This window comes from Mesoplodon densirostris, chromosome 2 (assembly GCF_025265405.1).
Source record: "Mesoplodon densirostris isolate mMesDen1 chromosome 2, mMesDen1 primary haplotype, whole genome shotgun sequence".
Lineage (NCBI taxonomy): Eukaryota > Metazoa > Chordata > Mammalia > Artiodactyla > Ziphiidae > Mesoplodon > Mesoplodon densirostris.
Window position 1 is genome coordinate 159494358 of NC_082662.1, and position 144179 is coordinate 159638536.

A 144179-nucleotide genomic window follows, 5' to 3' on the forward strand; every position below is an offset into this window, starting at 1 on the left:
GTATGCATCCTTTGACAAAAAAAAAAAAAATTGAATCTTGGTGCCCTTACTTAAATGCTTTGTGATTTTAGACAAGCCACTTAAACTCTCTGTGACTCAGTTTCCTCATCTGTAAAATGGGGACAACCATAGTAGTTTGTATGGTTGCTGTGGGGATTGAGTTACTATGTAATACCCTTGGATGAGTGCCTGGAGTGTCCCTGGGGTATGTAGGTATCAGTCAGAAAAAGCCACTCCTTTCCTTCATAGAACAATCCTGCACACATATTGCAATGTGGTCAATTGCACGAATCCTGGGTCATGCAGTTATGTGTGAAGGTGAAGGTGGTGGGGATTTTACCTTCCTAGTCAAATGCAGCAGGTTTGGACAAACCCAGCCACCAGTCCCACATGCTCAGTCTTCAAAGAAAAGCCCAGCGATCTTGCTATTTTGGAGAAAGGCAATACATACTCATTGTTGATTTATGAAAAGACAACACTCAGAATGGGAGAAAATATTTGCAAACGAGTCAATGGACAAAGGATTAATCTCCATATATATAAACAGCTCATGCAGCTGAATATTAAAAAAACAAACAACCCAATCAAAAATGGGCAGAAGACCTAAATAGACATTTCTCCGAAGAAGACATACAGATGGCCAAGAAGTACATGAAAAGCTGCTCATCATCACTAGTTATTAGGGAAATGCAAATCAAAACTACAATGAGGTATCACCTCACACCAGTTAGAATGGGCATCATCAGAAAATCTACAAACAACAAATGCTGGAGAGGGTGTGGAGAAAAGGGAACCCTCTTGCACTGTTGCTGGGAATGTAAATTGATACAGCCACTGTGGAGAACAGTATGGAGGTTCCTTAAAAAACTAAAAATAGAACTACCATACAACCCAGCAATCCCACTACTGGGCATACACCCAGAGAAAACCATAATTCAAAAAGAGTCATGTAACACAATGTTCATCACAGCTCTATTTACCATAGCCAGGAGATGGAAACAACCTAAATGCCCATCAACAGACGAATGGATAAAGAAGATGTGGTACATATATACAATGGAATATTGCTCAGCCATAAAAAGGAACGAAATTGGGTCATTTGTAGAGACGTGGATGGACCTAGAGGCTATCATACAGAGTGAAGTAAGTCAGAAAGAGAAAAACGAATATCGTATATTAACGGCATCTATGTGGAACCTAGAAAAATGGTACAGATGAACCAGTTTGCAAGGCAGAAACAGAGACACAGATGTAGAGAACAAACGTATGGACACCAAGGGGGGAAAGCGGGGCGGGGGGTGGTGGTGGGATGAATTGGGAGATTGCGATTGACATATATACACTAATATGTATTAAATAGATAACTAATAAGAACCTGCTGTATAAAAAAATAAAATAATAAAAGAAACTTTTAAAGTTAAAAAAAAATGTGGATTCGTCTTATTGATCAAAAGTTTCATTCTAGACATTAGGCTCTAGACTAATGAAGGTATAATATTCCAGAACAGTAGGAAGGCACGTCACTGCCTACTTCAAAATTATCTTCAAATACAGGATAAAGCATGGAAAATTCTCAGAGCTGGCTTGGGAAACGTGTCACCTGTGTTGGGCTTCTCATTCAGTGAATCAGGCTGGTGTCTGGCTCAGCAGGGGGAACTCTTTCATAATGATTTCCCTGCAGGAATCCTGTTTGATAATGCAAACTAGGATCAAAGGGATAGGCTTTCCCATTACAAACTCCAGAGAAAGGATTCACTCTTGAGTTGTTACTGGGGAATCTGAGAGCCCCTTGGGGTATAGTCCTCCAACCCTCAAGCAGGAGAGTTGTTGAGTAAATCCAGAGAGAAACAGAAAGGTTCCCTGTGCCCTGACCACCTTGGGCTCCTCCCTCTCTCTCCTCTGACCCTCGGCTGCCAGACCCCATCCCACCCCCAGCCCTGCAGCCAAGAGTCAATCGCTGCACCCCCAAACCCCTACTCCAGCCAAGTGCTCGTTAAAGCCCCTATACATGGCCAAAGAGTTGAAAAAGTATAAGGCTGGAACTATTTTTTAACTCAGAGAAACACATTCTTGCTGAGGAATAAATAAACCCGTGCCTTTATCATTATTATTTTTTAATGTCACCGTACTTTTCCAGTTTCCCCATCAGAAAAACAAACTCAAGAAGATGTGAGTCAAATTCCTTTTAACACTGTAAAGTTCTCAGAGACAAATTTCTCAAGTTTTCCTCAGAAAATCTGATTTCTTTAATACCAGCTTTATGGCATGTTATTCATAGGAATAAGCCTCAGTTTACTCATCTGTAATGTGGGGCAGTATACCCACCTTACATACTTTACAAAATTCATAGATCAATCGAGATTATGTTTATGAAAACGTCTTGAAAACTATAATGAGCTCTGCAGATGCCAGGTGCTCTGTTACTCTGACTCATTTTAGTGCTTTTCAACAGGGGAAAGGTAGAAAGATCAATGTGAGAAAAAAATGTTGAAACCTTTTACAGGCAATGAATCTTATTCTCTGCTATAGCATGAAACCACACTGAACCATGTCCACCGTTAGGTTAGTTGAAGGCTGTTGTTAAAATGAAAATGTGACTGTTATTTATGGTTTAAGGCCTACCTGTTTCCAAATAGGTTTTCAGAAGGTGTTAATTTATTGCCAACACTGCATCTTGTATTACTTTGGCATTTGACTACTGAGGGAATGAGGCACAGAGGACCGGTACGTTTTAAGCAGAGTTGGGGCCAGGAGGAAATGTCTGGGGTAAACAGCCCTTCCCAGGAAGGCAGGTCCCTGTGGAGACCTGCAGGGATGAGCACTAGACAGCCACGGGTCACTCAGTGAGGACACTGCACCCAGACCATCTGGGGTTAGTAGAAGCTGAGCTGTTGCCATCCTTAAGCCCCAAAGGAGGTGAAGGGAGTTGGCAGAGAGGTTACCAAAACCTGGAAAGAGAGTCAGTCCTGTCGAGAAGGTCACCTTGAGAGAAACTACGCCCTTCAGCTGAGGGACACAATCAGTGGGTGACCTCCCAGGAAGGAAGTCAGGACCCCACTCCCCTCTGGCTGGAGCTGCAGCTCCCCTCCTGGGTATCTCCTTTAGCTGAATGGGAAGCTCGCTAGGAAGAGAGATCAGGTCCAAGAAGAAAAGGGTGGAGAGAGGGTCTGGAGGGGCAAAGGGAAAACTGCAACTGTGTGTGCAGGAGAGGAAGGCAGGCCCAGGCAGTGCGCACAGAGGCTGCGGAGGGAGGAGAGTTGCTCTGGGGAAGGAGAACTCCCATCAAAGAGAAGAGGGCGCCATGCACAAGTTATTTCAGGCATCAACCCCAGCCCACCGGGGACATTCTGAATCCTCTTTTGGGCTGTTTTGTACCCTAAATGGATCATACGTGGACTTGGGAACCCTCAAAACCGTGCTTTGCTCACCAAAGCCTGGCTATATTCAGAGCCAACTCAGTGCTGTCTGCATTCTCAATTTGTCAGAAAGGCAGCTGCTTGGAGCTAAATGGTCAATTCTTACCTTTATTCAGATTGAAAACATTTAAAAAGCCCAAAATTGTATAATACATATCCTGGATTTAGCAGTTAATAAAACAACATTTGAATTCTACTGGAGCCCCCTTTTAGCAACAATGAACAAAGATGATGCAGTATAACTTAATGGAGAGCAAAATGCATTTTGTCAAGACAGAGAGCGAGAGAAAAGGAATTTAAGAAATTATGTACCCTGAAAAACCACTCTCTAAAGTAATGAGCAAGGCTAATCCAGGCCTTACTGACTGAATAACTACAAAATAAGATAAACGACAAGCAAAAAAAAAAAAAAATCCTTTGAGTTTTTCAGATTAGAATTCATCTCTGGGGCCAACTGCAACTGCAGATATTAAAGGATTTCTTTAATCATGTCACGCCCTGCTTAAAAAACACTGAGGCTCCACCAGCCCACAGAATACAGAGGAAATTTCTAAAGATGCCAATCAAGGCTCTCTGACGTCTTCTTAGTCCCCTCAACCCTGAATACACACAAACACCCCAGGAACTGTGCCCTTCGTCCTCACTCACTTTACTGCCCTTTCCCTGTCTCCTCCTTTCAAAATCTTTCTAATTCTTCAAGACCCAGCTCAAAGGCTACATCGATGGAAAACATCACGATTTCTCTAGAGAGTCTTGCAGTTGAAATGATTCCTTCTGCTGGGCTCCCAGAAGAATTTCTCCATACCTGGGATATGCTACTTATCATGGTTTGCTATTTATTCTTGTTATGTAAATACCTTCCTCCTAGTTATACAGGGAGTTACCTGAGATTTCTCTAGCTCACCCCTGACATCTCGAATGGAACCTAGCCCAGTTCCTGGCATGCAATCAGTGTGCATCTGCATTTAATTAAACAGGCTGTGCTCCATATACCAGTACCCTTGGAGCTTCCTCAAATTTCAAAATGCTATTTCATGCACTAGAAAATAGAATTCATCTGTGTGTAGTCTTTGGGTCAGAGTGGTGCTCTTTCATGCTCGAAAACACATATTGATAATTTGCACAATAAAGTAAATAACTCCTCTAGACCTCTAGAGCTAAACGTTCATAAGTTGCCACCTCCAACATACATGTTATCTGGAGAAGTTAATGGATATCAGATATTAAAGCAATTATTCAGTTCCTGATAGAAGGACCAAATCCAATGTAGTTATGTCATATAATTGGAAACAGCATGAATCTGATATTTGAACCTGTCATTAGGTATTTTTTAGAGCAGATGAATTATCTGGTCTTCTGGATGTGGGTGAATATAATTTCTACAGGTAACTACTCCCAAGATTTGTTTGTTTCTAAAGAGTTTCAATGTCCAAGTAATCAAGCAAACAGTTCCTACATTTATAGTTATAATTAATTAGAAGTTCTGAGCCCAGGTTTATAAATTGTCCTGGCCCCGAGTCGGCCTCCTGGACATAAAGCCCTGGAAGCACTACTAAGACATGACCAGCTCCCTTACCTTAGGCACACACAGGGCATGTAGGGATTATTTTCATACATTTTCATAACATAGTTTTAATTGATTTTAAACCTTCGTGGAGACTGAAGATAGTCCCTTCAGAGGCAGAACTTCCTTGCACTTGGCCTTGATACTTCAATCAACCCTGCTTATGCTGTGCCCTTTTCCCCCCTCCTCACCCACTCCTCACAACTCATATCCACCTTTCCAACACCACCCCTCCATGCGGACTGGGACGCCACCTCTTCAGGAAGCCTCTTCTGGTCACCTGTCCCACACTGTGAGGGGCATCTATTAAACTTAAAGTAAGTGACTAATAATACAAAAGGACAGCCTTGCCTTGTCGTTCATTTTCACGTGTATGAGTCTAGTCTTCTCAGCTAGATTATAAGCCCCATGAGGGCAGAGACCATTTTTTATATTCTAAAGCAATTTCTCCGTCTGTTCTAATGAGTATCGTGGGCAAGGAAAAAAAAAAAAGCATCGATTTGGGCTGCAGTCTGAGTGGTCATCTTTCTTAGAAGAGACTTTGCTTTGCAGTTGTATTAAATGTAAAGAAAAGAAAGATGAAAAGCAGGATGATGACTGTTCAAGAAGAGTGATTGAACAGCAAACGGTGACATGCTGTTCTCCCAGCTTGAGAAACACAGATGAAAAATAGATATTAATGATAGCAAAAGGTCAGGCTCTTAGAAGAATTTGTGAACCAAAATGGTGGAGATTAATTAGGAATTCATTTTTTATATCCTACCTACTTCCAAAGGACAAAGGTGGCTGATGGAGGGAGGTTGTGGCATCTACGAATGAACTGAGAGTCTGGAAATATGACTCAGGATTTAGTTTGGCTCTAACTCACTGTGTGTAACTGGGCAAATCACTCCCATACTTTGAGCCTTGTCTATAAAACTGGAATAATCCCATTGCCCATTATGAGGATTAAATAGGGCTTTGTATATATGACTCCCCCCCCATATATACACACACACACACACACACACACATATATAACTATATATATATATATGTATATATATATATATATATACGTGGTTATATATATATTTGTATATATATACGTATGTATATAGTCAAATGCTCTACAGATGTTAAGAATTCTCTGGGATCTGTAGACATTGGATAAATTCTCACCTAAATGGGATCTGTATTTACCAAAAATCATGGGGAAACCTGGAGGTAGACTGTCAACCTTAGCTGCCGCAAAAGGAAGTGGAGGCCCCCAGCAGTAACACTTGCCCAGCCTCTCCCCTTAGACTGTAAAGCAGGAATTCAAACCTGGATGGCCTCACACTCACTTCCAATCGAAAGATTTTATTACTCCTTTGGTGTTATTCTCTTGATGGATCTTGAGGACCCCACTTTTCAGATGAAGAAGGAACTGCTCTGAGAGGCCAGGTCAGTTGGAATTCTCGCAGACAGCACACGACAGAGCCAGAGGACAAGACCAGAAGCCAGATTCCTCCACCCAGCCAATGCGGTGTCTCTATCCCGCAGGGAACACACACACAAATATACTGGGCTGACCCACTTGTGCCAAAAAATGAGTGTGGCTCCATCACATTCTGAACCAAAGACCCTTCCTGCAGATCCCACCTGGAGGCACGTCAAGGGATGTGGTCCCGGAGCGGGGGTGAGGCGGCCAGTCCTGGGGGGAGGCGACTCCCCAGCCTGGCCTTGCATCTCCTCTGACACTATGCCGCGTGTCCCTCTTGACAGCTCTGGGCCAGCCACCGAGTCCTGTCTGCAGGGAGTTTTCTGCCCTCGGGTTCTTTTCAGAAACATGACATGCCCAATAAAGGCCTGGGGCTGATGGAGACAAGCGGGCCCTGAGTCCTCCGAGCAGCCCTGACGTTGCCTCCGCTGACACAATGGGGCCGGCAGTAATCACATTACACCCTCGTCTTTCATAATTACCCTCTTTCTCCAAGTGACAGAGCATCCCAATGGCAGGCGGGGAACTATTTTTAAACTAATTCTAACCAAAAAAAAAAAAAAAAAAAAACACGAGTGTCATTTTTTTCACAGATATGGTTCTGGTTTATAAATCACCCCCAGGGACAGTGTGGGGCGTAAGGTTGGCAGAAGCTAGAAAATCTAAACAAAGCACTGGCTGCTCACCTCTCCTTGCCCGCACGACAACCTAGACACACTCATTTTTTTCTTTCTTTTTCTTTTTTTTTTTCTGAAGCTCCTCTACCTGTGTTTGTCTCTTTCACTCCCTCTCTGGCTCTAAGAGAAAATAAAAAGGAGAAAACACAAAGGCAGAGCTTCAACGTGAGTGACTTGTGGCTCTTTCTGTCCCTCGTCGTCCCCCTCCTCCCTCCCGCCCCACATCCCACCTTCCTGAGACCACTCCTCCCCTCCTCCCAGCCTGTGTAAAGGTGATGGCTCCCAGAACATTTTTTTGTAACAGTAGCAAAGCCCTTCAACGTGAAGAAACAAAGCCAGGAGAAGGCATGTGGAGGCGGGCAAGGGAAAGAAAAGCCACTGAAGGACAACTTTAGCTGGGGCAAGACTTGGCCGAGCCCGGGTGACCCGCACTCTCCCCGCAGGCCACCCGGGGGACGAGCACAGACCCCAGCAGCACGGCACCACCCGTCCAGCTGTCCACTCGCCTCTTACACATGACCTGGAGACCCCTGTGGTGCCCGCCATGATAATTATATTGATAAGGAGGCTGGAGTGGAGGAAATGAATCAATGGCACTGCACGGATTTCCTGAGTATCGATCTATCGAATTGCTGCAACTTGCCTGCACCCTCATTTGGAGGGTCATTAGCTAATACCTGTCTTGCTTACAACTGTTAGTGTATCATCGAACCCTGAGTGTATTATCTGTCCCTCGGGTTTATGTTTTCTCCCTCTACCTGTAGAACTCTGTCTGTTGCTCTCGCCAGCCTGGCACTCTGGCATATTTTTCTTCTCCATCTTAGCTTTCTCCTCCTCTTCCCCTCTCTCACCACCACTTCATCCTCTGACTGGCCTGTTTTGCTTCTATCCTGGAGTCTTACAGCTCTGGTCGGATGACTCATCTGAGAAACAGGAAGAGAGTGAGGGAGGAGAGGGCTCTGCTGGTCCCCTCCAGCCTCCAACGTTGCTTTTGGTGACAGAGATTTTGCATCTAGCTTAGAGGTGCAGCCACCACTTCACACCAAAGCCAGACCACGGGTCTCAGAGCAAGCAGGACCCCTCTAAAGGCGACAAACACATCAACGTAGCGTTCTAGGATATGCCACAGGATTAGAACAGGCCTTCCTCATAGGAAGTTGCAAAAATCTGCCCAGCAGCATCGCTGAAGAGTGCCACGGAAAGGGGCCGCCTGCAGAACAGTCGGTATTCCTTGTGATCCAGAGGAACAGGTGGTGGAGGTAGAGAATGAAGCCCAAAAGGGAAGCTTTCAGGGACACAAGAAAGAAAAGCCACTTTGAAATAATTATTAAGTGACATGAGCTTAGCAAAACTAACAGCACATTTATGAAGTAGGCATTAAATAAGCATGAGTTTCATTCCCCTCCCCCCTCCAGCAGGCTTCAGATGAAATGAGAAAAATGAAGCCTCCCATGCCATTCATCCCACCCCCTCTCACTGCTTGCCTTCAGAAAGCAACCTCAGCCATATGCAAATGGAGAGAAGCAGAGAGGTCAGCGGTGTGGTTAACAATGGCTTGTGACTGAGCCTGCTGGGGACCAGCCAAAGGGAGCTCAGGGAAGTGAATGAAGCTGGCAGGGGCCAGGACAAGCCCCGGTTTTCTGTAGCTTCTGGTTGGAGGGGAACTGTCCTAGGAAAGGACAAGTGTAAAAAATGTCTCCTGCCCCCTCTAGGATCAAGGTTTACTTGCTGAGCGTTGTTCTTGACCCTCTGGGACACAGTGGAGGCTGGGCACTTTTAAATAAAAAGCCAGCAGACAAGCCTTTCCTCCAGGGTAAGAGGCTAAAGCAATATCTGGGGTAGTAGCCGGGATTGGTGGAGAAAACACTAAGCGAAAAGTCATCGCTGTCAGGAAGTCCTAAATCTGATCCAGGGGGAGGAGAGTGTTGATTTGTAAGAGCTCTAAGTCTTTTCATGAGAGTGCTATGTGGCTGCTAATTAAAGCTGGCTGAAAAGCAGCAGATAAGAGGACAGACTATGGTCAGCAAGATCTGGGTTCAGTCCTGGCTCCTGCGCTCATTAGCTGTGCAATCTTGGTCACATTCCTTGGCCTTTCCTGAGCTCATTTTCCTTGTCTCCAATAATGGAACTTGAAAGAGGACCTACCATCATGGTGAAATCACCACAGAGCCCTGCTGGTTGTCTACAGCAGGTCTGATCGATGGATGCCCCCTTCTGATTGGTTGTTGCCTGAGCCATACCAGTTGCTAAATATCTTGACTCCTAAATCTAAATATCACTCCTCCTAGCTTATAGGCTTGCTGTCAGGAATGAACGAAGTACTATAAGGAAAATGCTTAGCTTGGTACCTGGCAAATACTCAGTTTGCTATTGGTATGTATCGTGGATTGAATTGTGTCCCACAAAGAAGATAATGTTGAACTTCTAACCCCCAGTACCTCAGAATGTGACCTTATTTGGAAATAGGGTCATCGTAGATGTAATTAGTTAAGACGACGTCATATTGGTGTGATGGGCCCCTAATCCAAGATGACTGATGTCCTTGAAGGAAGATGGCCCCGTGAAGACACAGAGACACAGGCAGAGTGCAATGTGAGGATGGAGGCAGAGACTGGAGTGATGCATCTACTAGCCAAGGAATGCCAAGCATTGCCCGCCATCACCAGAAGCTAGGAGAGAGGCATGAAATAGATTTTCCTTCAGAGCCTCAGAAGGGATTAACCCTGATGACATCTTGGTTTTGGCCTTCTATTCCAGTCTCCAGAACTGTGAGAGAATAGAGTTCTATACTTTTAAGCTACCCAGTTTGTGGTAACTTGTTATGGCAGCCCTAGGAAACTAATACAATATTATAGTGGGTAGACTCCTCAAAGGACACATAAGACCCTGAATTCATAAAGTAACGGGAAAGAGAAAACCTTAATGTTCATTTTAATCCACTCTCTGATGTGATGCTTGAAAGCCCATCTTCAAGATTCTCACTAAGTAGTCTGTGGCTTGTGCTTGAACATCTCCAGTGACCAGGAACTCACTACCTACCATGACAACCCAATAGCTCTGACTATTATAAATGCTGTTTTTTACATGGAGCCAAAATCTGTTTCCCTGTAGATTCTCCCATTTGGGGGAAATTCCCTCCCTTGGACCTTTTTCTGTATAAAAGTCCAATCCCGTAGCATTTAACAGCCCTTCAAATACTAGAATTCCTTGAATAAGCCATATTCATGCACATGTCAGAGTTTTAGCAAATGCAATTTCTTTTGTCTATAATGAACTTCTGTCTTCTCTACTTAACAAGTCATCTATTAAAACCCAGTTCAGTATTATCTTCTGATAGACTAGGTTATGCTGTAGGAAAAAGCAATACCAACATCTGTGCTTCAAAACCAAAAGTTTATTTCTCTCTCATGTACTACACACCTACCGTACACAGCCAGGGCACCCTTTATCATGGTCACTCAGGGACCCAGACTGAGAAAGCAGCCACCATCTTGAACATTGACAGTCACCATCGATGGGAAAGAGAAAGCTCTGGGGGGTCTCCCGTCAGCAATGAATGCCCCCTCCCAGAAGTCACCCACATCACTTCCTCTCACAACCATCGGCCAGTACTAGTGACATGGCCTCACCTAACCAACAGGGGGCGGGAAAACACAGCCCTGGAAAATGTAGTCCTACCACACGTCTGGAAAGCCAGGCCAGAAATACTTGGCAAACAGCACTGACGATTACCCCACACTCTCTGCGTAGCTTCCCCCTGCTGCCCCAGGCAAAGTTGCTGTGTCACCTCCAGCCCTCTAGGGACATTTTGTGTGTTTTTTGGTTATGATGATGATCACATTGCATTGTCATTGTATTTACTTGTGTTTCCATCTCTTTCATGAGGCTGAGAGTTTCTCAATGGCAAGAACTAGATCATCATAAACATTTAATATGTGGATGCATTTGAGAGCAATGACTGTAGAGCCACAGTAAAAGCCCAAGTCCTTACAGTGATTCACAGGCCTTCTCTGACCTGGCCCCCACTCCTTCTCTGCCCTCATCTCCCCACATCTGCTCCCTCATTCACTCGCCTCCAGTCTCACTGTCACTCAAACTCACCAGGCCGGCTCCTGCCTCAGAGCCCTCACCCTTGCCGTTCCCTGTGCCTGGAATGCACTTCCTCGGCCGTCTGCTAAGCTCACTCCTCACTTCCTTCAGGTCTCTGCTCAGTGGTCACCTCATTAGACAAGCTTTCCCCGGCTGGGCTCTACAAAATATCCATGTGACTTCCCTGTCCTGGTACCTCCTCCGCTCCCTTCTTTTCTTTTCCTCCACAGCAGTTACCACCTGCTGACACAACACACACAAGTGAATGTTACATCGTCATATATTAAATACCATATAATATGAATTATATCATACATTATATATGACATACAGAATTATTGTGGGTATTTATGTATTGTATGTCCTCCCCCTCCCACCCTCTCCCCCCAACACACACACTTAAATATAACTTCTGTGAATAAAGGAACCAGCATATAGTAGGTACTCAATAAATATCTGTCAAAGGAATGAATGATAAAGGAACGATAGCTCTGGGGTTGTCACTTCTCTGGACAAAAATGCTAAGTTCCTCCTTCTCCTACAACAAGATTTTGAGTACCTTCAGCATCCTCTCCACCCAGAAGTAATCAATGACAAGTGCAGTACAGAGCAAAACAGTCTCCTGCGCATCCTAGTCTATGATTTCAATTAATAAAGCCTGAGTCTGTAAATCAACTATACTTCAATCAATCAATCAATCAGTCAATCAGTCAATAAATCCTGAGTCTAAATAAGGCTTTGGAGGTTACAAAAATCACACTGTTGACTAATTCATAGTCAGTCTGGTTATTGACTAAAATCTTGTGTTTTTCACACATAAAGCTATACTTTTCTCTCCACATATAATTTTATAGTTGTTGCTTTGGACTGGTGTGGAACCTAACATTATTCCCTTTTAAGTTTCCTGTCACTTGTCTTCCTTTTCATTTATAATGTCATTTATTCTTTTACTTATTTATTGAGTGTCTTTTCTGTGCAAAAAGTTCTGTTAAGTACAATGGGTGCTACATGATAATTTTATGATTCCCAGAAAAAAAAAAAACTATTCAGCAATATCAACATGGATCAGACAAACCAACTTTAGTTTAGCAAGCGAGATGGCTAAGGCTCCTTAGCCTTCAATGTAAATGTAAGTGTAAATGACTTATGTCAGAGCCATTCCTGGGAAACTTTCAATGATATAAGGGCAGCATGCCACTCCAAGGATGAAATGCCTAGAGCAGCTGAAAATGGGAAGGCAAGTAATACCTCAGATAGAGGGGCTTGGAAAGAGCTTACAGTCATGAGAGAACTTTGGTTCAGACATGTCACTCCCTGTGTCCCCAAGGTTGATTTACCTCATCTGATGTAGCCAGTGGATCATCACCTCTCCCATCACTCCACGAACCTCACCCTTCTTTGAATAAGGGTATGCTAAGGTTGGGCTTTCCGGCTGTCAAATGATGGAAGAGATGTCTCACATGTGCCAGTGATTTCAGGGTAGTCCTGGGATAGGGGAAGAACCAGGCAGTCTGGCTCCAGAGTCCAGAATCTTAATAGCTCTACTCTGTTCTGCTTCTTCTTCATATTGGAAACAAAGATTTTAGTCCAATATATAATATAAAGACTGAGTCATAAGGCATGGTTTCCAAAACAGTCACTAATACAGATTACTCCTAATAAAATCATCCCTCAGAAATTGTCCAATTGAACTGAAATTGAAGAAAATAGTGAATAACTTGAGGATAATGGAAAGAGATTAAATGAGTTGGAGAATGATTCAACCTTTTGCTCGCAGGGCATTTACTCATTAGTTCATCTGTTTATCCATCCTTCCATGTATCTACTCACTTATTCATTCAACAGCCACAGTACAGAACACTTTTGCTGTCCTAGACACACATCAAATACTGTGAATAAGATGTGGTCTGACCTAAATTGACTTAGCAGTTCGGGGCCAGTGGGGGGTGGGGGGTGGGCAGGAGCAGACAAAGGAAACCCAGAGTCTAGTGTGGCAAATGCTGTCAGAGGGGCTTTATAAGGAGTGAGGGATAAACTTAGCCTGTGCTAGGGATGCTCCTTAGCCTCCTGAGGGAACAGGAAGAAAAAGATGAGAGGAGAATGCTTCATGCAGGAAGGAACATTGGATCTGGCCCTAGCAAAATTTTCTAATCTCAGTATTCTTGGGAAGATCCTATAACTAACACAATTTCCATCAGAGACAACAGAACATTGAACATGCTTATCAAGACAAGCACTGGAGCACAGCAGTTAAGAACACAGGTTTTGGAGTCAGACCTGCATTCAAATTTTAAGCTTTCTAGGCAGAATTCACTCCATTACAAGATGGGGATAATCATAACATCCCATCATAGGTTTGTTCTAAGGGTCAAGTAAGATCCCACGTGAGGTGCACAGCGCAGTCTGTACACAGTACACATTCAGTTGATGTTAGCTGTTGCTTATTGCCTTCTTCCCAAATTCACATTTACTCTCACTCTGTTCCTTTGTCCTTAATCTTCTTAGCTCTAACATTACCTTTAGAACCAAAATTTGAAAGTCTCTTTTCTCTTTTACACAGGGAATATAGAAGAAATATAATTTCTGTAAAATTGATTTGCATTACAGGAAATTTATTGTTCTCCATGGTTCTTGGTGACTAGGTAACCAGTAGAGGAGCTAATACATTATTTTAGCAATTTAAACAGGACCTCGGAAGAAAGGCACCCTGTGATCACAAAGCACTGGGACTATACTAATGAGAACATTAAAAGAAAGTTCGGCTCACACAGTCCCAGATAATCACAAATGTACCTAAGGATTATTAACAACCACAGTTACCTGGAACTATATTATCTGCCTGGTCGGTTATTCTAAAGTCAACTGGTATTTGAACACATGAGCTTAGAGGAGTTAATAAGTTACTTTGAAGTGGCTGGTGGGACCCCTTCATTGTAAATATCTGGCGAAATATGAGGGTATGCCTAAGGCTCCATGGTACCCTTCATCCTAATTCTCACTCAGAAGTGAAAGGATGCTCTGAGTTCTCCTTGGAGGACTAGCCTAGCCACAGTGCCCCTGCCCCGAGTCCTCACATGTCTTCTTTGTTGGGACCACTTGTCCACTGTGGAGGCCAGACTCATGTGTTCTAGATAAGCCTTTTGGGAAATCAAAATGCCCTTCTGCAGAAGCAGTGTCCATTTTCAGGGGTTCATTCCTCTAGGGAACAAAAAGCTCTGGGCTTTCATGACCCTGGTAGTCACTTCCCAACCTTCCCCTTGAAATCCTCACTGCTATCCTTTAGCTTTGCAGGACCGTGCATAGCGTGGTGCCCAAGCGCAGGTCTCAGAGGCCATCTCGTTCGTTCCTTGGTTTCTCTTGCAAATTTCCACAACTCCATGCTTTCTGCTGCAGGCCGGTCTTGAACCCAGCGCTCTGCTGAGAGGATGGGGGCAGATGGAGAAACGGTGGTCTTGAAGAACATGCTCATTGGCGTCAACCTGATCCTTCTGGGCTCCATGCTTAAGCCCTCAGAGTGTCAGCTGGACGTCACCACGGAAAGGGTCCAGAGACAGCCGGTGGAGGAGGAAGGAGGTGCTGACAGCTACAACACATCCGGCAAAGAGCAGCCGGTGGTCTTCAACCACGTGTACAACATTAACGTGCCCCTGGACAGCCTCTGCTCCTCGGGGCTGGAGGCCTCGGCCGAGCAGGAGGTGAGTGCCGAAGACGAGGTGCTGACAGAGTACACGGGCCAGACCTCGGACCACGAGAGCCAGGTCACCTTCACTCACAGGATCAACCTCCCCAAAAAGGCCTGCCCATGCGCCAGCTCTGCCCAGCTGCTGCAGGAGCTGCTGAGCCGAATCGAGATGCTGGAGAGGGAGGTGTCAGTGCTTCGGGACCAGTGCACCAGCAACTGCTGCCAGGAAAGTGCGGCCACAGGTAGAGTCTGGGAGTTTGCAGCCGGTCTCAGGAGGGAGGGAGGGCGCTGAGCAGAGAGGGAGAGTGAATGAGGGTGAGCCACCACTCCCCTCGAAATCTGGCACCTCTTCACACAGAGGGAAAGAAGTACCCTAGTCTGTAGCTCTCTGTTCAGACGTCTCTAAGATCTAAATGTGGTCCTTCCCGGGGGATTTGGTGTAGGGATCCTCTACAGCACTTAGTCAGTTTGAAATACATTAACCTGATTTTGGGGGGATGAGTCAGGTAATGATACATCGGTTCAGCACAGCAGCTTCTGTGGTGAGCAGGGAATTTGAGGTCTGTCTTCATTCATCTTTGGTTTTCACAGGCTGTTGAATTGATATCTATCCATGTTAACCTGAGGGACTAGAGAATTCAGGTGCCCTGTTCACTCCATCTCAGTCTTTCTCCCATCTGAGTAAATGATAGCCATTATAGTCTCAGAGGACCTGGCCCCATCTTCTCCAGCAAGGTGGAAGTTTCAGCCCCTGCCCCCTCCACAAACGCACGTGGGTGTACATGCACGTGCACACACACACCCACTCACAGAGCTTATTACAACCCCCTCCCCTCCAAAGGCTGAGTATCCAGGACTTGTACCTCTAGTCTCACCCACCCCCTGACTAGTAACACTTACCAATGACTATCTTGTCCTCTCTGGGAGAAGTCAGAGCCAGACTTCCTGACTTCAAATCCTAGCTCTGCTACTTACTAGCTTGTGACTTAAGCAAGTTACATAACCCATGACTTCCTTTCTCCATTGACAAATGGTGACAGACTAGAACATCAGGAGTTATTAAATATAAAAATAAAAGCCTCCATTCAGATGAAAGCCTGGCTTCTACTAGGGACCCCACGTGCAATAGCTGTTATCAGCTGACCCCCAATGAGCAGAAAGTGTGTCCCTTTTTGTGCCCAGCTCCTCTCACCCAAAAGGTACCTTCAACCCATGAAATTCATTCTTTAACAAGAGGACTGTGTCTTCCTTACAATCTTGGGTTCAAGCTTTTACCTTTTATAGTGGTTTAAATGAACCACTATAGTTATAGCATGGTAAGGGCGAGGGCAGGAGATATGCATAGAATCCTAAAAAGATCACAGCAGACAGTCACCAAATGAGACAAGTTCTGGGAAGCCTTGGAAGTGACCATAGTGCTAAGCTGTGATGAATGAGCAGAGTTAGATGGCGGGAAGGAGAGGGAGTGGGATGTGGCTGCAGCGCATGTGACCTTGTCCTGCATCACAGGCCTGGCACTCAGCATACAAGCCCTCAGATCCCCTTCCGTCCCCATAGCCAGCACCTGGGCGTCTTGGTCAGGGGCTGTCCTTGGGCTGTAGGAACCTCTTTGGCCTGCCCCAGGGAGACAATGGACATTTACACCCTCCAAGGACAGCCTTTCATCCCAGTTGAGGTGTGGCTTACACTGTGTCCAGAAGTCCCTGCAGGACTGCACCCAAGTGACACCCCCAGGACTTTGCCTGATAATGTGTCTGGCTTGGGCTCCAACCTCCTGAGTCTCCCCTTCTCCCTGACGGGTTTTTCCTGGGAGCACTTCCCAGTAAGTCACTCTCATCTGAATTCTCATCTAAAGTCTGCTTCTAGGGAACCCAAGCCAAGACACACTGAAGGTGAGCCCCTGAAGGACGAGGGACCCGATCTCACTCATCGTGGCCCCCAGTGCTGTGCCAGACACAGCCCCTATTAGATGAAAACATTCATGAAGTCGATGCTGTACCAAACTAGCTTGAGCTTAATTCTCAGCAACACAAATCTGATCAGAGAGTGAGGAGAGGTCTCTGCCTACCCCTCCCATACCCCATTTACATGAAGGTTCCACTGCTGCCCTTTGACCTTCTCCTTGGCCATTCCAGGACAACTGGATTATATCCCTCACTGCAGTGGCCACGGCAACTTTAGCCTCGAGTCCTGTGGCTGCATCTGCGATCAAGGCTGGTTTGGCAAGAACTGCTCGGAGCCCTACTGCCCGCTAGGCTGCTCCAGTCGGGGCGTGTGTGTGGATGGCCAGTGCCTCTGTGACAGCGAGTACAGCGGCGACGACTGCTCAGAGCTCCGGTGCCCAACAGACTGCAGCTCCCGGGGGCTGTGCGTGGACGGGGAGTGTGTCTGTGAAGAGGCCTACACTGGCGAGGGTTGCAGCGAGCTGAGGTGCCCTGGGGACTGTTCGGGGAAGGGGAGATGTACCAACGGTACCTGCCTGTGCCAGGAGGGCTACGCTGGTGAGGACTGCGGCCAGCAGCAGTGTCTGAACGCCTGCAGTGGGCGAGGACACTGCCAGGAGGGGCTCTGCTTCTGTGAAGAGGGCTACCAGGGCCCTGACTGCTCGGCAGGTAGGGAGGGGAGCTCGGCGGGGCCTTTGTCAAGGGTGGTCCAGCAAACTGGCTGGAGGTGGGAAGAGAGATGGGAGGGAAGGTGAATTTTAGGCCGAAGAATTCCCAACTGGGTCATGCACACTTGCTTTCCAAGACAGCTGATTTCTTGAGTCAATCACAATTGATGAGGCAGATTTAAGCGGGGAAGGGTGGAAACCAGAAAAGGTCAAGTTCAGGATGAAAGCTGAATCTTACCCCAAGACTGGAACAAAGTCAATGGTAATAATGGTGACAGCATTTCACTGTCCTTGAGATGGAAGAAAGCAGAGAGTCAGACCATGGCACCACCTTAGGCAAGGGACCACTCTAACTCAGCGGGCTTCCCAGAGCTCCACCTGCTCCAAAATATCCCCCTTGCCTGTTGCCATATTCTGGGGACACTTCCTTTCACAGTGCGAGGGCATGCGATGGCGCTTAGTCTGTGATAACCAGACTGGCAGGGCACTCTGGCTATTTTGGAGCTTACATATTGCAAAGTGTTATTAATTTTTGAAATGATCTAGTGTCCACATGGATAAAAGTATTTATAGGCAAGGAATTACTTGAAACCAGGAATAAACTACTAAAGGCATTGAGCAACAACGCACATTCTAACTATTAGTACAGCATATTAAAAGGTCACGAGTTGCTTTGTTCCAGATGACATAGCAAATTGGAACCAACCCCATATGTGTCTGCACCGTGGAAACCAATACAAAGGTGATGTCCCAAAAGGCAGACCTAAATCTATCAGTGGGAAAACACCAATATCTCACTGGAGATCATTTTCTTTTGCCTAAAATCAGATTATTGTCATTATCTCACTGTTATTGCTCATCTTCTGACTAAATCAGTGACTCTCACTGATACATATGTGTTTTAAACAGTACAGATTGAGTGACTGATCTTGATCTTTTCCATTTGTAGTTCAATCTGTAACAGTGGGCTCAGAGTGCTCATTGGGAAAAGTTAAAATAAAAAATAACAACAAACGAACATTTTTAAGCTTTCTGATGGGTTGATTCTAGGAATTTTCTGATCAACCTTCTGACCTTGGATTAAGGGGGAAATCCTGGGAGGCCAGCTTCACCAGCCTTTTATTCTTGAGCATCATCAATGATTCCCACCTAGGTATCAGACCAGTCAGACAAGTCTCCTGCACCTGCAACTTCAACTTAAAAGTTTTTAAAAGGTCGATGGCAACAACTAAAAGATAAACAACAACCTGCTGCTTAGGAAAAAAAATATTTTCATGTTCTCCCATTTTTTTCCATAGTCGATGATTTCATTTAGCCTAATTTTGTTTACTGAATATCTTACTGAAAATATAAATAGTTGTTATACCAATTGTTCAGAAGGAAAAGTCAAGCAGAAGTTAAGCTTCATCATTTCTGAATCCAAAGTCCTAGGTAATTGCTGGGAAGAGGAGGCTGAAGCATGATCCTTGTTCCCACCCACAGGACAAGGCTCCATGAGGCCCCATCAGAGGATGCTAAGGGTCCATTTGGGCCCTTTTCTATGTACGGCTATTCTGTAGTTCACATCCTTCTTAATAAAATTGATCTCTGTTGGGTGGTACATACTTCTCATGTTCTTGACCCTCCTTTTCCACAGGGATGGGTTCATTTGCAAACAGAATCTTAATCTGATCCAGGGTCCAAACTGAACCAGAGATAAGCCCTTCTGGTCACTCAGGGAAGACTCAGCAGCTGCTAGCATAACTACAGCTGGGTTGAGCCCAAACCATAAGCACATGTTACCTCCAACACGTTACCTCTGTGCTGTTTGAGGAAGACTTCTGGACGCCCAGATAAATTACTGTACAGGTTCCCAAAGCATATGAGGAGGGACAGTTGCATAATCTCCATCTGTTTCTATAGCAACCATGGAGCCACCACTGATTGCAGCAGGTGCTGCTCTCAAGGCTTTCTTGTCTTTTAAACCAAATGCCATGGGTCTTTTCCAGAGAAGTAACTAGGTCATGATCTAAAGTGCTACTTCACTTGCTCTTTGTGAGAAGGCTCTAGGAGAGGGGCTGCTTATCCACTGTTTGACTTTTCTGGACAGATGCACCCACTCCAGCATTACTGCTCCCCTCGCCAACAGCAGTGAGGAGAGGAAAGAAGAGAATGGGTAAGGTGAAAACATGGAGAGCCACAAAATGCACTTCTCCACAGGTCATTCTTTTCTCTCTGGCAAGGGCATGGAAAATGGCTGCCCATTGTGTGGACTTCATTCTGAGGCTCCTTAGGCCGCTAGAGCATAAATGCAATTGAATAGGGTTGACAAGGCCACTCTATTTGACTCCCAGCCTTGTTCTTTCTCATAGTGGGCCATGGGACCAGATCTCAACCTTTCTGCCTCTGTTCTCTGGCCCGGTAAAGATAATAGAACAAAAAAATTCATGAATATGAGCACTTAAAACAGGCTTTGAAAGAAGCTACTCTGGGCTTCTCATTTTACAAATTGTAAAAAGCAGCAGCCCTGAGAGACAGGAAGATTTTTCCACAGCCAGACAGCTAATTAATGGCAGAGCAAGAATAAGAACCCTGGTCTCCTACCAACTTCTAGCACTCTTTAATCCTCCCTGGGATGCTAAGTAGAGTAGAATCAGAAAATAAAAATTTTGCAAGCCACATACACAAAGAAATAGTCTTTTGATATGAAAGCTGAGCTCTGTCAAATGATAAAAAATATTAGGTGTTGGAGACAGGGTAAGGAAGCACATCCAACCATTTGTCCACGCCTGCCCCCAGGGAAGGAGGTTTGGCCACAACTCCCTGCAAAGCAACAGGATGAAAGAACAACCAGAGCAGGGGCTTGAAACAATCCAGAAAGCCGTTCCCTGGACTTCAGTCAGACCTGCAGAGATTCATCACCATCAGCCTCTGCGTCTGCCAGCACTGCGGCCAGCCCAACCTTTGGCACCTGAAATCACTCGCTCCTCCGAGCGAGACACTTCATGGAACTAATTCCAACTGCTCTCGCCACATATGTGCAAAATTGATGCAAGATCTAAAAAGTAAACAGCATGGCATCTTTTCAGATAAGCAACTCCAATTCCTCAAGCTGCAGTTTACTCCTTTTTAACTGCCTGCTCTTCCCCAAGTTCCCAAGTTGGAGCCCCAAAGAAAGTAAGACTAAGAATAATTCGCAGCCCACCACACACACTAAATTCCTTGAATCAAGGCATACGGCTCTTTTACGGTTTGCTTTCTAGCAATACCATCTCATTTTATAAGAATTACTGACACCCAATGTACACAGCTGCTACTAAGTTATAGGGTGAAAGGTGATGGTCTCCTCCTTGGAGCCACCGCTCTCAAGAATGCTTCTTCCACAGTCGACACCATTGCTTCTTTCTCATCATTACCACCACCAGGCTCAGGTCTCAAGATAAAAAACTTGCCAAGTTAAGTTGTCAAGATGAAAAAATCCTTCTGTTTTTTACTTTAAAATCCCCAAATGCTCTGCTTGGATCATTCTCCTTCGTCGTGATTAGCTTTATTTTCTGGAGAAAGGCACTAAAAATGAATACACTGACTTGTCCCAAATGCCCTAAGAATTGTTGGTGACTTGAAATTTGGAATGGCTGTTTCTGTCACCATAACAGGAGGAGCCCCACACAGGAAACTTGGAATCAGCGTGTTGAGTAACAAAAGGCAGGCCCTAGAGAATCTTTCTTTCTTTCTTTCTTTTTCTTGTTGTTGTGCTTTTGTTTTATTTATTTTTTATTTTTTAACATCTTTATTGGAGTATAATTGCTTTACATTGTTGTGTTAGTTGCTGCTCTATAACAAAGTGAATCAGCTATATGTATACATATATCCCCATATCCACTCCCTCTTGCGCCTCTCTCCCACCCTCCCTATCCCACCCCTCTAGGTGGTCACATGCACCGACCTGATCTTCCTGTGCTATACAGCTGCTTCCCACTAGCTATCTATTTTACATTTGGTAGTGTATATATGTCAGTGCTACTCTCTCACTTCGTCCCAGCTTACCCTTCCCCCTCCCCATGTCCTCAAGTCCATTCTCTGTGTCTGCGTCTTTATTCCTGTCCTGCCCCTAGGTTCTTCAGAACCTTTTTTTTTTTTTTAGATTCCATATATATGTGTTAGCAAACGGTATTTGTTTTTCTCTTTCTGACTTACTTCACTCTTTATGATAGACTCTAGGTCCATCCACCTCACTACAAATAACTCAATTTTGTTTGTTTTTATGGCTGAGTAATATTCCATTGTATACATGTGCCACATCTTCTTTATCCATTCATCTGTTGATGGACACTTAGGTTGCTTTCATGTCCTGGCTATTGTAAATAGTGCTGCAATGAACATTGTGGTACATGACTTTTTGAATTATGGTTTTCTCAGGGTATATGCCCAGTAGTGGGATTGCTGGGTCATATGACAGTTCTATTTTTAGTTTTTTAAGGAACCTCCATACTGTTCTCCACAGTGGCTGTATCAATTTACATTCCCACCAACAGTGCAAGAGGGTTCCCTTTTCTCCACACCCTCTCCAGCATTTATTGTTTCTAGATTTTTTGATGATGCCATTCTGACTGGCATGAGGTGATACCTCATCGTAGTTTTGATTTGCATTTCTCTAATGATTAGTGATGTTGAGCATCCTTTCATGTGTTTGTTGGCAATCTGTATATCTTCTTTGGAAAAATGTCTATTTAGGTCTTCTGCCCATTTTTGGATTGGGTTGTTTGTTTGTTTGTTTGTTTTTTGCGGTATGCGGGCCTCTCACTGTTGTGGCCTCCCCCGTTGCGGAGCACAGGCTCCGGACGCGCAGGCTCCGGACGCGCAGGCTCAGCGGCCATGGCTCACGGGCCCAGCCGCTCCGCGGCATATGGGATCCTCCCAGACCAGGGCACGAACCCGTATCCCCTGCATCGGCAGGCGGACTCTCAACCACTTGCGCCACCAGGGAGGCCCAGGTTGTTTGTTTTTTGATATTGAGCTGCATGAGCTGCTTGTATATTTTGGAGATTAATCCTTTGTCAGTTGCTTCATTTGCAAATATTTTTTCGCATTCTGAGGGTTGTCTTTTCATCTTGTTTATGGTTTCCTTTGCCGTGCAAAAGCTTTTATGTTTCATTAGGTCCCCTTTGTTTATTTTTGTTTTTATTTCCATTTCTCTAAGAGGTGGGTCAAAAAGGATCTTGCTGCGATTTATGTCATAGAATGTTCTGCCTATGTTTTCCTCTAAGAGTTTTATAGTGTCTGCCCTTACATTTAGGTCTTTAATCCATTTTGAGTTTATTTTTGTGTATGGTGTTAGGGAGTGTTCTAATTTCATTCTTTTACATGTAGCTGTCCAGTTTTCCCAGCACCACTTATTGAAGAGGCTGTCTTTTCTCCATTGTATATTCTTGCTTCCTTTATCAGAGATAAGGTGACCGTATTTGCGTGGGTTTATCTCTGGGCTTTCTATCCTGTTCCATTGATCTATATTTCTGTTTTTGTGCCAGTACCATACTGTCTTGATTACTGTAGGTTTGTATACAGTCTGAGTCAGGGAGCCTGATTCCTCCAGCTCCGTTTTTCTTTCTCAAGATAGCTTTGGCTATTTGGAGTCTTTTGTGTTTCCATACAAATTGTGAAATTTTAGAGAATCCTTCTTAAAAGAAGTTTCTTACCTCTAGGATAAGCACCAGTCTGGAATTGGCATCCTACATGATAGTCTGAATTATTCACTGATGTAGTTTATTTTTAAGGGCTGTGTATAAATGAAGGAAAGCATCTGGTACAATCAGTAACCCATCCTACAAATTGTAGGGGAAAGAACGCACTAAGTATAGATCTTGGTTTGATAATCAGTTCAGCTATGACCCAACTCCCTTACTTTTGGCAAGTCCTTTAGCCTGGGTCTCAGTTTCTCCATTTGTAAAGTTGGGATAATTATATCTACCCAATCTACCTCATAGAGCTGCTATTAAAGGATTTTTTTTAAAGTCTAGTTAGATAGTTTATCTAAACATGTTTTATAGACTGAAATGCTATGCAAATGTAAAGTGGTATTGTACACTGGCTTAGAGATTCTAGAAGCATTGTGCCTGGGTTCAAATCCTAGCTTCTGTGTTTGCTGACTCTGTGACTCAGTTTTCTTCTCTATAAAACCGGGGTAAAAATAATACCAATTCCATAGTGTTGGTGAGAGGATGAAATAAAAAAAATCTATGTCAGAATGTTAAGCATTGTCCTTGGTGCATAATAAATGCTCTATATAACCATGCAAAATACTGATAGGTTCTATATACCAACCCCTCTTTCCCTGTTCCAGGAGTCATTTGGTATGCATTATACAGGCTACCCCAAAGATCTTAGTGCAATTCAAAGCTTTCATCATGCCAGGGTTAGAAATGATATATGCTTATAAACTATTATTTGAAAGTTTGATTATTTAAATTTCATTTACATTCATCTAGTTTTATAAATTAAAAAAAAATAAATTTAAAATATTTTTGTTTTGGTCAACATTTGCCATCTTTAATCAGAGGAAGCTCTGCTATCTAGATTGTTTTATACCATTCACAGTTTGGGGCAAAAGCAATTAAAGCAAATGCCCAGCATTGTAAATATATGTTCCTAATTTCCATCTTATGAGTCCTCATTTACACCTCTGCCAAGGATTTAAGGCTGAGCACCACAGGGAGCGCAGGCACCTTCTTTTCACATGGCCCTGTGACTAGCAGCTGCCTCAGTCCTCTGCTCTTGTAAAGGTAAAAGAGTGAGAATTCTCAGAGGAGAAATTCAACACCAATGACAACTTTTAAACTAACCAAAGCCTCCACTGCATATAAATTTATAAGTTAATTATGACTATTTAAATACTGGCCTGATCTTCGAGTTAATCTATGGGCAGGTCCAATTACAGGTATACTGGCGTTAACTTCCTAAGTGATCTTAAAGTTTCAGTCATTTAATACCCCCACTACTGGAGCATCTTCACTTCCCAAGGGAACCATACATGAAAGGCTATTTCAATGAGGTTTAATTTTTGGTGATTCTCTGAATAGCATTTGAAAAGTAGAACAAGAGAGAAAAGCAAAGCCCTCAAGAATGCTCCTTTCTCATCATCCCCAAAAATCAAGGTTAATAAAAATTTGTTTAACACGAGTTCCATTTCTTTCAAAACTTAAACAGTCTCCTTTTAACAGGGAAAATAAAGTGTTATTGAATGTCTTCATCAGTCCATGGTATCTAGGATTTACTGTTTTGGCTTCTTGTATTTTGCAAGATAACCAGGAATAAGCCTTTATTTCCACTTGCCAAATCAAATACTGGCTCTCAGGGTAATCTGGTAACAATAATTTATTAAACTACCAAAAATATTAGCCAATGTATGCTGTTAAATATCTAACAACTAGATCTCTGAGGGAAAAAATAAAAAGCCCTGCTTTGTAGCATTTGCCAACTTCCATGGTGTAAATACTCCCTCCGTGGCCAATTTCAAACCACCAACATGAAGTCACTAAATGCATAGTTGGAAACAGCTGTGTATTAGCACACAATTACATAGTATTTCTACCAGAGAGATACAACACATGTAAATTGACCCAAGGGCATAGATAATAGTAAAATGTAGTGAAGTAATTTGCCAGTGATGAGTTTGGAGTATTCATAATTTTGTTTTTAAGATAATTTACTTAATTGTAAGTTAATATTGAATACAATTTAATCTTTAATAATGACTATTTAAAACTGTCTTGCAAAATTCGACAATCAACTTTCCTGAGCCAGTAGAAGCCGGCTCCAGCACACCACTAACTCATGGCCCTATAGGGATGGGAGTACTGAGCACAGAAAAGATAAGAACATGCTTGCAAAGGGAATTACCAATCACTCAAAGGCAATGAGCTGAGCAGAATATACAGACAGGGCATGTGGGGTGAGATGTGAGGAAGGAAGTTGGGTCCAGGATGGGGAAGGCAGTCCTCTGAGCTCATGCTATTTGTGTATTGCCTCCTGGTAGTTGCCCCTCCAGAGGACTTGCGAGTGGCTGGTATCAGCGACAGGTCCATTGAGCTGGAATGGGACGGGCCGATGGCAGTGACGGAATATGTGATCTCTTACCAGCCGACGGCCCCGGGGGGCCTCCAGCTCCAGCAGCGGGTGCCTGGAGATTGGAGTGGTGTCACCATCTCGGAGCTGGAGCCAGGTCTCACCTACAACATCAGCGTCTACGCTGTCATTAGCAACATCCTCAGCCTTCCCATCACGGCCAAGGTGGCCACCCGTACGTACCATTTCCCCATCCCGTTTCATTCTTCTTTTCTCCTACATGAGATCATAGGCATTCGTGATAGTAGTGTCTTTTCTTAATTCTTCAGGGATGCCTGCAATAATCATTGCTCTTGAGGGGAAGGGCTTCCAACGTGACCCACTTAGGAAAGGGTACCTCATTAAAAAGGCACTTCCAAAAAAGAGTTTCCAAATCCAGGCAAACCCTATCAATTATAGAACCAAAAGGACAAAGAGTACTTTAATTATTGAGTTCTGACTTGTTATAAGCTAGTCTGATTAGAAGTCAAGGAAAGTATGGGCCTTATATAGACTTCAAATCTAGTTAGAGACTAGAAACCAGGAGATATAAAATAGGATGTATAATAAGCAAGTGCTAAATGGTACGTTACAGATGGTAAGTGTATAACAGAGTGGAAAAAAAAATCTTATTTAAAACCACAACTGAAAACACCCACCTCTCCTCATAGCATTATTTCTTCGTGACCGTTTATTTAGTAAAATAGCCTGATAGTCCATTTTGATGATAAACGCTGAGGCTCTAAAGCGTTGTCTAGAAAGACAATGGGGCAAAAGAGAGACAGTCAGACACAGAGAGCAAGCTAAACTCTTCTCCATGAGAAATGGAAGTGTTCTATTTATAACAGAGAAACTGCTATAGGTATGTATCTATATTTTGTATGTTTATTTAAGCACAGAAAATTTTTTAAAAATTGCATGCCAACTATTAACATTGACTACATCAAAGAACAGAATAAGAAAGAGATGGGAAGGGGCTGTTATTTAGTTTTCTTTATACACCTCCGAATTCTTCAATTATCTTTCCAACACCATTTGTCCAGCTCTTAAATGCCAGCTGGGTGTCCAACAATCCAGTTCAATATCTATCCACCTGGAGTTAGCATCAGATCCCACAAGCTAAGTCCTCAGTCTCACAGGGCCTCCACATCAGTTGCCATCACAAGTCCCAGGTTGACACCAGGACTTCTGACTGACCAGCTATATATTTAAGGTTTTCCCACAACCCCTGCTTACTTTTGGTAATTCCTTAGAACTCACAGAGCTTTACTCTCTATTACCAGTTTCTTATAAAGGATACAACTCAGGAACAACGAAATGGAAGACATGCATAGGGTGAAGTATGGGGTGTGGAGTTTCCACGTTCTTTCTGGACAAGCACCCTTCTCAGTACTTCCATGTGTTCACCAACCCGGCAGCCCTCTGAACCCCGTCGTTTAGGGTTTTTTTTAATAGAGGTTTCATTACACAGGCATGATTGACGAAACCACTAGCCATTGGTGATTAACTCAAGTCAGCCCCTTTCCCCTCCCTGGAGGTTGGGAGGTAGGGCTGAATGTTCCAACCCTCTCTCTAAATCATGCCTGGGTTTTTCTGCAGACCAGCTATCTAGGAGGTCCCAGCTACCAGTTATCTCATAATCATACAAAAGATACTCTTATCATTCTGGGAATTCCTAGGGTTTTGGGAGCTGTGTGCCAGGACAAAGACCAAATACTTATTTTTTATTATATAATGCAGAGAATTTAGCAGTAGCAGGAAACGGGAACAAGACGTGACAATGAAACATAAGCCCCTGGGTTGGTAAATGGGACTTATCACCAAATATGGGATGAAAGATCTGAGCCCATTTTATGTAGCTCTTAAATGACAAGATGGCATCTGGGTAACAAATGTCATGAAAGTTCAGAATAAGAAGAGGTTGAAGTAGGAAGAGTTGGCTTTGAAGTCTTCATGGAGGCCCAAGGACTTGAGTTGTGCTTTGAAGGATGTAAGCATAGGGGCAAGCAGAGGGAAAAGGATTTAAGAAGTCATTTTGTCCCCTTGCTTTTCAGGTGACAAAGACCCTGTTATAATATTGGACTCCCCCTATGAATGCTGCCTTTTTTTAAATATGCCTGTAATTATCTCTGTTTATATTTGACCTTTTTCTTCAACTCCTCTCGTGCCTGCGAACTAGTTTAAAATATCTGCAATGATTGTGTAGAGAGGCAGGTCATCACCTGCCGCTTTTCCCACCTTGCTCCAGGATGGGTCACCTCAGCAAGAGCCTGGCCCGACTCCCAGGCATCTCTTCTCTGATCCACGTGCACATGCTGTGATGAGGTTTCCATCTTGCATGGCCTTTATTACACCAATTCAGGGCATCCCCTCAGGCAAGCTCCTAAGTGACAAGGACAGAATCATGTAAGCTCCCCTGACACGCCTTCAAGTGGGCTCAGAATCAGCCCTGCCTTTCACCGAGAAGCATGAGGAAGCTTCCAAACAGGAAGGATAAGAATCTGTCGATTTTCCAATGGGAATATCCCAGGAGAGGCACAGCTAAAATGGGAGCAGGCTCACTGGAGAACTGAGAAAAGTCGTGCTGTCGTATTTCAAGGCTGGTAATGGGAACTCCATTAGGACAAGCATACTTCCACCTGTGCGTGTGCGTGTGTGTTGGGGAGGCGGCGGTGGGGGAGGGTGTAGGGAATGGAAAAAGAGGGAGATAAGCAGAGGAACTAAAAATGAGATACATGAGGCAAAGGTGAGTGAAGGAGAGAAGGGAGAGAGAATGAAGGAACAGCTGGAGAAAAGAAGAAGCTAGTGGAGTGAGAGTGAAAACCCCAGTATCTGCTGTCCCTCGATTATGCCCTTGCTTTGCTTGTATACATGAAATGGAAATTTCAGACCATCCTAGACGTGCGATTTGAGCTAAACAAGATATTCTTAGGGCACATCACGTGATCAAGAAAAGCATTCCAGACTATATTCTGAAGTTGGCTTCCTCCACGTCTTTCATTACTCTCTCTGTGCCACGGTTTCCTGGGTGTGAAATGGAAACAGTGATGTTAGCCTTTATATTGTCTCTCGGGAACCCTTAAAGCCTCTGAAGACAGTGTTCAGTTTCTCTGAAAAGCATCATATTAAATGACAAGATTCACCACCTTAGTAAGGAAAGGAAAGTGTGGGTTTTTTATTTTAATAGTAACCTATTATGTAACAGAAAACATAAAAAAGTATTTATTAGGTTATGTTTGTTAACTTTATTCATATATTCCCCCACTCTGAGTGCCAAGACTACAGTGGCATGGGCTGATCCCTTACCTGGAACCCACCACCTGTGTAATGAGATTGGGATAGCCTGCCCATCACACGCCATCGCACCCATGGCGTGGAGGGGGCCCCAGGTAATGCTCTCTGCCCCTGCCAGGGAGAGCCATGACATGGTCACCCACATTGCTGTGTTCCAGATCTCTCCACTCCTCAAGGGCTACGATTCAAGACGATCACAGAGACCACCGTGGAGGTGCAGTGGGAGCCCTTCTCGTTCTCCTTCGATGGGTGGGAGATCAGCTTCATTCCAAAGGTAACCCCCACCTGTCAGACTGCTGAACAGCCTTATTTGGGGTATTCATACCCTCAACTTGGAATCGGGGCAGCAAAGAAGACACTCCCCCCCAATCTCTCTCTCCATGCCATTAGGACACAAAGGGGCATTTTGTGGGTACATGGGCTACAGAACATTTCTTTTATAAAGGCATGGTAAGGACTGAGTAATGGCCCTGAGCCTGGCACCTGAGCCTTGGAAGGCAGGAGAATGCGGAAGCAGCCACCAGCCCCAGCTCTCTGCTCAGAAAGCTCTAGGGTTTAGCAAGCCTGTAATTTTAGCAAGTCTGAAAACTGAGACCTTCAAAAAGTTGGGGCATCTCTTTAGGACATAAGAAAAGCCAAACTGAATCAGTCTTATAATCAACCCACAGCTTCCTTCTGTGCAGACAGATGCCCCAAAAGTCAGCTTGCATGGCTTCAGTCTCTAAAGGTCCGAGATGTAACACAAAAACACCTTTCATAACCTATTCATTGAGAAAATTTTTCCTTAAGCAAATTATATTATTAGTCTTTGAGTTAAAAATTATCCTAAGATTCCTTTCCATTCATCAAAGCAGTATTTTATTTTATTAACCCTAAAACTACTTTTCTAAGTTGCCAGAGGCGCCTGACTAGTTCTAGTTTTGCAGGATTTATTAATGCCACTGACGTTTTCCCTAACTATACCACTCATAAGGGTATAATGTTTAATCATAGTCCTTTCCTCTGTCTTCATCTTTCAATATCAAAGAGGATTTTTTCAGTCATTCATCAGACTTAATGACAGATGACACATTTTTGGCCGATGAGACTATGATTTCACCATTGTTTTACTTCAAAATTCTTAGAGGCATGGACTGTTGGAACTGATGACCCTTCATTTTATATCTAGTTTGTTTAGTTTATAGAGACTAAGACTCAATGAACTTAAATGATATCAGACAGCTAGTTGGTGGCAGGCTTAAAAGAAGAATTGGGTCTCCACTTCCTATTCCAGGGCTCTGTCCACTTCTCTTATGTGGATATGGTCACGTCATGGCAAGCTAAATACATCGAAGCAGACATTCTATACACATACATTCTTATATGTCTTATCTGCATTAAAATGGCCAGTAAAGTATGGTGGGCAATTGGACTTATAACAGGGCAGAGAGAATCATGTCACACTGCCACTCAGGCAGGAAAAAACCAATGCCAGGTTTGTCTGTTTTACATCCAATATGTAAAACTCTAAGAGTGGGGCTAGCCAGGGCATGCCAAGGTCAAATATACAGCCACAGAACAGCTGTATGATCTGTATGTTGAGGCCAGTGGGAGGTCATGTTGATTTATAAAAGTGTGGCTATAAATTACATAATGGGGCACTCCAGGTGACATGAACAGAGACCAAAGAATAGTGGAGAAGGGCAGTGCCACAAAAAAGAGCCCTCTTGTCACCTCCATTTCCAGAGGCACACAGAGAAAATGTATAATAATAGGCAAACAGACAGACAGATAGGAGGGTAGAAAGATACAAAATCCTGGACCCAGCATCATCAAGTTGATCTTTTTCATTTCCTCTTCCGCCAACTTGTCTCTTTCTTCTCTCCTTTGTATTATTCTTTGTTCTACCCCTTTTCTCTTCCTTGTACTTCACAGTTAGTTGTGTCACGGATTCCTAACTCATCTGGGTAATAAGACAATGACAGATTTGCAGCCAGTGTAACACCATGAGAAACTCCACATACAGCAAAATAATAGCTCCGGCTCATTAAAAAACTGGGAATGTCTTAGTTTGAAACATGTTGTCATGTACATAAAGATGTTTACACACATACATACACAACTAGACTCTTCTAGCTAGCCAAGGGCATGCTCACCATGATAAATGCCAAAAAAATCTGATAGATGGTAAGCATCAGACATTTCATTTTTGGCAAGAGCCAATCTACATCACCTCATGACTAATTTTTATTGGCAAACTCAGTAGACTCAGGAGAGGCCAAAGAAATGTTCTTGAAAATTGGTTCTCCGTTTGCCAAATCCTCATAGAGTGGTGGCATTCTTCTTGATCCTGCTGGGAGTCATTCCTGGCCCCAGACCCTCAGCTGTCAGCCTGGAGGGCAGAGAAGTGGTCCCCATCTTTAATTCACAGTCAGTGTCCCACACATTTCCCTCCCATTGATTTCCTCTTTTGCTTTCTCTGCTTCTCCCTCCCGCCCCACCCCCACCCTGCAGAACAATGAAGGAGGGGTGATTGCCCAGCTCCCCAGTGACGTTACATCCTTCAACCAGACAGGATTAAAGCCTGGGGAGGAATATACTGTCAATGTGGTGGCTCTGAAAGAGCAAGCCCGGAGCCCCCCTACCTCGGCCAGCGTCTCCACTGGTGAGTGCCCCCCAACCTTTCACTTTATGGCTACCCATTAGGTCATTCAGGAAAAACTGCAGACTCACCCAGGAAGTAGAGAGACAAAGGGATACTAGGATGTCTCCCACAGCTGAGATTAATTTGGGTACCTGGAGATGGAGCTACTCGACCAGATGTTTAGCTGAACATCTTCCTTATCCTTGCAAGCACAAAACTCTGGAAGAGTATTCTACGGGGAAATTCTTTGTTAGGATCTCGGTGTATGTCTTCTGATCTTACTCATTAAGAGGCCTTGTGTGTCAGCCCCTAGTACCCTGAGCTTTGGAACCAGCAAGAGCTAATTCACTCTTATTTATTGTGAGATTTGCAGAAAGTCATTTGACCTTCCCAAACCTCGATTCATTTGACAATGATGAACTTCATAGAAATGACATGAGGATTAAATCAGATAAAGCACACAAAGTGATTAGCACTGTGTCAATGACAGTGAGTGCTCAATACCTCGTGTGTATACATACGCTCAGAGAACACTTTTAATAGTGAGAGCGGGAAACATCGTTCAAAACCAGTAATTGTGGGTTGGGTCACTGTTCAAGGTGATGACTTAAGTTGATTATTATTTCATCCCCACAGTTCCTCTCATGCAAGACCATTATATTTCTAGGTTTGATTAATTAACTGTATGGCATTTTGCTTTATTGTTTCCTTAGCTAACAAAGGATGCTGTAAATTAACAATTATGATGCATGTGTGTGTGCCCTCACCAAGAATTTCTCAAAAGTTATAAATAGCTTCTGGTATCATTTTTGGTTCTCATTTTATTGATGGGAGAGTTGAAACTCGAAGGTTAAGCAATGTTCCCTGTTAGTAACAGAGACTGAGGTAGGCGAATATTGGTACAACTTTATTTTTCATAAACAGAAACTGACACCTAAGAAAACCAGTCATGAGTGCAGGACAAAGGCCAAGTTGGCCAGAAAAGGGAATCACAACACTATATAATGAGCCCATGTTTATGGATTAGTGATTCATACCTTGTTAACTGGATCCAAACTAAACAGCATCAGGTGCTGAGGCTTATGCTCAGTCTAGAAAACACTGGTTTAAAACTATTGTGGCATTAGATTATGCTCATTAGAGCACCAGTTTTCCATGGCCATGCCTCAAGGCAAGGAGGAAGTGGAGATGCAGGTCTCTAATTACTCCCACTCCCATGACCCTCACACCCTCCAACCGAGGCAGCTCCACTTTTGTCTGCTCTATATTTTGTACAATCATTTAAGATTTTGTTCTTTTAAAAAAGAATATTAGCCCCCTCCTCCCCAAAAGGCTTTAAAACCACTATACTAATCCAAATACATTTTAGAAGAAACTCTATAGCCATAAAGTCTAAAAGTACTCTGGAGGAATCTCTCCAGACACCAGTGGCCAGACTTTTTCCCCAGTTCTGTTTCCCAAGGTTATGCTGGACCCTGAAGAGTTGATTTGGTAACACGTGTAGCTTCTCCTCTTCTGATGTGGAATGTTTCAGGGTCGCCAAATCACTTCTGTGATTTGATATTAAGAAAGTATTAGTAGGAAAAAAAAAAGCTAGAAGGAGATGGTTCATAAGAGGGCAGAGAAGAACATTACAGATGTAGGATGCTTTTCTTCCAAAGTACTGACAGCACTTAGAGAAGATAGTCCAACTCTGCTTTAGTCTTCTACTTAAACCACATTTTGACAAAATTTGCAGTATTTTTTGGTTTGGAATTTCCTTAAGATTAAAATTAAAAGTTCCAGATCTAGTCATCTGTGGTAAAGCCAGGCAGAATTTTTTTCAATTAAGAAAAAAAATCCTAGTTCATATTTTGGGATTGTGTACAGAATTACGAAGAAATGGAAGAAAAACATTTATTCCAGTTTACTTTTTGAGTAGGATGTGTGTTTGTTTAAAAATTAGGGCCTAAGTTGAAAGTAAGCTGATACCTCCTTGACTGGAATGGGACATGGCTACCCAATGGCCAACTGAAGGGCCGAATCCAAGGACGGCTGCAGAAAAGATGTTTGGCTCTCAGCCCTGTCTGCTGTTTTTAAGAAACAATTGTTTAATTATTTCCTTCTGCTAACGTCTGACCCAAACCAACCCCTCCTGCGAAGCTCTGAGTCCTCATCAGGCACGCAGGCTGGCTTCTTCCAGGCAGGCCATTTTGGGAATTCAAATTACAAGACCTCCTGCAGCCAGAGCCCTTGGTGCTACACAGTCACATTTTAATATGAGCAATCATTATGATTAGGATCTGGGGACTTAAAGAGCTGATGGACAAAAGCCTTACATGGTCATTTGAGTTTTGGTGACATCTTTTTTTTTTTTTCCAAGAAGCTCCAATTCACTGAAATGCTTCACTTTCTTTCTTATGCATATAGAGAGTCATTTATTTATTTCATTTACTCAACACCCATTTACTGAGTGTCTACTATGTTTCAAGCACTATGCTTATTCAGCAGTTAGGAGATCATTTCCTCCATCTCATTATTAAATTAAATGAAATTTAAAAGGCCCACGTTACTTAAAACCACTAAATACAGTGTGCAGAAAAGAAAACATCTGGATATATTCTGTTGAATCTCATTATTACTCCAAATATGAAAAACAGAACTTCACTTTCACTCCAAACCAGGTGGCACCAAAACCAAAATGGTCTGGTGATTTTCATTTTGGCTGGTGCCAGACCAAAAATCCTAAGCTGCTTAATAGAGAACAGGACTGGGCTAGACCCAGAAAGAGGGTGGGGTACCCAGCGAAAGGCCCAACTCGGAAAGATTAAGAGGCTCCAAGTCAGGCTGAGACAGTCCTGAGGGAGACACTCCATTCTGGAGACAGATGAGGAGGTGGTCCAGTGCAGACTGGTTAAAAAAAAAACAGAAAACAGTCTTCGTCAAGACTCTCTGGTAACAAGGGAAAAAAACTTTCTTAAACTAGCTGTAGCAAAAAAGATAATTTACTGGAAGGACACAGAGTGTCTTATGAAACCCCAGGGCCAGAAATGCATCTGAGTCTCACAAAAGACTTGAACCAAAAAATGGACAGTCAAGAACCGAGTTATTCTCTATACCTTTCTAGAAGCGCCACAAGGTCACTCATTTCTGCTTCTCTCTGTGTATTTGCCCTAAAATTCTGCACCCAATTCCAGTATGTGTGTGACTGGGGGAGGGGTTCCCCATACCAAGCAATTCTCTGCAACACCAGCTGGGTGTCCTACCACTCAACTCAATTCCAACACATCTACCTGGCGAGAGCATCGGATTCCACAGGTTGGAGGGCTCAGTCCCACAAGACTACCCTCCACTTCAGATGCCAATCACGAGTCCAGGTTGTCACCCATGCTTCTGACTGACCAGCTACAGATTGGAGGTTCCTATGACCCCTCCTTGGGTTTGATTAATTTGCTAGAGCAGCTCATATAACTCATGAGGAAACTCATTTTCTCACTGAATTACTGGTTTATCACAAAGGATATTAAAGGATACAAATCAACAGCCAGATGAAGAGATACATAGGTGAGGTCCTGAACAAAGGAGCTTCTGCTCCTGTGGAATTCGGGGCCCATGACAGTGGCACAGGGAAGCATTCTGGTTCCCCAACCTGGAAGCTCTCCAAACCCAGTCCTTTTGGGTTTTTATGGAGGCTTCATTACATAGGCATGATTGATGGACTGACCAGATGTCAGGGGTGGGACTGAAAGTTCCAACCCTCTAATCACCTGGTTGGGTCCCTTGGCAACCAGCTTTCTCCCTCGCTTCATTAACATAACAAAAGACAACTTGATCACTCTCATCACTTAGAAAATTCCCAGGGTTTTAGGAGCTCTGAGCTAAGAAGGGGAAACCAAATAGGTATTTATTAAAAATCACCTTTTCCCCTTTCTCCTCTTCTCTCTCTCTCTCTCTCTCTCTCTCTCTCTCTCTCTCGCGCTCTCTCTCTCTCTCTCTCTCTCTCTCTCTCTCTCGCTCTCTCTCCCCAGATCAGATGTTTTCTATTTATTTGCGCATATGGTAGAGAATGGCCAGACCAGCCCTGGCTCTACATGGTCCAAAACCAGCTAACCAGAGAGCCAGAGTCTGTGGTTCCAGTTACAAATCCTTGAAGAATATTAATATTAATGTTAATCAGCCCCAGCTAGAGGGGTGTAGTCCATAATAAATGCAAACATGGAAGCCGGGCCAGCTCTTTTTAGAAGGTAATGAGTAATTCAAAGGAGGGCACGTCAGCCATCCAGACACACCATGAGGAGTTGAGAACACCATTTTCTATTCTACTCACTAAGCCCTTTCTATTTCCCTTCTACATTCTCTCGCCTTGCCCCACCGCCACCATCATCTAATTCAATATGAACAGGACCCCAAGTGGGTACTGGAACCAGGGTGGTAGGACCCCTAGGAAACCAACCAGCTTTTCCTAGGTAACACCATCCCACAATGGTGTTCCCTTCAGGTGCTCAGTGCCAGAGGCCAGGACTCACGAGGGACACATGCTGAATAACCTGGAGGGACTGTGTGTGACTGCAGTGCCCTCCTGGCTCAGGAATACACAAGAACCGGTGGGGAAAAAATAGCCCACAAGAGGCTGTTCCAAAACTGAGATCCTTGTTTTTACAGAAGAGCAAGTTTCCCCAGAAGGCATATTTCATATCCACAAATACAAATGTCTGTTGGGTTTTTGACTGTCTTAGCAGCTGGTTGACTGAGTTGTTGGTACAGCTGAGCAGGGACATCTTCTGGATACTTGTGATGCCCTCATTGGCAACCAAGTTGGAAGTCTCAGATGTTTAGAGAGGGCTGCTAATGTCATAGATCTTTCCTTGGGGCTCACAGAATGTGAGAGCTGGGCAGCTGGGCACACACGAGAAACACAGTTCTCTGTTGTCTGTCCCATAACCTCCTGACAGAACAGTGCTGGCCCTCTCAAGCCAGGAAGTGCCCTTCCCCTGCCTAAACTGGGAAGTGCCAATCCTAAAACCCACAGCCGCGTGACAGCAAGATTCAGGGGATCTAAGATCCAGTGTCTGTTCCCCCATTGAAAAACCATGTGTCCTCAGGAAAGAGATTTTATCTCACTGTGTCTCAATTTCCCCACCTGTAAAATGGGATAATAATACCTATTCTCTCTCTGACCGACCAGGCTAATGTAAGGAGGAAAGGAAAGGAAAGAGCTTAAGTCAGAGGCTCACGTCTCAAACTTTTTTTTTTTTTTGTATCCTTCTCATTCAGTCATTGATGGGCCCACGCACATCCTGGTTCGAGATGTCTCCGACACTGTAGCCTTCGTGGAGTGGACCCCACCTCGAGCCAAAGTCGATTTCATTCTCTTGAAGTACGGCTTGGTGGGCGGGGAAGGCGGGAAGACCACCTTCCGACTGCAGCCTCCCCTGAGCCAGTACTCGGTACAGGCCCTGCGGCCCGGCTCCCAGTACGAGGTGTGGGTCAGTGCAGTCCGTGGAACCAACGAGAGTGAGTCCACCACCACCCAGTTCACAACAGGTGAGGCTGTAGGTGGGGTGGGGCGGGGGGGGAGCAGAGTCTGAGGAGGGGAGAGGGCGCTGAGCCAGCTGGTATCCTCATGGCAAGAGGGGCATCCAGGGAGAGAGATGACGTGCGCTTGGGCATCCACGTATCACAGACACTGCAAGAAGGAAGCGAAAGGTTTCAGGGCATCCCGGTGAGGTCACATCTCAGGGCAGAGAAGCGCACAGCACCAGTGCATGGGAGAGCTGGCTTCCTGTCCTGCCTCTGCTACCAGCCAGATCTGACTTGACAGAAGTCTCTTCCCCTCGGGTTTCAGGTTTCTCCTTTATAAAAGGAAAAGCTTGTCCTGAAGTCACTTGACATCCCCATCGCTAGCCCAAAGGGAAATTTTGTGAGGGTTCAGTACCCCTTCCTGGAGTCACTTCATTGCAATTTGCCAGAAATGGCTGTAATGATTCCATAAGTCCACAGTGAGCCTACCAGCACGATGGCGCCCCTTGGAGTTGTGCAAAGCTGGGCCTGCATGCCTGGAAGCAGGCCTTCCACCTGAGAGTCTGTGACTCATCCTGCCGTTTGTGAGCACCGGCAAGAAGGCTAATGTAGACCCGGCTCCAATAGTCGGGAAAGGCCAGACCTCACGACCTGCTCCCTGGCTCTCTAGGAGCCCATCAGGCCGACCAGCTAGTGGACAAGTAGGTCAGGCACCATCCAAAGACAGGCTCCCTGGCACTCTCACTGGGTGATCGGGGGCTGTGATCTGACAGTGAGTCTCTATCTAACCCAGATACCCAGTCTCCGTCTCTCTGCCCTGGGGGGCAGCAGGGGGGTGGTCACACATCAAGGAATGTCTCTGACAACTCCCCAGTTGTTGCAGAGATCAAAGAAAACTGCCAGCTTCTGTAAGATCTAAGAACCAGCATCTCCTGATAGGGTAAAGTAGGAAAATCACTAATTCAGGCATCCTACATTGAGTGGTGGCCTAAGAGTCTGTTATGGGATGGGGTAAGCCAGCCAAGGGGCTGCAGGGAGGTTCAATAAACAGCACCATTACCCTCCACCTGTGTTTAAAATCAGCTGATAAATAAGGCAAAGAGTAAGCCAGATGGAGGCCAAAATATCTCCCAGATTGGAGCATGTAGCTTAGTGTTGGATGGGCTTGCCAACGGATGGACCCTGTGGACCTGGGCAAGACCCCCATCTGGCGGAAGCTGTGGGGCTACGCAGGTTAGGGCTTACAGCACAGAGGAACAAGCAGAGGCCGATCCCCATGTGCAGACAGCTCCCATGAGAGAGGGTAGCAGAAGGGCCGTGCCCCGGCCTGCTACAAAACTCACCATTGCAGCAAGTCCATCTTCCCCAGCAGAAGAAAGAGGGAGGCCGGGAATCTCATAATGGGTTTCCCTCCACCCCAAAGGAAACATTCCCTGTTACAAGGGAGCAAGCATGGACACTGATGAAACGGAGAAGGCAGCTTGATTCTGAAAGAGGCCCTCTCAGGTTTGCTCTCCAGCCCCTGTGCTAGACTCCACCCCAGCCAGGGGTCGCTGGTCAGATGTTTTACTGAACACATGTTGGGATCCCCAGTGACTGTGCATATGTCTTTAAAATAAAGGGACTACATTCTGCCCATTTCTCTTGCCTTCTTTTCCCTCACTGAACCAAAACTGCTCAGGGCCTCACACACAAGCTCCCTTCTTGGTGAATTCAAGGTCAGCCCTGCCCACCCCCCAGCCTTCGCACCCCCAGGACACGGTCTGCTCCGGTGCTGGGACCTCCTGAGGGCCATGAGTCCTGCATTCTTTTTTAATTTCAACACAGTTTTTGTGCGCAAAGTGGTTTCTTTGTGCTCAGATAAGGAGTTTGAAGAGGCAGAAAAGGAGACAAGAGCTCTCCAGCGGCAGGACGGAAAGCATAATTCTTGATGTTTACGTCAACGAGATGGAAGCAGGACTGGCTGGTGGCCCAGGAACATTCCAATCAAGACAATTACATTCTGCCTCCTAGAAGCTCCCCCTGAGTTTCCGTTCGTTGTGTGATTCTCTGTTTGCGGTTGCCTGGAGGATGGTCAGCTGCTAGGTGGCTACCTTCAGCAGGCAGCAGCAGCCCGTACCTCCAAGCTGGCCCCCTCTGCCCGAAGCGGATGAGGGGGCAACAGGGGTGGGGTGGGTTGCCGCGGACAGCTTTGCAGCCCAGCTCTCAAGGCCTGGGGTTGCCAGGTGCTGGCTGAATGAGGAGAAGGTGCCTGGACCCTCACGGCAGGGCCCTCAGTCATTTCAGAACTCTGCTTAAATTCAAATTAGCCAAAGTGCTTTTCCAGGTGATGGCTTCGATGCTAGGAGCGCACTAATTGCACAGGCAATTAAAACGGGGATTTGCTTCCTGCGTGGTGAGCAGGAGATTTGTCTGGGTCTTAGAGCCGCTCGGAAAAAGGAAAGCACCAATGGAAGCCCACTGAGGCCAATGGTTAGAGAGAAGGCAGCCCAGGGAAACCGGGAGACCAGTCTCCCGAGCCTCCCTGCCCTCCGGAGCTCTGGTTGCAGTTGCCCTCATAGGGGCATTCCCGGGACTCTTTTGGTGGATCCTTCCGCAAACCACTGGAGAGAAGCACGGAACAGATTCTCCCTCACAGCCCTTGGAAGGGAGCCAACACGTTGATCTCAGACTTCCAGTTTGTGAGACAATACATTTCTATCGTTGAAGCCACCCAGTGTGTGGCCCTTGGTGGCGGCAGCCCCAGGAAATGCATACAAAGGCCCAAGTCACAACAGCTGGAGCTCCCACCTGCTGGGCAGGGACTGTACTCCGGGATTCTCCAGGAAATGCCTCCACAAGTTCAACCTGGATGGCCCTTGTCAGCCAGCCAAGACCAGCTGCCCTCAGTCAAAGCTGTTCTTTTCCCTGTACCACCTGGCCCCAAGCATCCTCAAAGTCCCCAGCTGGAATATTTAACAAGACTTTTCCAAAGGCTTTGAGGGAGCAGACAAGACAGAGAACTGACCGTATTCATTCAGCCACTTCACATGTGCTTAATGAACACCTAGTAGGTGCCAAGCACTGTCCTAGGCAGTGAGGATGCAGAATAAACAAGATAGACAAGATCCCAGTTCACATGAGTTACATTCCAGGGGGGGAAACTAAATAAGGAAGAAGAAAAGAAACATATGGGATCATTTCAATCACGAGGATTATGCTAAAAAAAATGAAATGGATGATATAGAGGGAGCAGTCAGAAAGGCCTCTCTGAGGTGCTAAAGTTTTAACCAAGACCTAAGTGACCTCAGTCATGTGAGGGTCTGGGGAAGAGCGTTCCAGGCAAAAGTACCAGCCAGTGCAAAAGCCCTGGGGTGAGAATAAGCTTGCTGTGATTCAGGAGTAGGAGAAAGGCAGTGCAGCTGCACGGTGAGTAAGGGTAGAATGTTCCAAGGTGCCACCTGAGAAGCAGGCAGGGCCAGATCACGTAGAGCCCTGCGGGCCACAATTAGGAGTTCGTAATAGGAAGCAGCGGAAAGTTTTCAGCAGGAGAACTGCTTGATTTAATTTATGTTTTAGAGGTGAGAGTCTACAGCCGCAGCCTCTCCACAGGGCCCCCACTGGACACCTGGCTTTACCTTGCCCCTAGCTTGCTGGTGTGTTGCAGAGACCAGCACAGCTCCCACTTGCCAGGGTGCCCTTCAGCTGCCCCTCCTAGAGGTCAGGCTTCAAGACCTAGGGGGAGCAAACCATTTCACTCCACCCCAGTCCTAAGACACCTGCCTTCTCCAGCCCTCATTCTCAGGATTGATCTCCTTGGGGATCATTGACATTGGAAATGTCCAGTCCCTTCAGAGGAAACACTGCCGCCTATCCACAGGGCACAGGTCCTAAGGCCAAAAAAGCAAAAGACAAATCCATAGTCTAACAAACATTTCCCAGGTCTGGGGTCTTTAGTTGTGAAGAGCAGTAGGTAAATATAAGACTCAACCTGAACCTCAAGTGAATCTCTTTTTGCTCCAGTTCCATTCGGGCCACACACCCCCAAGCCCCGCCCAGTCCTTTGCCAGCCTCTCCTCCCACGTGAGATTTAGGGATCTGCAGCCCAGAGCATTCCTCCTACATACCCCTCTACTCAAGCTCCTCTTTCCATCCAACAGCTCGAGAAATCCCACACACAGCACGTGGATAACGCACAGTTTCCAGCATGCTAAACCCACACTGAGTAAGGAAATGTTTCTCAGAAAAATAAGCTGCAGAGGCATAAATCTGCTAAAAGATTCACCCAATTTACATCACTAAACAGAACACTTCTCACTCTGCAGCAGCTGCACTCAGATTGATTCACAACAGTCCCATCTTCTGAAAGAACAATCGGTGGAGACTTGCCTGGCATTTGCAAATTAAAACAGTCCACTTGAGGTTTTCCCAGAACAAATGGCTGGTCCACTCCAAAGTTAAATTCAAGTCTCAAAGTCAAGACCTATTTGGAACTTTTTAAGTGGCAGTTTGTCAAGACAGCACATTCTTATCCTGTAAGTTGTTTATGTTGTTTCTGCCCAAATAAGCCTGAAGAGATGACCAGTCCTGGAAGAGAGAACCAGCACAATTGCGGAAAAGACCCCAATGCCGATGGTCTTTTCATTGTTGTGGAATTCTTGGAACCCCAAGGAGCAAGCACTGGGGGCGCCAGATTGTTGGAACTCAGGGAGAGCTTTGGAGGCACCAGGAAGCCAGCCCAGGGCTTGGGCACCTAATTTTGTACCAGGCACCATGATACTCACTTCTACATGCATTGTCTAATTTGTACAACTCCCTGAAAAGGCAGTATTATTAGCCCATTTTACAGATGTGGCCATCAAGGCCCAGTGAGATGAAGACTTGCCCACGGTCCCATTACAGTAAGAGTCGGATGTGGGGCTCAAACTGAGACCTGACTCTAAAGCTGACTGATTTCCAATACATCACATCCCCTCTCTATATGCAAAACTTTCAGCAGTGTCTATGCAAGTAAATCCAGGGGAAGACATTTTATACTTCAAAATCTTGCAGTCAATCCTCTGCCTTTTGCTCAGTGATCAAATTTGAAATTATTTCATCTTAATCACTTGGATGCCATCTCTGTTTCCGCTTTCCCGGGTTTCTCTTGCTTAGTCTCAACCGTATGAAACTAACTGGTTCATTCTTCAATTTCTAGAACACCACTAGAACTCCTGAATGGGAATGGGGAACGTATGAAGTGTGTGATATCTAACTCCCGAGTAAACCTCTCCAACCTGCCCACGTAATCTGTCATGGCCAACCTGGCAGACCAAAAGCCGAGGGGCAGGCGGCCCCTGGGGTCACTCAAACGTGAGGCAGAGGGTCATGCGCTCTCACCCCAAAGCCTGTTCAAGTTCAAGACGCATGACAAATGCACATTATCCTGTGTGATGTTGGTGACGTCTGGATTTTTTTAGAGATGGACGCCCCCAAGAACCTGCGGCTTGGTTCCCGCACAGCAACCAGCCTTGACCTTGAGTGGGACAACAGTGAAGCAGAGGCTCAGGAGTACAAGATTGTGTACAGCACCTTGGCAGGCGAGCAGTACCATGAGCTGTTGGTCCCCAAGAGCATCGGTCCAACCAGCAGAGCCACGCTCACAGGTAAGTAAGCTCCTGGGGGCATGGCAGTTCCTGAGTCCACACCCTCCCAGCTCTCTCCCCGGCCATCCAACCCCACATCCGACCGTCGCCAAACCCCATGGACTTAATCCCTCAGGCACCTATCACATATGTCTGCTGTTCTCCATTGCACTGCCATCACCTGGTCTAAGCTACTACCATATCTTGTCTTCGCCACTGCGATAACCTCCCCACTTTCTCTCCCCTCTGCTCTCCTCTTCACTCCATCAGTTATCTTTTCAAAATACATTTCTGATTATGCCATCCCATTTTGCAGCCATTTCAGGGACTCCGACTGCTCTTGGGATAAACTCCAAACCCTCGCAAGGCCTTGGTTTCCTTACCATCTTCTCCAGTCTCCTCTCCCTCCCGCGTCCCCTGGTGCTCCCTGTGCTCCAGGCGCACAGGTCTACTTTTTTTTTTTTTTTTTTTTTTTTGCGGTACGCGGGCCTCTCACTGTTGTGGCCTCTCCCGTTGCGGAGCACAGGCTCCGGACGCGCAGGCTCAGCGGCCATGGCTCACAGGCCCAGCTGCTCCGTGGCATGTGGGATCTTCCCGGACTGGGGCACGAACCCGTGTCCCCTGCATCGGCAGGCAGACTCTCAACCACTGTGCCACCAGGGAAGCCCAGGTCTACTTTTTTCAGTTCCTCAAACACCTTCTCCCTCCTGCCACAGGGCTTGGCACATGCTGTTCCCTCTGCCTGCCAGCCTCTCCCACCACCCTCTTTACCTCGTGACATCTGCTTCCCTTCCAGCTCTCAGTTCACCTGTCACTTCTCTGGAACCCTGCCTGGTCCCCAGGCGAGGCCAGGTCATCCTGTCTGGCAGCCTCATCTTACTGGTTACCACTCACAGCACTCCTCAAGTTATCCTTGTACGCTTGTGGGTGTGATTATTGGATTGTCAGTCTCCATCTTAGACTAAACTCTGTGAAAGGAGGACCATATTTGGTTTTGCTCATCATGACTCCCCAGCGTTCAGCACGGCATCTAGCACTTACAGGTCCTGGATGAGTGATGAACAGATAAATAAACACATGCATGAATGATGAGAGAAACTGCACATATTCACTATGACTGGGGCATAGGCTACAAGAGGCCAGTGATAAGGTAAGAGCCTGGTTATGCCTTATGTACCCTATAAAGAGTGTGAGTGGAGGGTTGTTGAAAGGTCTTAAATAAGATGATGCAATGACCAGATTTGGGCAGCTACAGTGTGGAGAACAGATGGGAGGAGGACAAGGCCAAAGGCAGGGAGAGGTCAGGAGGCTGCACAGAGTCAAAGAGAGAGATAATGGTGGTATGAACTAAGACGATAGCCCAGGTCACCATGACGCTTGGCTGGGGAGCATTCCCTGTCCCCATGAGGATGTGGCACCCAACCAGTGCTCCTCCTGGGGCCTTAGACACACCCGCCAGGAAAACCTACCTGCTGGACTTTGCTGAAAGGTAGATGGCTGGAAATGTGGGGCACAGTTTTCAGATGGAGACTGTGCAAAGCAGCCATGGACCAGGGGCCACCAGTGTGCTCGAAGAGACTTTGTTTATCCTGTGTCTTGGCTTCTTGCGAAAGCATTAGTAGACAAGGGATCCACACAAAAGAGTGCGTACAGTAAACAAGGGCAGTATAATCAAATCTGTTTTCCTCCTGAACTGAAATCCCAGACCACCTTGCCAAATGAGGCCAGTTAAAGTAAATATAATAAATGTTTTTTCCAAACAGACGCACTCCTGAAACACAGCAAGGAGATGGAAAGATATGCTGACCAAGCAGGTTAATGGGGGTGAATTGAACATAGCAGGAACAGACCATCTGGCACAGAGCCTTTACAGAGAGCTGGAGACATTCACAAAAATTAAGCTAAACAAAAAAACCCTGCAGTGATACAGGAGGGAACTGGTTCTAGGCGCAGCCCATCTCTGCTCAGAGCCGCAGGCTGCTCTGGCAATTAGCAATTTTACAAAGATGATGACTAGTTGTTTGGATGGAGGACACACTTTAAAATCATGAGATATAGAGAAGAACTCAGTCACATCCTACTAATAATCATCCTATTATTTCCCATTACCGGTGGGGAGGGCTGGCGGGGAAGAAGATTCTACATCCATTTGATCATCTCTGTTATTCCAGGCACCTTCATATAGTTTTAGCTTATTTAATCTTCACAACAACAACTCATGAGGGACAGGAGAAATAAAATACTGCCTGCTGTATCAGTAAACAAAGGATGTCACAGCCATTAGCCATCACCCATCACATTACAGGTGCCCCAGTCAGCATCTCCATTTTACGGATGAGGAAATTGAGACTCAGGGATTTCGGAAACTTGCCCGAGTTCACAAAGCTAGAAAGGGAGCCGTGACTCAAAGGCAGTTCTGAATCCTAGTCAAAAGTCCCCATCCGGGCTTCCCTGGTGGCGCAGTGGTTGAGAGTCTGTCTGCCAATATAGGGCACACGGGTTCGTGCCCCGGTCCGGGAAGATCCCACATGCCGCGGAGCGGCTGGGCCCGTGAGCCATGGCCGCTGAGCCTGCGCGTCTGGAGCCTGTGCTCCGCAATGGGAGAGGCCACAACAGTGAGAGGCCCGCGTACCGCAAAAAAAAAAAAAAAGTCCCCATCCCTTTTCATGGCTGCTCCTACTAAAGAAGTAACATGGAAGGAACAGTCAAATCTTGCAAACTTACAAGGAATGGAAAGGTTATTAGTAAGGAGTGAGCTCAGATAGGTTGATTTTTTTTTTATTTGAATTGGGCTTACGAAATAAAATTATAAATATATATTACACATAATTATCCCAGGGAGCTCACTGCTGGGAAGATTTATAAAGGCAAATAGCCTTATGTGATTTAAAAAGGGATTATAGGAATGTAAGGAAATCAAGTATATCTGTACTTGCTGAGATGCAGATTACAAGGATTGCTGGCACTCTTGCTGTGGTAGCTGGGGAAAAAGAAGGAAGGACCTGGAAGGAAGGAAGGCAAAAAGAGCGAGAAGTTTGATCCCAGCTCTAAATACTTGTGTTTTCTCCCTCACTCTCCAACTGGGATGCTAAAGAGGAGACTTTTTTCAGCTTCCGAGACTTGTTTTTGTTTTCTGGGGTTTTGTTTGTTTGTTTTTAGTTCCAAACAAGTTATTTGCTTGTATATATAAAACAAGACCCTGGACTCCGTGGGAAGGGCATTCCAGGCTCATCTGAAGCAATTCCTCCCTGGCCAGAAAGAGTATGAAGGACTAGAAGGACTAGAAACTTCAGCTGTCCCCACCCTCCTTATCCCCAGTCAAAAATAATTGCAGCCCTAACAGAAGGTACCATTCTCTCTTGTCTTCAGTTTTTTTTTTTTTTTTTTTTCCTTCCTCCCTCCCTCCCTTGTTCTTTCCTTCCTTCCTTCACTGCTTCCAAGACAGATACTCTCTTGTCTTCAGTTTTATTTGAATGCTTGGATCTGCGGGACATGTTAAGAGCTGGGACTCTAGACTCTGTATCTAGGCCCGGTTACTCACTGTGTGATTTGGAGACTTTCTAAGCCTCTGTTTCATCATTGGTAAAAGGGGAATAATGCCACTTACCTCATAGTGTTTGAGGGGGCTTTAATGAGATCAGGTATCGAAGGAGTTTAAGACCATTCTTCTAACATAGCAAAGTACTCAATACGTGGATGATGGTGGTGATGATCAGGGGGCAAGGAGGTGGGGGAGAGGAGGAGGAATAAGGAGGCAGAGGAGGAGGTCTGTGAGCTAACGGATGGTTTGGGACGATCCCTTGTAATAAGTGTGGCACAGAGTGGAGACCCTGCTTCTCAAAGTGGGGTCTAGCGGCAAGGGCATCACCCCAGGAGATGTCAGAGCCCTCTCCCCCTAGACCTGTGGAATCAGAGCCTGCATTTTACAAGCCCCTCGGGGGATTTGTGTGCACATTAATGGTCAAAAAGCACTCACTTAGAGCATGGTTTCTGAAGTCACCCACTCAGCCTTGAGACCAACTTCACTGATGTGCATCTTTGGGCAAATTTCTTCAATTTCTGTGCTTCCGCTTCCTGGTCTGAAGGACATCATGTCTACCTCATAGGTTGTTGGGAGGATTCAATGAACTCATATATATTTATATATCTGAGCACTGGTACATAGAAAACCTTCAATAGCCATTTGACCTTTTATTGTTTTTAATTCCTTCAAAACTCAGACTGGATCTCTGGCCACCTGGCCTCTCCCAGGCAGAAGTTCACATACCCTTTATTCTCACAGCCAGCTGACTCCAAGTCCTTCAAGTCCTACGGCATCTGTACTGGATACTCCTTGCAGAAGCCCTTGTCTCTGCAGCCACCACTTACCCCTTTGCTGTGGAATGCAAGCCCTTCCTGACTCTGGGGCTCAGAGTCACACGGCGGGCTCACAGCACCCCCCTGCATCCTCCATCATATACCTCCCCCTTTGCAACACAGAGACCAGGCTGGGGCACAGAATACCAAACATTTCTTTTCCATTATTCTCTCTAGGCAATGCCCAGCAAACTCCCTCTGGAGTGTGAATTTGTTTCTCAACAACAGACTCAGTGTCTGCAATGATTTTTTTCTCTGCTCTGGTGGCTTCTGCGTCCTTAATGATAAGTCTTTTTTTAGGCTCAGCCTCTCAGCCTGGACCATATCTGCTTGGCCTGTGAACCATACCTGGAGTCCCAAAGGGGTCCCCGAGTGTTATGTATCTTACAGGCTCACCAAGGTCCCTCTAGGTTAGAACCAGAAGCATGTACCAGGGACTGGCACCATCACTGTTTTCTGAGTAGCAGTGAAAAACCATAAACCATACAGAAAACTCCTAGTGGAGGGAGAGGGGGAGGAAGGGAGGAAGGGAGGGAGGAGGAAAGGAAGGAAATTTTCATTCTTTGACTGGAATTTGATTAAAAAAAAAAAAAAAAACAAAAAACCAAAACCCTGCCTGTGACCAATGCAAATTATAAACACTGCTCTAGTCTCTGTCTGAGGGGACTCCACTAACCTGTCATCAGAAAAGCCTGTGGCTTCGGTGTTTCATGAACAGGGGAAAGGGGTTCGTCTTCAGTCATCTACAGTCTCTTGCCTGGTCCTCCCTCAGGAACAGGAGCCCAAACTTGAGGACCCCTGTGGTCAGGAGAAGGGCAAAAGGAACTGGCCCGTATGGCCACGGGAGCACTGGGCTCTAACCCCGCTCCAGGGCCCGGTCATCACGTCCCTCACCCACTCGATGGGGCACCCCCTACACACCTCTTGATGATGCTTCCCAACCAGCTGCCTCTCTGCACTGCGACTACCCGGATCTCCAGTCAACAAGGTGCTAATCAGAAAAATCATCACCAGGGCTTAGGAAGCCCAGAGGCTTGAAGATTCCTACAGACTTCATGGTGCAACAATGGATCGCAAGAAAACAAAGACCTGCAGCCAGCCACACACAACACCCCCCCACACACACTCTCTCTCTCACACACACACACTTGCACAAGGCTGATGTGTGCAAGCATGCCCCAGTCAGGCCCTGTGAATTGCCGCCTTCCAGGCCTCTGGTTGCTGGGGACAGGAAACCGAGGCCTCTACCAAATCCCTCACTGTCTCCTTGGGGCTCAAATGGAGATCTCGTGGTGAGAAGGTGGGCTCCGCGAGGTGCTTGTCCACAGGAAGATTTTCCGTGAAGAAATCCGAGACCCCCAGAGGAGTCCAGCTAGCAAATCAGCGCTGACCGAGGCACCTGACGTTCACTTCACCCTGTCTGCACTCCCTGACATGCCAGGGCACAAGCCCCAGACCGAGTGCTGGACCTTCAATGCCCTGCAGGCTCCTCTGAGGAGGAGGAGTCAGGCAATGGGCCCGGGGCCTGGGCCAGATGGTGCTCATCCTGCTTTGGGCGAAGTCACAGTGACCCCAAGTGGTCACTTTGGTAAGGCACCCTCTGAGCACAGCGCCACCTTCCAGGGGCTGCAGAGACCCAAGCAGAAGAGAGGAGATAAGGGGCGGAGGCTTCCACACCGCCCTCCTCCTCACAGCTGTCATGTAAGGGCATCTGTCCCCTTATTTGCATTAAAGGGCTGGTGCAAGGGAACCAAGAGTAAAGCCAGGTGGGAATGTTTCCGTTTCTGCTTTGACTTCTTCAGCAGCGAATGCTTGTTTACAGTAAAGACCCAGACATGGGATGTGCCTGTAGGACAGGGGGTGAAGACCCATGTTCCTCATTAACCCCACTGGCAACAAGAAAGTTGCATCTGAGAACAGTGCTTGGTGTTATGATTTTCTTTTTAAATATAAGTTTGTAGAACCAGTCCCTTCCTTAAAGTCAGCATAGAGTCTTCTCTTGATGCTCAAACATCATCCACACCCAAAAAGCGGGGAGATGTCCTCCAAAGCCTGACTCATGCGGGGAACCTTGGAGAAGCATCTGCCATTCCCCAAGAATGTCAGAATGCGGAGCCTGGGAGCTTACATCTCAGTACGTTGAAAAGTAGTTTGTTGCCTATCTGGTATGATTTTAGGGGTTCCCAGAAGATCTTCTGTCTCCAAATACCTCCCCATCTATGAAATATCTGGTACCCAAATTCCCTGCTGGAAATTTCCCTATGAGGGGCCCTACATTAGGTCCCTGGTTTTCATGAGTTCTTTTACCAGATATACCTTTGCATATGTTATTCCCTCAGCCTGCCCTTTCCCCAACCAAATGTCCCCTGATCCTTCAAAATCCAGCTCAGATATTCTCTCATAGAAGTCTTCCCAACACCACCCTTGCCCCCACCATGCTGCTTCTATGCATCATATATTTTTTTCACTATACTACACACTGAATTAAAATATTAAAAAAATCAAATCCCTTGACCCAAAGACCCAAGAGTCTACTGAGGAGACCAGCAAGAAAACTAACAGTAACAACATAATAGCATGATTGTGATAAAAACTAAGAGACTGACTGCAAGCTCCTTGGGGACAGGGTCATCAGTTTGCCCCTCCCTTTGAAGGCAGATGTCCTTCAAATGCACTGGAGCAGCGGTCCCCAACCTTTTTGGCACCAGGGACCAGTTTCGAGGAAGGCAATTTTTCCAAGGACGGGGGGTGGGTGGGGGGGATGGTTCAGGCAGTAATGCGAGCAATGGGGAGAGATAGGGAGACGCAGATGATGCTTCGCTGGCTCGCCCGCCGCTCACCTCCTGCTGTGCGGCCCAGTTCCTAACAGGCCGCGGACCGGTAGGGGTCTGCAGCCCAGGGGTTGGGGACCTCTGCACTAGAGACGACCAAATCCCCAACCCCAGTTTGGTAGACTTGCACTTCACAGATATTCTGGAGATGAGTCCAGGGATTCAGAGATGGAAAGGGTCCATCTTTCTGCCTGGCCATCTGAACCTAATCAAGCCTGCAGACCCCAGGTGTCTTATTCATGTTTCTGCTGGCAAGACACAGCAATCTCAGTTTCCTGGGCCTCCTTCTCCCACTGTTTTCCTGCTAGCAGCAGGAAGCGTGAAGAATAGGTTTCCTAACAGAGGGAAGTGAGTCATCCTGTCTTTGTCACCCACCCACAGTCCTTGCAGTGCAGGTGAGAATCTGCTAGTTCCTCTCGCTCTCTAGCTCTAATTAATCTCTTCCCGCTCACTAGGTCCCATCCTGCCGATCAGAAAATTCCACACCTCTGTCGTCCCTCAACCTTTCCTAACCTTGGCTAGCTTTCCAGGTTCAAGTCCCTTCTCTAGAAAGCCTTCTCTGGCTACTCCAGCCCATGCTGATCTCATCCCCACTCTGAAATGGTTTTCTTAGTTAGCAGCCCATGGTGTAGTGCCAAATCACCTTCAAATTCCAATGTGCTTACTCCACTCCCCTCTGCTAGCCTGTAAGACTCTTAGGGACAGGGACCATGCTATGATGGGTCAGAAGGAACAATGAACCTGGGTTCTAAACCCTGTTTTATTGTATATTATCTTTGTGACCTTGTTCAAGAAATGGACTTCTCTGATTCTCTGTTTACCCATGAGTAAGGCCCTCCTGGCAGAGCTGCAGGGGAAAACGAGGTAACAGGTATGAATTGCTAAGAAACTAAAGTTAATAATAGACCTCCTAGCCACCAGACACTTAAAATTCTCTTTTGATTTTTATCCTTCCTTTCTTCCCTCTCTTTTTTATTCATTATTCTTCTAGATTACTGCATGCAGCTCATTGCTTGGCATATTATGGGTGCTCAGTAAGTAATTAATTTCCTTCTTCAGTACAGATTTCTTTTTATCTCATTAAGGACAAGGGTGATTCCATTCAGCTCAACCTGGTATCCCCAGTATACAGCCCTGTGCCTGGCACAAAGGGCACTCTCAGTAATGTTTGTTGAGTGAATGAACTGTGTGCTTTGGGAATTCAAAGAAGAATGGATATGCCATGAAAGAGTTGAGAAAAGCATCACCCTCTAAGCTGAACAAAGGAAGTTTTATAAGGGATGCAGAGTGGTGGTTTCCTATGAGATGAATTTTCTGAGCTATTGTTAAGAAAGGGAACAGAGGCATTCATATGCTACTACTTGCAGGAGCTGGATGGAAAGATAAAGTGAGCATTGGTAGAGAGCAAGGGGTCTTTAAAAACTGAGAAATCCCTAGGAGTCCTCCAAGTGCTGATATATAAGTGTACTGGGTATGCCTCAGATACGCATTTTCTTTTCCAGCAGAGGTGTATTTTACCTGCTGGCAAAGAGCAACAATTCACTTGTAGCACAGGAAGAAAGCTGCTGAAAATCAAAGGAAGCGGCAGGCAGGAACCTATAAGCAAGTCTCACTTCCACATCACCTAGACAGAAAGCCTGGGGAGAGAGTCCTTTAAATTCTGCTCTGCACTTTTCTGGGAGAAGATGAGTCTGTTGTAAATTATTGAACATTTCATTTAAGCTTCATAAATAAGAAACTTGGATGAAAACGTTACATGGTAGATCCGTTTGGCAACATGTAATTTCTGTCTTCCTCCCTCGATCTGTCACCCTTCATCTACGTCGGAGAATTTCTACTTCATCATAGGCAATTGAAGGTCTCAATCAGTTGTCTGAGAAAAGCAGTTTATGTCCCAAAGGTAATCTAATTTCTCCAACCAAGGATGTACCTGGGACTCGCTGAACATACTGACAGATATAAATGTGTTCTGTGAATGGATCTGGGGTGTTGCAATTACCCAACTCATTCTAGTGATAGGTACTCGGCCCAGCCAGGGGCCAGCTCCTCACTGACACTGGGACTCCCTAAATCACTGGTTGCATCAGAGCCAACAGGCTAAGCTTCAGCAAACTGCCAAGAGGTGTGCCGAGGACCAACCTGTACCTTCCTGGGGCTCACCAAAAAACAGCTCAAAATCCTGGAATAGTTCTCTGAGCAAGGTAATAATACTATGAGCTACTATCACAATGGGTCAGGCACTGTTCTTCACACACATTGGTTCACTTAATCCTCACAATGACCCTCTGAGACAGATACTATTATTCTTCCCATTCTACAGAAATTGAAGCTCAAAGATGTGACGTAATCAGTTACACGTGTAGAAAGTGGCAGAGCCTGAATATTAATGTAAGTACGGCAGACCTCAAAGTCGAAGTTTACCTCCACCAGTATTGACACCTTAGAGAAAGAAAGCACTAAAGGTTAGGAAATGAATGGAGCTGGTTTGAGAAGGGGAAAAGAGGGCTGATTCTAACATATTCCGTCCAGAGAGCCTGGTCAGTAAGGCCTGGTAGGTTCTGCCATACTGGAGCACGAGGGATTCACCGCACAGGCTGTACTGAAAGCCACAATGAGGAGGGAGTGCAGAACCCTCTGGCTCCCAGGCAGCATTCACCTTCCTTAATCCAAGCCGCTGTTAAGGAAAGGTTGCTCAATGCATTTCCTGTCAAAATCATTCCTATTAGGGCTTCCCTGGTGGCGCAGTGGTTGAGAGTCCGCCTGCCGATGCAGGGGACACGGGTTCGTGCCCCGGTCCGGGAAGATCCCACATGCCGTGGAGCGGCTGGGTCCGTGAGCCATGGCCGCTGAGCCTGCGCGTCCAGAGCCTGTGCTCCGCAACAGGAGAGGCCACAACAGTGAGAGGCCCGCGTATCGAAAAAAAAAAAAAATCATTCCTATTACCTCAGGGCTCCTGGGGAAGTCACAGCTGCTCCCGGGAGGGGATGAAATGAAGGGAAGGATAAGGCATTCAGTCCTAAAAGCCCTGACCCCTGAGGCCAGAAGCCTGAGGATCATCTCCAGCTGGTCACAGACTTATGCTCTGCCATCGTTTCTTTTTATAAAGAAGTAACTACTAATTTGAATAGTGTCCCCCCCTACCTCCAACCCCCTCCCCCAAAAAATCCATTTCCACCTGAAACCTGTGAAATGTGACCTTATTCAGAAAGAGGATCTTTACAGATGAAATCAAGTTAAGATGAGGGTGGGCCCTAAATACAATGTGACCAGTGTCTTCAAAAGATTAGGAGAAGACACAGATACACAGGGAGAATGCCATGTGTTATGGACTAAACATTTGTGTCCCTGCCCGCAAATTCGTATATTGTAATCCTCATTCCCAATGTGAAATGGGGGCCTATGGGAGGTGACTAGGTCATGAGGGTGGAGCCCTCATAAATGGGACTAGTGACCTTATAAAAGAGACCTCAGAGAGTTTTCTTGCTCCTTCATTGTATGAGAACACAGTGAGAAGATGGTCTATGAACCAGGAAGCTGGGGCTCAACAGACATCAAGTCTGCTGGTGCCTTGATCTTGAACCTCTCAGCCTCCAGAACTGTGGGGAACAAATATTTATTGTTTAAGTTGCCTGGCCTATAGTAGCCCAAACAGACTAAGACACCACGTACCAACAGAGGAGAGGCAGAGACTGGAGTGATGCAGCTGTAAGCCAAGAAATACCAAGGATTGCCAGCAACTACCAGAAGCTAGGAAGAGGCAAGGAAAGATTCCCCCCATAAAGTCTTTGGAAGGAGCACGGGCTTACCAACACCTTGATTTTGGCCCTCTAGACACCAGAACTGTGAGAGAATACACTTCTGTTGTTTTAAGCCACCCAGCTTGTCATCCTTTGTCATGACAGCCACAGGAAATTAATGCAGATGGTGAAAAGGATCCCCAACCCACTTTCCTCACAAGGTTGTGAGGAAACAACAGTCAAAATACAGTCAGGTATTTTGAAAAGAACAAATGTTATATAAATGCAGAACAGCATGATCATAGGGCCTTGGTTCTGTGGAGCCCACAAAGGGCCCCAAAAAGAGCCTCCCAGAGGGACTCAGGCGGACAATGAGGGGCCCTACAGGTGATAATCTGATCTTGTTGCATATTCCTGCAGCTCCAGTCCTAATAAATGAGGGTGAGTTTGATGTGGGTTTGGTACTAGGATAAAGGCCCCCAAAGATGCCCACATTCTACTCCCTGGAACGTGTGACTATGTCATCTTACATGGCAAAAAGGAAAGTACAGATGTAATTAGGTTAAGGATCTTAAGATGGGGAGAACAGCCTGTCCTATCCAGGTGGGGCCAATGTAATCACCAGGGTCCTTATAAGATGGAGGAGAAGATGGGACCATGGAAGCAGAGCTCAGAGAGAAAAACAGATTTGAAAATGTTACACTGCTGACTTTGAAGATGGGTTATGGGGACACAAGCCAAGGGATGCAGGCAACCTCTAGAAGCTACAAAAGGCGAAGAAACAAATTCTTTCCTAGAGCTTCCAGAAGGAACACAGCCCTGCTGAACCATTTCAGACTTCAGACCTCCTAAACTGTAAAATAATATATGTGTGTTGTTTTGAGCCAGTGGGTTGTGGTAATTTGTTGCAACAGAAATAGGAAATTAATATACCAGTCAAATCAGTTAATCTGAAAATGAATGTGGGAGAGGGTAGGGAGACACCCCAAATAATTCTAGGTCCTTTATATTGAACCCTAATGAATTTCCCCCTGTAGTTGGGCAGTTTTTTTCATTTTCTCTAGCTTCCTCGGGTCCCCCAGAAGTCATCCTAACATTGAATCCACAGCTTTGAGTGCCCTTGGTAGGGAGCCCACAGCAATAGGGCTTCTGCGTGCCCCTACATTAAAGGCCTGACAGCCCTGTGCTCAGCGAGACAGTCCATCCACATTTGCTCCCCAGAAAGGATGCAAACGTCCCCACATGGCCTCAGTCCCTGTCTATAAAAGGTACAGCTTGGTCTTCATCCACAATGTTCAACAAATGCTTTAAAGGCTTATGTCCACACAGTCCTTCTCGATTATGCACTCCCCCGATTCACAATGTAAGCAAGAAATCCCTTCACCAGTTGTAGCCAACCTGAGACTCTAAGTACCTCAGGGAGACCTTCCACAGCAGAGCACAGTTCTGAAGGTCACTGACAAGGGCAGCCTCGCTGCCCTCCCGAGGAGACCAGCAGCAAGAAGGAAGCTCTGCACTGATCAGTTCGTCCTGTTGACTTGGTATGGATTTCCTAAGTGGTGAAATTGGGATCTCCTAATAGGTAAAAATAGGAGTGGATTCGGGAAGGATTAAACACAAGATCTGAACAAGAACCTAAGGTCATTTGCTTCCCTCCATCCAGCCTTCCCCATCCCTGACACACAAGGAATAATGTTTGTTTCTGCATCTACCCACAGATCTAGTGCCTGGCACTGAGTATGGAATTGGAATATCCGCCATCATGAACTCACAGCAAAGCATACCAGCCACCATGAATGCCAGGACTGGTGAGTAGGAAGATTGCTGTGGAAGGAGACTGGGACAGTCTGCAAGCCTGAGGGGCCACGGAAGCTTAGCCCAGCAAGGACTGGTCAGAAGGCAATGCCCCCTAGTGAACAGGTCCCTGGGTGATGATTATCAGTCAAAGAACACCATCTACCGGCAGCTTTTTGATTCCCTGTGCCTACTCTCTGACATCTGACGTGCAGGATGGACTCCCACCCTCTCCCCACAGATCTGCACGTGGTCCCCCACAGTCTGAAGGGCTGCCTACGGCTGTGGAGAGCAGAGGTGGAAAACCCCAAATAAGTGGGAGTTGTAGCAAGTCATATTCCCTTCTAGATCACCCTACAGCAGGCAGAATGTGGTACTCCTCACCGTGTAGGACAGAAGCCCTCAGAAAAGCCACAGGATGAAGGTCTAGACATGGAAACAACCCATTCAATCTAAGGGCAATGGAGAAGTCCACTGAGACCCTTGCTATTCTGGATCCAGCAGTTTTGCTTCCAAATCCTGGGCAAATTCCAAAGTCACTTTAGTAACTTAAGTACAAGCAGCCTGGGCTGGGCTGGGGATTTTGAACCCATCCCTGTCCTAAGGTTGTCCAGCATAGACCACCTCTCTAGAGAACCACATGGACATGGGTCCCCAGGAGTCCTCAGATCTTGTTGCCTGCACAACCATGGCCAGGTCAGTCAAAATGGCACCAGGAACAGAGGTAGCTACGGTTGCCAGGAATGGCATATCCCTACTTGATGGTGGTACCTGTTTTGCCCTGGTTGGTTTACTGAGAAAGGCTGGGAGAAAATGATTACGGAGAGCTTAAAAATCAGCAACCAGCTTTGTCCCAGAGGTGGGTGTATTCCAGTGGTGTTAGAGTTACTAATGCCTTCCTGCAGATTGTTCATCTATATGCCAAGCCCCCAGCCATCTTTCAAAGGAAAGGTGCTTAACAAAGTGTGAGATAAGTGTCAGCAATGACAAGCCAATGTTCATGGTCAGCAGACTCACTGATAGCTTAGAAATCCACAGGGGGTCCAATTCCAATAAATACTGGCCCTCGTGTGGAACTTATGTAAAATAGGCCACTTATGTTGATCCACAGAACTTGACAGTCCTCGAGACCTCATGGTGACAGCCTCCTCAGAAACCTCCATCTCCCTCATCTGGACCAAGGCCAGTGGCCCCATTGACCACTACCGAATTACATTCACCCCATCCTCTGGGATCGCCTCTGAAGTCACTGTGCCCAAGGACAGGACCTCGTACACACTGACAGATCTAGAGCCCGGGGCAGAGTACATCATTTCAATCACAGCTGAGAGGGGTCGGCAGCAGAGCTTGGAGTCCACGGTGGATGCCTTCACAGGTACCAGGACAGCAGAAATCTCGGCTGGGTTCAGGGATCAACGGATCTTAGTGTGAGAAGGTCATCTAGGCAACCCACTCTTCCAATGCCCCATATCCTTTAGAGAAAGGAAGAATGTAGGTAGAGAAAGAAGAGATAGAGTAGAAACTAATAAATACCTCAAGAGGGAATGGTTGGAGATAAAGGGGGTGATGAACAAGGCTACCTGCATGCCTGAAATTTTATATCTAGTTTCCTATAGGCTGCACATAGTGGTTGATCCTGTTCATAATTCCCTGCCTGCACAAAATCAGTGGGCATTCTGAGGATCCATGGGATCATGTTAAATTCCTTCCAGGATAGAGGTTTTAAATCCTAGATCAGTTTTATGAATAACTCAGAGGTAATGCTGGTTTTATACTGCTGAGGGCATTCATTTTTCAGTGTATGGCTTAGAGAAAGGAGAGTAGACAGGACAGGAGAGTGAGGATGTGGAAGCTCTGGGTCAACAGGTGAAGGTCCTTTTCTGCGAGGAAAGGAGATCTCTTCAGTCAGATGCCTCTTTTATCCCAGTGGCCCCACAACCTCATGTGGATTTCAGAACCATCCATGTCCTCTGCTTTGCAGGGTTCCGCCCCATCTCCCATTTGCACTTTTCTCACGTGACCTCCTCCAGTGTGAACATCACCTGGAGTGACCCATCCCCTCCAGCAGACAGACTCATTCTGAACTACAGCCCCCGGGATGAAGAGGAAGAGACGATGGAGGTCTCTCTGGATGCCACCAAGAGGCATGCTGTCCTGATGGGCCTGCAGCCAGCCACCGAGTACATTGTGAACTTGGTGGCAGTCCATGGCACAGTGACCTCTGAGCCCATCATGGGCTCCATCACCACAGGTGAGGCTGGAAGACTTGGCAGCAGGTGGTGAGGGGGGTTCCCACAGTAGCCTTCAACGAGTCAATGAAATGTACAAGGAGAAACACCCAAGGAGTAAGAGACCACCTCATTTATCAAGAGAGCATCTATGAGTCGTTCTGAAACAGCCACCTCTTCCAGGGCCGCACAAAATGTGTAAGATGGGAAACTTCCATTTAGAAGGTAGGATGGATTCAATGTCTTGAGGAGGCCAGGCCTTTAATGCATTGGTCCAGATGTCTTCCCACTACCAACTTAGGAGAAAGCCCTGGAGAGAGCTAGTCTCCAAGAGGAAACCCTTCTACAGTGAGGAGACATCTGTTCCTATTCTGGTGTGCCATCTCTTGACTGCCCAGTAAGTTCACTGATGTGAATGATGCTTCCTCAGGATCATATGCGACTAGCGTGCAACCATACAGGGACCTGGTACTCTGAGAATGGGGTGATCTGCATGTTGTTTGGAAAACACAGGTACTCTCAGCTGAACTGGATCACTTGTATCTCATCCTTCTCATATATAATCACAAATATGAGTGTGCATGTGGGTGAGGACATGTGTGTTTGGGTGGTTCCTTACATACTTACAAGAATTCATAAACTGAACAAGTGGATTAAACACTCAGCTGGTTTTGACCCTGCAATCTTCCAGTAGTCAAAAAAACAAAGTATATAGTATAAATAAAATACAGTTTAGGGAAGTGGATTTGTTCTGGACCTGTGCTCTGAAATCCCTCTACAGTCAAGAGCAGTTTTTCCAAATTGAACAAAAGGCGGCTGCTTAACAGAGATAGAGGGAGAGTTGGGTTTGTCCAAGAGAAGGTGCCCCAGAGAGGATGACCATTACTCCCAGTTCAAAATAAAACATACAAACTTAAAGGAAATTTCCCAGTTGGCCTACAGATAGGTAATAGTTGCTGCACAGGCACAGACCTTGACAGCTTGACTTCATGTTGTTAAAATATTCTCCAGGAGCATGATGCTGGCCACTCCTATAAGGTTTCAAGTGAGACTTCAGCCTGATCATGGTTTTAAGGTTGTCCTAGTATAAAGTAAGGTCTTGTCTGCCTCTGGGACACCATTAGCTCTTAGTCCACATAAAACCAAAAATAGGAATTTGTTTTTCACACTGTGCTTCCTGTCTTTTTCCCATAACCACCCGGGGCCTTGTAGGAATTGATCCCCCCAAAGACATCACAATCAGCAATGTGACCAAGGACTCAGTTATGGTCTCCTGGAGCCCTCCTGTTGCATCTTTTGATTACTACCGAGTATCATATCGGCCAACACAAGGTAATAAGGTTTCTTGGTTTCTCAAAGATGAATGGGATTTGGAGCTGGATGAAGATTGTTATGGGAGAACTAGCGTATCCCAGGGGATATCACCCTCCTGCCTGCAATTTCCTTCCTCTCTGCAGCATGCTGCGTCAGAATGAGAGTGGGTTGATGAGGAGCAGCCAAGGAATCCAGAACTTACCAACTTCTCTCACAAAAGGCTTGATTACATTCACTCAAAAAGCAGGCCCTTCACCAGTAGAGTGAACCATGGTAATCGGTCACCATTATCCAGACAGTGTAGCGAGAAACAAAGAACTCTAAAAGAATCTACCAAGAGCCAGGGTCACATGCACTTTTCCGAGAGAATTAAAGTCCAAGGCTAAACACCCCAGGGGATGCCTAAAGACACCACAGAGCCAGATGGAGCCTTGGAGGGAACCACAGTGACGGTGGTCCTATTACGGCCACTCCAGCCAAGTTATGAGTCAGAAGAAGTTGGCCCAGACCTCACCTGCATCCTAACAGTTCTTGCTGGTGCATATAGAATTGTTAATGAAGTAGAGGGTACAATCACTTCCAGTGAGGGGGTGGGATAATTTTCCAGACTACCCTGTCTCTGGGCTGCATGGACCACTCTTTTCTGCCCTTCCCTCTATACTGCTTTAAGACAAGTTTGTTAGAAAACCACCTAATAAATAGGTTTTTTTTCCTTTGTTCCTGGGATCCTATATAATGAGGGGGTGGGATCAGCATGCAAGGTCTCTTCAAGTTCCAACATTCCCAGCCTCCCCGTCCCCCAGCTGGGTGCTGAGCCTTGCACCCATATTGGCTTCATGAAAAAAAGAGTGCCACCAGGAGCTCCTGTATTATGAGCTGCGTATATACGGGATCCACTGAACTTGACCTGTGGCTTCTGTTCTTCCTTAGTGGGACGACTGGACAGCTCAGTGGTGCCCAACACAGTGACAGAATTCACCATCAGCAAGCTGTACCCAGCTACCGAATATGAAATCAGCCTCAACAGCGTGCGGGGCAGGGAGGAGAGTGAGCGGATCTGCACTCTTGTGCACACAGGTGGGCATGTCTCCCTATCGTGGGCCAAGTCGGGACCCTGGCTGAGGACCTGCGACCAACAAAAGAGGGAAAGAGTGAAGTTGTCCCGGCTAATGCAGAGGGCACTGACCCTGGAATCTCAGGCTCCTCTCCTGGGTGCTCCTCTGACTCACATTGTTATGTAAAACAGTTTGCAATGTTCTCCCCTTTGACCTCCTCTGTAACACTAGGAGTTTAGAGAGACACCTTCTAAGAGTCTTACTGGTTTAGGTCAGACATTTTCATGGAACTTCCAGTATGAAAAGGAACCTTCCAAAGACTCATGACAGAATGAATTCCAGAACAGACATCTGATTCATCTAATTGTTAAAAAGACTCAGACAAGGAAACTTTACCTTAGAGAAAAAACAAAAGGGGTCTGTTATTCCAGTAATGACCCTTGGGGTCATGAAACTCCTCATCCTATGTGACCAGAAACCACCAAGTAGCTGCATTTGTTCTTGCTTTATGCTCAAGGGAGGAGGAAGGAAGTGCTTTTCTGTGGAAAAATGATGGGCCAGAGGACAGGGCTCTGGCAGCAGCTTCCCTGCTCTCCTTCTCTGACCCCTCAGCCAGCCCATCATGCAAAACTAGGAAAGATTTGCTGTAGAAGACACAAGAGGGAACAGCCAAAGTTTCCTGTTGCAACCCCAGACCTAACTCTCCATGAGGCTATCATTCCTGTAGCACACAGGAAAACATCCAGCTTGCCTCATGAGGAGAACGCCTGCATTTCCTGAGGCTGCTTACTTCCCTCAGAGAATCATATTTTCTGAATGAAGGCAACTTGGAATTCCTCACTGCTTTTGTAGATACACTCACTAGCCCAGAAGGAATATCCCTATGGCCATGGCCAAAGAAACATGCCTTCAGAAACTCAAACATCTAAAGACACCACAGGATGTTCTAATCTTCCCTAATCTCCTTCCATGCCTATGACTACAGATAACGCAGCCATGTTTTTGGTTTAACCTTACTCTTTCTATCAAGTTATCTATGACCATTAAAGTATCAACTGATATTGACCTGAAGTGATGTCCAATGAGTAAAAAGAAGCCCCTCCCCAGCCCCCATACTTTCCTCAAAGTCTTAGAAATCATGTTAAAGAAATTAGGGTTTTTCTCAGTGAGGACAATAAAATGGACTTCTAGAGCCTCCTACCCCGGAAGTAAAGGAGAACAACAATTCAGGTCAAAACCTCATTCCTTGGGTTCTTGGTCATAAGCAAGTCTCTCTAAAGCAGGTATTCAGTAGTGCACCAACCCAAACTGCCCTCCTTCAAGTTTAGGCAGAGCTATTTTGGCAACTCCCAATGACCAGATTACTCACAGAAATGTTTTATTTTGTTGTTTAATATGATGTCTATGATTTTATAACTTTTGGCAATGAGTACTCCTCAGAGTCTCACGGTCAGTCTCAGAGAGGTCAAGCTCATTGTAGTCTCATAAGACTTTTCTTCTTTGTTTCTTTTCAATAAGGTTGCATTCGAAGACCTTGTTCAAGGCACAGATTATGGATACAATTCAGATGTGAAAATTGTAAACATACTTTATGGTTGTTTCTTTGAAATAAAAGACATAGACAAGCGATAAGAACCTTCAGTTAGAGAACAGGACCAAATCAACAGCATATCTTGGTCCCCAAAAGTAAATTCCGTGACACGTAGGGTGAGCTGATGCCTAAACTACTGTAATAACCTGCATTTCTAAGATAAATCCCAACTTTATGGAAGGGAGGCACAGTTAGGAAACAAACGCATGGAGCATAGGCAAGTGAGAATAAGAACATGGTGCTATGATGAGCAACCTCTGTTCCTCAACAGGCACTCCTGGCTTTAAGCCTGGACGAAGTCCCTTGACTCTCTATGCCACAAAAAGGATCCCCAGGACTCAGTACAGAGTCAGCCTCGTAAGTAGCAAAGCAAGAATTCAGTAATCAGATCTGACTTTAAAGGCAACCTGAGTCCCATTCTTCATTCCACAAGTATTTACTGAGTAACTTCTAAGTTCCAGGTGCTGGGGTTACTCCCTGACTTCATGGAACTCCCACCATACTTCCTGACATTCATCAACAGAGACTGTTCCACAAGGCATGCCCCTTGTATTTATCAAAGAACAAAGAGCCTGGGAAGCACATTCGCTCATTAACTAGAAATATAATAGTTTCTATAGCATGTTCTTAGTTTCTCCATCTAGGTTTAAATATCTAAAACACAACATCCATACCTTGGACAACCCCGTAACACCTGACAGCCCTCTGCACACAAGAAGTTAATGAATGAATTAAAAAGGAAGATCTGAGGGCAATTAGGGGAGCACGGGGTGCTTGAGAGGAAGGAGGAATGGGAGAAGGGGAAGGGGCTGATGGAATCAGAAGGGGAGAAAGGAAAGAGGTCCTCACTCACTTCATTATTTTGTATAGTTCAGCAGCAGACATGCATCCTGGGCGAAACTATAGGAGACGGTTCTCTGCTCATCCTTCAGTTCCTCTTACCTTTACCTGATATTTTCCTGTACTGTTTCAGCCATGGACAATCCTGTGGATCTGACTGCTACCAACATCACTCCAACAGAAGCTCTGCTGCGGTGGAAGGCACCAGTGAGTGAAGTGGAGAACTACGTCATTGTTCTCACACAGTTTGCAGGTGGGTGTCTGCGGTTCTATGCATCAGGGGGGAACGGCGGGGATTGGGGCTGAAGGCTAGTGTGAAAGTAAAAAAAAAAACAAAACATTTTATCCATCTGAGAGAAAATTGGAAATTTTCCTGCTTTAATTTCACCATAAAGTCCTCAAGATAGCTCCCAAACTCTGTGAACTGTATCAACTATGAGAACTGAGAAAGCTGAATCTAAAAGGTATAAGAAGGGCATGTAACCAAGAAGAAAACAAAAACAGAAATAGCACTTGGAAGACAAAACTCAGAACTTGCCCCAAAATGCTGCAGGCAAGAAAGCTGACTTTTCTAGATATTTACAAAGTGAACAAAACACTAAAGGACCATCCATGGTAACAGGTGACAAAGGATTCAGAACTACTAAGCTCTTCTGTTGCTTTGATCTTCTCTACTCATATCCATCCCAAAAGGTTGAGCCAACATGAAATCTTTCTTTTCTTTCTTTTTTTTTTTTTTTTTGTGGTACGCGGGCCTCTCACTGTTGTGGCCTCTCCCGTTGCGGAGCACAGGCTCCGGACGCGCAGGCTCAGCGGCCATGGCTCACGGACCCAGCCGCTCCACGGCATGTGGGATCTTCCCGGACCGGGGCACGAACCCGTGTCCCCTGCATCGGCAGGCGGACTCTCAACCACTGCGCCACCAGGGAAGCCCACCAATGTGAAACCTTGAGTTGCAACGTCTTCTTCACCATACTTGTTCACCTTAAAGCTATTTGAAGTTGAACAGAGAAGCCCAAAGCAAAATAGTGTTGAGTAATTCAAGTTCCTAAGCCAAGGAAAATTATTTCCCTGCCTAAATTATACATGTGCTCACAGAATATTGTGGGTTATAGGCAGGAATCCAGAGAACAAAGATACCAGAAGAGAGAAGGCAGGCAGATGTCTTAATTTTCAAAAATGACAGATTAAGTCAATTCTGTAAGCTGAAAAGTAAACTGATTGTCAAAGCTTGGGAAAGTAAAAACCAAAACAGACTATTAAATAAGCTGGAAGGGAATCAGTGATTACTACATACCAGCACAGGTTCACTAAGCATGAGTTTTACCAAAACCACTTTATGTCCTTTTTTTTAATTGGCAAGTCTGAGAGCACATTAGTATCTCAGCAAGGCATTAAAAAGACCCACTTACCACTTAGATGGAAAAATACATGGTGGACCACATTTGGAGTTACATAGCTGATTGAATGATTGACCCTCCTCAGAGAATGAGTATCATTACTATGGATACATCCTAACCTCCCTGTGTGCATGCAAAAGCCACTTCAACCCCTACCACTCCTCCTTGCACATTATGACCCTGCATTTCTTAATTCTCACCTGCCTTCTCAAACCACCGTGCACATGCTCTTTCCTCTACCAGGAAACGCTCTCCCTACTTATCTGCCTAGTAAACCCATCCTTTAAGCCTTAGTTTAACACTATCTCCATTATTCCCTTAAGGCAGTCAGATGCACCTGCTCACAGATACGAAGCACAGAGCTCCATCCTAGCCATTAATTTCCATTCATTCAACAACTACTTTTGCTGCCCTCCCATGTGCCAAGCACTCTCTAAGGCTATAATGATTCAGAGACCAAACATGAGTTTTTGTCTTTGCAGAACTCACTTCTGGTGATGATGCAGACAAGTAAAGACTTACAATCCAACGTGGGCAGTGTCATGATTTGGGCAAGCACAAAACACCAGTGTGCCACCTCTGATGGGCCACTGTGATTTGGGATGAAGGTGTTGAGGGGAAGAAAGAAGGCAGATCTTAGATAAAGTTAAAGACAAAGAGAATAGGAGAAGAAGGGGCATTCCAAGAAAAACAGTACCCTGTATGGAGAGAGAGAGTGGGGAGTTTGAGGAACTGCTGTAGTTAATGCGGCTGGGGAGCTGACTGTTGGCAGCATATGCAAAGGAAGATATTAAAGAAATAGAGCCATTATGTGAGCTCTTCCAAAAGGCAAAACTGTGAACAATAGAAGCCAAATTCACATACATTTTAATAAACTGAAACAGTGGCCCAAAACTCAGTCAACAAGGCAAAATGCAGTAGAAATGAATGCAAAGCTCTTCCCATGGGTGCAAAAAATCAACTACACAAGGTAAGGCAGGGGAGTGGGTTATAAACAAGATCTCTGATGAATAATAATCTCAGCATGTGATAACAATATCCCATGACTGTCTCAAAACCTATGGATTAATATACATAATTGGCACAAATAGAAGCAGAGACTGACCCTGTTTCTTTCACTGTCAGTACAATGAAAACTGACAATGTACTGACATTACAATGTATTGTAATGAAACAATCTCAATGATTGTTTTCAATTCTCTTCTGAGTTTTGTATTTCAGCAGGGACACTGATAGACTGCTACTCGTTTAGAGAAAGGTAGCCAGGATTGTGACAGTTTTAGAATCATCACATACATATAATGGGAATTGGGAGCTGAATTTTCTCAGTCTAGAAGAGAGAAGACTTGACTAGGAAGGGTGGGGGGCAGGAAGAGGTCAGGTAGACAAAGGATTTGGTTTATTCTTGTAACTCCAGAGACCCGAGTAGAAGTTATACAAAAGACAATTTGGCCTCCAAATAATTTCTCAATTAAGATGCAAAGCAAGATGAGAGGGGAGCTTTGTATGGAATAAAATGCTAAGCTCAATAACCTCTAAAAGATTTTTTCCCAAATTCTCTAATATTGCATCTTTATGAAATGCCTTTGGATTTGATAGGTCTTTCCTAAGTTGAAGAGCCTTATTCATTCCTTATCCATAACCATCTGATTTCAGCTGCTGGAGAGACCATCCTGGTTGATGGAGACAGTGAGGAATTCCAGCTTGTTGACCTGCTTCCTAGGACCCACTATACCGTCACTATGTATGCCGCCAGTGGGCCTCTCACCAGTGGCACGATCAGCACCAACTTCTCTACCCGTGAGTACATGGTCAGCTACACATCTAGTATCCTGGGAGGCTTTTGTTGATCCTGAAAATGATCAGTTTCCATGTGCTCGACTAGATTATAGTCTATAGGTTTTGGACAATGCAGCTATGAGCTGTTCTTATTTTAGTTAACTGCAGCCCAAATGCCAGTGAAAGTGAGTTGCAGCTCTCTTCCTGGGTCTGGCTGACAGCAGTAGAACCAGGCCAACAGAGGCCAGTACTGAGAATGCATCTGGCCCGGAAAAATCTGATAGATGTTAAAGGGCTTAATATTGGGGAGGGAGGTGCTGGGTACGGTCACGGCCAGGAGAACAGTAGACAAAGGTATAGATGTGGGAATGTTATATGTTCAATGATCATGACATGACGATTATCTTCTGACCCAGGAGTGCCTTTTATGCTCCTGTCCAAGCTAGAACTGGGGTTAGCATGTGAGCAGCCCAGAGACCACATAGATAGACAGACTGATCTACATGCCTGGAATCAAAGAGGAAGGAGATAGAGGGGCAGGTACTACTGGAATTTTCTCCTCTCTGCAGTCCTGGATGCTCCTGCAAAGCTGACAGCGAGTGAAGTCACCAGACAAAGTGCCCTGATCTCCTGGCAGCCTCCCAGAGCAGAGACTGAGAATTACATCTTGACCTACAAATCCACTGATGGAAGCCGCAAGGTGAGGTTTTTCTGGAAGGGTGAAAGACCGCTGCTGTCCAGCAATCCACAAGGGAACAAGCTAGGTTTGCCACTATGGATACCTAGCGTGCTATTGAGGAAAGAGCCCTCATCTGCAAGCCAGCGATTTGGGTGCTAGTCTTGCCTCCACTATTACTCTCCATACAAGTTGAGGCAAAGCACTCAACCTCTCTGAGCCTCAGTTTCTTCTCTAGGTAATGGGGGCATCTACCCTGCAACTTCACTTAGTTGTGGTGACGCGACCAATATGATGACGCACCAGCTTCCAAGCCAATATAAGTACACAGTATTGGAACGGTTTTTCACTAACAGGGCCAAGCAAATATGAGCGGGATACCAAATTGGACAGTCTCATATGCCTCTAGATAAGCATTATAAAGGCTACATCTATATAGCCCACAGTAGACATGACAAATTTCGGTTTTAGGTGACCAGTTGAAACAGCTCACCTAGAGCACTGGTTGTCAGTTAACAGTGGAATCCTTTTTAAAAGTGAAATCATATTCAGAAGCCAAATACACAGAATAGATTTAAGTAGAGCTAGTCTGTTGGATGTGGAAGAGGGAAGCCTAGGTTCCTGCATCCTCAGGGCTCCAGGAGGCCCTGTGCAATCCGAAAACCACTGGGTTCAATAATCCCGGGCCTAAGTGTCTCCCAGTGTGCATCCGTGAGATAGGAGCTGGCCTCAGTCTCACACAGGAGCTGTTTTTTCCCTGCTTATTGGAACGGTTTCCTTCTTACATAATGTGGGATGGAGAGGATAAAAATGGCCACTGCAATACCGGCCTTGGGGCCTGAACTTCCCTTCCCCACTGCCCTCCATGGTGACCCCTCTGTTCACCCCCTTCCACCTCCCTCCTCCGCTTATCCCGCAGGAGCTGATTGTGGATGCGGAGGACACGTGGATCCGACTGGAGGGCCTGTCTGAGAGCACAGACTACACGGTGCTCCTGCAGGCGGCCCAGGACACCGAGCGGAGCAGCATCACCTCCACTGCCTTCACCACAGGTGAGAGATTTCCTGCTGCTCTGATGCCTTCTCCTCCCCTGCATGGCGTCTGGCTCCTTGGCTACCTCTGCTGAGACTTGACCAGGGAGGAGCCCATCAGAGAAACTCAACTGCCTCTTCCTGCAAAGGAAAATAATTATTCCCTCCACTCCTGCCTTCCAAGGCCCTGCCAGGAACCTCTCACTACCAAGGCAACCACAGGAACCAGCAGTGCAAAGTCCTGGTCCACCTGCACCAACTAAATGCACCAAGTAAGAGAGCAGGCTCCTGTTGAGATTTTCTGCAAGGGTCTTTCCAGCACAGTTTGTCCTTCCCTCCTTCCTTCCTCTGCTGCCTGTAATCAGATTCACCTAGTAAAAGTCACAGGAGTAAAGCCCCAATATTAAAACTGTGGTTCTTCTCCACACACAAAGCACTTTTGCATTTCTATGGTCTCAACTCATCCTTATAACAACTGGTGAGAAGGGCCTTATTATCCCCATTTCATCTCAGATGATGAAACTCAGGTTCATGGAGATCAAATAACTTACATGGTAGTAAGTGGCTGGGTCAGAACTTGAACCAAGGTCTTCTCCTTCTAAATCCAGCATTCTTCCTGCCTTCCCTCATTTAAGTATCAGCAGAAGATACTGGAAATGCCCTTAAGGGATAAGGGTGTCCTAATGTGTATAACAGGAAATAAACTAACACCTGACCTTTGAGGGCTATCTGACAGGCACTGCTGTTCTAACTGCATTACGTGTACTATTTAATTCTCATGACAGCCTATGAGGTATGTTCTAGTATCCTTATTTACAGATGAAGAAATCGGGCCACAGAGAGGTGGGGTAACTCACCCAAGATCCCATAGCTCTCAAGTAGGAGACCTGGGATTGACCCCCATTTGTTCTGCCTCTGGGGTCTGTGCTGTTAACAACCCTTTCTAACACTTCCCACGGTACTTCTCTACAGTCTGTAATGTGGGACTGCCCAGTCCAGACCTTGAATTCTCTCCCCCTCCCATATTCGGAGGGGGTTGGCTCTACACAGTGTTGGGCAAGTGTAGGCATGTTCCTTATCTCTAGACACACTTCTGCCTGCCATCTTAGAGCACCAGGACGATTGGATTGCTGTCCACACCCCAGAGCCCATCCTCCCATCACCAGAGAGAGGTGACAGAAATTCCCCCATCCCTACCCAGGTGCCTCCCCCACTAGACTTGTTCTGAATAACAAAGCAGGACACTGGATCAAATACATTAAAACATCGCTAGTGATTCTTTAGGGTAGTGAGATTATGAATGAGTCCCCTTTTTCTTTCTGTTTTATATTTTTCAATATCTTGCAAAGTGTTGACAGTGAGCACATTAATCAGAAAAACAATTTTTTATTAAAAAATAAAAATAAACCTTGCTCACACAACCAAGACATGAATCCAAGATGGGTCCTTGACAAGTGGAATTTGGAGGACACTTGACCTCTTTTATGGGCTGAAGTCAGTTACGCTCACCCTCCATGACCTTTCTAGGGGTATCTTATCTCAGAACCAAGGCATCACCCTCTTCTTGGCAAAGCTCTTCCCTGCACATTCACAGGTTAATTAAAGGGTCCTCTAGGGTTTCCTTTCCCAAGCCACCACTCTAAGACCCATGGATTGGAGCTTTTTCACTGAATTAAAATTCTCCTTCCCCTAAAAAGAATACAGATGACAGAAGCATAAACAGAGCCTCTGATCTGCATATTTATTAGGTCTAAACTAATCATTTCATTCCAAAAATCCATGGGTTTCAAGGCTTGCTCAGTGTAGTATGAGCTTTCAATTCCCATCCTGGTAATGCCACAGCTAGTGGTTGTGAGTAGGATGACAATATGCCTGAGGTTTCTGCAGTATCTTGCAGCTGTGCCTTGCTCCAGGTCCGCCTGGGCTGTAAAAGTATGCCAGCTTCTGTGCCCACCGCTGGCCTCTCTTAGATGAAGCTGCCCCCAGCGGGTGTACAACAGTTGGAATCCCAAATCCAGCTGGGGGCCCAGCAAGATCCAATAAACAGAGGGTTGAAATCGTGGAAAAAACGTGAATTCGTGGAAATCTGGGGAAGAGACCAGGGTAGTGGCTTTGTTAGGAGGACAGCACAGGGGGACCATCAGGATGTATTTAGGTATTTCTTCGTTTGTTTGTATGAGACTTCAACTGACACTGGGCGACTGCAGCATGACCAATACCCCTCGGAAAGGAGAACACTGAAGAGCCCACTTGCCTGTACCATCAATGTAAGTTACTGCCTGAGTTGCTCCAAGCAGTTTGGGGAATCAGAGAAGGACTTGCTACTACAACTACAGTGGTACATGGCAAAGATGGGTCCACGTTTAGAAGTTTTCACAGACTTTTACTGGAAAGCTCAAATTTAAATCTCAATCACTGATGCATACCAAACCCTGCTGGCTTTGTCTTGGAGATTTATCAGAAACCCCTGAAATGACCAGTTAGAGAATGAAAAGTTCAGGGACAGAAGTAATGCATGTGACATCACGTTGCACAAAGCCTGGCACATAGCAGACATAATAAATGGTGGTTGAGTGGAATAGTTAAATCCCAGCTGCAGAGCACAGAAGAGGGGTTTCTGGTTAAAGAGAGCTCTAGGAGGAGAGGATTCTCAGTATCCTTCAAAAGGAAGACACAGGCAAAAAGGTACTGCCTGCAGAGTATGCTGCCCAGCGTCCCTCGGATTGCAGGCTCTTTCTGCCACCCCACATGCAAATTTCCCTGAATAAATTACACAAAGCCTACAGAGTCATTTGCATGTCAATATTAATGAGTCCTCATTGCCTGTGCCACGCCCTCCCCCTTTTCTACCCCCATCTTCCAATTCCCCCACCAAAAAAGCAAATTTTATTAAAGAAGAAGAGAGTACAAGGGTACCAGCTTCCTAAGTATGGGGGTGGAGATGTTCTCAAGAAGAGAAGGATTGGGGTTTACTTGATAGGTGGCATGAGCTAGACTCCTTTACAAGGAGTCTGGGAAAAGAAAGGCCTCCGTCACCTGGGCGCCCAGGTGTTTCTCATCCCAGAGATGCCCTGAGAGTGGGCCTCCTCTGGGAAGAGAGGTTGGGGCAGCAGCCCCTCAGGTCTGATTCTGCTCTTCTCTGAGCACCCCCAACACTCAGCACATCCCAAACCATCCTCTTCCTGCCCCTCCATCAGGACCAGTGCTTATTCCCCTCACACCTCCGAAGCCACATAGTGTACCCTGCAAGCTCCATCTGCAGGATCCTGTCACTTGCTTAAAAGAGAGAGAGAGAGAGAGAGAGAGAGAGAGAGAGAGAGAGAGAGAGAGAGAGAGAGAGAAAGGGAAAGAAACAAAAACAAAGAGCAGAGTACCTTCACTTACTCGAAAGATTGGAGGCCTGCTGGCCTGAACCCCATGAATCACTCCTGCTGGGCAAGAGGGCTGAGGAACACCAGAGCATTCTATGTTATGGCAAACCAGGGCTGATGGATTTAGAGGCTAATTTCATTCTAATAACTGGCATCCTTTCTGACTTCACTGACAGTACCTGAGCTTTCCACTTAGCAGCATCCTATTCTTAGGACAGGCTGATCTCAGCTGATCTTTCTAAGCATTTTTTATGCTGTGTTAGGGAACAAAAGAGCTTAAAGCTGGACCCCAAAGTGGCCTCCATCCATTGACAAGCCCTCATCTTGTCCTGGGTGGGCCAAGTAAAGAGACTCATTTCAAGCAGATGCCTACTTAAGGGTCTAGAAAAAAGTTGAGATGTTCAAAAAAAATAAAATAAAAATAAAAGAGAGAGCTACAAAAGGGAAGAACTGGCTCCCACAAAACCTCAAAAAACTCCTTTGATCAAGATGTCTCCCCTTGTTGCATTCCTGCCCATAACATAAGCCCATTTCATTCTTTCCGTCATGTTAATAGCTTCCTGTCCTCTTGTCTCTGGTGTTTGCACAAGACTCTGGGGGGAATTAAATACAAGTAGTATGGAAGAGAAAAAAAATATGGACACATTATTTATAATTTACTGTCACCTGAAATTTCATTCAAGGTCTATTTGTCTTTTAGAGACATGAATATAAATGAGGAAAAAATATTCCCCGCAGAGCAACAGGGACTTTGTGAAATGATCTTCTGAGAAGCCAATTTCATTGTCTATTTTAATACTATAAGAAGCAAACAAGGCGCTCACTAAAGCTTGTCCTCTGAGACAGTGAACACAATAAAACTGGTTGTCTTGACCTTGAGGTTAAGCGAAGACAATCATTTTAGTGAAGCACCCAGAGATGGGTAATGAGAAGTTTTCTTTAGTGCCTTTGCTTCTGTCCCTGCTCTTCCAAAGCCAGGCTGAGCTGATCTCTGGGGCTTTTAAGGAAAACTCCGAGAGTGTACTCTAACACAAGCTTCAGTTTTTGAGGTTGTGAAAATTAAGGAAAATGGGCAAACCCTAGGTTCTGGAACAACAGATGGTGGATCATGCAAGTCCACATAGTTATCAATGGGCAAGGAAATCCTGATGACCACTATTCATTGCGATCTACTCCTATATATGCCACACATCCCCACACCGGAGTAGGGAACTGAAGGGGCTTCTCTCCGCTCCACTACTTAGAAACAGCTCTGAGTAGAGCTGAGTAAACAGTTCTGAGTAAACTTCACTGAGACAAGCAAACCCCTAAAAGGAGAGGCCCACCTTCTCCTTTGTCCATCAGGGTTCCTGTGCTAGATAAGTATTAGCTATTATTATTTGAACTTTTGAAGTCTTTCTTAAAAAAATATTTCCCTTGCCTGTAGGACACAAACATATTTTTCTATATATCCTTCTATTAACTTACTGGATTTATTTTTATATCTAGTCTATTTTGTACACAGTATTAAGTAGGGATACAGTGAGCCAATTTCCTCAGCATCTTCTACTGAATAGTCCATCTATTCTCCATTGATTCGTGGTGCTGTACTGTATATTAAATTCCCATATATACATGGCTCTCTCTCTGAACTCCTATTCTATTCCATGCTCTATTTTTCTGTTCTTTTGCCAACACTACATTGTGTTTTTTTAACCTCCCCCAACATTTAATGTTTTTGACATCATATTCTACATCTTTTTGTTTTGTGTATCCCTTAACTACTTATTGTGAATATAGGTGATTTTACTACTTTTGACTTTTAAACTTCCTACTAGCTTTATAAGTGGTTGATCTACTACCTTTACTGTATGTTTGCCTTTACCAGTGAGATTTTTCCTTTCATAATTTTCATGTTTCTGATAATGGTCTTTTCCTTTCCACTTAAAGAAGTCTCTTAACATGTCCTGTAATGCCAGTTTAGTGGTGCTGAACTCTTTTAGCTTTTGTTTGTCCATAAAATTCTTTATCTCTCCTTCAAATCAGTAAGATAGGCCTGCTGGGTAGACTATGGTTGTAGGTTCTTTCCTTTTATCACTTTGAATATATCATGCTACACCCTCTGGCCTGAAAAGCTTCTACTGAAAAGTCAGCTGAAAGTCTCACAGGAGTCCCCTTGTATGAAACTAGTTGCTTTTCACTTGCTGCTTTTAAAATTCTTTCTCTTTAATTTTTGCCATTTTAATTATAAAGTGTCTTGATGTGGATCTTTGGGCTCATCTTGTTTGGGACCCTGTCCTTCCTGAACTTGGATGTCTCTTTCCTTTCCCAGGTTAGGAAAGTTTTCAGCTATTATTTCTTCAAATAAGTTCTGTGCCCCCTTTTCTCTCTCTTCTCCTTCTGGGACCCCAATAACGTGAATGTTAGTACACTTAATGTTGTTCCAGAGGTCTCTTAAACTATCCTCATTTTCTTAAGTTATTTTTCTTTTTTCTGTTCAGCTTGGGTAATTTCCACTACTCTGTCTTCCAGTTCTCTGATCTGTTCCTCTGTATCATCTAATCCACGGTTGATTTCTTTTAGTGTTGTTTTTTTAAAATTCAGTTATTGTATTCTTTAGTTCTGTTTGGGTCTTCTTTATATTTTCTAACTCTTTGTCAAACTCCTCACTGCATTCATTCATTCTTCTCCTGAGTTCATCAACCATCTTTATGATTGTTACTTTGAACTCTACTGGGTAGATTGCTTATCTCCACTTTGTTTAGTTCTTTTGAGGTTTTGTCTTGTTCTTTCATTGGAACATATTCCTATGTCTTCTCATTTTGCCTCATTCTCTATTTTTATTTCTACATATTAAGTAAGTCAGTTATGTTTCCCCATCTCGGATCGGTAGCCTTATATAGGAGACGTCCTATGGGGCCCAGCAGCACACTGCTCTCTGGTCATCAGAGCTATATACTCTAGAAGTTCCCCCTAGGTGTGCTGTGTGGGCCCTTCTGTTGTGGCAGGGCTGACTATTGTAGGTATGCTCGTAGGTGGGACAGGCCTCTGGCCTGGTTGGCTGCCTGGTCTTGACCCATGTGGCAGTTGCTGGCCCATGGTGGACAGGGCCAGGCTCTGGCAAGGCTACCTGTGTAGTCCAGGGGATATGAGGCTAGTGCTAAACCACTGGTGGGCAGGTAAGCCCCTGGTGCTAATAGGCTAGAAGGAGGATTCCAAAATGGCACTTGCCAGCACCAGTGTCCTTGTTGTAGGACAAGCTCCCCAAAATGCCTGCCACCAACATCTATGTCCCCAGGGGGCATCCCAATTGCCTCCTGCCTCTTTGGGAGGCTCTCCAAGATAAGCAAGTGGGTCTGATCCAGGCTTCATTCAAATTCCTGCCTCTGCACTGGGACTCACTTGCCACTATCTCCCCTCATCGCAGACCCTGGCCTCAACTAGGGTGGTCAGGAAAGGCCTCTCTTTGAGCTGAGACATTTCAGCCAGGAGTTGAAAGATGAGAGTGAATCACACAAGAAAAGCATTCCAAGCCTAGAGAAGAGTAATTACTACAACTCGAGGGAGGAATAACTTTGCCATATTCAACAGATTAAAAGAAAGCCAGGAAAATAGTTCAAGATGGCAGAGTAGAAGGACATGCTCTCAGTCCCTCTTGCGAGAGCAGTGGAACCACAACTAACTCTGAACAATCATCTACAGGAAGACACTGGAACTCACCACGAAAGATACCCCACATCCAAAGACAAAGGAGAAGCCACAATGAGATGGTAGGAGGGGCGCAATCACAATAAAATCAAATCCCATAACTGCTGGGTGGGTGACTCACAAACTGGAGAACAATTTTACCACAGAAGTCCACCCACTGGATTGAAGGTTCTGAGCCCCACGTCAGGCTTCCCAATCTCGGGTTTCGGCAACGGGAGGAGGATTCCCAGAGAATCAGACTTAGAAGGCTAGCGGGATTTGCTTGCAGGACTTAGACTGGACAGGGGGAAACAGAGACTCCACTCTTGGAGGGCATACTCAAAGTACTGTGCACATCAGGACCAAGGGGGAAGGAGCAATGACCCCATAGGAGACTGAACCAGATCTACCAGCTAGTGTTGAAGGGTCTCCTGCAGAAGCAGGGCGTGGCTGTGGCTCATCAAGGGACAAGGACACTGGCAGCAGAAGCTCTGGGAAGAACTCCTTGGCATGAGCCCTCCTGGAGTCCGCCATTAGTCCCACCAAAGAGCCTGTAGCTTCCAGTGCTGGGTCGCCTCAGGCCAAACAACCAACAGGGAGAGAACTCAGCCCCACCCATCAGCAGACAAGCAGATTAAAGTTTTACTGAGCTCTGTCTACCAGAGCAACACCCAGCTCTACCCATCACCAGTCCCTCCCATCAGGAAGCTTGCATAAGCCTCTTAAATAGCCTCATCCACCAGAGGGCAGACAGCAGAAGCAAGAAGAACTACAATCCTGCAGTCTGTGGAATGAAAACCACATTCACAGAAATATAGACAAAATGAAAAGGCAGAGGACGATGTACTAGATGAAGGAACAAGATAAAACCCCAGAAAAAAAGAACTAAATGAAGTGGAGGTAGGCAGCCTTCCAGAAAATGAATTCAGAATAATGATAGTGAAGATGATCCAGGACCTCGGAAAAAGAATGGAGGCAAAGATCGAGAAGATGCAAGAAATGTTTAACAAAGACCTAGAAGTATTAAAGAAGAAACACCTAGAAGAATTAAACAACAAACAAACAGAGATGAACAATACAATAAATGAAATGAAAGATACACTAGAAGGAATCAATAGCAGAATAACTGAGGCAGAAGAACAGATAAGTGACCTGGAAGACAGACTGACGGAATTCACTGCAGCAGAACAAAATAAAGAAAACAGAATGAAAAGAAGTGAAGACAGCATAACAGACCTCTGGGACAACATTAAACGCACCAACATTCGCATTATAGGTGTTCCAGAAGGAGAAGAGAGAGAGAAAGGACCCAAGAAAATATTTGAAGAGATTATAGTTGAAAACTTCCCTAACATAGGAAAGGAAATAGCCACCCAAGTCCAGGAAGCACAGAGAGTCCCAGGTGGGATAAACCCAAGGAGAAACATGCCGAGACACATAGTAATCAAATTGAACAAAATTAAAGACAAAGAAAACTTATTAAAAGCAACAGGGAAAAATGACAAATAACATACAAGAGAACTCCCATAATGTTGACAGCTGATTTCTCGGCAGAAACTCTCCAAGACAGAAGGGAGTGGCACAATATATTTAAAGTGATGAAAGGGAAGAATCTACAACCAAAATTACTCTACCTGGCAAGGATCTCATTCAGATTTGATGGAGAAATCAAAAGCTTTACAGACAAGCAAAAGCTAAGAGAATTCAGCACCACCAAACCAGCTCTACAGCAAATGCTAAAGGAATTTCTCTAAGTGGGAAACACAAGAGAAGAAAAGGACCTATAAAAACAAACCCAAAACAATTAAGAAAATGGTAATAGGAATATACATATTGATAATTACCTTAAATGTGAATGCATTAAATGCTCCAGCCAAAAGACACAGGCTTGCTGAATGGATACAAAAACAAGACCCATACATATGTTGTCTACAAGAGACCCACTTCAGACCTAGGGACACATACAGACTGAAAGTGAGGGGATGCAAAAGGATATTCCATGCAAATAGAAATCAAAAGAAAGCTGGAGTAGCAATACTCATATCAGATAAAATAGACTTTAAAATACTGTTACAAGAGACAAGGAAGGACACTAAATAATGAGCAAGGGATCAATCCAAGAAGATAGAACAATTATAAATACATATATATGTACACCCAAATTAGGAGCACCTCAATACATAAGGCAAATGCTAACATATAAAAGAGGATATCTATAGTAACACAATAATAGTAGGGGACTTTAACACCTCACTTACACCAATGGACAGATCATCCAGACAGAAAAGTAATAAGGAAACAAAAGCCTTAAATGACACAATAGACCAGATAGATTTAATTGATATTTATAGGACATTCCATCCAAAAACAGCAGATTACACTTTCGTCTCAAGTGCACATGGAACATTCTCCAGGATAGATCACATCTTGGATCACAAATCAAGCCTTGGTAAAATTAAGAAATTTGAAATCATATCAAAGATCTTTTCCAACCACAACGCTATGAGATTAGAAATAAATGACAGGGAAAAAAACGTAAAAAACACAAACATATGGAGGCTAAACAATACGTTACTAAATAACCAAGAGACCACTGAAGAAATCAAAGAGGAAATCAAAACATACCTAGAGACTAAGCCCGTGCACCACAACTACTGAGCCTGTGTTCTAGAGCCTGTGAGCCACAACAACTGAGCCCGTGCGCCTAGAGCCTGTGCTCCGCCACAAGAGAAGCCACAGCAATGAGAAGCCTGTGCACAGCAACAAAGACCCAACGCAGCCAAAGGACAATGAAAACACAATGATCCAAAACCTATGGGATGCAGCAAAAGCAGTTCAAAGGGGAAGGTTATAGCAATACAATCCTACCTCAATAAACACCTCAAATAAACAATCTAACCTTACACCTAAGAAACTAGGGAAAGAAGAACAAACAAAACCAATCATGGATTGGTGGTATGAGGTAAAACTTTTACAGTCTTAAGGGTCGGAGGCGGGTGGAGAAGGGTGGTTTCACGATAAATGTTGTCTCCAAGTTCCCAAGATGTGAATATTGCCACTGCGGATATTCTGCATAAGAAAAATGCTTTTGATTATCTTTCCATTAATGCCACAGACTAAATTATGATAAGTGGAATCTCTAAACCACCAGGTGGCCTTGCCATTTGTCAAAGGTAAGGCAAGCACACCCAGCAACTATGAATCAGTCCCACACACATCTGGTGAGTGCCTCCACCGACCAGTCCAATGTGAAGGCTCAGAAGGAAGAAAACACGACCCCTCTCCTCTCCCAAGGTGCACTCTGAGACCTTCATCCTGTCAGAACTTTTTTTTTTTTTTATGGTACGCGGGCCTCTCACTGTTGTGGCCTCTCCCGTTGCAGAGCACAGGCTCCAGACACGCAGGCTCAGCGGCCATGGCTCACGGGCCTGGCCGCTCCACGGCATATGAGATCTTCCCGGACCGGGGCACGAACCCGTGTCCCCTGCATCGGCAGGTGGACTCTCAACCACTGCGCCACCAGGGAAGCCCCCATCAGAACTTCTGACACTCCTTAGTTCACAATTTTTTCTTAAGTTGATTTTATTCCCGTTTCCTGACTTTATAAAAATGGATCCCTGTTTAAAAAAAAAATGTTTTTTATTCAGGTACAGTTGCTTTACAATGTTGTGTTAGTTTCTGCTGTACAGTGAAGTGAATCAGCTATGTGTGTACATATATCCCCTCCCTCTTGGACCTCCCACCCTCCCCCATCCCACCCATCTTGGTCACCACGGAGCACAGAGCTGAGCTCCCTGCACTATACAGCAGGTTCCCACTGGCTACCTATTTTACACATGGCATATGACCACCCTTCAGATATTTAAAAACTTCTCTCCTCCAGAGCAAACCATCTCATTTTCCTATATTTGTTTTTGGTAGTTCTACCTTTAAAGCAACTAACATGTTTGAGCCTTTTGAAAGTATCTGTAACAGAAAAATTAAATAATTGATCTTATCAATGTGAAGAAGCCTGTATAAGATTATTGATTTGTCTGTTCTAAAGTTTCATTTGGTTTTGTACATGTATTTGGATGAGGTTGTCGTTTTGAGGTTTAGGAGAAGATGTTCTGTGGGGGACATGTTGGACGTTGGGAAGAAATTTGGGGTTCTGGCCCCTTTAAGGTGCTGAGTTGATTCAGGAGAAAGGGCTATTAGCGCATAAGGTAGGAGTGAGCTGAAGACCAAGCATGTTTTGTATTGATCTAAAATGAGAAACTCAGGCAGTGAGAAAAGAGGGGAGAAAGGAAGGCAGACAGGATGGTTGCTTCAAAGATCCACTAGAGAATGGCCTGGAAGCCAGGAAATAATCACTGTGCTCCCAAAGCAACAGGGAGAGAGAAGGCACTCACCCACACCTACCCCTGAAACGTAATTGGACCCTCTAGGAACAGGTGGGATCAGGAACTCTACCGAGATCTAGGACAGGCTGGAGATGAAAGTTAAGAGCTTTTCTGCAGCTATTAAGGAAATACATTTTGAGAGGGTTAAGATATTCAATGTGAACATAGAACTTTTTGAGGTAACTTTAACCTCTGGGGCTTTATATGCTTATAAGATAAATATAGATTTTAGTTAATCATTTGCTATCTGGACAGATATAGATCCAGTAAACGGTATCATATGTTATATCCCCTGCTTTAGTAGAGTTCAAGAAGCACTTGACTCGGGGTCTGAAAACTTGAGTTCAAGTGAATGGAGGAAGTCATGCGATCTTTCTGAGTACAGTTTCCTTCCCTGTAAAGTAAGACTTCAATCTATAACAATCTGCCTTCCTCTTGCGTTTCTTGCAAGAATTAAATGGAAGTAAAAGCACACTTGGTAAAATACTAGTTCTATAGGAATATATTGTTATTCCCTGGTGTATGCCTGAAGCAGGCGGTGCCTTGTTCTAAACTACCTTAAATGCGAGCGACCCTTGACCATGGTGTGGAAGCAAGCTGGACAGTCCTTGTGCAAGAGGAGTTAACACATCTCCGAGAGGGGCCTTGAATAAAGTCTACCGAACCCCTAACAGGATGCTTCAGTGAGGTTGCTATGTTACCTCCCTTGTGTGGCATTATGCTGCCACTTGCTCTGGCCCACCGGCTGACTCCAAGGGGCCCCTCTGTCACACCTGCAGTGCATGAGTTCTACCACTAGGAGGCACTGTAGGTCCCATGAAGTCCCTACCCCACCTCTCTTCCTAGCTCTGCTACCCTTCAAGGATGCAGAACCACATCAACTGCACCACACTTTCCATTGACCCAGAGGTCATATATTTACAGAACACCCAAACCACTTTTCCTCCCGTGCCAAGCTCTGCCTTTAACTTGCTCCATCAGCTCCTGCAGCCCAGTACAGCTCCTCCTATGGGACCTCTGCTTTCTGGCTTGCCTGTTAAACATTAAAATCTGCCCTGAAGCTAAGCTCCTCAAGACACATGATTTAAGCTTTTCTTTCAGCTAATTAGATATTGTTCTACAAATAGGGCTGTTCTCTCTGAAAGATGAGCAGCAATTTATTTCCTCTGCCCTCTCCTTAAGCTTAAACTGAACTGTAAAACACGGCCATTTGATTAAGTGCAATCAGGAGATTATTTTGCAGGAGGAATAGATATCCATCTTCTTGCTAACGCTAAGCTTGTTTGGGCATTCCTTACTGGCTGCTGTGAAGACGGGGGACAGCTGTGCTTTATCCCTCTTGTTCTTTTGAAGGGTGGACTCTGCAGTGTTTTATTGTGCTCCATGCTTCTGTAATCATCGCCTAAGTAACCAATTACTAGGTACATTAACATACCTTCACCCTTGGTGGAGGACTTTTTTTATTATCCCCATCTTTCTGATAAAAAAGATGATGCCAGGAAGTCAGGCTATTTGCCTAAGCTAAACAAGTAGGAGAACGGGGCAGCCACACAGTGAACACAGCTCTTTGGTCCTCAGATCCCGTAAAACTGTGTACTGTCTGATAAATCCAACATCAGTTGAAAAGAGGGAATGCAAGATTCATACACAGATTCAGTGAGGATTCCTTACAGCTCTTGATGAAGTACCGTGAGAACTTCTAAACTGTTCTCTGATCCAAGGGGCTCTTATGCATAGTGGGAGGAAGGACTCTTTCCGGAAATTGCCTCTTTTCTTGTGCAGGGGGCCGGGTCTTCCCTCATCCTCAAGACTGTGCCCAGCATTTGATGAATGGAGACACTCTGAGCGGGGTTTACACCATCTTCCTCAATGGAGAGCTAAGCCGGAAGTTACAGGTGTACTGCGATATGACGACCGACGGGGGTGGCTGGATTGTGAGTACCTGCGGCTGTTCTCCATGCCCACCAGCATCATTGATGCTTCAGTCCACCTGGCTCAGCACCCATCCATCCACACTTCACCATCCTCTGGCCATCCTTTCACCCACTCCCCTCATGCCCAACCTGGGGCTTTGCATTGTCCTCAGGGCCTTGCCCAGCAGCCCATAGGTTTGGTGAGGCAGAGGAAGGAATAAGAATACCGAGACTGCAGTGGCCCAGCCCAGTGAGGGAGCCCCAGGAAAACTGCTCCTTCTGTGGGGATAGTTCATGCAGGAGGGAAAGGGAGTAGTGGCTCAGAGAGGCCCAAGGGTCTTGCCTGATGAAGACTGTGGAAATAATAAAGAAATAGAGGAGATGAGTCCCCTGCAGGAGGAGGTGAGTCTCTATGGGGAGATGATTAGGATCTTTCTATTGGAGAATTGCATATGGCAGATGAGGGGCAGAACCCGGATAGCCCCCTCTAGTTACAAAGGCCACCCCTGTCCCCATCCTTCCCTGGCCTCTCTGGTTCTTCCCCAGAGCTGTCATAGCCTTCAGGGAGGAGAAGTGGTGGGGAAAAGAGAGACACCATTTCCTGTCACCACCCTCCTCCCATGTCTGATAGGGCAGTACAGAGAGAAGAGGAAGGACAGCCTGGAGAATGGCCTCACACATCAGTACAGGCCACTACGCAGGTGGGCGAGTTCCGGCAGCCTGGCCTGAAAGCAGAGCAGCATTAGCTCAGTCAGGGCAGATGGAAACCCAGCCCCTCCACCCACCCTCCTCCTGCGGATCCCTCCTCTAGCACCAACACACAGCGCTGGATTTTTCACAGTGCAAAATGGATAGTTGTTGAATGGAGTTACATGGTGGCTGTGCTCGTAACAGCCACTCTTGGGAAGCATTTTCTTTTATGTTTCTGACATATTTGTGCCTTCTTCTTAAAGCATAATTGGAAATTGAAGTCGAGGCTGATGTATTGGAGGGTAAATGAAATTAGCACTTAAACAGCTCGGAAAGTGAATGATATGCAATGGCTTTGCCTGAAATAGGATGATGACAGTTCCTAGCTGATCTGAAGTTGGTCCCATTCTTTTGGTGAGAAATGCTTTCTACTGCATTCTGTGGTGCAAAAAGATTAATTTGAGAGCCAAGCCTATTTCCCTTGACTAGTTGGGGGCTTCATATACTTTCTGCATTGCAGGGGTGCAAATAAGTGTCAACATTACACCCTGGCCCATTCATCAAGCGCCCCTGCGCATCAGAGAAGGGCTCTGAGCATCTCCTACGACTGCTGTGCAAATACCAAGCTCCGTACTGCAGTGGTGGCTTATCTGAGAATCTTTGTCACTGCAGATATAAAACCCAGTTATAGCAGTTTTACTCGTTAGAGTTTATTTTCCTTAGCATTTTCTTCATTTCCCCTCTTTCTCTTCACAGGTATTCCAGAGGCGGCAGAATGGCCAAACTGATTTTTTCCGGAAATGGGCTGAGTACCGCGTTGGCTTCGGGAACCTGGAGGATGAGTTTTGGCTGGGTAACGCCTCCTTTTTGTTTCCCTTGGAATGCAGCTCCGGCTCTCTGTCCATCTTTCTCCTTTCTGTGTCCATCTGGGATTATCAGAAACCCTGTGTCCCTTGAGAAGCCGACAGCTCGTGAATTGCTTTCAGTACCTCTTGCTCTGTTAGGCTCCACTATTGATCTGTTTCTATCTTGTGGTGTTTTCCTCTTTGCTCCGTCTCTTCCCATCCTCATTAATAGTCTCTTATGCTGATGGGTCTTGACATGAGGCAACTTTTACAAAGGGAGAGAGCTGCCTGGTGAGGGGAGGGGGCAAAGGGAGCAACAGGATGGCTGGTCATCTCTCAGAAGCCAGGCACCAGCCAGCCAGCCTGCAGGTCAGAAGAGAAATGAGGCAGTCACTCGGCTCTAGGTCCTTGGAAGAATGTTATTACTGACTTGGGACGGGAGGGGAAAAAATGAAAATGACATTAGAGGTGACCCGCAATTTCCTAGAGGTCTGACACAAGCAGGAGGTGTAGATTGAGAACTGAACTGGTGTGAGAAGGTAAACACACACATGACCCAGGCAGATGGCAGTGGAGCCAATCCTAGAGAGCAGTCAATTTATTTTTCCCTGCATCTCCCTCTTGGTTGGATTTTCACAGTGATTATAAAGGGAGACAGGGGAAAGGTGGATAATTGTGTTCTGTATTCGTGGCCTCCTCTCTCTCTCCCCTGTCACTATCCTGCTTAGCCTCAACATCTTTCTCCTGGACGCTCATATAACAACCCCTCACTGGCCTTCCTGCCTCCTGGACCACCCATTGTCCACATGGCCAGGAGAATCATCTCCCTCACGCCAAAATCTGAGCAACGGCTAACCCCATATGTAGAGCTTTTAAGCCACTCCCCATCACCAGCACGTGAAGACTAAACACCTTGGCTGTGGTACAAGGCCCTCGTCTTGGGCCTGCGCCCCACCACCAAGAGCACTGCTCCTCTTCCCTGCACCCCCCAACCAACACCAGACCCCAAGCCCTTTTTTTATGGAAGTATAGTTGATTTACAATGTTTCAGGTGTAGAGCAAAGTGACTCAGTTTTACATATATATATACATATATATATATATATATATATATATATATGTATATATATATACACACACATACTTTTTAAGATTCTTTTCCATTATAGGTTATTACAAGATATTGAATATAGTTCCCTGTGCTATAAGTAAGTCCTGTTGTTTATCTATTTATATATAGTAGTGTGTATCTGTTAATCCCAAACTCCCAGTTTATCCCTCCCCACCCCAAACGCCAAACCCTTACAATCACTAATGTTTCCTCTGCAAGGAACGCTCTGCCATCCAACTCTCCCCCTCCCCCATACACCTTGCTGTGCTCTGTGCATATTCAAAGGCCCAGCTAACCTCTTCTTCCTCCATAGGACCTATCCTACCCATTTTTCTCACCCTTTGCCTGTGGGAGAATTAGCTACTTTCTCTTCTGTGGTCCAAGTCAGTGTCCATTTTCCTTTCTGTCTCTCTTGACTATACTATGTAAACTTCTTTCAGGGCTGGGACCAAACCATATTCATTTTTAACCTCATTATCTATCACAGTGGCTGGGCATAGTAGGTACCTAAAGTGTAGATAACAATCAATCAATCAATCAATCAATTGATAAGAATTTATTGAGTGCCTATTAGATGCCCAGATCTGTATTTGCTGTTGAACATAATAAAAAATATAAGGTAAAAATCACATAAAAACATTGAAAGAGAAGTCAAGTAAATAGGAAAATATCCTTACCGTCTAGGAGTTTACAAACAGTTTGGGAGATAAGTATAAAGCACAGGAATCAATGCACCCATAGCAGACAGTGTTCATGTTTCCCAAACCTCAGCTACGGTACACCATGTTCACAATTTTTACCATATCTGGGAAATATCTGAACTATCACGCACTTGAATTTTCTATATCTCGCTTGTTTTTTTAAAGAAATCTACTGTTGTGTGAAAGAAACTTTACAGCAGTGCCAAAAATGGAAAGCTAGTAGTCATCATGTGCCATAAATAAAAAGGAGTCTCAAAACTAAATGCAATGAAAAGAAAACAGTATATATATTATTAAATGCCAGTTGTTGCTGTGTTGGTGGTACTAAAAATGGAGATTAGAAAGTGTTGGGTATAAACCACAAAGTACAAGATCCAAACTGAGACTTACCGTTAGGATCAGGGTTAAGGTTTCCCCTTAATCTATTAAGAAAAAGAGAGAATTTGGAAATATCTTTCTCCCTACATGTTCAAAGTTATTTAGTCCTTATTCCCCAAATACTTCTCATATCATCAGAGATGCCCTCCCACATTGGGAAACACTGTACTAATCTATGAGCTACTGACAAGAAGCCTGCGGATATTCAGAGAAGGAAGAGTCAGCTTCCTGGAGAAGGCATTGAGGGATGAGTAAGAAGAATGCAGGAGGGAAGCACACAAGAAAAGAGGGAAGGCAGGGATCCTTTTGACATGTGCAAACGGGACAATGGAAAAACCATCCAAGTAGAGCAAAGATGCAGCTCAGGGAAAGAAGAAAATGAGGTAAGGTGTGTTGAACAAAGGCATGTTGTGGTACCTGAAGTGGGGAAGAGAAGGTTTGACTCAATGCCATAGGTGATAGGGAGCCGGGGAGGGCTCTTAAATAGAAGCACGGCCTGATGTGTAGTTCGGTGACAATACTCAGGTTAGGGGTAACACTCTGACCCATGGTTTATGTTGTAAGTTGGGTTCCCTAGGAGCAAAGCCTGAGACAGGGATGCTTGTTCAAGTGATTTATCAGGGGAGCGCTCTCAGAAGGGGAATGAGGGAAATAGCATAGAGCAGGGGGGAAAATGTGTGATCTTGGTGGGAGATTAGCTTCAGTCTTATCCTCAGGGAAGCTCTGGAGCATGAATTGCTCCTCAGATTGGTCCCCAATGGGGCAAGGGGGCTGGGATTTGGTACCTCCACATCAGGTATTGATAGAGGTCTGCCCCAAGGCATGGGGGAGGGAGCAGGTAACTTCCAGAGTAGAGCAACTCCTGTTCGGTCAAGGGCAATGATCCAAGAAGGAGGCAGCTGTGAGTTGTTAGCAGCTGGGGGCTATGTCCACTGTCCAATTAAAGGGCATCTGGACTGTGATCTAACCAAACTCTGCAGATGGGTGTTGGCTCCTATTTCGACATGCCTTTGAAGGACCATTTTTCCCCCTCTGACAATTCTCTCTTCTCTCTACTTCTTCATTGAATTTTCCCCTATACATCTTATACTAGAAAATATGCTGTAACATCTCCCTTCTTCAAAATAATAACAGTACAAAATAAAAAAATAAAGGGCATCCGGGCAGGGCACCGCCAGGATCCGCCATATCCACACAAGCACAACCCTAAGGTAACAGTAACCCAGCACACAGCAAATAGCAAACAGCTTTCAACATATAACTAACATAAAGCTTGAACTCTCAAATAGGATAGGGAAACAGAAAGATCGAGGTGACCCTCAGCCAGTCATTTCACTTCTCTGGACTTCAGCCTCCTTTTCCACAACACAAAGAGACTAGCCTAAGTAATCTCTAGATTCCCTTCCATCTCTGCAAATTTTTTTATTCTAAGTCATGGTGTACTCTGATAGATATCAAATGTCACAGTAAAGCATGAGGACCCCAGTTCAGTAACCAGGTAGAAATCAGGAGGACTCAAAGATCACCAGCAATGCAAGGGGAGTTGTTCAAAGTCTGGGCAGGTAGTCAAAATCAGAAAGTCCCATAGCACAGCCATCCACGGCAGAGAGACAAGAAAATACATATGAGAAAATATCACCAAGGAAGAGCTGGGCTCTGCCTAACTCTGGACTCACGGGGTCTGCACCTTACAAGAATCTATTAGACCAAGGCCTGGGAAGCTTAGAAGCCAAGGAGAGAGTGGGTGAGGGAGGGTAACTGCCCAGAAAGACGAGTGAAGACGTAGCAGTGCAAGATATAGCAAGTAGATTAGAGAGAAAAGAACTGGAGTTAGGAGACAGGTGACAATATTCTCTGACCCAGTTATGGGAGCCTCAGGAGGGCTGGAGGCTGAGAGAACAAGGGGCAGTGTAATTAAAGGTGGACGGAAGCCCCTTCCAGGCTCCTAGGAGATGGTAGGACATCCTGGACCCCGAGGGCCTACTGTGAATTACTCTGATCAGTGTTTCTACTTCTTGCTTCCTATCACTCACACCAAAGAATTCACACCCATGTGATGCCTCTTGTCATCTTCAACTAACATCATGGTTTGGAGTGGGAGGTGGCGGGGGACAGGGCCCGGAATCCTGAGGCTCAGGGGCGTGTCCGGTACTGGGTCATGACTAGATGGTAGGACCCCTGAGCTGACCTGCGGTGGGAACTCATCAGCAGAACTGGTCTGGTCTTTTTGCAGGAGGAAATTCAGTCTGGTAGGGTCTGTTTGATAACAACCTGGGAAGGACTGAAGGCAAAAGCAATCCCAGTACCCCTCCTCTTTCCCACAACATCTGTTTTGAGGCCACAGTCACATTTTGCTTCCCATTTCCAAAGCCACTAAGGCCAGGCTGACTGCGTTCTCTGCTCTTCTCCACAGGGCTGGACAACATACATTGGATCACGTCCCAGGGCCGCTACGAGCTGCGCGTGGACATGCGTGACGGCCAGGACGCCGCCTTCGCCTACTACGACAAGTTCTCTGTCGAGGGCAGCAGAAGCCTGTACAAACTCCGCATAGAAGGCTACAACGGCACCGCAGGTACCTTGGCCCCGAGCAGCCCCCGAGAACAGTGGGCGTGCAGCAGGACCGGGCCCCACGTTCTAGGCCTGAGCTGCAGAATTCCCCGCTAGCCAAGGAGGAGGGCAGAGGGCTGGCGCACTGCCTCTGGTCCATGCTGCCCCTCACCACTCAGGTGACCTGAAATCAATTTCGCAGGACTTCAGTTTCCTCATCTGGAAAATCTTAATAATGATGCCTGTCCTAGTTCACAGAGCAGTCAGGAAAAAAAATGTGATAAATAGAGCCAAAGTGCTTTTAAAGTTAACCCCAAAAAGTACAATGTGAGGGTGAAGGATTATTTTTCTTGTCTAGATTAATCAATATGGGCTCTTATCCAGTGACAGCATAATCATCTATTGTCTGGTAGAAATCTCCCCTGTAATGACATCTAGGAAAACCATCTTTGAACTAATAAAAAGAAGACAGGTCCCCCCATTCTGAGCTCTACTGCCCTCCATCAGCAGTCACCATAACACCTCCATCAGGGAACACACAACAGCTCCTAAATGTTCCCCATGGGCCACATTCCTTTTCATTCCTCCACGAGAACCCCATACATGGTCACGTTTTCTGTACAGATTTTTATGGCACTTCCACTAAGTAGACCAAACCCATCTCTATAAGCTCTGTTGCATTAATAGTTTTATCAGAACATAATATCCAGTCTGCTTCTTAGGCTTTGCCAATCTATTTCCAGGGTTCTCTTATAGCACATTTCCTAAAACCTGTTTTGCCAAATATTCCACTATTTGGTACATGGAGTTATTGGTCCTTTCATTAACTCCAATTATAGGCTAAATGCTAGGATATAAATTTAGTAACATTTTTATAACTCTTGGAATTAAGAAGATCATCCAAGTGTTGCCTCTCCAACGACTGCATCTGCTCAGTTATTTCTCTGCTCAGCCAGGTACTGTTACTCCAAAGAGAAGACTTTCCTTTGTTGTTTTTCATATGGGAGATCATTCCTAATGGCAATCAGACCTGCCTGAAGTGCCCCAACAAAAGATCCAATACCACACTTTGGGCATAAAATAGCCATTGAAATGGAGTGTATTAAACAAAATATCAGACTAAATCATTGCAAAAATAACCTGATACCAACCACTCCCTAAGATTAGAATCGTGCCTGCAGAAAAGCAGTTCTTATTTCTCCCACAGAAAGAGAAGCAAGCCCTCCCACTTCCTGACATGGCCTCCCTCCCTCCCTCCACCTCACCTGCTCCAGGCCTATGCTCTTTCCTGTCTAACTTGGGCCCAGCTGCTGCAGCCTCTGTTGCAGCTCTATCTCGCTACCGGGCCCCATGGAGGTCATAACTGTTGGACTGCATTCTCCTGTCATGTCTCAGAGGCAAGTCCCACCAACAATTTGGCCAATCATCATAAATTAATTGCAGTCTGACCTCTTATGTCATATATTCAGTTCATCTTCTTCAAAAGATGAGAAACTAGGCTTATGTAGGCTGCCCCCTTCTCTGGGCAACTTCACACAATGGTTGTTCTTTCCAGGTTGGAAGGTCTCCAGAGAGGAAAAGCCCATCCTCTCTCTGGCATTTACTATTGCCCAAGTTCCCTGGCCTTTATCTTATATGTTGCTCATTTTTACTGGCCCTTCTGGCAACAATCCATCCCCATGGCCTCCAATTCCAAGTTCAGCCCCTTCTCCCATCTCCATTGTTCTCAAGGCTACAAAAATCCAAGTCTCTAACCAGGACTCTAATTGGATTAGAACTGAAAATTCCAAGTCAAGTTATCAATAAAAGGTTGTTGAGCAACCCCTAAAAGTTCACTGTGTGAATTGTGAGGACTCAAAAGAAGCATAAGACATGACCGCTGCAAGAACTAAACATCCATTTACAAAAACAGACCATTAAGAAGCAACTCACCACAAAATGAATGGTACTCACCCCCAGTTTACCAGGCATTCAGAGAAGGGGGTTCTGAGTGGTTGAAAAAGGCTTCATGAAGGCAGTGGCGTTTGACCAGGATCCTGATGGTAAAGGAAACATTCCAGGGAAGGAAAATCCTGGGAGAAAAATCACAAAAGGAGCAGTTATCATGGAGGGAAGGAAAGTGCAAAGGGCCTGGCTGTCCAGGACAGGGTGTGAGTTCAGAAAGAATAAAAAGAAAGTGGGTGGAGCCAGGCCCTGAAGAGCCTTAAAACAGAGGGGGCAGAGGAATTCTGTCGTAATGTGGTGGGCAGTGGGGAGCCACGGTGGGTCCTGAGTGACACAATGGATGTGGGGTTTTAGGAAGATCAAAGTGACAGCCATAAGTAGCATAAAGTACATCTGAGTAAAGAACAGAGACCCGCAGGAGCTGCTGCATTAATCCTGGTAGGAGATTATAGGAGACCTGACTGATGTTAGAAATTAAGAGAAAAGTACAAATCTGAACAGCAGTTTGAGAGAGAAAAACCAAGACTTAGATAATGTATGAATATATGAGGTGGATATACGAAGCAGAAATGGGAGGGGGAGCCAGATTTGGGAAGGGGACAAAGACCAACATCAGGATCATATCTGAGAAAGCAGAAAGCAACATCAGAGTGGAAGTGGGAGAGAACTGTTCCAAGGGAGTAATGAGGTCAGCTTCTAGATTACAGGGAGACAAGCAGGACATGAGAAGGTAGGAACATGGGTAGAGACAACATAGGGAATTGGTGGTAAAGAAAGGGTCTTTAGAGAGTAGGATTAATTCAAGATTTTTTAAGACAAAGGATATGAGTATGAGTTAGGGTGAGAGGAGATGAAAACCCTAATATATATATATATATATAAAAGGAAAAAATAAGAAATCTCTTCTTCCTTCTCCAGGACCTGGAAGACATGGGAAAGAATGAGTTGCAGGTAGTGGGATTAGCTCTGGGTGGACACAAAACCTGGTTTTTTAGAGACTAGGAGGGGGAAATGAAAAAGATGGGATAGAAATAATGACATATGGACTTAGGGACCCAACTGGCCTGAAGGAATCAGGCTTCCCCATAAAACAAAGATCATCTTCCTAAGAGTTAAGCTGTGGCCAGAAGCACTTGGAGGCACTGAGTGGCCACTGTGAGTGTGGACTCGGAAGCCACAGGATCAGAACTATGACCTATCCTGGCTTAAAGTGACCTCAGAAGCATCTAAGACAACACTCATTCAGTAGTGTGAGCCCCTTCACAACATTTCTAACCACAAATCCTGTCAAAAGTTTGGCCAGTAGGTATAAATTAATTACGGTTTGATACCTCACCTCAAATACTCAATTCATATGAGTCCCCTGCATAACATCCCAACAAGAGAACACCCAGCCTCTAAGAATAGAGATCTCTAAGAATAGAGATCTCTCCATATCTCCAAATAGTACATACCATTTATAAACAGCTCTAATATTTAGCTAATTTCTCCTCATATATTTAGCCCAAATATGCCACCTGCAGTCTCTACCTACTGACCCTCATACTTTCCCAAAGAGTTTTTGTTTTGGGGGGGGGGGAATTGTTTGTTTGTTTACTCAATAGTCCATCAAATATTTGGAGTCAGTGATAATGGAAACTGTCTCCCCCTTCAAGCCTGCTCTTCCCCAAGATACAGCCCTGGTTTCCCCAACCACTTCTCCTATGACATGGTTAGGATTTTCTTACCATCCTGTTTCCTATGGACAGGAACTCTAGTTAGCTAATGTCCCTCTTCACATGTGGCCCCAAGTTCTGAACAGGGGGATACTGGGTGTGAGCTGACTGGGCCTGATGAGCCATGGAGAAAGCCAGGCTGTACGGTGGTGACCTGGACTGGCCCAGGTCACCATGGCTCATCACTGTGTCCTCTGAGACAAAAGGAGCCGCGAATGTCTGTGTCCCAGTGCTGGCCTGAAAGAAACAGACAGGGATGGTGAGGTGGAGCTGAGTGGACAGAGTTCTGAGCAGAAGGCCAGGGCAATGAGGCACAGTAAGTCCACTACAGACAAACGAGTTCCGTTCCGAGAGCGCATTCGTAACTCCCATTTGTTCGTTAAGTCCAACAAAGTTAGCCTAGGTACCCAACTAACACAATCGGCTATACAGTACTGTACTATAACAGGTTTATAATACTTTTCACACAAATAATACATAAAAAACAAACACAAAAATAAACATTTTTAATTTTATAGTACAGTACCTTGAAAAGTACAGTAGTACAGTACAACAGCTGGCATACAGGGGCTGGCATCGAGTGAACAGGCAAGAAATAAAGATACTGTACTACCGTACCCTATACAGTACAAAGTACACAAAAGCACAACTACTTGGAGAGGATGCAATGACAACGTGCGCCAGACATGTGAACTAACTTACGTGATTGGACGTGCAAACACAGGTTCGCATCTTTGAAAGTTTGTAACTTGAAGGTTCATATGTAGGGGACTTACTGTAATGAGCTGGGTAGAGCAGCACGGAAGTAGTGGACCCAAGGGGTAGGTGGAGTAAGAGCTCAGTGCAGCCAGGCTGAGGAGCCAGATAGGAACAGAGAGGTGAGTGGAAGGTCTCTTAAGCGGATGCCAGGTTTGTTGGGCATGGGTCAAATGTCCAGAACATCCTGACAAAAGAACAACAGGTTGGACGGCCTCATGAATGTGTCTTTTTTCCAGGGGACTCCCTCAGCTATCATCAGGGCCGCCCTTTCTCCACAGAGGACAGAGACAATGATGTTGCAGTTACCAACTGTGCCATGTCATACAAGGGGGCTTGGTGGTATAAGAACTGCCACCGGACCAACCTCAATGGGAAATACGGGGAGTCCAGGCACAGCCAGGTGGGTGAAGCTCTGCCGCTGCATGAATGACCCAGAGCCGTGCAGCCCACATCCCTTGGCTTTATGTTCTAAGTACACAGGTGGGTCTTATATTTCCCTTTTAAAAAGATACACTCAGAGTGTTGAGAAAGGACTCTCATAAAGAGGAAAGTAATGCAGACACTGGGATAAGAGCAGGACAGAGTCGAAGCCAGAGGAAGAAAAGGGAAGCACCTGGACTCAGGAGCTGGAACTCACCCAGAGAAGCCTTTGACAACCAGTCAAGTCCCATTTCATTTCCTCATCCAGCCTATCCCATGAAAAGCTTATCAAGTTCAGGGACAGCTTCAGAGGCTCAGCTTCATCCAAAGAAGTGTCCTAGGAAGGGAGAGATCAGAAATAGCAGTGTAAATGGGACTGTCTTTCCCCATTAGAGACCACAAGTGGGCCAACTGGGACCTCTCCAATTTTAGCACTGAAAGGCTAGCAGCCAGGGCACCCCTTAGTCCTGGGCAAACCAAGATGGTTGGTCACCTGATAGGTGGAAACCACCTGACTCTCCCATCAGGAGTGAGCAGTCAAACACAGTTATGCTCTTCGAAATGCTTCTATACTGTTGGGAACTTGAAATTCAACACTAGTTACTGGTGTGTGCAAATCCTGAAAGCCAAAACCAGAAAGCCAGCAATAAGGAATGACCTGCAACTCATTCCCATTATAGACCCAGGCCACTGGCAATGTCTGAAGAGAAAAGCTAGAAAAAAATCTCTGCTCTTTTGCCCTTTCTGGGAACTCAGCCTCAAGCTTCATGTTAATGGAAAATGACTAAATGCACATCTTGGATTCTCCACTCTCATCATCCCCTATCGTTTCAAGCTGGCAGTTCCGTTGCGGGGGCAGGGGTGGTCTGACATGCTTATCTTTCTCTTTCCCAGGGGATCAACTGGTACCATTGGAAAGGCCACGAGTTCTCCATCCCCTTCGTGGAAATGAAGATGCGCCCCTACAGCCACCGTCTCATGGCGGGGAGGAAACGGCGGTCCTTGCAGTTCTAAGCAGTGGGCGGCTGCGAGCCAACTGACCTTTTCTGTCATTTGTTTGTATTTTATAATATGAAACAAGGGGTGGGGGACATAGTAATGCTTTGCAACATATTAAGAGCGTTGGAAGGAAGCAGGATGTAGCAGGAATCAGCTGAGAATCAGCAGCTCATGGTTTCTGCTGCCCCCGGGCCTGACCCTCTATCTCCATGTCCCTCCTACCCAGTCATCCTTAACCTACCCCTCTTTTCCCACCAAGGAGGAAAAGTGAGACATTTTCTTAAAAGACCAATTCAAAGGCAAATCCTGGAGTCAGACTCTGTGACAGTGACAGGCACGTGCCTTCTTTCCTGCCCTCCTTCTGAGATGCCCTTCTCTTCCAGGTATTGTGCTCTGGTCACTGCCTTGGATGGCCAGGTTCTCACCCCAGCCCAGAGAAGGGGCCTCAGCAAGAAAGCTTTGCCAACAAGTCCCCTTAAAAGGAAACAGATGAACCTCAGCCCATCCCAACAACCCAAGGCATTTCTAATGGGCCAAAGATTCTCATCTGACACTCTTACTCTTACCAGCCAAGTGTCCTCTGTCACCTTTCAAGAGTAGTGGACTCTTTTCCAGCCAACCCATCCTTTGCCCACTTCCATCCTAACCCTTAGACCCCCTACGGCCCCACAAGCGCAACCACTGTTTTGGATTCTAGCTCCCAAGGTGTTGCCTGCCCCTGGCCTGGGCTGTATAGCAGCTGTGTACCCAGGGGTCATAAGTCCCTGCCCCTCCCTTGGGTCACAGACAGCAACTTTCTTTAAAGATGGGAGGGGGAGATAGTTGTGGTTTGTAGCACTTTGGGGTCAGGCATGGAGGAAAGGACAGAAGAAATAGAAATCAGGGCCCCCGCCATTGAGATGACCAGTTCCATGGGGAACACAGATATCACTTAGCTCCATTTTCTCTATTTCTGGTCCTATTTGTCATGGATTTTTTTTTTCCTGAATTGCAAACGGAAGGCCTCATTCCTGTCTTCAGCCAGGCTCTCCTTGGTGATGGTGGTGGTGGTGGGGTGCTTAATAAGAGTCAGAAGATGTTATATGACCAGCCAGCCATTCCCCTGACTGATAATCCTTGGGAAGAGGTGGAATTTTAGGGTTTTGGTTGCAGTTTTCTCCTCTTTCTTGGTCCTGTGAGAAACAGGAATGACCTCCTTAATGAGGTGAGCTCATGAGAAGCCTTTCTCCATCTTCTTTTATTATTCTGCCTTTGAGAGGAAAAATGAAAAGTGCCAGTGGAAATAACATCTAGAAATCCAAAGGTGAAGAGGGGAGAAGTGCGGGCCTACCTCCCATTTTATGAGATGTGCTCTCTTCACTGGCATGATTTGATTTTTAAACCCAAGAGAGCTGGAGGCTCTAAAAGCCATGACCCTTCAACTTCTCCAATCAAATGTCAGCTGTAAGCATCCCTGCAGCATCTGCCAAAATCCATGCCCGGTCTCCCCAGCTGCCTTTTCCCTTTCCTCTCCTTTTCCTTAAGGCCCCAATTCTGTTTTTCTTAATGCCCACATTTAGTCAAACTGGGGCATCCTGGGCCTTTCCCAACCAATCACGGGATGAGCCTGAGAGCTGGAAATTTTCTAATGGAAACATCCACAATCTAACCAAGCTCTGTTAACCAGGAAAGGAGAGTCCCTCAGACTGACAACCACACTTCTGAGGTTATGAGGATGGAGTCAGCTTCCACTTGCACTCTCCCTTTAGCAGACCCTCAAGGCCTTGTTCACTGCCATGGTGTGGGTGTGACTGCCGGACCAGTGCTGAAAACAGAGGTTCCATTTCTCAGTTCACCATGGGCTTCAAAAAACCTGTTAAGAAATCTGTTAATTAAATAAGATTTAGATAGGGAGTGGGACACCAATGAACATTAGGAAACATGTTGAAGGAGGAACCTGGCATCTCAGGAATAGGCCCAGCTCTGCCACTTTGTTGGCACTATGACATCAGGACAGTTGTTTCACCTCTCAGGGCCTCAGTTTCCTCTCCTGTTGAAAGAAAGTTTAGACTAGAATGGTTTCCCTTTCAGTTTTGACAGTCAGTAAGGCTAGTCTTTGACCTGAAAATGGAAATTGGCATTGGTGAGAGAGCAGAATTAAGTAATGAAAATTCACCAGAAGCCCTGCTTTATGAAAGACAGAAAGAGAGAGACAGACAGAGAGAAGAAAGGAAGGAAGGAAGGAAGGAAGGAAGGAAGGAAGGAAGGAAAGAAGGAAGGAAGGAAGAAAGAGAAAGAAAGGAGGGAGGAAGAATCAGAAGTCATCAGTCAAATATACACACAAGTGTGCGGCACGTGCGCACACACACACAAACACACACACACACACAAGAAAACATTGCAGAAAAGATTGTGCCAAATAAGTGGCTGAACTCATTTTGTCCATAAAAGCAGAACCCAGGGACCTAGTGCCAGTACAGCCCACCTCATCAAGGGAACTGAAATGGAAAAAGATTACGAGTCTCCATGATGTCAATTCAGGTGAAAGCCAAGAAACATCAGTGGAAACCAAAATCTGTCTTTTATTGGAACCAGTTTACCCTGTGGAACATTTTTATAAATAATATCAGCAGCATTGCCTAGATTCATGTTAAAGAATTTTAAGGCTAGAAAGGAACCTCAAAGATTAGCTCACCCAAAATTCTATAAAAGGATTTATAGATTCCTTTTATTAAGTAGAGTGATTTTCTCACAAATTTTCACCATTTTTAAGAGACACTGTGCCCCATTACCTCCCCAAGGCCCATGGTCAACTTGACTCAAAGCTTCATAACTAGACTCATGCATTCCTGCTTATCCTGTTCCTCCAAGTACCCGTGCTCTTCCCAAGGGTGGATCCAGTAAGCAATGTTCACAAAGCAGTCACCCTCACACACCAAAGTTTCCCTCAAGGGACTCAGAGGGAATAGAAGTGGACCCTGGTCAGAGGCAGTTAAACTGCAGACACATCAGGATGTATATTTAGAAAAAAAAAAACAAAAACTCTACCACCAATGACTGCAATACACTCACTGCCTAGACCTAAGATCCAGACAGTTTCTTCTTTTTGCATTTCCCCATCAGATAATTTCCAACACAGTAAACTCACATTCTCCAGGCTTATATCTGGAAGGTGAAGGGGCGGGGGTAGGGGGGAGACGACAAATCTGTGGAAAATGCCTGCTGGCCTTTAGACAGATTTAACTGGAGGAGGGAGACTTGCTAAGTGTGACCACTGGGGCATTTACAAGCCCCCGTCACCTCCTGACAGTGGGGTTGAGGATACCCAGTGCCTCCAGGTTTTCAGAACTCATACCAAACCAGGACCCAGGAAAACTGGCCAACTGATTTGTAAAAGAAACAACAACAAAATGGCAGCAAGAAAATGCAAAGCAAACTTCCAGAAATAGTTAAATCCGCCCTACCCTTCACCTACCAGCTCCCATTCCACTCCTCATGGAGTAGCAAGATACCCAACACCTGCGCCCTCCCACCTGGGTAGCAACCAGCTCTCTGCACAGTGAAGCTGTTATTTCAAAGACAAACCTGAAGAACCAAGGCTGCCAATGAGCTCAATGCCAAACCAAACAATCCTTAATCACATTTATACCTTCAAAATCCAGTCCCAGAACTAAGCTGTAGATTAAGGGACAAAAGGTCATTATGGAATTTTTTCAAAGAGCCCTTTTAAAAGTATCAGTTGAGAGAGGTTTATGAGTTCCTCTTTGTCCTCTCCTCTAGAAGATAAATGGAACCTGTGAGAACAGTGGGTGCACCAAGCTGAGGGGGTTGAAATAGACTAGCTAGTGGCCTGGATTTGCAAATACCCCTTGGGCATGAAAACATTTTTCTTTTTCTTCTTTAACCTCCACCCAGAATTTCAGGAAAGGTGGAGCCACTTAACTCAAGATATGTGATTTTCTATGCTTGCTTTCTTATCACCAGACTTCTACTCAATCTAATCCCTTACTTCCATTTCTTTCCCTCCAAAGGGGGCCCTATACTTGCATCTCACTGTCCATTCTTAAAACTTTGATAAGGAACCTCAGAAAGATTCACACTTCAGTTTCAAGAATCCCAAGAGGGTGGGGGTAATCTCAAACTTGCCATGGCTGCAAGAAGGGCCCTGGGACCTCAGAGGGCTGGAGTGAATCTGTGAAGTTTAAGAGTCTGCCTCTTGAACAAAGCTCCAGATACCAAGAGCTGCTGACTCAGTTCTGCATAGCCTCCCTGGGTGGTCTGTTTTCCTCCCAGCAACAGTAACAGAGAGGTTCTTTGCTCTGAGGAAAGGTGAGTCAAGGGGCTGGCTTCTGCACTGTACCTATAGCCTCTCTCTGGCTCCACCTTAGGGTCTCTTGGCCAAGACCCTGAAGATCTTTGACTAAATGCTTCCCTAAACCTTTGTTTCTTCCATAACCCAGCCTCACACAGATGGGATAAGGTTTCCCTCAGCAATACTGGAACATTCTGGCACTACCAGGCCAAAGGAGTACTCACAGGCCAAATGGAAACCTCTAAAAACAAGTAAGGGAAAAGCTCTAGGATAAAGAATGTGTTGGTGTAAATTCAGGTCCAATTTGAAAGAACTGGGTCTAGTTCATCCTAATTGTATCCACACTGGATTTACTTATGTCCATTCTGGGCTCTTCAAGCTTTGAGAAACAGCTGGGAAGAAAAAAATTAAATGTAAAATACAAAATAACATAAAAAAGAAGCTGATGGGTCATTGGAGACAAAAAGCAAGCTTTCTACAGATGGTCCCACAGTAAAAAAAAAAAAAAAAAAAAAATACAGAGACCCAGGCATGAGGAGCCCTGGTAAAGGGACCAGCATTAGTTCCTTGAGTTCTAGCCCCCAATCTCCCCACAGAGCTCCTGTCAGTTCACCCACTTCACCAAACGAAGGCACCAGAGGCCTTCAGGGCACAGAAATGAGAAGCAGAAGGGCTTTCTTTGCTTGCTCAACCAATCTGCCCGGACCTCGCTATTTCTTCACAGCAGCCACAAGCCCGATTTGCCATCTCCAGCATGTCTGATTCCTTTTTCAAGGTCACCCCTTGCCTGAAGCATGACTTCACTGCACCTGCAGCACTTCATTGTCCAAATGTCCTTGGCAAACCTTGCAGTGTTTGGACAGTCTTGCATTTTCTCCCCACCGGAAATCCTCCCTCCTTCCCCAAGCTTAATAGGGCTATTGCAGAGCATCCAAATAACACAGCTCTTGTTCCTCAGAAAACCCGTCTGCTGTTAACTTCATAAAACAGCTCCTCAGTGTCGACTGTGAAGCTGGGCTGATGCTAAAGTTCCAGTTCATTTAAGCCTTCTGGTCTCATGGGCTCAGCTCTCCCAGGTACTGGCACTGGCTCACTGGCATCAGGGGATCATGGGAGGCAGTGCAAACATCCCAGGAGGCCTGGAACACTGAAGCCACGAGAGAGGGTGTGGGCCCAGGTGCATGGCCAGGAGGCAAATGCATGGATGAGAACTATTGTTTTCTTCCCATCACTGGTTTGGCAGCCCCCAGGAAGACCCTGCGTTCTTTATTAATATCTTGTCCTTGAGACTAATAAGCTCAACACAGCCTCCAAAGGGCAAATATGGGAAACTTCAGAGCTGGAAGGGACTCTGAAAATCATCTAACCCATCCCCCTCATTTCATTCTCCAGGAAACTGAGGCCCAGAAAGGTTAGGCAACTTGCCCCAGTTCACCCAGCTAATTAGTAACAGGGCTGAGATCAGATCTGGCATAGGCTTTTTCATTTCTTCTCTCCCCAAATGAAGACTAAGAGAAATGGTATTTATTGCATACCTACTATTTTCGATACTGTGCTAGGAGCTTGACATCTATTACTTTGTTAAATCTTCACCACACTGTTAAATCTTCACCACACCCTGGCTCAAGTTTAATCATTTTACAGATGAGAGAATAGAAGAACAGGAAGGTTAAGTAACATGCCCAAAGTCACACAGCTGCTAAGTAGAGCCATAATTGGAAGCTCTCTGTCTAACTAAAGTCCATGCTTTTGCTGCTTCATGAGGCTGCGGCCCTTTAAATTTATTTAGCCAAGTGGCCACCATCTTGCATTTACTAATATTCTCACAAAGGGGCTTCTAATGCCACTTCCTCTCTCCTCTCTGTCTTTTAAGAAAAGGGAGTTCTTGCATAGTTTTTGCCACATACTCCAGGGGACCTTCAACCTCACCATCAGAAGTAAGAAACACCCTGGCAACTTTTTCCTTTTCCTTTTTTTTAATTTGGGGGGTGAAGAAGAGGGTCACAGTGGGTTGGGAGGGGAAGATAAAGACCAGAACACAAACACTATTTCCCCCACCCCACTTCTTGGAGAATATGCAGCCTCTGTCTCATCCAACATTAGAAGAGTGAGAAATTCCAGAATCATTCTTCTCAAACTGAGGCAGAAGACGTGGCCAGGATTGAGGAGGGGGATGCCCCCAGAATAAGCATGGCATGTGTTCCTGGAGTGTCAGTTTTACTCTTGAATTTGGGAGGGAAAGGATTATATTATTCATGTATTCAAAGCGATGCAGATGGCATCAAATGCAGAAATGCCAAGAATTTTTAGGCTAAAACCTGTAAGTTATAGACTGACTTGGGCTCCCTCCTTCTAGACTCTCAGGGGTACTAGGACCTTCATGGTTCTTTGCAGGGACATATCAGTGGAAACTTTTGAGGAATGAGGCTAGAAGAAGGCAGGGGACAAATTAATTTTGTTCATTCCCTGGTTTCTTTATCCTTCTCCCTTCCTGCTCCCACCTCCCAGTGGGCAGGGCGGCTCAGAGGACTCAGTAACTATAATCTCAGCTCTCTTTGCTACTTTGCGGAGCTTAGAAGGCAATTGATACTTGGTAACTTGTATTTTTCACTGCCTGGCCCAAACTCCAGAAACGAGCCCCTGTCTCTTATTTGAACAACATTTATATGTAAAGGAATACGTGTCTTGGGAGAGATCTCTGCATTTTATGGTCCTCTCCCATGTAGGGGCTGCTTGGGCAGCAGTGACCTCTGTGTTAGATGCAGCAGACACCACAGTTTCCAAAAACATGTCAGTTAAGAAAGTGCTCCCCTGCCAACTCTCTGTCCCCACCCATGACCTCCCTGATGCCTAGACTCGCACCACAGCCCCACAGACCAAGGTTCACAAGCTATTGCTAACACACAGACTCGCCCTTCCTATCATTCTATACACCCATCCCATCATTCCAACCTCAAAGACACTCCAGGCCCACAGGAATTCCCAGGTACCCTAAGCAAGTCACCGTGACTTTGAGGGAGCTGTTATCTGGGGCTCGGCAGCTGGAACCCACCCTGGTGGTCTCTAGACTGTTGTTCTGAGAAATCATAAACACCAAATCCTCCAGTCCCTCCAAATTTGAGTTTGTCGTTTTAACTTTTAACAAGCCTTTTCAGGTAAAAATAACAAAGACCAGTTTACTCACTTTGTAGCTACAATGTGCCTGGAAAAGCATTTACTTAAAAGAAAGACTGGAAGGAAGAAAAAAACAAGAAGAAATGGAGTACACACTCCTCAGGCAATGCACACTTAAATGAACTAAAATAACGTTAAAAACAGACAGAGGAAGGGAGAGGACTAACCCATTTCCCACATCTTTCCATGGCGCTGTAGCTCAAAGACTGGAATCTCCACTTGTTAACCATTGTTAACTAGTATTTTTAGTCCTGGTTGCTTTTAGCCTCTGTATAGTTCCTTTTTTAAACACATTTTCTATACGTTAATAAAAGATCCTGAAGGAATGATGTGCTTCTGCTGAGTCCTGTGGGGAATCTCGGAGGTGCACCTTTCTTCCCGACAGGCCAGCCTCCTCCTCTGCTCTGGCCCCTCCCCCGCCCCTCAGGGTTCACCCATCACTTCAGCCAAAGTATCTTCTTTGCATCACCCTCTTGGGTAGTGAAGGGGTTCCTGGGCCCAATCCCATCGTGTATGTGGAGGCTTCCCCACACCAACAAATGACTCTCAAACACTATCGACCTGGAATAGAATCAGGTAAAGGGCTCAGTCCTGGGAGATTGCCCTCCGCTTCAGACACCAGTCTCAAGACCAGGTTGTGACCTGTGCCTCTGGTTGGCAGCTACAAATTGGAGGTTCCAAGACCCCCTCCTTGGGTTTGATTAATTTGCCAGAGCGGCTCACAGAACTCAGAGAAACATTTTCCTTACTAGATCACTGGTTTATTGTAATAGGATATAACTCAGAAACAGCCAGATGGAAGAGATGCATAGGACAAGGCATGGGGAAAGGGGCACGGCGTTTTCATGCCCTCCCCAGGCACACTGCTCTCTCCAAATCACCACCTGTTCACCAACCTGGAAGCTCTCCGAATCCTGTCCTTTTAGCTTTTTATTACATAGGTATGATTGATTAAATCATTGGCCATTGGTGACTGTTCCAACCTCCAGTCTCTCTCTCTCCCCTCCCTGGAGGTCAGGGGGTGGGACTGAAATTTCCAACCCTCTAATCGTGTGGTTGGTTCTCTTGGCAACCAGCCCCCATCCTTAGGTGCTTCCAAAAGTCACCACATTCACATAATGAAAGACACCTTTATCACTTCTCAACTTTTAAGAAATCCCAAGGGTTTGGGGAGATGTGAGCCAGGAACGGTGGATGAAGACAACTATGTATTTATTATAAATCACAATAACACAGGTAGGCTGATCTCATTCCCAATGTCTTGCTACTCCATCTGTGTTTCTTGCCTCCACTGTTCCTATTCTCTCATGATAGCCTCGTTATCTCTACCTCCTTCTCCCCACCTCCTCCTCCTCCTCTATCCTTTCTTCGTCTCTCTCTCTCTTTCTTCCTTCCCTATCTCCCACTCACCTTGAATTCTCCATCTCACCCTTTGCATTTATCATCAGGAAATGTCACTGCTGGGTGGCAGCCTCTGCTGGATGCCCCAGCATCACCCGGACTGGTCCTGTCTATGATTCTGAGCCCCTGATCAGCCACAGAGACTGACTCATTATCCAGCTCCCTCAAGCCTGCAGTGCCCAGTGGTAGCCAGATCACCAAGGCTCTAGTGCCATCTATGGGCACCGGTGGAGAACATCTAACAGGCCCAACTCGCTGGGCCTGCTTCCCATTGGCTCAGTCAGTCTCCAGCTCCTCGTGACCACCTGCCTCTCAGACTTGGTTACCTGGGATAACACCGTCTCTTTCTCTCCCTTGAAACTAGTCCCAGTGCACACTGTCAGATCAACTCTAACCTCCAGGTAACACTAGGTGAGACCCAGCAAGGTAACAGCCCCAAGAAGGGGGTCACGAGGGAAACGTCCATGCAGTTCAGTTCTACAGGCATGCAGAGCCAGGAAGTACAGAGATGACTGTGACACAGCACGGCAGGCGCCATAAACGCAGACAGGCTCTTCCCCCATAAACCCAGACAGGCAGGGACATGGGGGAGACTACCTGAGGAGGTCAGCCTGGCTGGGTCTCACGACAATAGGCATTAGCCGAGGGAAAGACGAGGAGGCAACAGAATGAATGAGAGTCAGAGGGCATGAAACAGCAGGGCCAGGAGTGGTGAGTATTCATGTTGGCCTGGCTCCCTGGGGCCCTGAACGGGAGTTTGATGACAGAGCTGCTCACAGGGACAGACTGAGCATTGTGAAATCCCAAGGCCAACAGGGAGAGACTTTTCTCCACATCCCCACATTAAAAGGGAGACATAGAGCGTCCTTTGAAAAAGGGACAGATTCCCAGCCTTGGAAATAAATTTTTTAAAAGTTTATTCCTCTTAGGAATAAACCTTTTCTAAGCACCAGCAGGCCTCTCCTCCACCCTGTGGCTGTGTGAGAAACACGCACAAAAATCCCAGCTTCCAATCACGTGACCATCTCCCACAGAAGGCACCCTACTCGAAGGGGGCGGAACACATTTCTTAGCCTTTCCCTGTGCCTCTTTTCCTAAAAAGCAGATTTACGTAATATCAGAAAAGAGAGGCCCTTTTAAAAAAAAAAATCACATTTCCTGGTCCTATTTTAAATAAGCCACCCTGAAACCCATATGTCAGGATTATGTTACCAGAGGAGTGACCTTTATAATATTCAGATAAAACCCATCCCCTGAATCTCATCCTGCGTGTATCTGGGAAAAGGAAACTAAAGGGGTATCATGGAACTCAAAGGCATTTCAGAAATTAGTATTTATTGCTGAGGTGCCTGAATGCTAACGTTATGTTCTAACTTAAATGAGTATAATTCACCCATTGCTTAAGACCTCTGGGTGCATTTACAACCATCTGAACACAGATTTAATCACTGCTGTGTTGTGGGAACGAAGAACTGCCACGGGTAAAATTAAAAGTGGATTATTAAGCAAGAGAAATGTTAACAGAATTAACAATCAGTGTGATCACCAAGAACCCGACCTAAACACAGTAGCGTCTTCTCTCCCTTCTCTTCACTCCCAGCAGTGACTTCTTTGCCAGTTAGCAGTAAGACATCATCGCAGAGTAAGAGCCCATGGGGCCTGTATCTCTCCTCTTGTGTGATATGTACAATAGTCTCCATTGCCCAGGCTTTCAAGGAACGTGCATTGGACTCGTAAATCTACACATAACTTCATCTCTCATTCCTCTTCCCTCATCTCACCATCTGCGCTCAATGGGCACCTGCTATGGACCAGACCCAACGCTGGCCCTGCATGTGCAGAGATGAAAGGGCCGCCTCTCCCTTGAAGAGATTTCACCTCTTTTTGCCTCCAATCAATGTTTCACACATATGTGAGTGAAGACCCTCGATTCAAAGATTTTAAAATAAAATAGAGCAAGTTTTCCAAATTGATGTTTATGTGTTCATGAGGAATTGGAAAGAGATATACAGAAATAGAATTCAGTCAATTAGGATGGGGGTTGTCATTTCAAAACTGACAATTTTTTTTTAACTCAGACACATTTCAAACACTAAGAAATGTGGCAATTAAGGAAAGTTCTTGAATCCAAAAAGCTAACAGAGCCTTCTCAAAGGACTGATTACTATAGAATCTTCCTTGGGAGGGGGAAGGGGGAAAAGGGCATCAGAAAATGTTCTGGTACTTTCGGATGTGGATGCCCTTTAATGCCTTAAGTAAGAATTGCTATGCTCAGATGACTACTAAGCACCCATTCATAGCTTGTGTAAAAGCTTTGGGTCTGCTCTTCATGACAAACAATAAGCCCTTTAGAGGTTTCTGGGAAATGAGTATAAATTACAAGAAATTCAGTGGCAATTATGAAAATTCAATATGCTAGCTGTACAGGAAATTTAAAGATCCAAGGAAAACAGAACTCTGAGGGAATGTGTAAATTATGTCTGTGTGTAGGCACTACCTGGCATGATTTGTGACCCACACTCACTTGTTATGACTTTTTCCCCCACATTAATAAAACCCACAGAGTAATAACAAAAACTTGTATTTGCAACCAAAGCTACACTGAAACAATGAGCAGCAGTGACAACCTGGATTGCTATTAAAGGCAACTCAGCTGACTTACTGACTTAGATGAGCGAGGGATCACTGAAGAGGTCAAGGTGGAACCACCTGCCCTCCCCCAGCCCCATCATGTACCATTTAGAGATTCTGAGAGACATTTATATAAATCTACCTTTGACCCTTTTTTCCCCCCCAAAGAAATGACCTGAATTTTAACTCAGTTTGAAATGCCCATGCTTGCTATAGGGCAGGGTTTCAATACAGCAGTGCGATTGACATTTTGGTCAGATAATTCTTTGTTGCAGGGAACTGTCTTGTGCATTGTAGAATATTTAGCAGTATCTGTGGTCTCTACTCACCAAACTCCAGTAGGACCACCACCCCCTCCAAAAATATCTCCAGACATTGCCAAATGCCCCCTCAGGAGCAAAACATCACCTTCGGTTGACAGCCACTGTCTAGGGAGATTTATCACAAAAGAAGATGACTTCAATCCCAGCTTCATTGAAGCAACATTTTCAGAAGCTTCAGCCAGTCCATTTCAGTCCAAAAGAGAAAAGAGTCACCCAAATTGAACATTGCTGTAGATTTTCTATTGAATTTCTTTTTATATAATTTATAAATGTTTGAAAAGCATATATCTGTTTTAGTTTCATTTTGTTGTAATTACTCCAGGTATTTTTGTGGTATAAGATTAGATTCCAAGGCAGCAAGTAGAATTTATAAGATGGTGTTTGATGAAAATGATAATATGACTTACAAATGGTTCAATTTGTCATGGCTCTTCAGGACTCAATTAAGTTCCAAATCTAGGGTCACTAGGAAATTAGACCTAAGGCTCTGTTGCTCCACATGAAGGACAATAATAAATGGTATTGATTGTCTAAGATCCCCAGATACTTCTCAATCTCATATGTCCTGAAGGTTTCTTAAGAACAAAGAAATCAAGGGAGAGTTGGGCAGCAAAGACAGGAGGAGGGAAGGCTTTGTCCCAAAATTCTACTTAGATCCAGGATTCTGGTCAAATAAGCAAGGAAGGATGGTATCATTGCCTATGTTCCCCCAGAAGAATGTGTAAATCAAAGTCACTTGCCGAAGAGGGTGCTCTGTGATGTTAGGGAAAGCAAAAGGCTGAGACCCCCAGCAAGGGAGAACTTTAATTGTGTCACAAGAATAGAAATGGAGCAAAAGGGAAAAATAGATAGCTGTCCATGAAAGAAATCTACTGCAGCATGTGGCAGAGTAGCACACCTACCATTAAACCCTTTCCCCAGCTCACCCCCCCAAACAAGCTCTTCCAGAACAGGAAGGTAGATGCAAGGAGGGATGTCATTTTTACTTCCAGACTTTTCAGAGGAGTCACCGTGTTGATTTTTCTTTCCTAGTGTCCCAGCCATGCCTGTAGAGCCAGTTGGCCTAGTTTTGTGCTTAGAAAAAGCAGCCACCATGGTAGATCTCTGTAATGTTATGTTACTTGTAAAGGTCATCTGGGCTCAGGAGAGTATCGACATGCAAGTGTGACTAACAGCTCTCTTGGTCAAATGGGACAGGTCTGGTTCAGTCCCTCAAGAGATTCTGATGAGGTCCCTTTCCTACAGGGATGGGCACAGCCACAGAGCTCACAGCAAGGGAGGAAAATGTGGGGTTCACATCTTGGTACCAAAAGAGATGTGCTGCTCTCCATCATGGTCTTTTCCACCACAGAGTTCTCTTCCAGATCAAGAGCCACTGAAGCAGCTCAAAAAGTGCTTCTCCCACTAGGGTCTGGCTTTATCAGATTGCCAGACCATTTGTTTCTCTTCCAAGTCCAAGCCACTCTGAAGGGTCAGCCCTCCAGTTTGGTGAAGTAGAAAGCATATTTTCTTTCCAAAGGCTTGGAGGGGATTGGGAAGGGATTGGGAAAGTACCAGTGAGAAGAGTATCCCCCTCATCTGTGAGCTCCTTGAGGGAAGAGCCTGGGTTTTCCATTTCTATTCCCAAAATTTAGCCCAGCCCTCTGTTATGGACTCAACATAGAATTGATGTAAATGGAATTGAATCAATCCTATCTTATGTCTATAAAAGAGACTCAATTAACAGCTTTAATTATGTTAAAATTCAGGATAGATCCTTAAAATAGCATACTTTGAGACTATTTGAGGAACAGAGGAAAGGATGCTGGATATTAGGTCAGAGGCCTATGTGATCGAACCATGTCTGCCACTTACTGGTAACATGCCCTAGGGTAAGTCCCTTTGCCTCTCTGAAGCTTAGTGTTCTTATCTCTGAAATGGGAACAAGAATAGCCGTCCTTCCTACTTCAACAGACTACTGTGAGAGGCGAACTTTAAAATGTGCAGAAAATACTTTCAAGTAGGTATCCTCACTACTGGAAATGCGATAACTTGGTGAAGGTATAACAATGGTGAAAATCATGCTTAAACCTCAAATATCTTCCCAGCAGCATTATGATCTAAACTTTCACTAACCTAGCTCCCTAAAGCAACTTATTGCCTTAAAATAATGCCCTGGGAAATATAAGAGCATCAGCTTGCTATCATGGGTGAGCCGATGGCCACCTGAGAACAGGAGGGGGCAAAAAGATGAAAAGCCAGAGAACAAGGAACAGAGGACACAAGAGTGGAACAAAGCAGCCACAGCTGAGGTCAGCCCCACCGCTGACTCTTCGGGTGGAGAGAGGTGAAGAGGACCAGGCTACGTTGAAAGCCAACCCAGTATGTTCCAGAGCTACTGCTTAAGGACAGTCTGGTTCCATCTCATTCCCCCACCAGACGCTACCCTGGGACATAGAATCAGGACCAGGGAGACCCTAGCAGGCACTCAGCAGTCACCAGAGATGCTTAATAGCACTCTTTTGTATGTGTGGGTGAGGGCTGCTCACTGAGACCCTGTATTTATCAAAACTCCTCCCAGGAGACCACACCTGGTTGTGGTTGAAACCTGCTGGGCTCAAGCATTAGGCCCCCAAAGGGCATGCTTCACTAGCACAGATGATGACTTCTAGGGAGGGGGCTCCTGTCTGGCTTCTGAGGAGCTGTGGACTTCAGTTTCATTGAGTGAGGAGTCTGGGGCTAGAGCTGAAATACTCAAGGGACGGAGAGACTAAGCACAGCCGTCAGCCCCACTACGTTCCCCCAACATGGGGGTCAGACCCTTAGCCGCGCTCCTACATAAACATGAAACACATGTTTGAAGAATATTCACTTGAAAAGGCCATTATTCTGGATGCCCATGTCTCAACCCAGCCTTGCCCTCAACTTTGCTAAGAAACCTCACATAGGACTTCCCTGGCGGTCCAGTGGTTAAGACTCTGTGCTCCCAATGCAGGGGTATAGGTTCAATCCCTGGTCAGGGAAGTTCCACATGCCGCACGGCGCAGCACAAAAAAAAAAAAAAAGAAAGAAAGAAACCCCACATAGGAAAGGGTATGTGTTTCTGCTCCTCGGAATGGACCCCAAACTTCCCACTGACAGAAGCTTGGTCTCTCAGAGAAAGCCTTTGCCTGATCCTTGTCCCCACCCACCCCAGGAGCTGGGCACTCATCTCTCCCCCACTTCCCCCTCCAGCTATGGAATGGGGACCACAGCTTGTCACAACCCAGCTCTGATTCCGCCTGGTGCTATAGGGCAGCAGTCCCCAACCTTTTTGGCACCAGGGACCGGTTTCATGGAAGACAATTTTTCCACAGACGATGGGGAGCCACAGAGGAAGCTTCGCTCGCTTGCCTGCAGCTCACCTCCTGCTGTGCAGCCCGGTTCCTAACAGGCCGAGGACCAGTACCGGTCTGTGGCCCCGGGGGTTGGGGACCCCTGCTATGGGGGTAAAGGACTCAGAGCCACCTTCAGAGCCACTCATCTGTCCCAGGTCCTGACTTAAAAAAAGAAGAGGAACAGAAATTACCACGTTCACGCTGAGTCCTCAGTTTCCGCTTACACCCAGCGGCACAGACAAATTTGTAGTTTATCAAGCCAGTTGTTTTCACTCTGGTGGTGTCATATGGACTGTGACAGATATGCTGAGGCACTGGAGCCTCTGCTGCCGTTTTCCCCCGTCAAGGCACGGTATTGCATGCTGATAGCAAGAGCACATCTCCCCAGGCAGAGAGCCTGCTGTCCATGAGACCCCACAGGGCAGAGAAGACCGTGTCCTTCAGTGCAGTTTCTCATCTGAGCCCTCCCAAGCATGCCTCACCTAGAGCATTCATTCACTCGTTCTTTCACTTGTTTGTGTATTCATTCATTCACTCATTCAACAAAAAGTCATTGAACACTCCCTGTCTGCCCTCACTGTGCAAGGAACTGGTGGAAAGCCAGGGCCGCTGGAGCTCAGATGGGTGGCGAGTGGGTAACACAGATGCATTTGTGAAGGAGGGCAGGACCTCACCAGACAGAGCCTTGCAAGACACACAGGAATTATGATCTATTTTATGAGTAGTGGGAAGCCACGGGGGTGGGGGGGGAGTTCTAAACAGGAGAGTGAGATGATCATACATGCATTTAAAAGAGTTGGCTGTGGGCTTCCCAGCTCTCACTTTCCTCCCACCCAGTTCCCAGAGCTCGGGGGCCAGGCAGGGATGGAGCCGAGACGCTCGAGCCAGGCCAGCCTGCCCCTTCTCTCTCAGAGCCCTGGCATACCTGCCTCAGCCTGCTTGAAGCAACTGTCTCCTTTGAGAACACTTGAAAAAGCCCCTTGCCCGTCAGAAGCTTTTCCTGTCAACAGCTTTTCTTTCCTGGCACGGAACTCATCGCAGTCTCCTTCACAATCCTCTGAGGTCGGAGGCTGTACTGAACAGCAAAGAAAAACATTACCTGATGCAATGAAGGCTCTCAATAGATATTTGTTGAATAAATAAATGAATGGGGGACTTCCCTGGTGGCACAGTGGTTAAGAATCCGCCTGCCAATGCAGGGGACATGGGTTCGATCCCTGGTCCGTGAAGATCCCACATGCTGTGGAGCAACTAAGCCCGTGCATCACAACTACTGAGCCTGCGCTCTAGAGCCCATGTGCCACAACTCCTGAAGCCCGCACACTTAGAGACCGTGCTCAGCAACAAGAGAAGCCACCGCAATGAGAAGCCTGCACACTGCAACGAAGAGTAGCCCCTGCTTGCTGTAACTAGAGAAAGCCCACGTGCAGCAACAAAGACCCAACGCAGCCAAAAACAAACAAATAAATAAATAAATTTATTTTAAAAAATAAAATAAATGAATGGTTCAGGCTACAAGTGCTCTAGTTCTTCAGAAAAAGAGAGCCTTCATTATGTGCTGGGTATAGGTGACCACGAAAATACAACCTAACTGGTCCCCGAAGGATGGTCAAGTGTATTCTATAAGCCACTCCTGCAAAACAGCTTTCAGCTTTCTTCTGAAGTTGGTTGTTTTGCCAATCATTTATCTTCCTTTCCTATTTTATTGTGCCAATTCCTAAGTCTTATAAGGTAGAAAAGTGTCTTGACCAAGTTGTTGTTTGACTCAGAAGCCTGTTTCTCTACTTAATAAATCAGCTCAAGACCAAAAATAATAATAAAAAAATAAAAGAGTTGGCTGTGGCTGTCATATAAATGACTAGGGGATACACAAGATTTGGGGGGGAAAGTCAGGAGCGGTTCAGATGAGAAATTAGGATAGCTTGGGCTCATGTGGCTTTAGCAGAGTTGGGGAGATAGACATATTCAAGAGATGTTTAGGGTGTAAATTGACAGAACTCAAACAGGTGGATGAGGGACACTGAGGTCACAAAGATGGCCTAAAAGATTCTGGATGGCATGACTGGATGGGCAGTGGCCACGCAGGAAGGGAGAATTCACTAGGTGAGAGCCAAAGGCAGGAACTCCATTTTGCATGTCAGATAGAGGTGCTCTGAGATATCCAAGCAAGAGGGCAGCACCACGTATAGGCCTACAGTTCAAGGAGAGGCCTGATTTAGAGATATTTGGGGATCACATATTCAGGGCCAGCTTCATGGACATGTGACCTGTGCAGTCACACAAGGCCCTACACTTAGAAGAGCCCCACTTTTCGTCTAATGCTCTGCTGTCATCATCTTGAAATTTTGAACAAGGGGATCTACATTTTTATTTTGCATAAAGTCCAGCAAATTGTAGAGCTGGTCCTGAACATGTATCATGATATCAAGAAGGATACTGAGAGTAATTGAAGCTGCAGACATGGATTCATTTGTTCATTGCACAAATATGTACTGAGAACTCAGTGTGTTCCAGGTATTGTTCTGTGCACTGGGGATACAGCAGAGAACAAAAGAGACAAAAAATATCTGCCCTCCTGGACCTTACAGCATGGTAGATGGAGAAAATCAGCAAACAAGATAAATCAGTATAATACATAGTATGTGAAATGGTACTAAGCCTCTGAAGATAAAGAAATAAATAAGGGGGATATATTAGTCTTCTCACACTGCCATGGCAAAATATCACAGGCTGGGTGGCTTAAATAACAGAAATTTATTTTCCATTAAAAAATAAATATATAAGGCTGGGGAGAGCCTCAATGAGAAAATGACATTTGAATAACGTCCCATGAAGAAGGTGAGGGAGCAAGCCATGAGGATATCTGGAAATACAGTGTTCCAAGCGGAAAGAGTGGCAAGTATAAAGACCCTGAGGTCTTTGCTCACGTTCTAGATGCACCAGTGAGGCTGATGGAGGGTAGCAGGAAATGAGACCAGCTCAGCAGTGGGAGGCCATTTAGAGAACAGCCCTGGCCAAGAGAAATAGCATGAGAGCCACATCTACAGTTTTCAACTTTCTAGTGGCCTAGAAAGGTAAAATAGATTTAACAATATATTACTTAAACCAATATATCCAAAATACTATTTTTCAACATGTAAGCTAAAAGAATTTATTAAAAAGATGTTCGATTCCTTTTTCTACTCTTATCTCCAAACTCTGGTGTGTGTGTATATATGTATATATATATATATATATATATATATATATATATATATATTTTTTTTTTTTGGCGGTACGCAGGCCTCTCACTGTTGTGGCCTCTTCCGTTGCGGAGCACAGGCTCCGGACGCACAGGCTCAGCGGCCATGGCTCACGGGCCCAGCCGCTCCGCGGCATGTGGGTTCTTCCCAGACCAGGGCACGAACCTGCGTCCCCTGCATCGGCAGGCAGACTCTCAACCGCCGTGCCACCAGGGAAGCCCTCTGGTATATAGTTTACACTTATAGCACATCTCAGTTTGGATGCTAAATTTCCATCAGGCATACGTAACCTGTGTTATGGGCTGAATTATATTCCCCCCAAATTCATATGCTGAAGCCCTAACCACCAGTAGTTGTTAGGGCGGGGCGAGGGAGCAGGCTGTCCTGTGCATTGTAGCATTTTGGGATATTTAGCACCAGCCCTGGCCTCTACCCACTAGATACATACACGCATGCACACACCCCAGTTTTGACAACCAAAACTGTCCCCTGGGGGCAAAATCATCCCCTGCCCCTTGAAAATCACTACTCTAAGGACAGGGCACAGTGGTTCAGGCCTAAGCCAAGTGGCACAACACTATCCCGGCCCACAGTTAGTGGTTCACGGTGAACACAGTCCCAATTCAGTTCCAGAAAATTGGGACAAACATTTTTTGGCAGCTTCCCGGAATAAAACTCTCATTCTCTCTGAATTATGGGGTATATGGATGAAATTCTTGGGACCAGTGCATCCTTTTTCTCTCCATGAAAAAAGTCAGGCTCAGAATGAACCTAGCACCACGAGGCTAAACAGACACTGAAAGAAACTGGGTTCTGATTACACAGTTAAGTTTCAGAATCCAGTCTGACCTGGATTTCTGAATACATCCTCTTTTTTTCAGTTTCAGTTGGGTTTTCTGTTATTTGATACTAAAAGAATCTTAACCTATAAAATATGGTAAGTAGGTTCGTGACATTTAGGCCCCAGCAAATTTTTTTTTAAATTTCTTTTATTTATTTATTTTTGGCTGTGTTGGGTCTTCGTTGCTGTGCATGGGCTTTCTCTAGTTGCGGTGAGTGGGGGCCACCCTTCATTGAGGTGTGCAGGCTTCTCATTGCAGTGGCTTCTCTTGTTGCGGAGTACGAGCTCTAGGTATGCGGGCTTCAGCAGTTGTGACACACGGGTTCAGTAGTTGTGGCGCACTGGCTTAGTTGCTCTGCGGCATGTGGGATCTTCCCAGACCAGGGCTCGAACCGTGTACCCTGCATTGGCAGGTGGATTCTTAACCACTGTGCCACCAGGGAAGCCCCCCAGCAAATTTTTGACTCAGTCTAAAAAATACCTACTATCACTTCTAGTTTTGAAAAAAAATTTAGAAAAGTTGAAATTGCCTCTTTCCATCTTTGACCTCAACTACGTCCATCCCCAAAGTAATGTCAGTTGTATACTCAAATGTATAATGTCAAAAGAGTTCCATCAGATAGCCTCCATCAAAATGTCCTGGATTCCCAGCTCATCCAGATGGTCCTGAGAGACCCCCATATAGCAGAAAAGAAAGACAACTGGACACTTAAATTCTAGATGTTTATATTATTGCCTTGCTGTCAACATTGGGAAAATCACCCATCCAGGGCAACTGTTGTCAAAACTGTAGTCCACAGATCCTCAAGTGTCCATGAGACCTTTTCAGGGGACCCTAAACATCCAAACTCTTTTTATAAGAAAACTAAGATAATATTTACCTTTTTCATTGCACTGACATTTGCACTGATGGTGGTAAAACCGCAGGTGCCTTAGCACAAATCAAGGCAATGGCAACAAACTATACTCATAGCTGTATTTTTTCCTCACAGTAAAAAAAAGAGAAGTCACTTTCACTTAAGAATGTCCTTGACGGGGACTTCCCTGGTGGCACAGTGGTTAAGAATCTGCCTGCCAATGCAGGGGACACGGGTTCGAGCCCTGGTCTGGGAAGATCCCACGTGCTGAGGAGCAACTAAGGCCATGCACCACAACTACTGAGCCTGTGCTCTAGAGCCCGCAAGCCACAACTGCTGAGCTTGCGTGCCACAACTACTGAAACCTGAGCACCTAGAGCCCGTGCTCTGCAATGAGAGGCCACTGCAATGAGAAGCCCATGCACCACAACGAAGAGTAGCCCCTGCTCACCACAACTAGAGAAAGCCTGCACACAGCAATGAAGACCCAATGCAGCCAAAAATAATAAATAAATTTAAAAAAAAGAATGTCCTTGATGAAAAAATAAAAATTATTAATTTTATTGCACCTTGATCCTCAGTGCATGTCTTTTTAATTCTGTGACTAAATGGGAAGAATTCTTAAAGCGCTTCTGCAGCACACCCAAGTACAATAACTGTCTCAAAGAAAAGAACTTGTGCAATTGTTTGAGTCGCCAGCTGAACTACTTGTTTTTTTCACGGAATGCCATTTTTACTTGAAAAAACATCTGACAGACCAACTAGAGAATTTCAGACTTTGGCAGAACTTTACTTAAAAATGAGCCAAGGGAGCCTGTCATTTTGAGGAAAACAATTGACAGTATTAGTAGCTAGTGATAAAAATTGAGCTCTCAAGAGAAAATCAGAATTTTGAAAAACTTGTATCCACCATGCTGAGCTTGACAGCTTCCCAATACTTAAGAACACTGCAGATGAGATCAGCGGTGATGTTTAAAAATGTGATTGTTTGATTTTGTATAATAAAATATGTCAAATTTGAAATATCTCCATAACTCATTGAATGGTTTTTCTATTATATTTATGTTTTCTATTATGTTTTTTTCCTATTGATCTTAGAAGTTATTTTTACGTATTCTAGATAGTAAGCATTTGTCAGTTACGTGCATTTCAAACATCTGCTTGCACTCCATCACTTGTTTTTCCACTCATTTATGGTGCCTTTGATAAAGAGAGTTTCTGATTTCAATGTAATTGGATTTATCAATCTTTCCCTTAATAGTTAATGGTTGTCGGTCTTGTTTTCTGAGACATGAATATATTCTCCTGAGTTATCTGTGGTTTTATCTTTTACATTTAGGTTTTTAATCTATCTGGAATTTTTTATTAGGTAGAATTATATGAAATTGCCTATGTTTGACTGTTTTTCACCTACAAAAATAATAGTTCTCTATGGCTCAACACAACATATGATATGAGGCAGGGGTATATTTTCATTTTTTTCCATATGAATAAAAATTTTCCCAGTACTATGTATTTAAAAGTCTATCCTTGCCCACTGATCTGCAATACCACCTTTCTAATATAGGACTTTTTTTCTATCCCAGACCCAATACCACGTCATCTCAATTATTATGGCTTTAAAATAACTTGATATCTGTAGGGCAAGACCTCTCACCTTGTTCCTTTTCTTCAATAGACTTTGGTTATTCTTGACTTTTTGCACTTCCAAATAAACTTTAGGATCAGTTTGTCAACTTCCACCAAAAAATTGATATTTTTCTTGGAAATACATTGACTCTACACATTAATTTGGAAGAATGGGCCTCTTCACAGGTTGAGTTCTCTAGCCAGTGGACACAGAATATCTCTCAACTTATTATATCTTCTTTAATGTCTCTCAGTAAAGGATTATAATTTTCTTCTTAAGAGGTTTTACACATCTTTCATTGGATTTATTGTCAAGTACTTTTTGGCTCTGAGATTTGATTTCACTGTACTTACAAGCTAACGCTGGCCTATTATTGTTTCATGAATGCTGATAGAAGACAGGAGACTCCTGTAGAAATGAAAACTCCTATTACTCCCAACAAGAAGCATGTGAATTGGTTTTCCTTAATCCAAGTCCCATGAAGGAGCCCACATGGAGTCTATCCATGTAGTGGGTTTGCCTTATGGTTAAGGATCACTGAGTTTGAGAAACCCATTATTTTATTGTAAGCAATAAGCAAGCTTGCTCTTTGTCCCAAAGGAAGACATTATTTCATCCCTCAAGAACTCTTGATGCAAAAACAACCTTAAGATCAGGCTCATGTAAGAGTTGTTAGGACAATGCATTCTTGACATATCCAACAAAACATGCAGGAGTATGAAAGACTCCTGGAGGAGGATCTCCCAACAGTATTTCCCATAACCTTGTAAAAATTTCATTTTTTGTCTGTGGCCGATATAGAGAAATATAATTGAATTTTGCACATTAATTTACTATCTAACAATCTTACTAAACTCATTAATTCTAATAACTTATCCTTGGATTCTAGAGGATTTTTACAAATAAAATCATAGTATGTTTGAACAATGAAATGTTTTCTTTCGATTCAAACTTTGTATCTTTTATTCTTTTCTTTTCTCCTGCTGTATTTCACTGGCTAAAATGTTTCACTGGCTAAACTAGAGTGATGTTGAGAGAAGTGATGATGGTATTCTTATCTCATTCTTTATCTCAAAGACAAAGCTTTTAATGTTTTACCATTATAAGTGATGCTCTCTCTAGTCCTCTTCCCCTATTTCTGCCAATATCCTTTATTAAATAATTTCTTTCTATTTCCAGGCTGTTGAGCATTTATAATAAATGGATAACAATTTTCTGCATCTATTAAAATTATTGCATGATTTCCCTCCATCCATCTAGTAATGTTATAACAAATTTAATTTTCTAATGTTAAAACCTTGCTTTATTGAGATAAACTCAACTTTGTCTTTATATATTATCATTTTTATACACTGTTAATTTTGATTTAGCCTTTCTTTTTGCTTATGTTGGCATTTGAAGTATAAACTCTCCAAGTACTGCTTTAGCTTCACCTTTTGATTGGCAGTACTTTTTATTATCATTCAGTTTAAAATATTCTCTAATTTCTATAAACATTTCTTCTTTGAACCAATTATTTAGCAGTGTGTTTTCCTATTCTAAACATACTTTTAAAATTACCATTTTATCATTGATTCCTTCTTAATTGGATTGAACTGAGAAGACCCAATCTACGTTATTCAGCCCTTTTAAATTTGTTAGGGTTTGCTTTATGGCTCAGCATACAGCCAATGTTTTGGTAAATATTCTGTATATTTTGAAAAAATGCATATCCCAGTCAAGTCAATTATACGTGTCTGTTAAATTAAATTTTTTTTCATCATGTTGTTCAAATATTCTATATTCCTACTGATGTTTTTTATCTGCTTGGTCAAATCAATTACTGAGAAAGGGGAATTAAAATGACCCACTATGATTGTGGATCTGTCTATTTTTCCTTATGGTTATTATTACTTGCCTGAATATTTACAAGTTTTGTTATTAAGGTACACATAATTTTAAATTATACCCTTTTGGTGAATTAAACTTTTTTGTGTGAAGTAATCATCCATAACACTAGTAAGGATTTGGGCTTAAAGTCTATATTTTCTGATCTTAAAATAATTGCACTAGCTTCCTTTTGGTTAGATTTTGGCCAATATATTTTTTTCACTCTTTTTTTCTGTTCACTCTTTCTACATCTTTTTATTTTAGATGTTTCTTTTATTAATAGAACATAGTTGTTTTTGTATTTCACTCAATTAGACCACCTTTTTTCTCTTAACTGTAGCACTTATTCCTTTTTACGTGATTAATAGACTTTATTTTTTTTTAAGTTTTAGATTTACAGAAAAATTGCAAAGATCTTGCAGAGAGTTTTCATATATCCCACACCCAGTTGCCCCTATTGTTAACACTGGTACATCTTACATTCATGTGGTACACTTGTTATAATTGATGAACTAATATTGATAGATTATTATTAACTAAAGTCAGATTTCCTTAGTTTTTACCTAACACCTTTTTTCTGTTCCAGGATACCATCCAGGATACCACATTACATTTCATTATAATTTTTTCTCAGCTTCTCTTCGTTGTGATGGTTTCTCAGGCTTGTCCTACTTTTGATGACCTTGACAGTGTTGATAAGTACTGATCTAGAGTTTTGTAGAATGTCTCTCAATTGGGATTTGTATGATGTTTTTCTCATGATTATCCTGGGGTAGTTTGTTTTGGAGAGGAATATCACAGAGGTAAAGTGCCATTTTTTATCACATCAGATCAAGGGTACATACTATCAACATGACTTATTACTGTTGATTTTTACCTCGATCACTTGACTGAGACAATTTAATCAGATTTCTCCAGTATAAAGTTACTCTTCCCCCCCCACACCCCCATCTATACTGTATTCTTTGGAAGGAAGTCACTATGTGCCATCCATGCTTAAGGAGTAGAGGCTCATGTGTCACCTCCTTGAGGGTAGAGTATCTACATAAATTATTTAAAATGTTCCTGTAAAGGAGAAATCTCTCTTCTATCTCATTTATTTATTTATTCTAGCCTTTTTTTATGTCAATACAGACTCATGGATATTTGTTTATAGTTTGGGTTATAAACCAATATTACTTTATTTCTTGCTCAAATTGCTCCAGCTTTGGCCACCGGGAGCTCTTTCAGTTGACTCCTGTGCCCTTTTGATCTATGTACATCAGTATGAGGTGTTTGTTTGCTTGTCCGTTTTTTGAGCATTTCCTTACTTTCTGGCACTGTAAGATAATCCCAGCTCATCTTCTAGATTTCCTTCCCCAGTCCTAGAATCAACCATTTCTCCAAGGAGTCTGCTTCCTTTTATTGGATTAATGGTATTACAAACCAAATCTGGGCATTAGGCATGCTCATTACTACTAGGGTGTCATTTCTTTTAAGCCCTTTCAGCTGATAAAACAAAGAAATATACTGTATATGTGTGTATTTTAACCAGTGTTAATGGTATGTCACCATTTGTATTTATATTAGGTTAGAAATTAATTCTTACTAATGTCTTCAACTCTAATCCATTACCAAGTGAATGATTCTAGCCTCCTCCCCATGCTTATTGGTAAACTCCTATCTCACCAGTGAGAAACCAGGCTCCTACCATCTGCTATCATTTACTTAATCCTTCAATTCCAGCATGCACGTATAGCAGTATCAGAATTTCTTTTATTTATTTGTTTGTTTGTTTATTTATTTATGGCTGAGTTGGGTCTTCGTTGCTGAGTGCAGGCTTTCTCTAGTTGCAGCGAGCTGGGGCTACTCTTCCTTGCAATGTGCAGGCTTCTCATTGCGGTGGCTTCTCTTGTTGCAGGGCACGGGCTCTAGGTGCGCGGGCTTCAAAAGTTGTGGCACATGGGCTCAGTAGTCGTGGCTTGCGGGCTGTAGAGCTCAGGCTCAGTAGTTGTGGCACACAGGCCCAGCTGCTCCGCAACATGTGGGATCTTCCCGGGCCAGGGATCAAACCCATGTACCCTGCATTGGCAGGCAGACTCTCAACCACTGCACCACCAGGGAAGTCCCAGCAGTATCAGAATTTCTAAACTGTACCTCCATGGGAAGCAACTTTATCAACTAAAATACAGTGCTTATGTTCAGTTGCTTTTGCCTTTAGTCTTACAGATTCCACTCATTTCCAAAGTGACTTAGGTCAGCACATTTTCCCCCATCCTCTTCAGTGAGATCATTTTAAATACCCTTGTGATACAGTTATATTCTATTGCCATAGTTTGGATTATTTCCTGGGATCCCCCAGACTCCTAAATGATTTTTTTTTAATTTGCAGGCATTGAGATTCAGTGCTTATGTTGTAAAGCTCTATGGGTTTTGATAAATGAATAAAGTTATGTATCCACCATTACAGTGTCATACAGATAGTTTCACTTGCCTAAAAAATTCTCCTGGGCTTCACCTATCCCCTCACTCTGCTCCCAATTCCCTGGAAACCACTGACCTTTTTACTGTTTCAAGAGTTTTACCTTTTTCAGAAATCATATACTTAGAATCATACAGTATGTAGACTTTTAAGACTGACTTCTTTTATGTAGCAATATGCATGTAGAATTTTTCTAAGTCTTTTTGTGGTTTGATAGCCCATTTCTCTTTATCACCAAATAATATTCTATTGCATGGATGTACCAGTTTGTTTATCCATTCGCCTACTGAGGGACATTCCAGTTGCCTCCAGTGTTGGGTAACATACATAAGTTTTCAACTCAGTTGGCAAATACATAGGAATATGATTGCTGTAATATGGTAAGACTATGTTTAGATTTTTAAGAAGCTGCTCAACTATCTTCCAAATTGGCTGTACCATTTTGCGTTACCACCAGCAATGAATGAGAGGTTCCTGCTCTTCTGCATCTTAGCTAGTATTTGATACTGTCAGTTTCTTTGGATTTTGGCCATTTTCATTGGTTTGCGGTTGTATCTCATTGTTGTTTTAATTTCAAATTCACCAATGACAAAAAATGGTGGGGATTTTTTCATATGCTTATTTGCCATCTGTTTAACTTCTTTGTTGAGGTGTCCATTCACATCTTTTGCCCATTTTTAATTGACTTATTTTTCTTATTGTTGAATTGTAAGTGTTCTTTATATATTTCACTTATTCCTTTTACATTTAATAAAATAACTGATATATTTCTATATGCATTCCTTCACTTTATTTTGTGCTATTTTTTCCACTATGTTTCTCCCTCTCTTTCTCTGTCTCTCTCTCTCTCTCGTCAAAGCCTAAATTTAAACAGTACCTTTACTCTTCATCTAGACGATACAAGGACTTTATAACACCTTAATACCATTTATCATTCTCCAGAATTACTATTTCAATTAAAGTAGTTTATTTTTATCTTATTTAAAAAAATAAAATGCCACACAAGATGTTATTGGTATTGTTTTATGAGTATTTAAATTTACCCATGTATTTACCATCCTCTCACTCTTCATTCCTTTTTTGATTGTAAGCCTTCTATCTGGAATTGCTTTCCTTTTGCTTGCAATTCATCCTTTAGAAATTTCCTTTTGAGAGGTTCTCCTGGCAGCAAATTCTCTTGGTTTTGGTTTTCTGAAAATGTTTTGATTTTGTTCTTAGTCTTGAAATGTAGTTTTCCTGGGTACAGAATTCCAGGTTATTTTCTTCCTTAGCACACTGAAGATTTGATTCTGGGCTTCTATTATTTCTTTTGAAAAACAGCTTTCTGTCTGACTACTGTTCTTTAAAGGTAATATACATTTTACCTTCTGGTTGCTCTTCAGTTTTCTCTTTGTTGTTCATGTCCTGATGTCTCACTGCAGTGTGCCCAGATGTACATTTATTTAATCTTTTTAGGATTTGTGAGAATTGTTGAATCTGTGTGTTTTAGTCTTTAACAGTTATCAAAAAGTCTCAATTATTACCTCTGAGCACTTTCCTTATCCCATTCTCATCTCTCCTTCTGAACTCCAATTAAATTTTTGTTAGATCTTTACATTCCATGCTCTAAGTCTTTTGAGATCTCTGTCATATCTTCTCTTTTGTGTGTCTCTATGCTACATTCTAAGTAATTTATTTGACCTATCTTCTAGTTCACCGATTCTCTCTTCACCTCCATCTAATTTGATATTAAACTCATCCACTGAGTTTTAAAATTTTATTATTATAATTTTCATTTCAATAAATTATATTTGGTTCTTCTTCAAATCTGCATTAAATTAATTAAACAAGGAGCTCATTAAACTGAGGTGGCTCTAATGCCATGGCAGCCTATGGAAACAAACCAAAATCTAAGCCTGTAAATGCCTTAAGGTTCTGAAATCAAAACACTAAGGACAACCAATCACAAACAGGTAGCTAGGCTTTAAGCTGTAGCCAATGAAATAATTTCCTTTCTTTGCTTCCACTCTTTTTCTATATATGTCTTTCTCCTGCTTCTCTTGGTGGAGTGCCCCTAACAATTTCCAGTTTGGCACTGCCTGATTTGAATAGATTTTTGCTCAAATAAATTCTTAAAATTTGTAATACGCCTCAATTTGGATTTTAACATCTGCTTAGACCCTCATTAGTTTTGTATTTTCTACAGACATTTTAAACTTGTCTTTTATTTCTTTAAATACAGTGATCGTCTTTATCTTGGATCATGAGATTGATAATTACAATATTTGAAGTCTGTGTAGATCTGTTTCTTCTGTCAACATATTTACTAATTATTCATTGTTAGCTGCTCCTTTTCCTTTTCTTTGGGAGAATTCTTTGAGGCCTTGGATAGAAGTGGATTCCTTCAGAGAAGATTTGTGCTTGCTTTTACCAGATGATTGGGGCATTGCCATTCTGGGAATACTTTAAAATCTGACTTGAAGTTTTCTGGACCACCTGGGTCATACGAATTTGACTTACATGTCCACACAAAAGTCAGCTTAAATTTTTAATCATCAGGAAGAGTTTTATTATTATTATTATTATTACCGCCTGTTTTGTCTGATGCTTAGGCATCTTGCCTTGAAATTTCCTGTGTGTAGAAGGGCTGCAGTTGGGTTTCAATCTGGTTCACACTGACACTTAGTATGTGACCCATTGGGGTTCCAGGATTTGGAAACAGTTGCTGGACTTTGCTTTCTTCCCCTCCCCCCCGTCACTCACACACACACATACACACAGGCACTTGTCCTAAAAAACTATGAAAATTGAAGCTCAAGTTCATCGGGTTCAGCAACAGCCCTCAGGGTAAAAACTTTGCTTACTTCTCTTTCTTCCTGCCTTCCCTTGGAGGTCAGACTGATAAATTCTTTTTTTTTTTTTTTAAAGGGCTTCAAATGCTTGGCTTTTTATTTATTTGTTTGTTTATTTATTTATTTTTGGCTGTGTTGGGTCTTCATTTCTGTGCGAGGGCTTTCTCTAGTTGTGGCAAGTGGGGGCCACTCTTCATCGCGATGCACGGGCCTCTCACTATCACGGCCTCTCTTGTTGCAGAGCACAGGCTCCAGACGTGCAGGCTCAGTAGTTGTGGCTCACAGGCCTAGTTGCTCTGCGGCACGTGGGATCCTCCCAGACCAGGGCTCGAACCCGTGTCTCTTGCATTAGCAAGTAGATTCTCAACCACTGCGCCACCAGGGAAGCCCCAGACTGATAAATTCTTGCTGCTATATTTTACCAGTTCTTCAGTGCTTTTAAGATTTTTAAAATACACATTAACCAGCATTTTTCATAGTTATTAGCAGGAAGATTGTTTCAGATACCTAGCCATTATACTACCAGAAACAAAGCTATGCATTTTCTAAATGTGCAAGTTTAGAGCAAGGAGATAATTCACAGTGAATGCCCACTAAATAGGACAATGTGGAGATCTGTGCCTTGACAATTTTTCAGTGGGAACTTAGAGAAATAGGATAGTAATTGCCTTTATACACAATATACACCAAACTAGAGGTTTCAGGCTGGTGGGGATTAGAGGTTCAACCTCTGTCTGTGGGCCCAGCAAAACTAGCTCTTCTATAAGGAGACAGATTTCATTAATTCTACAAATATTTATAGTGCAACTAATCTACATCCTGCGGATACAGCAGTGAACAAACCAAGTTTCTCTCCTCATTGAATATAAATTCGAATGGATATTCATGTCTGTGCCTTTGTCAGCACCGTGTTCTAACCGGCAGAGTTATATAGCACAGTTGAGATAGAGTTATCAGCGAGTGTCATATTTCCTGGGGCCAACGCGGCAGGTGTAAAAAAATAATAAAGTGAAAAGGGTTTTTTTTTTTTCCTTTTTTCCTTTAACAGCCAGTGGCATACAGATGATCCATTATTTTTCTTTCCTCTAAGTTTTCTTAAATCTCTGCCCTTTCCACAGCGGGCATAATTGGGAGCAACAAGGATACTCTGAGTCATTTGCATGACAAACCCTGTTGCAGTCGGTCTGTTGCACCTGGAGTTTCTTCCTTTGAGGAAAATCAGATTTTCTTTTGTCCTTTATAGTCTGTGTCAAATCACCGTGAGAGGTTTATGTCTAGGGAGTGGAAGTTGGATATGCTCTTTAGTGAGCTGGAAATGCCCAAATAAATTCAGTTTATTTCAGGATTAGGTCTTGACCCTAATTTCAAGTCCTGACAACCTGCTTCTACCAGAATACACATGAGCAGAGACTAAGTACTCAAGGCAGGGGTTCCCACCTTTTCATCTGCTGGGTGATCTCAGGTTCATACTTAGAGACCCCAGAGACAAAAAGAGAGAAGCTTCTTCCATGCAAAGTTTTGCCCTCAAAGCCCCTATGATACGATCTTGAAGAAAGCAGGGCATAAAATTACAAGTGCCCTCTGACTACCACTGTGTAGATGGCTTGCGTGTCAGGAAAGAGCATAAGGCAGCATTTTGCAGCGTGTGCTCCTCAAAATCCTTGGAACATTCCCGGGGTGGGGGAATGTAATTGCCTATCTCTTTCCTGAATCTTCTCAAAGTTTACTTAAATACTAAAAATTTTGAGAAGCTACGTATTGAAGTAAAGAAAACTGTATTATCAAGACATTTTCCAAATTTCCAAAATCATTTGATGGACACTTTTTCTGCCCATACGACATCTAGTGCTCTGTGGAAACACTTCGGGAAAGTGTCTCAAGGAAAACTTAGGTGTCATCATTGCTGTGTTAAAGTGACAGGATTATGAGTGCCTTTTCTTCGTCTTTTCAAACCTTTTGTAACATAAATTTTGCTTGTTTGTTTGTTTGGGTGTCAAGGTTCATAGGTGCAAGCTCGGTGATTGAGGCAGAAAGGGAATAAGTAAAAGATATTGAGCTGCTCATGGAGGCTCCAGGAGGATCAGAATCAGGCTTAAATGTCACCCGTCCAAGAAAAGCACACAAAATTCTCTTGTGGAACTGATTCTGTAAAGACATAATTGTTGCTTCTACTGGACACAGACCCAACTGCTTCTTCCACTGACAACCCTGATCCTAGACACTGGCCCCTGGTGCTAGAACCGTTACCACCATGACTCTGGAAACTGGATCTAGCTTCTATTGGCACCATTAACCTCACCAAGATGGTGTCTGCACAGCCCCAGCTCATTTGGATTCATAGCTTCTAAGTCAAAATCCACCCTGGGTGAATCTGACTCCTGAATCATTAGTCATATGCCTATGGTCTAACTGTAAGGAAAGCTGGAGTGGTAAGTGTCTAGGTTCTACAGGGACAGGAAGACTCTGCTCTCTGCCCAGGTGGAGGATGTCTCAAAGATAAAGGGGGGAGAGGGAGGGTGGGTAGGCAGTCAAAATTAATGACAAACACCCTCTTCCCCAAGTATTTTCCATTCCCCCCGCCTGTCTTACTTCACATTCAATCATACTTTGTTCTCCCCAAATCTCACAATACACACATTCCGTCTCCTCTGGTACAAACTTTACAGCAATATGAAGAGTTTCAGAGGCTAATCCACAAACAGCTGAGACTCTGCAGCAAGTCTAATAGCATGTTAATGGAGGAGCTGCCACTGCTGGGAATGACGCAGGTTGGAAAGTGCCAACCAGACCCTCCCATGGTTTTTCATATGTCCCCTTCACCACCCCCAACCCCAAGGAGCCCTTCAAGGATTCTCTGTACAGTTTGCACTTTTAAAGAAAATTCTATTGGTTTCCACAACACCGAAACAAAAATGTACCCCTTTTCCTACCCTCCCCCTAACTGGGAACACACAAAGCTGGCGGGGTCAGTGTGGTGAAGTGAGGCTATACCTTAGCTAAGAAGTTCTTGGGATTCCCTGAGCATGTTCAAGGAACTTCTTACCTGCCAGGAAATATTCAGGGACCCTAAAAGAGGTGTCCAGGAATAGCCCTGGTCTTCTGGGAGTCTAACAGGAAAACAAAAGGATGACTGAGGTTGGTGGTAGAATGAGCCTGGGATTTGGAGAAGCAAAAGTTCCAGAGAGGTGCAGTGTGGAACCTGACACCAGGCAGCTGAACCCCTCCTAGATGAGCTGTCCACTCAAGGGGAAACATGGGCTGTGGGGCAAAGAGAGACAATACTGCCGAGGTCCAATAGCTCTGCTGTCCAAGACACTTCTGAAAGAGCTGGTCAGAAGAGAAAGAGCATTGCCTAAATGACCAGAGGGAGAAGAGTTCTAGAGGCCAAGAGGCCATCTGGCTGCATACACAGCATCACCGGATGGCTGATGTCTGTGGCCAGCGGAGCATAGGGACGTCAGAGCTGCTGGCAGAGCTGTGAGAAACTGTTAGCCCCACATACATCCTGGTGAGGGTAATCCCAGGAGACCAAGGGAACAATTGAAATGCATGAACAAAATATGAGGGAGGGTCCAAAAATACTTGGAGAGGGAAACTCATGGAAACAACAGGACTTCCTGCCTGTCAAGGATGGATGGGCTCTGGGTATTGAAGTTTGGGGTACTACTATAAATCTGATTTGATGTCACAGCCACATATCTGGTTGTGCCACAATAAGATATGGATCTTCCAGTTATAAGGACTGAGGCTCCTGGTTTAAATTTTAATACACCCCTTTAAGTACCCAACAGGTCAGAAGTATCATTTTGCTCATGAACCCTCATTTATAATCCCTTTACAGGGAAGGACCATCGTAACAAACTCCAAACACAAGCTTCAGATGGAACCTCCTCTTCACCCTCCCTTTACATATGTGGCCCAGCTACTCTATCTGGAAGTAGCCCTATAGGTTGAGAGTTCACAACCCACGCAGCTCTGGAAAGACTGGGGTCACACTCAGATCAAATGAGGGGCAATGTCAAGGCAGAACTGTTGACACACTTCCTAGGAGATCCCACCTCGTTTTAGTCCTCCCATGTATGGCTGATTTGGATAGAAGACCCTCCGTAAGAATAAGGCTCCTTAGCGCTTTTAACCTTGTACTGGTGTTGTTTGGGCACAACAAATCATCCCTTTGCCTCTATTGTAAACTTCTTAAGAGCACAATCCTTATCCACTTGCTGTTTTTATCTCTGTAACTCCCAGCATAGTGGTAAATATTGTAAAGGAGGGAGGGAGAGAGGGAGGGAGAGAGGAAGAAAGGAAGGGAGGGAGGGAGGGAGGGAAGGTATTTGGAGCAGAAATGCTATACCACCAGAGATTCCAGTGACATATCGATAAACCCATTAATATTATAGGGAAGCTTTTACTTTGTCAGGTGAAGAGTTCTTGGCTCATGCTGGGAAATTACTTGAAGGACAAAGTAATTCAACACACTCTTCCTCTGGTCAGTTTCAGCACTTCATCCCATTTAAGGTTTCACATTTAAAAATCATAAGAATAACTAATCTGAAGAATGCAGTAATAGGATTGGCCAGGATCCATAAATCTCCAGAAATGTTCTCACAAAGTCATTGTAGAAACCCAATGTTGTGTGTCTAAGTGGTCTCCTGGGTGAAAACACAGCTCCCTCCTAAGGGATGTGACTTGGAGCATGAATGGAGTTTTAGCTTGGGTTAGATATGTGGGCACTAGTTTCAGTTGACTGATTCCTGGGCCCCAAGTACACTGCAGTGTGGCTTCTGAATACCACCTACTCCAGTAAAACTGCTCCAACTAAGGTTACTGACAACTTCCTTATAGGTAAAATCAACAGTCCCCTTATAATCCTTATTTCACTTACTCTTTCTGCAACTTTTAGCACCTCCCATGTACCTCCTTCAAATCTCTTCTCTTTTAGCTTCTGAGTTTTTAAAATTTCTATTCTAGTTGTTCTTTCTTAATCTCCTTGTAGTCATCTCTTGCCCTGTCCATCCCTAACCTGTTAATGTCCTCTAGTGATTATCCTTGGCCCTTTGCCAATTCAACCTACTCCTCTGGCAAGGGCTCCAAATTCCCACTTCCCACTCTACCACCCAGCCCTTCTCAGTTGGCTTCTATAGGGGCATTAAGCCCTAGTGCATCCATTGTATATAACTAATTAACTTCTATGTATCTAGAATGGGAGTAGCTATCAACCATCCTGGGGGAGAATTGGGAAAATAGTCACTCAAATCATTTCCTGTAGGGCTTAATTCTCTCCAAGAACCTTTACTGGGGCTGGATAGCATTGGATCCCTAGAGCCAACTGCTTAAGAGACAGCTCCACTTGGCTGTTTCACAGATTCCTCAAAGCCACACTTCAATAACAAATCTATTGCCTTCTCTCATAATTCCTCTTCTCCTGTGTTTCCTAATTTGATGAAGACTGTCACTATATTACTACTTCCTGATTTTCCTATTTTTAGACATAATCTATGAACTATCTACTGTGGAAGATAAGGATAAGGTGTTTTCTCACACCCACACCCTTGTTCCCAATATACTTTCTAGTCCTTCATCTTACTTGTATTTAGAATTTTTGTAGGACAAATATTCTGCGTTTATATTATTATAACTATGTAAATACATTTCATAACTGAGCCATGTAATATATACTATAATGACTTTTCCCTTCTGCACAACTTTCTGTTTTCCCTGGAGATAATTGTTGTCTTTTGTTTGTTTATTTGCTTAGATTTCTATAAACATACCCTTAATTTTTTTTCATGTACTCATCAGTAATTCAGCTCCAAACTCTCCTCCAATTTTGTAAACATCATTAGTGTATTAGGCTTCCTGTCAATTTTACTGCCTTAAAGAAACTGCCTATAGATGGACTTCACTGTTGATATCTCACTGGCTCCCTGTGGAAGGCCTTATGTCAGTACGCTTAGATCATTTTTCTTGGGTTTGTCATATTTCCAGAGAAGGCTCTTTTCATCTGTTTCTTGAAGGATAAAGATGTGGTTGCCAAAATTCTGAGAGCCTGGTAAGAGCTGAAGAACGGGGCTGTCTCAATCTCAGTATGAAAACTTTCACCAACTCACTGTATTTTCAATAGATATTCACATACTCGACTCCATACGGTGTCCATTTTATCCCTTCAAGAGAATAACTCTCTACTCTTCTGTCAGTGTAGAAGTGGGAAGTCATTTTCTTATACAGATGGGGAAATGATTTGGGGGTCCAACTCTTTCTCTCAAGTAATTTGAACCACTTCTCCTGGTTTTATATTCTCCTTCGTTTCTACTTCCAGAGTGTCCATTACCTGTGCTTCCTGAGACTTTGAGGGGTATTTTCTGGTTCAACTCAGCTTCCTGTTTAGTTTTCCCCACTGCTTACTTAACATTAGGATTCCACTTTCTCTAGTACGTTAATCAATTACCACTCTTCCATCTATTGCCTAGCTTCTAAAATTTTGTTACTTTTGTATTTTTCCTGTTCTGTTTGTTCTTATGGTTTATATATTTATAAAAATCCCATTATCATCTCTTTAACAGAGTTTTGGCAGGGAGAAATATAATGCATGTGTTCAATTTACCTTCTTTAAATAAAAGTCCCCTAGCCTTTTAATTATACCTCTTGCTACTCTTCCAAACCCACTCTACTTGTGGGTCTTCAAATGTGCTACTTCCTCTCTCTCTCTCTCACACATACACACACACACATTTTCATGTTACTCTCTCTACCAGATTGGCTTTCTTACTCCCCCTTACCCCACCTCTGCCAAGGAACTCCTGTTCACCCTTCACCAGGAGCTCTCACCTCCACCAGGACACTTCCCAGACCCCCTCATATGACCCTATAGCTCCCTGGGCATCTGCCCACCACAGCACTTATCCTCCTGGATAATAACTGCTTATTTACCTTTCTGTTCTTACGCACCTGACTTTAAAGACACACTAACACAGGCCTCTCACAAGGCCTTCTTCCTCCCGGGATGCCTCTGGCAAACAAACAGTTCTTTCAACTAAGTGGGAAATGAGAGACTATATGAGATGCTCCCCTAAGGCAGTGCTCCTGACCAAGAGCTTCAGTGCAAGTAATGAAAATTATTATTATTAAAAGTCTCTCTCCTAGAATATTTGTCAAAGTCAGACCAAAAATTAACTTCCCAGGGGCTTCCCTGGTGGCACAGTGGTTGAGAGTCCGCCTGCCGATGCAGGGGACGGGCTCGTGCCCCGGTCCAGGAAGATCCCACATGCCGCGGAGCAGCTGGGCCTGTGAGCCATGGCCGCTGAGCCTGCACGTCTGGAGCCTGTGCTCCGCAACGGGAGAGACCACAACAGTGAGAGGCCCGTGTACCGCAAAAAAAAAAAAAAAAAAAAAAAAAAAAAAATTAACTGCCCTCAAAATTACACATAGTGCTTTTTAGTCAAAGCACTTTATCACTCATCAATTAATTGTGGTAATTTACCATCATTATTAGCTAATTAAATTTGAACTGAACCTACAGAAGAGAAAGACCAATTTGGAAATATCACTCCAGGCAGATGTCCATAGGCCCAGCTCCTAATTTCTTGACCTTCCATAAAAAATAGTGGGCTCTGGGCTGGACCTGGGCCAAGCAACCAACCCAAGGGTTCATCCTCCTCATTATGCCATCTGAGCCCAGTTCCTCTCCTCTTCAGAGTTTCGACAGCAAACATTTCTGAAAGTGTCCTCCCAGGTGATACACCCATCAGAATCCAACATTCTAATTTTCAATCAGAAACAAAAGGTCATCTGTAACATAAATATACACAAAATGCAGAGACTCTCTGGCCCTTATTCTTGCAACAAAAGGGGGAATAAAATGGCTAGAACTACAAACCAAGCAACTCTTGAAGTGTCTGAGGACTGCTTAAAAATTGGTCTTGTTAGTATGCCGATAAAATGGACAACCTAGGAGAAATAGACAATTTCTTAGAAAGGTAAAATCTCCCAAGACTTAACCAGGAAGAAATAGAAAATATGAACAGACAAATTACCAGATCTGAAATTGAACCAGTAATTTAAAAACTCCCAACAAACAGAAGTTCAGAACCAGATGGCTTCACAGATGAATTCTACCAAACATTCAGAGAAGAATTAACACCTACCCTTCTGAAACTATTCCAAAAAACTGCAGAGGAAGGAACACTTCTGAACTCATTCTATGAGGTCACCATCACCCTGATACCAACACCAGACAAAGATATCACACAAAAAAAGAAAATTACAGGCCAATATTACTAATGAACAGAGATGTAAAAATCCTCAACAAAATATTAGCAAACCAAATCCAACAATACATTAAAGCAATCATATACCATGATCAAGTGGGATTTATCCCAGGGATGCAAGAATTTTTCAATACTGCAAATCAATCAATGTGATATAACACATTAACAAAATGAATAATAAAAACCATATGATCATCTCAATAGGGGCAAAAAAAGCTTTTGATAAAATTCAACATCCATTTATGATCAAAACTTTCCAGAAAGTGGGCATAAAGGGAACATACTTCAACATAATGAAGGTCATATATGACAAACCACAGCTAATATCATACTCAATGGTGAAAAGCTGAAAGCATTTCTTCTAAGATCAGGAACAAGACACGGATGCCCACTCTCACCACTTTAATTCAACATAGTTTTGGAAGCCATAGCCACAGCAGTCAGAGAAGAAAAAGAAATAAAAGGAATACAAATTGGAAAGGAAGAAGTAAAACTGTCACTATTTGCAGATGACATGATACAATACATAGAAAATCCTAAAGAGGCCACCAGAAAGCTACTAGAGCTCATCAATGAATCTGATAAAGTTTCAGGATACAAAATATACAGAAATCTGTTGCATTTCTATACACTACGAACAAAGTATCAGAAAGAGAAATTAAAGAAATAATCCCATTTACCATCACATCAAAAAGAATAAAATACCTAGGAATAAACCTATCTAAGGAGGTAAAAGACTTGTACTCGGAAAGCTGTAAGACACTGATGAAAGAAATTGAAGATGACACAACCAGATGGAAAGATATACCGTGTTCTTGAATTGGAAGAATCAATATTGTTAAAATGACAGTACTACCCAAGGCAATCTACAGATTCAACGCAATCCCTATCAAAATACCAATGACATTTTTCACAAAACTAGAAGAAAAAAATTTTAAATGTGTATGGAAACCAAAAGACCCAAAAGAATAGCCAAAATGATCTTGAGGAAGAATGGAGCTGGAGGAAACATGCACCCTGACTTCAGACTATACTACAAAGGGACGAAGTGAGAGAGTGGCATGGACACATATACACTACCAAATATATAATGGATGGCTGGTGGGGGGCAGCCACATGGCACAGGGAGATCAGCTCAGTGCTTTGTGACTGCCTAGAGGGGTGGAATAGGGAGGATGGGAGGGAAACACAAGAGGGAGGAGATATGGGGATATGTGTATATGTATAGCTGATTCACTTTGTTATAAAGCAGAAACTAACATGCCATTGTGGGGCAACTGTACTCCAATAAAGATATTTAAAAAAAAAAACAAACTCAAGGTCATCAGAAAAAAAAAAAAGAAAAATGTAAACTATGGTGAACCATAGGCAAGTCCAAAGAGACAAAGGGAAGGTCAGCTTTTACTAGGGATTAGGAGAAAATTGGGGAGGGTTGTTTGAATAAAATTTATTGGAGAAGAATAAAAAAAAGCTACATTAATCAAAACAGTATGCTACTGGCACCAAGACAGACTTATAGATCAATGGAACAGGATAGAAAGCCCAGAAATAAACCCACACACTTATAGTAAATTAACGTATGACAAAGGAGGCGATAATATACAATGGAGAAAAGACAGTCTCTTCAATAAGTGGTGCTGGGAAAACTGGACAGCTACATACATGTAAAAGAATGAAATTAGAACATTCTCTAACACCGTATTCAAAAATAAACTCAAAATGGATTAAAAACCTAAATGTAAGACTGGATACTACAAAACTCTAGAGGAAAACATAGGCAGAACACTCTTTGACATAAGTCGCAGCAATCATTTTTTGAATCACCCTCTAAAGTAAAGGAAATAAAATAAAAAATAAACAAATGGGATCTATTTGATCTTAAAACCTTTTGCACAGCAAAGAAAACCACAAACAAGATGAAAAGACAACCCTCAGAATGGGAGAAAATATTTGCAAACAAAGCAATTGTCAAAGGATTAATCTCCAAAATATACAAGCAGCTCATGCAGCTCAGTATCAAAAAAACAACCCAAACCAAAAATGGGCGGAAGACCTAAATAGACATTTTTCCAAAGAAGATATACAGATTGCCAACAAACACATGAAAGGATGCTCAATGTCACTAATCATTAGAGAAATGCAAATCAAAACCACAATGAGGTATCCCCTCACACCGATCAGAATGGCCATCACCAAAAATGCTACAAACTATAAATGCTGGAGAGGGTATGGAGAAAAGGGAACCCTCTTGCACCATTGGTGGGAATGTAAATTCATACAACCACTATGGAGAACAGTATGGAGGTTCCTTAAGAAACTAAAAATAGAACTACCATAGGACACAGCAATACCACTACTGGGCCTATACCCTGAGAAAATCATAGTTCAAAAAGAGACATATACCACAATGTTCACTGCAGCTCTATTTACAATAGCCAGGACATGGAAGCAACCTAAGTGTCTATTGACAGGTGAATGGATAAAGAAGATGTGGCACATATATACAATGGAATATTACTCAGCCATAAAAAGAAATGAAGTTGAGTTATTTGTAGTGAGGTGGATGGACCTAGAGTCTATCATACAGAGTGAAGTAAGTCAGAAAGAGAAAAACAAATACCGTTTGCTAACACATATATATGGAATCTAAAAAAAAAAAAAAGGTTCTGAAGAACCTAGGGGCAGGACAGGAATAAAGACGCAGACACAGAGAATGGACTTGAGGACACGGGGAGGGGGAAGGGTAAGCTGGGACGAAGTGAGAGAGTAGCATTGACATATATACACTACCAAACGTAAAATAGATAGCTAGTGGGAAGCAGCTGTATAGCACAGGGAGATCAGCTCGGTGCTTTGTGACCACCGAGAGGGGTGGGATAGGGAGGGTGGGAGAGAGGCGCAAGAGGGAGTGGATATGGGGATATATGTATACATATAGCTGATTCACTTTGTTATACAGCAGAAACTAACACACCATTGTAAAGCAATTATACTGCAATAAAGATGTTATAAAAAAGTAAAAATTTAAAAATTTTAAGAAAAAAGAGCACATAATAAAACCATGTTCAGTTGAAGTGGAAGAGACATAGAGATCATCTATTTCCTTGCTATTCACAGTGTGGTCTGCAGATTAGCAACTGGCACCCTCTAAAGGCTTATTAGAAATGCAGACTCTCAGGCCAGCCCCAGAGGGACTGAAACAGAATCTACATTAAACAAGATCCTGGGCCTCCCTGGTGGCACAGTGGTTGAGAGTCCGCCTGCCGATGCAGGGGACATGGGTTCGTGCCCCGGTCTGGGAGGATCCCATATGCCACGGAGCGGCTGGGCCCGTGAGCCATGGCCGCTGGGCCTGCGCATCCGGAGCCTGTGCTCCGCAACGGGAGAGGCCACAACAGTGAGAGGCCCGTGTACGGCAAAAAAACAAACAAACAACAACAAAAAAAAACAAGATCCTCAGGTCATTCATATGCATATTAAAGTTTGAGAAGTGTTGATCTAAATCAACTACCTCATTTCACGATAAGTCAAGTGACTTCTCTAAGGTCTCACAGCAAATTAGTGGCTGAATTGGACTAGATCTCGGGTCTTCTGATTACTAAAACTGTACCACACTACCTCTTAAATACCACTGATTCACTTTTATATTTAGCTAGTTTATCCAGCTTTCATTTCCACATAGGATAGTAGGCACTGACATATAGTAGGCACTGACGTAAAAATACACCAGTGTTTGTGTTACAAATTCACTTCTTTTACCCACTACTATGTATTATTTTGATAACATGGATTCATTGTATTCTATACAATGATAAGCTTTCTTATCTTTCATTCCTTGAAGTAATTAACTCACCAGGGCTTTCTCTGGTCCAAATAATGACATGAGTAGAGCTTCTCTTTAGTGCCTTCTACTCACCTCTTCCTTTCCCACCTCCCTTTTAGGACTCCATCAACTGGATTTACAACTAGTCTCTCTAACTAATAATATTTTATTTAAAAGTCCTATACCTACAACTATAAATGGAAATAATCTAAAGTTTTTATTTTACTTTATTTCTTGGTGAAGATCTTGAGATTAAAATTATGATTGCTTCATAAAACGAATTGGGGAGTTTGATCAATTATCTTAAAATCTGTGGATCTCCTAAATGAAGAATTTTGTGGGTCATACTCTGTGGCTCCTCTATACTTTGAACACTTTTACAAGGTCATCCTATTTGAAGGATCAAAACTAACTAAAATCAGGGCTTCCCTGGTGGCGCAGTGGTTGAGAGTCCGCCTGCCGATGCAGGGGACACGGGTTTGTGTCCCGGTCTGGGAGGATCCCACATGCCACGGAGCAGCTGGGCCTGTGAGCCATGGCTGCTGAGCCTGCATGCCCGGAGCCTGTGCTCCGCAACGGGAGAGGCCACAACAGTGAGGGCAGACTGGGGAAAGGATAGAGGAATGGAGAAGGAGAAATATGCCCCTCAGACCTCCCACTCCATCCCTCACTGTCTCCTACCCTGAAATAGATAGTCTCATGTATCTGTAATGCTGTTTACCCATTACCTCCACCTATGACATATCCATTAGCATTCTTCCAACTTTTTTTCCTGTATCAAGCAGCTAAAGAAACCCAGCCTAAGAGTCCTAGGTTCCATTGCAGTACCTTCTTGGGGTTTTTCCATTTCAGCACTCTCAAAGTAGGGAAGGAACATTTGGACAGCTCACAGTCACACTCAGGCCATCTGATGAGGCATATGTCAGCAGGCATGGGAGCATCTATGGGGGACTCTGAGGCCCCCCCTGATCTAGAAAGATGTGGTCATGATTCATGTTTCTGCAGCAAATGACAAGAGAAAGAATAGAGCCTGCCACTTATTAGCAACTGTCCCTGCTGTCTTTGTCCTCACGTGCTGTATTTCCCAGTTTAGAATTGTCTCATAACCTCAGGAGTAGCCTGCATTTAGAATTTCCTGGGTAACAAAGAAAAACCTATAATTTTATCACTACCACTCCTGCCCCTCAGTTTTCTTTGAGAAATCTTTGTGATTGGAAGAAGCTAAGGAATATACAAGAAGTCTAAAGAGTCTTAAAACTTATTGCTCAAAGACAAATGTTTCCCTATCTTGATTAATAGGTCGAGCAGGCAATTGCTTCTGTAATGTGGTCTGAAGACATTAATCAACAAAAGGTCTGCTTACCTCATACATTTCCCTCTCTCTGGCCTGAAATTCAGCCACTAATTTGCTGATGGGAGGGCCCTCCTTCTCTTTCTGTGTTGCAGGGATGGAAGGGACATGAGACAATGCATCCGAATTCGCGTCTCCCTCAGTTTGCCCAGGACTAACCTTGCTCTGAATTTTTCACATATGTTCAGGAGGGTAGAGGGGGTTCCAGGTGGGTACTGGGGGCCATAGGGAGGAAGATGCTTGGGAGAGAGTAGGACTCACAGAGAGACAAACTTTTCTAAACTGGAAGATACCCAGCCTAATGCAATACTCTATAAAATCCAGGAAGAAGCAAAGTTTGCAGTGACTCTCGGCCTCCTCCAGCTCCAAGAATTTCCTTCTCTTGACAAGGGAACTCTTCCCACCCAGCAACTGGGTAGGAGGATAAGAAGGTGTAGAAAAAAAAAAGAAAAGCAGCAAGCAACATTTTCTGAGGTAGGCTAAAAATTAAAAATAGCTTATTTATGTACATATTAATTTTATGCAAGTAATCCGAGAATTATACGTTGCTTTTACTATTTCCAGCATGTGGCTCTGTGGAGAAATCTTCCTATTATTCCAATACCAAAGAAGTGACCAAACAATTTGAGAATTACAATAGGAGGTAAAATATGGGAACAGTGACAAGGTGGTCTCAGAGGTATCTGTAGGCACAATTGTTAGTTCACTCTTCACGTTCTGAGTTGAAGATACAGAGAGGCCCAATCTATACAGACAGATCCAGGAGACTGAACTCCCTAGAGAATATGTTTATTCATTCCTTCATCCATTCAACAAATACTAAGTAATTTGTAATATGAGCCAGGAATGCCTACTATGAGCTAGTCACTGGCAGCCCAGATATTAAAACACTGCTCTCGGCAGTAAAAAAACTGAAAATCACAATGGGATGTGGTAAACTGTAGAAGTAGAAATGGCAGGGTCTTGGGGTAGAATAAAGAAATGGCATCCAGGGCTTCCCTGGTGGCACAGTGATTGAGAACCCACCTGCCAATGCAGGGGACATGGGTTCGAGCCCTGGTCCAGGAAGATCCCACATGCTGCAGAGCGGCTGGGCCCGTGCGCCACGGCTGCTGAGCCTGGGCTCTGGAGCCTGCGTGCCACAACTGCTGAGCCCGTGTGCCACAGCTACTGAGCCCACGTGCCGCAGCTGCTGAGGCCCGTGTGCCTGGAGCCCATGCTCTGCAACAAGAGAAGCCACCGCAATGAGAAGCCCGCGCACCACGACGAAGAGTAGCCCCCGCTTGCTGCAACTAGAGGAAGCCTGCAAGCAGCAATGAAGACCCAGTGTAGCCAAAAAAAAAAAAAAAAAAAAAAAAAAAGAAATGGCATCCAACTTAGAGAAAGTGGGGTGTGTGTGTGTGTGTGTGTGTGTGTGTGTGTGTGTGTGTGTGTGTGTGTGTGTGTGTGTGTGTGTGTGTGTGTGTGTGTGTGTGTGTGTGTGTGTGTGTGTGTGTGTGTGTGTGTGTGTGTGTGTGTGTGTGTGTTGAGGAATAACATGGCATGCACCGGGGAACAAAAGAAACTTTCTTGCTGGAGAATATACTGTGAGGAGGATGCCAGGAAATAAACCTGGAGAAGCTAGCAGGGGTCGCTCATGAAGAGCAGTGTATACCATGTTAAGGAATGTGCACTTCACCCTGCAAATAAAAACTGGGGAGCCATGGACAGAATTCAATCAAGGGCATATTATAGTCAAACTTAGTTATGAAGTGCAATCCTCTGCCAGCTGTCTGGAAGATGAGTTGAAGGAGGTAAACAGTGGAGGTAGGGAGAGCAATTAGGAGTCGTGGTTGTGGTTAGGAGAGAGGTGATAGGAGCCTGAAGTAGGGAAGTGGTTGTGGGGATGAGACAGGAATAGAATGAGAGCTCTATGGGAGGCGAAACCAGCCACATTTGGAGGTAGATTGAATGAGAAGGGAAGAAAGGGAGATGCTCAGGATGGCCCTCAAATGTCTTACTTAGGTGATTAGTAAATGGTGGGGCCACCAATCTAGCTAGAGAACAAAGGAGGAAGTTTGGTAAAAAAGATGATGAATTCAGCATAGCCGTGTTAGGTTTGTTGGGGTGAGTAGCAACCTGGTGTCGACTTCCAGCAAGTCATTCAACAGAAGGATCTGAAAGATCTCTGCAAGAGGTCTGAGATTTAGGAGTTATCAGCAGCAAGGTGATGATTTAAACCATAAAAGTGGGTGCACTGACCCTGAGAGAATATGCAAAATGGTAAGAGAGCTGAACCAACAATGTAAGCTTTAAGGAACACCAAAATGTAAGGGGTGAGAAGAGAGAGTAGTGTCCATCCACAGGAGATCTAGAGGAAGGGTCATAAAGAAAAACCAGAAGAGTGAGACAACATGAAAGCCAACATAGGAAAGAGATTCAATAACCTGCATCAAATGTAACAGAAGTACAGCAAAACATAAGGTCTTAAACATCCCATTGGATATGGTAGTTAAGAGATCATTGGTAATTTTAACTTGATCATTTTAATGGAATGATGGCACCAGAAGCCAAGTTAAGAGACTTCAAAAGAAATGGGAAGTGAAGAAGTAGAGACAGAAAGTACAGCCCCCTCTAAAGAGTTTGCATGAGAAAGGAAGAGGTTGTTGAGAGCTAGAAGATGTGGATTCAAGGGAAGCTTCTAACATCAGAGGCAACTTGAGCAAGCTGATAGACTTAGAGGGGGAGAAGTAGAAGATACAGGATAGAGGGGGATGACTGATGTGACAAAGTTCCAGAAAAGGCAGGAAGCACCAGGATCAAGAGCACAGGTGAAGGGATTAACCTTGAAATGAGGTGAGAGTCAGAAGAACAGCAATCATTTTCCTGGGAGGTTGCTGCATGGAAGGATGAGCAGCCTCTACGGGTGAGGACTGCAGAGGAAGTTGAGACTCTGAGGAGATCCAGGTCTCAGTTAAGAAAAGGAGGTGGAGGAGTTTTCTGAAAACTCTTTGGGGAAGAAAGAGTGTATGTTAACAGCAGATAGGGGGCTAAATGTCACCAACGCCCTCAAAGAATTCTCAGGTCCTTGGTAGGGGTAGAAAACAGTCTGACTTAAACTCAGTAGATGTTTCAATAAGTCTGAGAGTCCTCCATCTAATGAGGAAGGATTTCAATGTGACCATGACTTCTACATCCTATTAAACGTTAACAGCACCATTACTAATGCAAGGAAACCTTCTTATGCCAGAGTAAATTAAAAATAAAGGTGTGAGCTTAGATATGAGACAAGGTGGCTCTGAACAGGAATTTATGTCTCTGCTAAGCTGGCTTCTGCTCACTCACACTCTTTGTCTTTTTTCATTTAAATTTCTGGGTCCTTTTCCTATTATGGTGACTATTCACTTGACAGATGATAGAAGACCAGCTAAGGATGGAGTACGATTAACATATAAACAAGGTTTTAAAATAGCTGGAACAGAGAAGGACTTCAGAGCCTGCTAATCACTGGGGACTTGACCTCGAGAGAAAGTGCACTTGGGGAATCCTCAGCCAACCCTAAGAATCCCCTGCCTTGCCTCCGGTGACCTAGAGTGAGTCACCATTTAACTTGCCTATAAGCTGCCACCGCACATTTAATTTAGCTCTAATATTCTAAAAAAAAAAAAAAAAAAAAAAAAAGCTTAGGCACAAATATAGAGTACTTGAAGGAAATGTTGAATAATGTAAAAGTGAAGACCTTAGACTCAGACCAGAGTCAAATAGCAGTTGCCATGCCAAGCTTTATTTCCCTTAGCAAGTTACCAGAACTCTGAGTAAGAGAAGTCACCTACTAAGCTAGGTCATCTATGGGTCAAGTTCTTTACGTACATAACCAGAATATCCCCAGCTCTACCAGCTTCCTGGCTCAGCCGCCCCCAGTGTAATAGTCTGAGCCCCTACCTAACCATACTAAGTTAGAGAAGTCAGTTATCTTTTCCAGAATTTCCCAGGTGGATACAAATGTTCTTCGAACTCCTGCTGTCAGCGCATTTCTTTCCCCCTTTCGCCATCTCCCTTCTGAGATGCTGTCCTCTCTCCTTTTCCAGTGTTGAGTGGATATGGCCCCTGCTCCTTAGGCCTCCACACAGCACGAACAGAAAGCTTTCCCTGAAAGTCTGTGATAATGGAGGCAACTGCAGACCAGAAGGCAGACTGAAGTGGGATATCACACATCAGACCAGGCAGCATCTCTTGCTAATCCTCCATGTACCCGGGATCTCAACCTGCCATTGTGAGCTTTCCACCATCCTCTCTTTCCTCTGCATTCCAGGGCCAGGAAACAGACATTTTCTCTTACTTTATTACTCAGGGAATTTCCAGCTCCCCTTGGTGCACTGCCTCATCCCCGCTGTGCATTACCTTCAACAACTACACAGGGCTCTCTGTGTGAGTTTCTACTCTGGGCTCTACCCCAAACAACACAAAGAATCATCAGAGCCTTGAAACAGCAATTTTTGTGGCACAAGCCCCAGGTCACATGTGTGGTCGGAGATCACTGTCCCATAAGTAGCTGTCATAAGTAGAAAGGAAGGGAATAGAAAAGTTATTCTCTCCCTGTCCTCGCAAAGGCCTGGGTCCTGAGGTTCTGGGATTCTAGTTTCCTGTTATACATATATCACTTTAAATCCTCACAATGACATTCTAAGACATGCATTGTTATCCCCATTTCACAGATGAGGAAGTTTAAGCTGAGAGAATTGAAATAATTTGCCCAGGGTCATAAAGCTAATAAGTAACAGAGTCACAATTAGAACTCAGCGGTAAACTGCTGCTCCCTCTTGGGAATCCAGCTAGCTTGAGACCATGCTGTGAGGAAGCCCAATCAGCCACATGGAGAGAGAAAAAAGCCTCACAGAGAAGCATCAAGAAACCAGGCATGTGAGTGAAGCCTTCTAAGACTTTCCAGCCCATGTTAGGCAGCAGCTGACTACAGACAAGTGAATGACCCCAGCCAATGTCACACTGGACAAAATTATCTGGCCAAAACCTACCCAAATTTCTTACCGTTCCTGTTTTTAAATCCAAAATGTTAGAGGCCTTCAGGAGGCTCCACTAAGGAAGGTAGGTCACTCAGAAACCAGACTGCTTTCTCACAGACTCATTTCTCCTGAAGAATCTGCCTGCACAGTTGGTAAAGAATGACGTAACCCTGTAGGACCAGAAGAAATGCCCTAAGGTAGAGCAGATTCTGGCTGAGAACTGACCCAAACCATAGTTTTGAATTTCAGGAAAGAAATCTAATTATGTTTCTGTCTACCCATTTCATTGCTACAGTGTATGTGTGCGTGTGTGTGTGTGTGTGCACTTATGCTTAGGGTCCTCTATGCAGACAAGCAATTTCACCACTTGTGTTCCATCTCCATAAACCTGAGAAATGGCCTCCTATGTTCAGTCATGGAAAACATGTTCACAAAGTAGCTTATGTGTAGCAGGTGCCATTCTAGGTCCAATGGATTCCACCACAAAAAGGGCAGGCATGGCCCTGCCTGCTCTCAAGGAACTTCAGCTAGGAAACCAAGCAAGAAATAAGGAAACGAATCAATAAAATATAAAAATTAGGGGTTCATAGTAAGAATTATGAAGAAAACAGTGTGAGATCTAGGGCTCGAGCATGATGGAGGGAGGCGGGGTATGGCAGGGAACAGTGTCTAGTTTTAAAGTCCCCTCTGAAAAAGTGACCCTTGAGTAAAGACTTACATGAATCCAGGGAGGGAACTGAGTGGAGAAATGGAGGAAGAATATTCCAGGAGGAGGGGAAAGCACACGTAAAGGCCCTGAGGCTGGGGCTACTCTTGGAGAGCAAGAGGGCTGTGTGGCCGGAGTGGAGGCGGGGAAGTGGGGAGACTGGGGAGATGCATGGGGGTCACGTGGTGGAGCCTTCACACCACAGTGGGGAGAGCGGATGTTCTTCTAGTGTGTTGTGGGAAGGCATTGGAGGGCTTTGAGCAGCACACTCTGGCCCGCTGTGTGAAAAATAGACTCTAGAGGGGATCAAGTGGAAGCAGAGAAATCGGGCTGTTGTTTTTTTTTTGTTTTTTTTAACAGTAATTTGAAGTTGATTCCAGCTATAATGCAGGGTATTCTGATTTTAAGGTAGCATCACATGGCATACTTCTGAGTCCATTCCCGAGATATTCTGTTGTACTCATCTGTGTCTGTTTTGTTTTTTGTTTTTTTTTTTTTTTTTTTCTTTTTGCGGTATGTGGGCCTCTCACTGTTGTGGCCTCTCCCGTTGCGGAGCACAGGCTCCGGATGCGCAGGCCCAGCGGCCATGGCTCACGGGCCCAGCCGCTCCGCGGCATATGGGATCCTCCCAGACTGGGGCACGAACCCGTATCCCCTGCATCGGCAGGCGGACTCTTAACCACTGCGCCACCAGGGAGGCCCTGTGTCTGTTTTATAGACCTGTGCAATCTCTGGCACTAGGGGGTCATCTGGGTTTGGATCACATAGCAGTGAACAAATGGATAAAAGAGCTTTAGAAACAGTTAATATTTGGATGATAAATTCTTGCTGTAAATGCAACCTTAGGTGGTTTGAAGGGGTAGTCTGTAGGAAAATGAATTGTCAAAAAGAATACACCGCCTTGATATGGGCTGTCATTAGGTCCCATAATTCTGGCTTGGCAATGAAACATATCATCGCCAACTGGACCTGCAGAACATTGTCTAGACTGCAATTGTCTAGAAGAGCAGTGATAGTGGCCTGAATTGGAGTGGTAAGAAGTGATAAGGCAGGGGATGTTTTGAAGGTGGAGTGCCTCAATTACGCACACATGATTACCCAGATCCAGTTCCTCAGCTCTGAGATGTGGAAGCATTTTCACTTTTTAAACTGATGATGAAAAATGCTGAGCTGGGTACTCCATCAGTGGCCCGGGAGGCAGTGTTTGGCATTCCAAGCCTGCCCCCGGACTGCAGAGATGCCCAAATCACCAGGACAGCTCTAGGATGGGGAGATGAGCGGATTTTATTTGGTCCCAAAGGAAAGTTCCATGTAACGATGTGCCAGGGCTGTCTGTTGGTTCCTGCCTCGGCGGACAGATCAGACAACTTTCCAGTCAGTCACACAATGATCCACTGAGTTTGTCCTATCTGCCATCTTGGAGGAGGGAGATCTGAGTTTTGTGGCATGTTCCTTGGAGAATGACATAATTATATTTTTTGAAGCCTGACTAATATTCCTTAATAGGTAGAACTAGTTTCTGGGCAGAGGAGGACCAGTTTGCATGAGGAACCCTGGATCTTCTAAGAAGGAAGTAACCTGGTCCCCTACATGTTTTCCCTCAAGATTTAAAATTAGGGGGAAAAATGGTGGCCCTGACCACGTTTCATTGGCAGAAGGAGATTCCAAAGGCCCCAAAGGCAGGAAAGGCAAAGGGATGCCATGATGGGGACACCAGCTGATCACAGGAGCCTGAGGTTCGTGGGCCTGGGCCAGTTCTGGGAGAGCAGTGGTTGAGGCACAAAGCCTCGCAGTGCAGTTCCAGGGCCTGTGGCTTAGACAGCCATAACTTCAGAGCCCAAGCATGGGGTTCCTCAATGGAATGGTAGTGATGAGAGTCTAGATCTGTGAAGACATCACAGTATTACAAACAGCTTCCAACAGTGGAGCCATGTGACAGCAAGAAAAACAAGCAGCACAGGATTGATCAGATACCACCTTGTCACCTCCCCGTATTTGAACATATCTCTGGATCCCTTTGGACTGAGTGAGCCCCTGATCTTCATGGACAGTGGGAGAAGGAAGGGCCTTTGGATGAGCTCTGTACTTCCTGAAAATGAGGACAGGTGAGGGCCCTACTGATAAACTGAGGAGATAAAAAGCACCACATATTTGGTACTGGACATATACATGGTATGGTGTATGGTATACCACATATATGGTAAGATACCTCTATAGAGAGAGAGAGAACAGACTGCCTTATATCATAAAAATGTGGCACTGGCTACATTTACTAGTAAGGAAATGGGTAATTTATCTTTTTACTTGTTTTTGTTTTCAGATTTTCTACAATGGACATGCATTACTTTTTCCAGAAAAGAAAAAAAAAAGTAAATTAAAGAAGAGAATATTTTAGTCCACACCCGTCACCCTGCCAGCAAGTGCCCCTGTGGGTGACCCCAGGAACCCATAACCACTGATTACTTCCAGGTGCTCTTCTGGCTCCTGTGATGGTCAGAGGTGATGACTCCTAGGCCAGTGAGTAGCTAGAGCCTGCTGTCCTCTCAGCAGGCATCCTGGCCAGCCTGACCTCGGAGTTAAAGTGAGTTTCCCCAGCCCAGGACAGGATGGTGGCAGGACCCTCCTCCACCTCCTGTTATTGATCTGGGCTCCCTCAACTGTTCAGGGGCTCCACGAGGAGACCACTGAGGGGTGTCAGGCGGGGATTCCCATACAAGTTCTCTGGCTCCACACGTGTACTTTACAGAGAGAGTTTCACTTCAAGTACCAGGCATCACACTCACAGAGCAACAAATAGAACCTCTCTTGTGAGATTTGCATGCCACAGCCTATCCTCCTGGGGTCACTTCGTGGCCACAAACATTTATATGTTACCTTCACATGGTCAGAGCTCTGAGCTGAAGGCTGAGGGGGACAAAGATGAAAACCCTGACTCTCTGCCTTCAAAGAACCTCCAGCCCAGAGGGAAGCAGAAGACGTAGAAAAGGCTCTGACACAGGAAGAACGCACTGTGAAAACAGAGACCAGCAGGCCAGCTCGTGACTGACTCCCTCCTACACCAGCCAAAACTACTTCTGGTATCAGGTCCTGCCTTCAACACTTTTCTCAGATGAGTCCCCTGGCATCCATTCCCACTACCTCTGCAATGGTTCTGACCTCTCCAGCTCTCACCAAGACCCGCACACCAGCCTCAGATCATCGCTCAACCCAAGAGCCACTACCAGAATTTTTCTAAAATCCCCTCTCCTCCTTGAAAGTATTCAACAGCCTCCTCTGACCTTCTTTATGAAGTCTTAACTCTTTGACACGGCATTCGGTGCCTTTCCTAATATAACATCTTTCCTATCTTTTTCTTACTGCCCTCTAGCCCCTAGCAACCCCCTACAGCCATCCCCCGTGCCCTCCCTGACCCCAGCCAGAACACTCCGACAAGACCAGACTTATCAACATTCC

At 44.5% G+C, this 144179-nt stretch overlaps 1 protein-coding gene and 1 pseudogene across 1 annotated transcript; one reads left to right on the forward strand and one right to left on the reverse strand.

Moving 5' to 3' along the window:
* The first annotated feature begins 14633 nt into the window (after window positions 1-14633).
* On the forward strand, window positions 14634-92690 carry TNR (tenascin R). The gene is made up of 21 exons (XM_060088560.1): window positions 14634-15132; window positions 17026-17502; window positions 25513-25776; window positions 29033-29148; window positions 31368-31518; window positions 36751-37020; window positions 42435-42620; window positions 55242-55331; window positions 56429-56692; window positions 57299-57568; window positions 58758-58877; window positions 59790-59936; window positions 62479-62598; window positions 65402-65545; window positions 66094-66224; window positions 67120-67252; window positions 80433-80584; window positions 82010-82106; window positions 86702-86863; window positions 91493-91656; window positions 92571-92690. The coding sequence occupies exons 1-21, from the start codon at window positions 14634-14636 to the stop codon at window positions 92688-92690; spliced, it is 4077 nt and encodes a 1358-aa protein (XP_059944543.1).
* A 48450-nt stretch (window positions 92691-141140) lies between these two features.
* On the reverse strand, window positions 141141-141703 carry LOC132483281 (ubiquitin-conjugating enzyme E2 D3-like; annotated as a pseudogene).
* Window positions 141704-144179: the final 2476 nt, after the last annotated feature.

Coding starts and splice junctions, on each gene's coding strand:
- TNR (XM_060088560.1), top strand. CDS start 14,634: ATGGGGGCAGATGGAGAAACGGTGGTCTTGAAGAACATGCTCATTGGC. Junction 59,937..62,478: donor CTGCACTCTTGTGCACACAG/GTGGGCATGTCT, acceptor GTACTGTTTCAG/CCATGGACAATCCTGTGGAT. Junction 80,585..82,009: donor CCGACGGGGGTGGCTGGATT/GTGAGTACCTGC, acceptor TTCTCTTCACAG/GTATTCCAGAGGCGGCAGAA.